The sequence below is a fragment of the Protomyctophum parallelum genome (genome assembly GCF_964188405.1).
Source record: "Protomyctophum parallelum genome assembly, chromosome: 19".
Lineage (NCBI taxonomy): Eukaryota > Metazoa > Chordata > Actinopteri > Myctophiformes > Myctophidae > Protomyctophum > Protomyctophum parallelum.
Window position 1 is genome coordinate 35,035,148 of NC_139717.1, and position 144,179 is coordinate 35,179,326.

At 41.3% G+C, this 144,179-nt stretch overlaps 3 protein-coding genes across 9 annotated transcripts; 2 read left to right on the forward strand and 1 right to left on the reverse strand.

The window, feature by feature from the left end:
- The first annotated feature begins 22,007 nt into the window (after positions 1-22,007).
- Positions 22,008-34,562, forward strand: LOC310877126 (heterogeneous nuclear ribonucleoprotein Q-like). 2 transcript variants are annotated; one of them, XR_014570783.1, is made up of 11 exons: positions 22,008-22,194; positions 22,918-23,107; positions 25,451-25,569; positions 26,447-26,668; positions 26,842-27,018; positions 27,194-27,329; positions 27,765-27,970; positions 28,407-28,556; positions 29,228-29,349; positions 30,085-32,415; positions 32,800-34,562. XR_014570783.1 is itself a non-coding variant. In XM_083790847.1 (10 exons), exons 1-10 carry the CDS (start codon positions 22,192-22,194, stop codon positions 30,743-30,745), a joined length of 1,986 nt encoding a protein of 661 aa, XP_083646973.1. In that variant the 5' UTR covers positions 22,008-22,191; the 3' UTR covers positions 30,746-34,562. The 2 variants fall into 2 exon arrangements, 1 of the variants encoding a protein (XP_083646973.1); XM_083790847.1 differs by having other exon boundaries at positions 30,085-34,562.
- A 2,767-nt stretch (positions 34,563-37,329) lies between these two features.
- On the forward strand, positions 37,330-67,921 carry LOC310876203 (sorting nexin-14-like). Of its 6 annotated transcripts, none has more exons than XM_083789654.1 (30): positions 37,330-37,555; positions 38,802-38,951; positions 41,547-41,667; positions 42,520-42,596; positions 43,981-44,059; positions 44,168-44,211; positions 44,300-44,387; positions 44,645-44,729; positions 45,092-45,248; positions 46,695-46,770; positions 47,799-47,843; positions 48,388-48,468; positions 48,843-48,960; positions 49,447-49,602; positions 49,950-50,074; positions 51,087-51,145; positions 51,766-51,792; positions 53,428-53,557; positions 54,641-54,827; positions 55,941-56,024; positions 56,398-56,498; positions 58,176-58,287; positions 58,789-58,829; positions 60,659-60,775; positions 61,540-61,663; positions 62,865-63,029; positions 65,947-66,042; positions 66,737-66,828; positions 66,947-67,003; positions 67,716-67,921. In XM_083789654.1, exons 2-30 carry the CDS (start codon positions 38,815-38,817, stop codon positions 67,743-67,745), a joined length of 2,811 nt encoding a protein of 936 aa, XP_083645780.1. In that variant the 5' UTR covers positions 37,330-37,555; positions 38,802-38,814; the 3' UTR covers positions 67,746-67,921. The 6 variants fall into 6 exon arrangements, 5 of the variants coding, with proteins under 5 accessions (XP_083645780.1, XP_083645784.1, XP_083645781.1 ...); XM_083789655.1 differs by having other exon boundaries at positions 37,331-37,555; positions 48,846-48,960; XM_083789658.1 differs by lacking the exon at positions 47,799-47,843 and having other exon boundaries at positions 48,846-48,960.
- Positions 67,922-72,851: 4,930 nt separating this feature from the next.
- On the reverse strand, positions 72,852-85,307 carry LOC310877147 (snake venom 5'-nucleotidase-like). Its single transcript, XM_083790879.1, has 9 exons — positions 84,837-85,307; positions 83,738-83,957; positions 82,611-82,799; positions 78,377-78,583; positions 77,347-77,501; positions 76,511-76,619; positions 75,092-75,241; positions 74,202-74,402; positions 72,852-73,543 (listed from the first exon to the last, which is right to left on the reverse strand). Exons 1-9 carry the CDS (start codon positions 85,161-85,163, stop codon positions 73,377-73,379), a joined length of 1,725 nt encoding a protein of 574 aa, XP_083647005.1. The 5' UTR covers positions 85,164-85,307; the 3' UTR covers positions 72,852-73,376.
- Between the last annotated feature and the right edge of the window lie 58,872 nt (positions 85,308-144,179).

The window sequence follows — 144,179 nt, forward strand, 5'->3', positions numbered from 1 at the left end:
ATTTCTAAAACTATGACACCTTTCAAAGATTCCTTTTCAGGCAAACATGTCCACCGTAAGATGAACCTAAGTAGGCTAGAATGGGGTTGGTAGGTTTAAGTATGTAGGACTAGTAGCATGCCAAAGTTTGTGCTATTGCCATAGAGAATGCATTGGGCGTTTAAGTTAAATAACTCAGAAACTTCAAAGTAAAAAGTTCCAGCATGTGTCTCCACAGTAAGTTAATTGTTCCCCAAAAAGAACAGATCTACAAGTACATCTCTGGCGAATCTGCAAGGTGCGTTCCAGCCTGTGTGATATATGGTGCAGCCGTGACGTTTGACGTTAATGATGAATTCAAATTGTCAATTGAGATACACTGGACAAGTGGACAGTACGACAGACTCAACCGTCAGACAGTCTCAACTTGAAACACGGTATAGGTTGATGTTTTTACGTTACACTAACTAAATACGCATTATTCTTTCTGTCTTTTTATATTTGTTTGTGAAATGACGTGTTTATACCTGTGATTTCTCTTTTTTGGATGTGTTTGTAAATAGTTAATACAGTCGGACTCGTAAACTCAGTCAGGATCATGGCCGAAGCAGATGATTTCCAATGGAAGGAAGATAGAGCGTGAGTACAAATAAAGTTGAGATTGATATTTGTATTATTTAAGGATTAAAAATGTCGTAAATGGCTGTAAATTTGAACCCAAAGAGTTGGCGATGTCTATAGTAAACCGAATCGCAGCCGTTTTAAATGCAGGCTTTATTTCGACATGCAATGACAATTTCGATACTTCATGAAATGATCGCATGGTTATGCCTTTCTATTATATTTACACGGTAGGCCTACTATAGGCATTTAGGCCTAAATGTATTTTGAGGTTCGCTTCGTGATTACACTTAACTTTGATGCATCGGTTCTCCTTTCTCGAATACTTCACATATTCATATATATTGTGGTATCAAATTAATTAAGCGACATTTAAAAGTATAGGCTCCAGACTTCCCAAAACAAACTGGTCAGGCTACTACTTGGCCTCACTCCCCGAACCCACATCGTGGTTTAGGGTTGACGAAAGAGTACAGCATCTTGCAATGGCGGTCCACAAGATTCGCTACACCACCAAGATTAAGATACCCATGTACCTGTTTAAATAGTCGACTCGACACCCACAACACCAGAGGGAGTTCAACAAACCATGTGCAACCAGTATTCAGAAACAATGGACCAAATTAATTTCGCTCCTATGCCACCAAAATGTGGAACGCCCTACCAACAGTCATTAAGACATGCGAATCCCTTATTGACTCCTTCAAAACTGCTCTCAAAGGGCACCTACGGACGGCTCCAATTCGAAACTGGCCTCCGTAAAATCTTTTGTATTGAGTTGTGCTTGAAATTTACTGTAATTCTGCTGTTAATAAATCAATAAATCAATCGAAGAAAGCATTGCTATATAATATAGAGTGCAGGGGGTTTCCGGTTCATCTCCACTCTTTAGTACTAGTAGTCTAGGCCTATAGTTATAAACAGAAACGTTTTGGTCAGGATACCAATCTCATCCAATCAATCAGGATATATAGAGTCTACATTTGTACACTCTCTGACTTGAATTAACATCAATTTTAAATATAAATTGGGATCCCAGAGATAGAAAGGCCATTACATGGGGTCCGTAGCCTAACGCATGTCAAACTGGGGGTCCTTGAAATTAAAATGGTTGAAAATCACAGCTAGAGCCGTGTCAATTTGGGGTCCTTGACATGATAATGTTGCTATACACCACTCTCAAACTCCAAGAAGAGATAACAACCCACCTGAGGGATGGCGGTGGGTCAGGGGTAGAGTGGCTGGATGGTAACCACTAGGTTGCCAGTTCGAACCCGGGGGAGAGCTCCCAGAGAGAGTGTCGAGCAAGACACTGAACCCCTAATTGCATGGGTTCCGCCGCCATCAGTGTATGAATGTTTGTGTGAACGGGTGAATGTAATGCACAACCTATGTAAAGCGCCTTGGATAAGCGCCAAAGTCTAAAATCTGAATGAATATGAATGTTTGTGTGAACGGGTGAATGTAATGCACAACCTATGTAAAGCGCCTTGGATAAGCGCCAAAGTCTAAAATCTGAATGAATAATACAATTAATCATAAATTACCGTAATCGCCAGTGAATCTCAAACTTTTTTGGTCAAGGACCCCCAAATTAATATTTATTTCGCTACGGACCCTCATCTGAAAATATTTGTGCTAGGATGGGACCCCCATACTGGATTTTTATTTTAGCCATCCGTAGGTGCCCTTTGAGAGTGGTTTTGAAGGAGTCAAGGGATTCACATGTCTTAATGACTGTTGGTAGGGCGTTCCATATTTTGGTGCCATAGGAGCGAAAATAATTTAGTCCGTTGTTTGTGCCGAATCTGGGTTGTACATGGTTTGTTGCACTCCCTCTGGTGTTGTGGGCGTGGACTTCGTTTACATTAACCCATTCTGGGCGGGAACCCATTTTGGTGTCTTACCCCCTCAGGCCGGGAACCCATATTTGGGTTCTGTACAGTATGTACAGTATTCAAAAATGTAATTTTTTTGATGCTGCTATATAAATTGAAGTTTTTCAGAAAACTTAGGTCAGGCTTTAGAAGGCGTTTTTAGAATCGGCCTTAGGCCTAAATGGGTTGGAAGTATTTCCCCCTCAACGACCCCTGGAGGTTCTCAGACCCCACTTTGAGATCCACTGTCTGGCTGAAGCAATCCATTTCCCCCCTGGTTCTGCTTCATGCTAAATCATCCACAATATAATCAGTCCAGTGTTAGCTCTCTCACTTGCCATGAGAAAAATGGCCTGGAGGTGTTTTGTCATAAATTCATTTTAAATTCTGCCCAGCCTTTTTAAGTTCATGCTCAGATTGACTTTATGTCCTCTGTAACTTGTCTACCATTCACAATTGTCAATACCGCCCTCTCCTGACCAACACCAAGTTCTTTACCAAACATAGCTGATCTACAAGCATGGGCTTGCAGATCAGCTATGTTTGGTAAAGAACTTGGTGTTGACAGAAAAAAGCTGTCCCAGAAATTAGGTCAGTTTTTACTGAGAATAGAGGTTACATCATGAATGACAGATTCATAGAAGGGTGCAATTTATAAGGATAAAGCACAGAGATCATCCAGGGAATAAAAACAAACAATTGAAATGTCAGGAATGGACAAATGCTACATTATCCCACTTAGACCTGTCTGTACTCTCAGTCACTCAGTCACAATGTACATTTGTAGCCATTCTAGCCCAGTAGGCCCACTTTGTAATCCACCTCTGCTTACAGTATACCTTTAAATAACAATATGTATGTGTAAGATATTATTGCATATGTTGGCCCTATCTTGGGCATGCCTTACCCATTATCCCTAAATGTCTTTGCCATATTTTGCTATCTTGAAAAACATTTTTAAATGGTAGTTCAACTAGCCGACTGACACTGTAAAAGTAGCATAATAGGGATGGACATTTAGTAACTCACTTCTTGGCCTCAATCTGTAAAACAGGAAGGAAAAAAAGGAATGGTCTTGACTCTTTATGATTGTCCCTATGATTGAAGCTTTACTAAACTCAATGCCTTATGCTTCTAAAGTTTAAGTCTGATCTGAAATCATGGCTTAAGATAAACATTTCAGTGACCTGGCTGGACTGCCCCATGGCTGCTCTTTCTTTGTTGAGTTGCTTGTCCTATACTGTTCTTAACTGTCTATATTAGTATTTATTATTGTTTGTGTTGTTTTAATGGACCACAATGGACCACATTTTTTGTGTTCGATGCATTTGGCGCTGCTGTTTTATCATTGCCATTTTGTCAATAAAGTATTCTATCTATTCTATTCTTCTTGCTATCTCATATAAACACATACATAATATAAGATAGCAATACATATTTAACCAGTATCTTTATTTTTTAGGGAAAAATTTAATAAGAAGAAACAACATAAGAAAAACCAAAGACCAATGGAGCACAAGCCAAAGCTTACGTCCAAGTGAGTAACCTGTATATTGAAGCCATTTTTTTAACCGCTTTAGTTTCAACCTCGCATCACTGTTTTAATTTTGGTCATGTAATTACAGGCCAACATTAAAATATGTATTTATTTTCAATGTTTTCACTCATTTTCAACAATCGTGAAAATAGTAAAGTATGAAATATGTGGTTAAACTTTTATTTGGTGTTAATGAGCAAAGAGTGATGACATGTAATAGATAATACACCATGGTATTTGGGATGTGTTTTGCCAGGCCACACCCCCATCTTGCACGGCAGCTTATACAGTACCTTATGTCTAATCTTATTTTGTATTTTGAAAAACATTATAAAATGTGAAAATAGACAATCTACAAGCTCATAATATTTACTCTTGTTCCAATAGGGAGATCACATTGGAGAAGATAAAGAATGAGGACTGGGAAAGATTAAATAACATTTTCAAAGTGGAGTTGGACAAAAGAGAATGGGAGTTGGCTACAAAAGCTCCAAATCTGTCCAGGGCGGGTGAGAGACATGTGTTACATAACTTGACAATCGGTTCACTAAAATATATTTTTGACATTGCATGTAAACACTTGCACTCACACAATCTATTAGTAATTAACGATATTTATTTGCACAAAGTTGTTATGATTTCCCTGGCAATTGATGCTGCTGCTAATCTTCACCCTTTTCCCTGTTTTGTACTTCAGCATTCGCCCTGAAAAATAAAGCCATGGCTGGAGGCATCTGCTGCTGCGTTGATGATGGAAGTGCCATCCAAACAGATCAACGCAGCAGCAAGGGCAAGGGCAAGGACAGTCACCTATATGTGATGTTCCTTGCCACGGACGGACCTTGGAAAAGACAAGGACTTGGTACGGTGTTCAGTATCTATACAGTACAATTAGTACTTGTTAACAGTAGAGTTCACTTGACATCAAATATGGACTTTGTTTAAAAACCCTCTCATTTTAGCAACCATGATGGTGAACCATCTTTTCGACTCCGTCGAACGGGATCATCGACTAAAACACCTGAAGAGTGTCTACCTGTGAGTGATAGTACCCACTAATTACTTGCGCAAGCAGAGCGCGCAAGTACTAGTTTCGCCCAGGGCCCGTATGCACCGTCCCAGAACTTTTGTTGCGTATGCACCGTCCCAGCAAATGACGTAATGACTACTTGTGCCTGATACGGCAGTGGTGCCAGATTACATACATGTATACATAGGAGCATGCATTACCTTTAATCCTCCCGACACTAAAACATATCGTCATTATGTCACCACCATCGAAAACCATTGGTTTTATCATTACATGCATAAAGTAGGTAGGTAGCAAATAGTTAAACCTAATAATTCAACATTTCCTTCACAGAGAAGTATGCACTCGACAGAGTGCAGTTCTAGTTAAAGAGTTATTTTCACCTCATTTCACCTTCATTTTTCTGTAACTAATTCTCAATCCCATTTCCCCTACCCTGCAGACATGTCAACACATTAAACAAAGGGGCCCTGGCATTTTACAATGGCTTCGGATTTGAGGAGAATCAAGAGGACGATGACTTGAATGGCAAAGGACAGGATTACTTCCTGTACATAAAAAGGTTACATAAAAAATAGGTAACTTGAAAAACAAATTATTCTCGTATAGTATTGTATGAATTTATGGTTATATCATTGTGCGCTTCTATCAGTCCCAGGTTCGTCTATTAACCTTCAATCATTGGATGTTATTCCAAGTAGACTTATTGGTTCTTCATCTCTTCTAAATGGGAATGTGTTTATTTCAGCTCAGAATCTATAACGGATTAAATGGGTGTGTAAAATGTGTCACTGCAAATATAGACGTTGCCACAGGCTGTGGCATACCGCTATAATTAACCTGCCGTTCATTCGATCAGCTGCACATGTATTGTTTTTACATCAGTGTACTATAAGGTCAGCCGTATGCAGCCTGCCATGATGTTTTTACCTACTGTATATTTTTTACCTGAAATAAGAAACCAAATTCTGTCTAGGTTTTCATCCCTCTTTTATGTAGAATGTTATAAAAAACCTTGAGTCATTGCAGTGAATGATTGAAGTCAACATGTCCTGGGTTTTTTTCTGTTAGGTTGAGACCTTCACTGGTGTCACAGGCAAAGATGTCTTCAAATTCGAAGAAGCTGATCTGTAAAGATTCAATGCGATTGAGCAGTCTTTGTTTTGTGTTTTTGTCAATGCCTGCGGGCATGCTATGTGTCTAGTTGAAGACGGAATCTGTTGCAAATATTTCAGTTGTGGAAAAAGATTACAAAATAAATTTGTTTACTGTGTCATTGTTTTGTTTTTTTATGCATTTGGTTTAATACAGATGTTTTCTGTTGCAAATATAAATATTTCAGTTGATGTGAAGAAAGTAGGATTTGAACCCTCAGATATTGTGAGACTGCTGGGTAAAGCAAATTATATGAATCTGTCAATCTTCTAATGCTAAGATAATGCTTATAGGGTTAACCCTAACCCTATTATGCCAGGGTTGCCTTAGATTAGAATACTTGGTAATATTTGGAATTGATCAACATCACAATCACTTGGGGCTTAGGCCCTCTAGACTTAACATTGAGTGACTGCAGTTTCTTCTAGCTGTGAAATGTCCTTTTAAATTTGTTTTCCTCCGTGACATACTCTATCTTAGAGGGGAAATTTGTATATTTACGTACCGTGATATGCCATAAGATACTAAAAATGATCAGTGTAATGTAGAGGTGCCGTGGATGAAAAAGTTATCCTTATTTTTTTTGTTATGTTTTAACTGTATGTATGGAACCAAATGTACCCTTGCAGTTCGGTTTGTACACTTTAGTTACAGACAAGGGTCTGTACCCATGGTGGTCCCTGGACTAGATGTGGAATTAGTAATTAAGACTAAAAGTAACATGAGTTAAATTTACAGAAGGACCTGCAGTATTAACAAATGAACAGCAGGGGGAGCCTGAGTGTTTTATATTCGAAATGATTGGAAATGGGTAAAGTAATGTAATGTTACATTTCTGCAGCCACTCTATTGCCCAGCAATGTGTGTCCCTGGCTGGCTGGGTCCCTGGGTCTGTCAGAGCACGGAAATAGCATCTTTTCCACCACCAAGTGTCAATGTTGTGCAACACATACGTACAGTACAGCTGGCACCACTCAGTTCAGACGGGTCTGATTTTGGTAGTTATATGGCGGTTGCAATGTGTGCTCATACTTTTGAATGGGGAAAGATGGGAAGCCATTTCAATTATATAGTATGTTCACTGTTGCTCAAAATTGCACAGCATCATGGTTCAAATATTTGGCTGCACCTGTGTGATTGGATTCTAGCTGTGTGAATGAATGAATATATCACTGAATGAATATCACCCATATCACTGATAAATAGTATAGTTGCAGCCTTAAGCCAATCGGATGCATGCACCAGAACTGAACATTCCAGTATCACATGCATCAGTTAAAGTAATGCAGGTAATTCACCCATATTCAACCTTATGATCTTCAAATAATTGGTCCTCTCCTCCTCACTAATGCTCATTTTAAGATGGCACTTTTTCTGTCTACTCACTCTGTGTGTCATTGGTGGGTGGTGGAGTGTGGACTGTTCATAATCCTGCCTACCAGTACCAGTGACATTGATGGGGATTTCCGAATAGAAACTACATTTCTTCTCTTATAGCTCTTCCTGGAAAGTCAGCAACAATAGGCGTTCTTGCATTTAAAAAATGAGACAAAACGGACGAATCCTACAAACCTTGGAAGGCAATCTTAGCCAATCGGCATGGAATATGAAAAATCGGACAGATCTGTGTTGATCACATGAGATAGAGATAGTAGTATAGTATAGTGGCCTGGTGGAGACAAAGATGATGATGGCTTTCCTGGTCCTACTAACTTCAACTTAAGAAAAGAGAAAATAAACTAATTAGAAAAAGCCTAGGAAGGAAATCATTGCCATTCCAACATCAACCGACATCACAAAACACCATTAAGCACATAAGCAAGGGATGTGCTCATGCTTTTGATTGGGGAAAGATTAAGCAATTTAAATTCAGAAGTATATTATTCAATGTTGCTCACAATTGCACAGATTGAGCATCATGGGTCAAATACTTTTACTTTAGGCTGTGTCTGTATGAAAGGATTCTGTGTGTGTGAATGAATGAATGAATGACATACCCTGCTATCACTGATAAAAAACAATTTAACCACCTCAACTACATAGCCTAGTACAGTGGTTTTCAACCCTTTTCATATCAAGACCCATTATTTATTCAGCTGCATAACCACCACAGACCACCGTTTGATGAGAATTTGCCTCTCAGACCCAAAACTAAGAATATTTTGTTGTTGTTGGATAAGATTTTGTCCACAATTCCATGCTGTATTGATGTGGTACCATATAGGAGAGAGATAACAGGCAAACGATCAAAATAACAATTCTTATAAATTCTCTAGCCAAATTGTGTAGATTTCTTGTAAATTAAGTAATGCAGATGGTTTAACAATAATGTAACTCTTGAGTTATGAGTCCATTTGGTTTCATTTTATGCTCTCAAGACGATGCAATAAGGTTCTTGGTTACCAACTCTCCATCATTTAGCTGGGGACCACCTGGAACACCCTCAAGGACCACTGGTTGAAAACCACTGACAGGGCCTACAGTATATCCTATGAACTGTAGCTTAGATGGTTTTATCGGTGACGTGTTGGACATAATGCATTTAGATGGCTTTCTCACTATAGTGAATATCGTATGTTGAAAATACTGGTTATCATTCAGACTAGCAGATAGAAGATGATCAGTTACACTTCTGGTCCATAATTATTACATTATTGATCCAGCAGTTCTGGATCAATAATCCAGACACTTCCCATTTGATTAAATAATTAAGATACCATCCTAAATACCACAATTTCAAAATTTAACACAATGAAGGTATGTGTGAATACATACTTGATTAAAGGGGAATACCACTCACCTACCACTAACCTACAACTGCGTGCACGCCTGGACTGGCCACTTAACGTAACGTACGAGACATATGTTCGCTGGGCTGACCCGTAGTGGATGGGCCTAGTTGTCTGTTTCGGTGTAGTTGTCTGTTGGTTGTGTATCATTTATGTTGTTCTGTAAAAGTGGTGGTATTAATTAAGGGCTTATGTATTTCAAGTACTAGAGCGGTGCCCGTTGGAGCCTCTACAGCGGTGCCCGTTGGAACCTCTACAACGGTGCCTGTTGGGCACTGGCCTACTTGGAACGATGTAAGTTGGAAAAACATGCCCTACCCAGATATTATGTCTGTGTCCCTTTTATGCCCATATATGGAGTTCTTTGTCAGGCATGCCCAAATATGGAGTCTATGCTGACATCAGAATGATGTCAGAACAGGCCAGCTCCATATATGGACATATGGACTGGGCAGGGGCCCTGTCGAGAGTGCGGGAAGAGGGACTTTTTGGATTACAGACGTACTGTACAGACGTACAGACTTACAGAGACTTGGTGCATTTATAGTTTTAGATTTGTATGTACCTCGACCCAAAAAGTTGGTAGAATATAGGCTGTGCGCTGGTTGTGGTGGGCCAAATTCCACGAAAATGTCAGGGCCGAATTTTTGTCTCAGTCCAGCCCTGCCTGCATGGCTGCGTACAATATATGTGTGTCAGACATTCTAGGGACGAGGCAGTAAGCAATGGGCAGGGACCCGGTGCCCATGGATCCATACCTGAGCTCTGCCTCGTCTCTGTGCACACAGGATGACTGACACACCCAGTATGCTGCCCCTCCCACCCCTGTACCTCTGGTAGTAGCCTGGTACTGTGGTTCCCAAACGGCATGGGGGTCAGGAGTCAGGACATATTATTTCGGGGTGTCCCCAGATGATTAATCAATGTGCAACATTGTTTTAATGTTTTCTCACTCAACAGTTAACAAACCTACAAACAGTACAGTACAAGTGTATATAGGGTATGCAACTATGTACACATTTGTAAAGCTATAATGACCATCAAGACCTTTTTAATAACGAATGGGCCAAATATTGCGTGAAAGAGGAAAACATTGTGGACGATCTACAATTAAGCTCACAACACCTCGGAGTGTGTGTGAGGCGTTGTGAGCTGTAGTATGGTTATTTTTACTGTATTTATCTGTGGAACCGAGTCAAAGTAAATGTAATGCTCACTATAGCGGGTATGTGCGGGAACGCCTACTGAGTGGCAAAAAACTATTTTCTGGCCTGGACAGCCCATACATCCAAACAGAAAAGTCTTATCTGATTGAATTAAACAACATTAAACTCACTTTGCACTCACTTTAAGCATGTGCATATACCCTCTATTCCAAGTGCTTGTCAGTTCAAATATGATTATATTATTTTGGAGGGTCATGGCCTGAAAAGTGTGAGAACCCTTTGTAAGTGCCTGTGGCACTTGGTTTTAACTTCAATGTTTTCTTTAGTTTGAAGGTAATTTGTTATTTACTTTTCTCATTCTGGTTTACCTTATTTTGAAACTTCCTGTCTTTTGGCCTACTTGTACTGTGACACTTCCTGTTACCAACATATATAGCTGAAGCCTGCTTCACACACCTCAGAACCACTCACCACACTCAGCCAGTGACACAGGGAGAGAGATGCAGTGTTTGTAGCAGCAGAGCCACATGGTATGATATGTTTGCAACTTCATGTTTGCCCAGTTCATTTGATATTATTGAAATGCTTGTAGACTACACTGTTTATTTGGTCATGTTGAACTATCAAGAAGTGTACCTTCAATGGACTTGATTACTGAACCATTTATATTATCTACAGTGCCCGTCAGTGTCTGTCTGATCGTTTGGTGTATAAAGTGCCAGCTATGTGGTGACTCTTTGATGTCTGAAGTTCAAGGTGGCCTTTCCAGCCCATAGCACCCTCAATAGGCGGAGTGAGGTACAAGAGTGTTTGTTTGTTTCATTTGAGTGCGTTATGGTTTAATTGTATTTTGTCTCTGTATTCAGTTTTGGCTTGTATATTTGGTTATTGTGCATTTTGTCTTGCATTAATTGTGTTTTGTATCACTGCATTTAACTTATTGACCATAACTTTAAACATTTTTATTGAGTGAAACTATGAAATTTATGATTCTAAAAGTATTTATTTATTCCATTTTATAGTTTTCACGGTGTTCAAATGGTGCTTCTTCAGAGAAATAAACACCCGTTGAAACCATCCATTTTTCGTCTTCATTCACAATTCGAGGGGCAGCTACACCCTTAGTACACCCTCCCTCCTTCCCTTTAATGTCATACACCCTATACCTATGCCCAGCCCCTCATCTTACCTTATTACACCATTGTCATCCTTGAGGGTGTGGAGACCCTCGAGGGTCCTTAAGGGGGTTCCAGGGAGTCCCTAGCTAAATTGACAATTCATAGGAACCAAACAGACACTTTGTCTGGGTTTGTAACCCAGAGGGTGTGAAATGGAAGGCCTGAGTCGTTTGGCCTAATTTATATCAAACTGGTCCTTGAAATTAAAAAGGTTGAGAATCACCACGCCACCCTATACTTCCCTCAAATCTCCATTCTGCTCGCACCCTGTCCATTGTCCAACCTCGCCCATATCTGTCCAGCCCGTGCACCCTTGTACTTTGTGGCTATATAATATCAAAATTAGTAATTAGACGCTCGACTCGATCGAGCGGTCAGTTCACACAAGTTTGTTCAGTGACTTCAGTCAGTCAGAGATGCAGCACAGCATACTGCAGACCCATGCAGCGGTGCTTCAGTCAGAGATGCAGCACAGCAGAGCAGACTGCAGACCCATGCAGCGGTGCTTCAGTCAGAGATGCAGCACAGCAGAGCAGACTGCAGACACATGCAGCGGTGCTTCAGTCAGTCAGAGATGCAGCACAGCAGAGCAGACTGCAGACCCATGCAGCGGTGCTTCAGTCAGTCAGGGATGCAGCGCAGCAGAGCAGACTGCAGACCCATGCAGCGGTGCTTCAGTCAGTCAGAGATTCAGCACAGCAGAGCACACTGCAGACCCATGCAGCGGTGCTTCAGTCAGAGATGCAGCACAGCAGAGCACACTGCAGACCCATGCAGCGGTGCTTAGGCAGCACATATGAGACATGTTCCTTTGTTTCATCATTTTCTCCAAAAATGTACGTATGACGGAGTTAGACAGACTAGAGAGTTGTCAGTTGACCATTGCGGATACGACACTCCAAGGAAGAAAACGTGAAAGAAAGTAGGCCTATCCTGTCCAGCCTTACTCAAAAAGATAAATCATTGTGCAGAATTCATCTAACCTCCCTTTAATTTTAATGGTGTGCTCATTCTTGATAGTGCAGTCAGTGGTTTTCAAAACTGGGTCCCAAGGGTTGCTTGAGGGTGTTCCAGGGGGTTTCTTTTCTGTTTACTGAAGAGCTGGAGAGACAGGGAGACCCCTGTTACTGAACAAACACTATAGCAATGATTACTATTCACAACATAGTGCTATTTAAAGATGGGTTTAAAGTGTGATCTAACACCAAACCGTATTCTGAATACTGTTTGTCAAATACGAAATTAGAATTCAAATGTCCGTAAAATACACAGACCATGCTGTCACTCACTAGTACTGTATAACACTCACTAATAAAACATGGACATTGACCTAAAAATGTATCGTTTATTATTAGACCAGTTTGTGTAGCACCAGAAGGATAAACATAATAAGCCATTCATTCCCATCAGTTTGGACTTTTGTGAAACTTGATGAACGTCAAATGAAAATAAAATAAAATCAGCACATTAGAGTTCTCGAATTCTGCCCGAACCCAACCCGACCCGATGTTTTTGGGCCGGGCCTAAAATGTATGCTAATCAGTAGGGCCGTATCGGCCCCCGGGCTCCATGAAAAAAGAAAGTATATAGGCCTATAGATACATTAAATAGTGAAAATAATAATTCTGTTCTGTCTGCTTGTTTATCTATTATGAAGATGGTGCTGATTGGCGTTTCACTTTTACTCTGTGATGGAGTTCTCAAATTCTGCCCAAACCCGACCCTACCGGGCCTAAAATGTATGCTAATTAGTCGGGTTGGACCTTCCTCCCTTTAGGGCCCATAGGGCTGGGCCTTCATTTTCAGGCCTGTTGAGAACTCAGCGCACAGCACAGGGTGTCATATTTTCAAGATTTAACGTAACTACAATGATTAATTAATAAGTAATATGTTGTATAGAGAGGAGTGATGTCATACTCTTTCAAATTAACAATATTAGGTTGGAGACTGGAGATGACGTCACTTTTTGTTACCCCTGTGAACCATGCATTAGCAGGGTCCAGCTTCTGTGTTCCAGGCTAGTGTCGTTCACTGATTGGAGACTGGAGATGACGTCAGGTTTTTGGTACACTGATTGGGGGAGTGGTTAACCAGCCTACAAAATGGACCTATAGATAAGACCCGGACTCTCCCAGGTCACATTCCCACTTGATGCGTATGGGTGGAGAAATTGGGGTTCTTGCATATTTAATTTGCTGCGGTTTGCCTTCACACTGTCATCCGCAGCAATTGGAAACGCAGCAGGGGGACCTTATCAATGTGTTCCATTCATAAACTAGCCTACACAGTGAAATCTATGGTGATAAAACTATACTCATAACGTGCATGTGTCGTGCCGTCTGGGACTGGACCCCTCTCTCTCTCGCTCTCTCACTCTCTCACTATACGCATGCAGCCACGCACTGTTCTTTTGGGCATGGAGGCACAGCGCTCAGCGCACTGATATAACAGACAGCAGCGCAAAATGTTTACAAGTTTATCGAGACGAAAGTCCCTACTCCCCAGTCCCCACACAGTGACAGCACTCCATGTTTACGGCACGCACAGACAGACGGAATATTCTGTAGGCTATACACTGCAGTGTTTTTATGTGTTTTCTTAAGTAATTGATTTGTACTCGTCCTCATTTCGATCAGGGCTTCGATCTCCTCATTCGACAACGTCTATCCACGGTAACGGGACATCTTTGCGCTGCGTAAAATATGCCTTCTCCGTCTCCAATTGTGTTCACCTCCTCACCCGCCACATTGTTTGCTTCATTTCCTTTATTTACTGCGGATTGCATTCACACCTGCACCGAATCGTAATCAAGTGCGATTGGAAGCGAAGTGAAACCCCCGTTTTTGCTCGGAGTAGAATGCGGTTCTTTGATACGCATTAGGATTCGAATGAGCCTTCACACCTGCCAAACGAAGTGCACTTTCTGAAAATGCGCAGCAGTAGGCCTATTCGTTTTAATCGCAGCAAAGCTCTCTGGTGTGAATGTGACCTGAGACACTCACACTTGGACACTTTCCAGCCGGGCTCATTCATTCCAATGTAATATCATGGATTTCTGGTAATACTGGTTAATTTTTGGAACCAGACCTTTAAAATCTCTTACAAATCCGTCAACAAGGCCTGCCATACTGTATGCACTGGAAAAATATGTGCGTAGCATTTCTTTTTTTAAACAGTGTTTAAGGAAAACTATTGGTGGAGAGGTTTGTCTAACCCATGTTATGCTCAGCTGTGATTGGACCATAGGTGTTTAGGGAGGAGCTTAGTTTTCTTAATGTCAAGAGTGGATCGGCCCAGGCCGTAGCGTAACGGTCTGGGCACCGGACTGGTAATCCAGTCGCAGTGTGCCGCGGGTTCGACTCCCGGACCCGACACGGCCTTTACTGCATGTCATCCCCCCATCTCTCTCCCGTTTCCTGTCAGCCTACTGTCTGTCCCTTCAAAAATCAATAAAAGGCGTAAGCCGCAAAAAAATATCTTAAAAAAAAAAAAAAAAAAAAAAAAGAGGGATCGAGCAAATCATTGACTGATTGACTCAATGGGAGTTGGGAGACCTAGAGGTCAGAGGTCCTTTGACGAATGACTGAGTGAGCTTCAGTTCTTGAGCAAAGTTGTTTGATATCTCTCAGTACTGACTGTATAGTCTACTTGAATAATATGATGTCTTTGCTCTGCGCACAGTCTGATGTTTTCCTGTATGCTGGGGCTGATACATAAATGTATTACAAAATTGCTGTAGGCCAATGAAGTGGAGGAATCTCCCAAATCACTGATTCTCAACATTGGGTCCAGGCCATGAAGGTCTAATCTAATGCATATAATGAAGGAAGCTAAACCCGTAAGGGATACATTTTGAAAAGTGGTTGCTATGGTGATCAATTTGCCTTAATAGGGAGATGAACAGGCATCAGCCTCCCTTGGCTTTGTAACGTTGTGTGACCTTTTTGTGAGGCTGACATCATCAGTGACATCCTCAGTGTGTGTAAAGGGTGGTGTCTGTCAGTGCATGACATCATCAATGTTATGTTATGTTATGTTATGTTATGTTATGTTAAACAACAGTAGCATATATAATTGCCAATAAACAGCAAATTACAAAAGATAGTCAAATGTTCTGTAACCTTTTAATGTTGTTTGTGGTTTTCCTGCTATCCCGTTCTATAACCTTTTAGTGTTGTTTGTGGTTTTCCTGCTATCCCGATTTGAGATTCTTAAGTAAGGCCTTCTGCATGTGTCATTAAAGTCTGCTTTTGGTTTATGACAGCTTAGTGTGCACTTAAGGACTGAATACTTTTGCACTGCAAGAAAGACTTGACCAACACAGTGGTGCTGGTGTGTGAGACATGTTGTGCTGGACTGTGCATCTGAAAGGACCTCAACTGCATTCCTGCGTTGGTGCTGCCGTGACAGTGGGATGCAAGGTGTACTCCATTGGAGGCTATCGCTTTGGCCTGGACCAGGAGATTGATGTCAATGTCTTCAACACTGTGTCCTTACGATGGAAGAAGTTATTGACAACCGGGAGAGTTCCCACTGGACGCAATGAGCACACAGCTGTACTGATAGAACATATTATCTACATGTTTAACCACAAATGGTTAAATCCTAAGGTTTCCGGCACTGTACCAGAGAATAGAGAGAGACACTCAGCCTGTGTATTGGGGAAGCTCATGTATATCTATGGAGGACGTACACGTACCCAAGACACTGGCACAAGTAATGACATCTACAAGTTGGACACCATCACAATGGTCTGGTCTCTAATTAACACCAGGGGCACTCCAGCCCTTCCTTCAAAACGGCACACTGCCACCATGATTGGGACAAAGATGTTTGTATGTGGGGGAGACGACGGCCACCCCAGAGTGTTTGATACAGAGACCAACCACTGGCTGAGCATACCCACACAGCTTCATCCAGAAGGACCAGAAGTATGCAGAACCTATCATTCAGCTTTTGCCTACAATGGAGAGTTATACATATTTGGTGGCAAAGCACCAGATATGGAGTGGTGCGATTCCATGTGTAAGTTCAGTCCGAAGACCTTGTCCTGGAAGACGGTTAGGCCCTCCTGGAAGATGGCTCAACCGGGGAATGTTCTGTGTAATATAATTAACATGGGCTGTTCCACGGTGGGAGATTGTGCCATCCTCTTTGGAGGAGGTAACACAAGGGATGACCTGTATATCTTAGATCTAAGTCCTAGTCTGAAGCTAGCAGTTATTATTTATGGTCTGGAGCAGTCGGAACTCCCACATGACATCAGATGGGAACTGGCAGCCATGGCTGTAAACAGGAACAGACACACACCCTCCTGAGGTCTCTCCCCCCCCCAAAAAATGGGGTGGGCCGTGGGGGCACGGTGTGGCGCAGTCGATAGCTCTGTCGCCTCACAGCTATGAAGGTGCCGGATTTGAGTCTGAATGGTCTCCATACTGCCACCCCCTGTTCGGGTGCCTGATGGACATGTTCCCTCCAGGCTCCACATGCTACATCCTACTGGGGAAACTCTCCCCCGTCAGGTGATAAGAAGCGGCCTGCTCACTCCTCATGCATTGAAGGAAGCATGTGCGCTCAGTTTGTGTGTGAGGGGCGCTCTTGTCGTCGTACATCATCCAATAAGAAATGAATATATCTTCTTCATGAATTCATTTATCAAGTTATTAATTCATTTAAAAAAAATCATTAAATGTATTTATGTATATTTAATTTAAAAAAAATATATAAACTGTATGAAAAAGAATAATAAAATAATAAAGCTGAATTGTTTTGTCTACATATGACATAGATTTTCCTTTCATTGTCAATGGCATTAAATATTTTGTTGCCACAAATGTACGTCATATTTCAGGCACATATGACGTCATTTGTCCTTTCATTGTCAATGGCAAATGTGAGACGTGACGGGACGAAAAGCTGTAGGCCTATATAGGATGGGCTAGCGCCTCTCAAAAAATCTCACCTTTTCACCTAATTCATGTAAGACGACAACTGAATTTATGTGATTGGTTCGCCGATTTGCTCGTCTACATATGACAAATTACGTCAGACTCATATTTCTCCATTCTCCTTTCATTTTCAATGGTAACTAGAAAAAGTGCCCTTCTGGGCACAGGTCTCCACCAGGTTATCCACAGATCCGTGCAGTTAGAGGTAAAAACACTTTTCGGCCAGTTATAGCGCCACCTTGAGGCTGAGTTGAAATTGTTCATGTGGCATTTCGTCTTCGGCCTAGTGGGAATGTGGGTGCACAATTTCACGGAAATCACGCGATGTGTTCATGATTTGCAGCATTTTGTTTGAAACTGAGCACTCCTGTGAACTTTGGAAGCCAATCTTAACCAATCAGGATGGAGTGTGAGAAATCTGAAAGACCGGTTTGGTTGAATGGCTCTAGAGAGACTGTGTACCAATTTGCGTGATGTTTGGACAAAATCTGTAGGTGTGCTGTGCAAAAACCTGTTTTGCACAAAGCGGCCTCCTGGTGGCGCTATAACAGGCCGTTCTGGAAAGTTTGGGGCAGAGGTTCATCGTTGGCATCCAGGGAGTGTGTGTGCAAAATTTGGCATCGACCGGGTTAACGGTGGCCGAGATTAGCTGGTCACGGACACACACACACACACACACACACACACACACACACGGACGGACGGACGGACGGACGGAGTGCAAAACATACTCTCTCCCCATGCCTTCGGCCTGGTGGAGACAAATATGAGACGTGTGGGGACTAAATATGTATATAGGAAGGGCTAGCTAGCCCCCCCCCCCTAAAGAATCACCCCCCTGTGAAGTGAGGGGTGCTCTAGACATCGTACATCATCATCAAGAATGGTGGTCTCTTTTTGGCCAAGGGTTCCTACCGACATACCTAGCCGATTTGCTCAGACAAATGACGTAAATTCTCCATTCATTGTCAATGGCATTTTTAATGTTTGTTCCATAGACTGTAAGGTTTGTTCAGACAACACAAACATTAAACACTATAGCTGTTTATAGGAGGGACTAGCGCCTTTATTCAATGTTTGTTTTAAAAACACCATTGACAATGAAGGGAAAATGTACGTTATCTTGTCCCTAACACAAACATTAAATCCCATTAACAATAAAGAGAATTTAATGTTTCTTTTGACACCGTTTGTTTTACATCATCATTACATCACCTAATCATAGCAACATGAGTTAGACTTTAATATATTTGCGCGCCTCACTTCACACAGTGTGGTTTTTGCACTATCCTTTTGTTTGCTGTTTTGATGTTATATTTGCTGCTGCATTATCTAAAGGAAACAATAAGTTTTACTCTTATGTACTTACACAAGTAAGTTACACAAGATGTAACAATAAAGTACAACCTTGAACCTTGAGGTCTACTGCATTTGTGCAATTACATTTATTTGTCCCCCAAGATTTTAAACTGGCCAAAGTAACCCCCCTGCACAAGAAAGGGAGTAAATTAGAACCTGGAAATTACCGCCCTATTTCTAATCTAAGCTCCATCTCGAAAGTGATGGAAAAAATAGTCTATGAACAGGTTGAAAAGTATCTTGCCACTAATAAATTAATGTATGACTTTCAATCTGGTTTCAGAACATCCCACTCCACTGACACATGCCTCCTCTATTTGAGCGACCACATCAAACACGAGGTGGATGCTGGGCTGGCAAATACTGCGGCATGGTCATGCTGGACTTCCAAAAGGCTTTTGACACCGTGAACCACTCCATATTGGTTAACAAGATAAAAGCAATTGGTTTTGATAGCACATCAGTGAGCTGGATTCAATCCTACCTGGAGAGAACAGATGGTGGAGGTGAACGGAACACTGTCCCTAAACTGCAGGTTGAAAAGACCCTCAGCTCTGAACTCGGTAGAATCTGCACCTGGCTCGCTGCCAATCTGCACAAACTATCCTTACACCTGGGAAAAACTGAATCCATTCTCTTCGGATCAAATAGTAATCTCAGCAAGGCAGATGGCTTCTTGGTTAGAGTGGGTGACAGTATTATCACACGAAAAGATGAAATTACCTACCTAGGTTCCATCCTGGAGGCTAATCTTTCCGGTGATAAAATGGACACCAACGTAATCAAAACAGTAAATCAAAGAACAAGATTCCTTTACAGGATCTCCTCACTGGTCAACAAAAACACCTTGAAGACCTTAACAGGAGCCCTCGTAGGCTACAAGGTTTCTTCGACTATGCATGCACCTCTTGGTACCACAGCACCTCAAAGGCCCTTAAAACAAGGCTCCAGACCTCCCAAGACAAACTGGTCAGGCTCCTACTTGGCTTCACCCCCCGAACCCACCTCACCCCTGCCCACTTTGACAGGCTGGAATGGCTTAGGGTCAATGACAGAGTACACCATCTTGCAATGGGTCTGGTTCACAAGATTCGATACACCACCAAGATAGCCATGTACCTGTCTAAATACTTCCTAATGTTAACGAAGTCCACAACCACAACACCAGAGGAAGTGCAACAAACCATGTACAACCCAGATTCAGCACAAACAAGGGACTAAATTATTTTCACTCCAATGCCACCAAAATGTGGAACGCCCTACCAACAGTCATTAAGACATGCAAATCCTTTGACTCCTTCAAAACCGCTCTCAAAGGGCACCTACGGACGGCTGCAATTCGAAACTGGCCCCTGTAAAAATCGGAATCCACCCCACCCCCTTTTCCCTTTTTACCTCCTTTTATGATGAATTCCTGTTCAGTTCTTTGGCTATATAGAAGTGTCTATCTGTACGTCTCTAAATGTTTTGATGAATTGAACAAGGTGGACCCTCTTGTAAACAAGTGTAATGCTTTATTGGGTCGTCCACTCACAGTTAACAGTCTTTGTATTGAGTTGTGCTTGAAATGTACTGTAATTCTGCAAACTGTTAATAAATATTTCAATCAAAACCATGCCTTCTGGTCTGCTGTCTTTGACAAAGGTCACCATTCTGCAGCAGGAAACAGGAATTTGGTGCTTTGGTCTATATTGTCTTCTTTTTTTTTTTACTGAAAATAATTAATTTCACACTTATTTACAGAAACCAGACCACCATGAAATTATGGACTGATGTTTACAGACCAACTGAACAATGTTCCAATCCTGACATATATATGTACCCAAACTATAAGTTTGTTTTATGAGGAATCAGTTGTCAGCCTGATAGAACCACTGATTATTACATTGTTATTGTTGTTTTCTCTCATTTATCAGCTGTATCTGTATGGATATGACATGATAATAGTGACGGCTGACAGGGCCCACAAGGTAGTTCTAGGTCCGATACAGCTTGGCACAAACACTGTCCAGTCTAGGGTTCTGCCACAGTCACATCACCTGCAGGGACACATGTGTCCCCCATGGGCCACAGTCACTGGCCATCATTTCTCCAATGCGAGGAGGTACTTCCATGGCCTAATAGCACATAGCAGCGTGCACAATAAATTCCCTGAACCACATGGAGGTGGATGGAGCTTTGGAAGACTTATAACTTATAATCAATGTGTTTGATTATAGGCCTATACTGTGGAGTTCAATTGAGTATGACAGCCAACCACTCTGATTTCAAAACCCCAAACCTTGGACAGGACATTGAAATAGTCAGTCCAAAATGTATTACTTTGGTCGGAGCAGATAATAAAACATGACTCAGGTTACATGGTGAGGAGCACTTGGCATTTGTCACATTGATCTATATGGTTGGTACATTTTTGGATAGTCTAGTTTTGGAAAAGTGAACTCTATAAAACTTTAAACTGTAGGCCTATAAGCTCTAGCCTTGCGCAAGGTTTAGGCCACTTGATCCGATCGTATATATTCATGCCTTTAGTTTGTTCTGCCAAAACATGTAAGATGTATCAAGTCATGGGGGTAATTAATGGTTGTTCAGTTCACTAAAGGGCATTAGGGTGGAAGCTAACGCAAACTTAATGTATGTTTTGCAATAACAATCAACAACTATATAGTAAACTAAAGTTGTCAAATAAATGCAGTGGAGTAAAAGTATAATATTTGAATCCAAGTTGTAGTGGGCAAGAAGTTAAACTAAAAGTATTGGAAATATTCAAGTAAAGTAAGTACAATAGTACTTAAGTAAATGTAGTTAGGCTACTTTCCACCACTTGGAGGGAGGGGCGGAGTAAATGTACTTAGTTACTTTTCCAGAGGGAGGGACGAGGTAATCCCTCCCCTTGAGCATAGCCCGTGTGCAGTGTTGCCATATCTTATATCTTAATTATAAGCGACTTTGGACTTGTTTTTCTGTAAAGTTGCTTGTAGTTGCGGGTTGCGGTTTTTTGGGCTTGTTTCCTAATGTTCAAACCAGGGTTACATTTTCACAAGCCCATGTTTGGGCTTGTTTCCTAATGTTTAAACCAGGGTTACATTTTCAAGTTAATGAACCCCCAAATTAATACATATTTGTCTGCAGTCCCCCATCTGAAATGCCAGGAACCCGATACAAGATTTGTGTTAAAAATGAAAATGTCAAAATATTAGATATGCTATTAAATAGCCTATGTATTTACATAGGCCTACATGTAACATGTTTTGGGCTTGTTTTCACCTGTCTTGTTTCTCTCACACAATATGGCAACACTGCCCTTGAGCCAGAGGCCGGGGCCCCTGTACCGCGGCTGCAGAAACCCCGTGCAGTCAGTGAGACTCTGAGAGAGCTCGCGACGTTACGTCTTCGCCATTTTGCCTCACCAAACGAACGGGAGTAAAGGAAGGCAGCAGCAACACCACCGGCGTTCAGTACAACAGCAGCTTTCTTCCCCTTTTCTTTTTTTGAAGCAGCTTGCTTGGACAACGCGAATTGGCATCGTCGTGTGCATTACAGCATCTTCGCATGGTGAGTGTTTCTTTTAAACCTTTGCCGAGGGACTCGGTTAATCAATAAGAAACCGAAACGATACAACGCGGCTAGCTAACGTTAGCATGACCATAAAGGCTTGTTTGCTGCTCGTCCCCCCAGCCGGCATTTTGAAAACCGTCCCGCTTTTTTCCCCTCGTTGTTGTAACGTTAACGTGTTCCGCCTGCGTGATATTTACATTATACACGTTATGACTCGTATTAGTAGCATAATAAGACTACGCGATGGATGCTTGTTATTATCATTGACGGTCGCTAGCCGACGTTAGCTTCCCCCTCCGCACGCCGAGGGTTGCCGTGGTGGGGCCTGCTCAGTGCTCATCCACGACACACGAGCTAAGGCAAAGGGTGGTTAGCATGCAGAGGTGTGGTGTCCACGGATCATAAATTATACCTCGATTCATCGATATGATAAGAGGTTTAAGTTGGTAAACTCAAAACAAACTCATGTATCGTCAAATCGTCGGTTTTGCATGTTTCACACAATCAGACTTAGACCTTGGATGACCAGAGTATTTCAGTGTGGGCTACCTCAAAGACTCTTGCATCGTCCAGATCAGTGGCGCCAATCTGCACACTTTTGGTGTGCAGGCTGCTTATCTGTTGTGGGACCCCCCCCCCTCTCTGCTTTGTGATCTGTTTTATTTATTGCCTCTAATCAAAAGTTCCCACTCCACGTCTCTCTAATCTCAACACACACAGATGTCTGACGACATGGCTACGGATCATGTTAACGGGAACGGGGGCACAGAGGAACAGGATGAACAACCGATGGAGACGTCCGAGGCCGCCGTCAGCGCCGTGGTAGCCCACTCGGAGCACTTCGAGACCTTGTTGGAGGCCGGGCTGCCCCAAAAGGTCGCTGAGAAGCTAGACGAGATCTATGTTGCAGGTAAAGAGCCATCTACGTTTCTAACGCCATCAGCCCAGTGTAACACAACACGTACAGTAAAACCCTAATGTGAAACTTGGTTCCATTTGTGCTCTCAGAGGTAATGATCACAGAGCTAAAGCTGCAATCCAGAACTTATTTTTTAACTCTACCACTCTGTATTGTAGAGCAGACAAAGGGTTTCCAAACTTCACAGGTAGCAACCAACGCCCCCCAGAATGATCATATTTGACCATTTGGTATTTAAAAAAAAAAAACGTCTTAAACCGTACTAATTTCATTATTATAACTTAAGACATGTGCATATACCCTGTATAGTGTGTATACACTTATGCTGTCTGTCGATTTGTTTGCTGTGTTGAGTAAGAAAATAATTAAGGGGGGGGGGGGGGTTGGAACCACTGTTGTGCAGAGTTTGTGAATGCAATAGGTTAACTAGCATACCTGTCTGGTAGGCCACCTTCTGGTTGCCTAGCTTGTTAGTGTGCAATATCTCCCTGACCAAAGCAGAGTTGGCATCTGTTGGTAAAAAGTAAACTTGTAGAATACATGGTTTCCAATCCTAGGCAGGGCATGGAAGTTACAGATTGCAAATAGATTGGTGCAATGCATTAAAGTCTGTTTGTTGAAAGCTTCTTAAAAGCACCGGGGTGTTACTGTATTCACAGATGGCATCTGTTCTTTGAAGCTACATGTTGATCATTATCTCTCCCTGCCCCTGGCAGTGATTAAAACCTGCCACAGTTTTAAGGTGGTCTGTCTTTTCTAACGTTAATTATCACTATCAGGTCACTGTTGGAGCAGCATGCCATTGTCATTCATATGAATTAGTTTCACTTTAGTGAAAGGGTGGGTGTTGTCTTTAGTAGGGTTCAAGGGGGTTGGTGCAAGACCAGCTGGCATCAAGACCGGATCAGTAGAATGTCGAGAACAATAGAAGTGATTGTGTGACTGGTGCAGATGGTAGGAACTTGTTAAACGGGACTAGACTGCAATGTGTATGGCTAGCTCAAAGTATGTTCAGGTGTTTAGGTTTAATGCATTGATTCTAGGTTTGGGGTAGAGGTGCTCTCAAACCCACATCAAAACTGTTCCTGTGTGTGGGGAGAATGTTTAGGCCTGTTACAAATGTACAAAACAATATCTATCCATCTATCTCAATCAGACTTTTATAACACTTAAACTGTATAAAAGATCGGTTCTGGGCCGCAGTCGAGCGGTCCAGGCAGCGTGTCGTGGGTTTGATCCCAACGACTTTGCCGCATGTCCCCCCACCTCTCCTGTCGTAATACTGTCCAAATCTATCAAAGGCACAAAAAAGATTGGTTTCTCCAGATCGGGTAAATTACTGATTGAGTCATTTTGAGTGAAAATCGGCCGATCACCAATAGGTGGCAGATCGATTGGAGCACCTCACCTCTAGTTTGGGGTCACACATAAGCTTCTGCTGTACAAACTGATGTTATTGGTAGTCGACATGATTGGCTTTTTGTGTTAATACTGTATGTACCCCACTGCTGATTGATTTTCATCAATATTAAAGTTGATCAAGATCGGCTTTATTTCTCACTTAATGCATGTCTGACCTGTCAGACAGCAGAACTGTAATAATGTAATGCAGCGGAGATGTATGCAATGGCAAATTGTGAGTCTGGATAGTATGGATATTACAAACGGTGAAACATTGAACCCACCCCCCCCCCCCCCCTCGGCTTTATCCCGGGTACCTTTTTAAAGCAGACCCTAGCTATTGCTAATCTAATTTGTATGTGCAGTCTTTGCTGCAGGCCAAGTATGTTAAGAATGGTGTGTGTGTATAATGGCAAGGATACGTGCGTCGTGCAATAGACCTGGGATATTATTATATACGAACTTTTGATGCTCAAATATAAAATGTATTGGCAGATTAGTTGTATGACATAGCTGTATGAAGTAAATTAAATGTTCTTCCTCTATTACTACTTAAAAACTAATTGAAAGTCATGATTTATTTAACACATTATGTGATGAAAGTAGGACATTAATCTGGATATCTGATCTGAAAAAACTGGTAAACTGTATTGTAATTCAACCCTAGTCCGGCTAGTCGCTGGTAGTAGCACAGATTAAACCAATAACTGGCTTGGAGATCAATTAAGATTTCAGAACAATACATTCAATGATCTTGTGACCAAAGAGATAGATTTTGCCAAATGTCTTATAATTAAATTAAAGCCAATATTCAAAGCATCATCATTAGGTTATCGGTCTCTCTGCCATGGTCTTGTAATGAAAGCATGTATTTGTCCCCATTGGTCTGTAGAGTTGTGTATTTATACTTACTGTTTCACATTCTATCCCTAGGACTGGTAGCACATAGTGACCTAGATGAGAGGGCGATTGAAGCTTTGAAAGAATTCAACGAGGAGGGAGCTCTACAAGTCTTGGTCCAATTCAAAGAGAGTGACCTGTCGCACGTGCAAGTAAGTTGATCATGGAGTTGGAGCTTGTGTTTAGGGGTGTGAAATTGGTAACACTATAAATGGTCTACTGAATGTATCAAATAACATTTTAGTAATGGGTAATGCACAGCACCGTTTAAGGTTGTTTAAAATTAATCCGTTTTGGAATGTTTGTTGCTCTTAACATGAAATTTGTCTCCTGTGTAAAACATCTGAAAGGATATAAATAAAAATGTGCTTATTGTCAACACTAGACCTGTGCCTGTCGGCCTTCAGCCTACTTGGGAACGATGCAAGTTGGGAACCTAGTATGCAATACCTGTTGTCATATTAACCGTCTGTCTCCATATATGGAGATTGATATCAATCTTGCCAAAACAATATCCCACAGTATTCAATGTAACTCCATTGTACGAAATGTTAGGAGTGTCTGAGCTGTACTATTCAGTATTGCTTGCATAATTCGTCATTGTGATTAACGTCAACATTATTCTAACATTATCAACTTATTTGCCCAAGTTGAATGCAATGATGAATTATTCTGATCAAAGCACACCCGTTTTGCTCTGGGACTTGTTTGAACCATTATTGTACAAACAATGACTTCCAGATATCAGCTGTATTTGGTTTGGCAAGATGGATCTTGTAAGTAGGAGGGAGAAATGGTCTATATACTATACGCAGGCTTTCAACAATAAAAAGTTCAGATGTGAGCCGGATGTGATGAGCATTACCATTATTTTGTTGTGGTCAAAATTAATTGTATGGTATTTGTACAATTATTATATATACAATTATTTTTGTATTTATAAACAGGGCGTTGATTTTTGAATAAGTTATCTCATGTTTGATATCCATACGTTATCTCATGTTTGATATCCATGCTTTTTCTTAACAGAACAAAAGTGCTTTTCTCTGTGGCGTAATGAAGACTTACAGACAGAGAGAGAAACAAGGGACCAAAGTTTCAGACTCCACCAAGGGACCAGATGAGAGTAAGATCAAAGAGCTCCTAGACAGAACCAACTACACACTAGATGTCACCACGGGACAGAGGAAGTATGGCGGCCCTCCGCCAGAGTCTGTGCACTCGGGTGCTCAGCCCACCATCGGAACAGAGGTACCATCTTCACTTAAAACCTTTAGACTTGGTTGACCCCAAGTGCTCTATACTAGACGTTGTAATGTTTCCCTCTACACCAAATATCTTCGCCGGAAATATGTGATCTACAATTAAGAAGGGTAAATGTCATTAGTTCCTCTATTTTTGACTGATTACACATTTCTCCTCAGATTTTTGTTGGCAAGATTCCTCGTGATCTGTTTGAAGATGAGCTGGTGCCCCTGTTTGAGAAGGCCGGTCCCATCTGGGACCTGAGGCTAATGATGGACCCTCTCAGTGGTTTGAACAGGGGCTACGCCTTTGTCACTTTTTGCGCAAAAGAATCCGCCCAGGAGGCTGTCAAATTGGTGAGTGTTTGTTTTACCCCAAAATAGTGAAATCGGCACAATATCTACAAGCTTGCTGTGTTATGAAACGTGAGCTTGTAGATCTTCTATTTTTGAACCCCCCCCCCACCGACAAAATAAAATAAAATGGGAAGAGCAGGTTCAAATTGGTTACCTGTTTTTGTTCATTCCACAGTGTAATAACCACGAAATTCGACCCGGCAAGCACATTGGAGTGTGCATATCTGTAGCCAATAACCGGCTTTTTGTGGGTTCCATCCCCAAAAGTAAAACAAAGGAACAGATTGTTGAAGAGTTTAGTAAAGTCACAGGTGAGTCACCTTTCCACTAGTAAAATGGAAGTGTAATGAAACTATAATCCTGCATTTTACCTTGACTTGCATAAATTTTCCTGAGTGTGGCCTGGGTATATTTTTATGTACTTCGATATACCATTTTATAATGGTTTAAGGCTCCTTCAGAACGGCCAACTTCTGCAATGCCTTGTAGTCTTGTAGGTCTGCTATTCTTGGACACAGTCACAGGACGAAGGTTGAATCAGGCTTTACTTTACTAAAAACTATTGTAAGAAAACCACTGGGGATCCGGTCACTCGGGAGAAAAGTAGACAATCCACAAACCTTTTAATATAAGATGCCCTACTCAAACGGCTATGTATTAGAATTATTGGTCATATATATATATATATACACCAACTTTGTATCATGTACAAATCCTTTCCCCTCCACACCCTTTCTTAAACACAGAGGGTCTCACTGATGTCATCCTTTACCACCAACCGGACGACAAGAAGAAGAACAGGGGTTTCTGTTTCCTGGAGTATGAAGACCACAAAACTGCAGCACAAGCTCGCCGCCGGCTGATGAGCGGCAAGGTTAAAGTTTGGGGCAACGTGGTGACCGTGGAATGGGCTGACCCCATCGAAGACCCTGACCCTGACGTCATGTCAAAGGTAGGTCATTGGTTTTTAGAACCGCTGGTTTAACTCATTCTGACCTGAGATCAGATTCTAAAAATGTCTTTTACATCCTTGAGTTTTCTGAAAAAGCTATGTTTCTATGTGAGTCGTCCTTCAATTCTCAAAAATAGCAGACCTACAAGCTCGTACGAGCTTGTAGGTCTGCTATTTTTAAATGGCTAAATCATAACATAATGCTAACACCAAAAGGGGTTCCCGCCCAAAATAGGTTAAAGTGTCATGCAAAATGGGAGGTATTTTAATGTTTTTGAGTTAATGAGCTGATCATTTTGTTGACTGGGCGTGAAAATGCCACCAGGTAAAACTGTGTGGCTGATTAAATCGCTGACTTGATTAAATCCAAGGATGCCTTATAATATGCAGCAGGAAGTACTGCGTTTAATTATTCATTTTGCTGTACAATCCACAGGTCAGGGTTTTATTTGTGCGAAATCTTGCAAATGGAGTCACAGAAGAAATCCTGGAAAAGTCCTTTGGCGAGTTCGGCAAACTGGAGCGGGTGAAAAAGCTGAAAGATTACGCCTTCATCCACTATGAAGATAGAGATGGTGCAGTCAAGGTACGGCTTTGTAGCAGTCCAGCAACTTATTGAAAAATTAACACCGCTTTTAGGGAATAAAAGCGGTCATTGAATAATAAAATGAAAACGTATCCATTTGTTGTCCTGCACAAAGCAGGAGTAGAACAATTAATGAGGCTCTTAACTCATTCAGGCCTGACGTCGAAATTAAAAAAATAATAATTTCTAAATCAATTTTCGGAAAGATTTGAGGCACATTTTAACAATGAGCTTGTAGATCTGCTATTTTTCAATAGCTAAATTATAACATAATGTATGTAACCACCAAAAGGGGTTCCCGCTCAAAATGGGTTAATCTGTGTATACGTTAGAGCTGTGCCCCACTAAGAACTTTATTTGATCTTAATTGGATTCAGCAGTTTAATATTACAAATGGATTTATATAAGTATAGTTAATAACTTCAAGTGTCTTGAAAAGGTTTAAAATCAATAAATCTGTTCTCATATGCTAGTTGTCTGGCATCATTTCGGGAAAGACTGCTTGACTCAAAGAATTGACTGGTTCTGACAAATAAAAAATCTTTGACTTTAAGGGCCCAGACCTGCTATTCATGTCTTCACTTGGCTTGAAAAACAGCCATGCAGCTTAATTTTGCACCTCTGGGATGCTTATAAAAATGTACTTAATGTTGAATATTTCTTCTTCTTAGGGGTTGGACGGGATGAATGGGAAGGAATTGGAGGGAGAGTGCGTTGAGATTGTATTTGCCAAGCCGCCTGATCAAAAAAGGAAAGAACGCAAGGCCCAGAGACAAGCAGCCAAAACCCAAATGTAAGAAAGATCCATGCACGTTTTCATATTTTTCCCCTTTTGTCCATTTATTTTCTGTTAAATTCTATTTATGAATTTCCTTGTCAGTCTTAAAGGACCACTTCACAACCTATCTTCCTATATACCGTAATTTCCGGACTATAAGCCGCACCTGAATATAAGCCGCACCAGCCAAATTTAGGGAAAATCCCATATACAAGCCGCACCGGACTATAAGCCGCAGCTACGTTAGCTCAGAGCCTGAGATGGCTCTGCGTTAGCTGTAAAAATCTATAGATTAGCCGCACCGTTGTATAAGCCGCAGGGTTCAAATCATGGGTAAAAAGCCGCGGCTTATAGTCCGGAAATTACGGTAATATAATAATTGGTCCTCTCACTAATAGTCATTAAAAATGGCGCAATCTTTTTCCTACTCTGTCTGTCTCATAAGAGGGCTTTGGGCAGTTCAGAAACCGTCCTCCAGTGACATCGATGGGGAATACAAGCTAATAGAAATTGCAGGCTTTCTAGTCCTGAAAATAGAAGCCATCGTTCTCACGATAATGAAAATCTAAACTTTTTTGTAAAATAATCTTGTTTATAAATATATCTGCCTAATGATGTCACTGGAGGACGGTTTCTAAACTGCCCACAGCCCTCCTATGAGACAGACTGAGCGATGCCAGGTTGAAAGTGGTTAAGACTTTGCATTCAGAGTTGTAACTTAAACTACTGTGTTTTTCCCCCCCACTACAGGTATGATGACTATTACTACTACGGGCCACCTCCACCCATGCCACCTCCTCCCAGAGGCCGGGGCCGAGGCGCCGCCGGTGGCCGGGGAGGCAGCTACGGCGCGTACGCGCCCGATTATGGCTACGGCGGCTACGACGACTACTATGACTACTACGGCTATGACTACCACAACTACCGCGGTGGCTACGAAGACCCCTACTATGGCTACGATGACTTCCAGGTCCCCAGCCGGGGCCGTGGGGGAGGAGGCAGAGGTGGCCCGCGTGGAGGGTCCTCGCCTGGCGGGAGGGGAGCACGCGGAGCGAGCGGCCCTCCTCGCGGTCGCGGTGGCTACTCTCCGCGAGGAGGCGGTCCCGGCGGCCCCAGCCGAGGAGTGAGGGGAGGAGGCAGAGGAGGCGTGCCGATGAGAGGAGGAGGAGGAGGAGCCCGCGGCGGGGTACGTGGTGCTCGGGGTGGTGGCCGCGGTGGAAATGTAGGAGGGAAACGCAAAGCTGATGGTTACAGCCAGCCCGATTCCAAACGCCGGCAGACCAATAGTCAGAACTGGGGCTCGCAACCCATTGCTCAGCAGCCGCTGGGTGGCGATCATTCTGGTAACTATGGTTACAAATCTGACAACCAGGAATTCTATCAGGATTCTTTTGGGCAACAGTGGAAGTAGAGTGGTGCAAAATAGGGCTTTTTGATAAACGACAACAAAACCATTTTTTCTAGAGACTTTGATCTGATCGGGCCCTAAAAATTCCATACGGTTGCCTGTTTCTGTTTTTTTTTGTTTTTGTATTGTTTGTTCTCCCCAAAAAATTGGTGACATCTGGCAAGGTATCTTTTTGTACATATTTTAATCCGCTTGGACTCGCAACAAGTAGCTCACACTCCCTCCCACCTGCTTCTGGCGAACTGGTTTTATTTTATTTTATTCCTTTTTTTGTTTGTTTTTTAAGCTGGTCGATACGTTTTCCATAACAAAGTTTGAAGAAAAATAAGAATTAGATTGCAGTCATGTGCTGGAGCTGTCTATTTGGCTTATAGCTTTATGTATGTTTTATAGTAATTATGGTTATCATGTTTTAAGTAGCCTACAGCAGCAAAGCTTAATGTCTCCTAAACATGTATTTAAAACAAATGAATCTACAATTTGTATTGTCAAAGTAAATGCGTGTCTTGTTATTGAAGAAAAAAAAAAAGGACCTCAGCAGTCCTATTTTTTGGCTTGACCTTTTGGCTTGTATCCTTTTGCTGTTTGTCTGCTCTAATAAACATTACACGCACACGTGTACAAAAAACCTCAAATTGTGTTGCAAATTCATGTTTCGGCAAATTCTTCTCTTCAAATTTCGTCTTCAAAATTTCTAAAGGCTCCTTGTGGAAGGAAAATGGACCAAAGGTTTGCCGGCATAATGTTGGCCACATGTTACAAATGTCACCTTGCATGCCATCAAATTTCCAGTTCACCTAATATAGTTGGCATTTCAAGAGTGCTTTTATGTATGTGTAGTTACATATTCCATCCTTTGAGTTTCTCTCATCCAAAACGAATCCCCATACTTGGTGAGATTAGTTTTCACAAATTGGTATTCCAAATTAAATTGTTATGTTGGGAAAGAGAAATTAGGAGAGCCTCCATACATGTCATTTTTTTAATTGACATTACCTACTGAAAAGCACAATTTGATCCAGATTTAAATGAGTTTGTTTTGACCCAGAAGGATCTATCTAACTGTTGAAGTCCTGGATACTAATCTTTGCATGTTTTCTTTTTACCCTAAGTTTTAATTCCTGTGTAATGGTGGGAAAGTAATTGAAGTGCATGTCTTTGCTTGTTGTGCTTGTGTAAACACTTTTTTTTGTTGCTTTGGTAGCAAAAATGGCTGCTTTAACATCTCACTCCCCCACCCTTACCCCATGTTTAATCACTGCTCTATTATCGTCTTAAGAAAAAAGCAGCAAGGTCTTTCTTGGCCTTGTCTTTAAACTAAGGCATTGTGATGTGCATGGCGTGTGGAGTTGTAGGTCGTGGAAGTCCCTGAGAATGCTTCAGTATATTTGGCTTCTGATGTAACGCATTTAAAAAAAAAAAAAACTTTTTATTCGACAGGCTTTTCTCTACAGTTAATGCATCATGTTGTCTGTGGTTCTGTGCGCGTGAGAGACCAGTAGAAGTGTTTAGATGTCATTTGTCCCTTCCTGTTCTATTCTCTAACTGGCTCCTTTTGTTACCTGACTAGCAGGGAAAAGGGGGAGAGGCCGGTGCTGAAGTGTCACTATGAAGAGACTGACCAGTATATGGGGCTTACACACTGCAAAGCTGCCAATGGATTGGATGGAATGGTAAGGTCCACCTGACTGACAGCCTTGACTGAATGGTCCAATGGTATTTACAAATGACTGACAATACAGGTCATTTAAGGAGCCCAAACATAACATTAACACATTCACATGAAGATAACAAAATAGAAGAACAAGAATAAAGTTTGAAGCTGCTTCCTTACATAGTAAAGACACTGCCCCAATCTCCCTCTGTGTCCCCTTGTCTCATACAAGACGTAAATATACGAAATTACAGCAAGCTTTACTGGAAATGTTGCACTTTTGGTCTATTTGCAGTGGCTCAGAGGAGCTTGATAAATTAATTGGTGGGGGATGTTTTATTGCATCTTTTAATGGAGGTCTAACTGCATCTTAATGGAATAAATGTTTGAATTTGTTTTATAGGATTGCTGGCCTTAAGAAAGAAATCTGCAAATTTAGAGCAATGCTTCTCAAGTAGGGGGTCAGGTCAGTACTCAAAAGTGGGTCATGAGATGTTTTGGCCGATTTGCAGACAAACTCAAATAGAAATACATGCATTTGTATTGTAAAATATATTTGCTCCTGATCTCGCTGTGGTTGTGAGACACCAGTTGAGAACTAACTGGTTATAAGGTTCCAGGAGAATGAATTGTTCTTTCAAGGACTTTGTCAAATTGATAAAGGGTTTGGTCTACTACCTCAGTCTAAGAGGAATTGCCTGGCTGTGTCTGAACTCCTCTCTTCAGAGAGATGCACATGCAACACCATCTGAATTCTTCTTCAGAGAGATTAACATGCAACACACCATCTGTACTCCTCTCGTCAGAGAGATGCACATGCAACACCAGAGCACTTGACTGATATTAGATGTGTGTACGCTGCTTGACTCTTGGCTTTACAAGTGCCGGCAGCCATATACATCGTGTAGCTTCATCTCATGAAATGAGCTTGCATAAAACAAGTCTTTGCTGTCTGAACCATGTTGAGCATATAGTTTTGCTGGGTTGTATAATAGTTTTAGAGGGGAAGTGTGACCTTTTTTTATTTTTAACAATGCATTGTTGACTTAAACATATTCATGTCAGTAGAGGCATCGGTCTTCCTTGCTCTTTCCATTATGGGGAAAACGAGTCTTAATTAGTTTTTTTTTGTACCCATCATTGTAATGATGTGTATGTATTTGAACAGTCTGCTTTGTGTCCCTTATTGTGAATAACATGATGGATGAAATGCAATGCCAACTACTGTGGATTCCTACACAGGTTTGTGGAAGCCTGAAAAACTATTGTGAATAATTTTCATTTGTAAGGGTTGGAAATTATGGAAAAAGAAGTTGAGCCCAAATGTGGTAAACATTGTATGTAGGCATTGACCTACTTTACATTTAATATATTGTACTGAGTAGTTGTAAGTAATTTTCAGTTCTATGAAGTAATATATAATAACGGCTTACAGAGGTGTTCATCCTATGTTGCATTGTGTACCAGCCAAAACTCTTTACAAATACTGAAAACAATCAATCTGCGGGAGGAGGGTAGTCTGATGCCTTGAATAGGAAAATTGTTTTAATCCCTGATCACATTTGGCATACCTTTCCAGGCGCTTAATGCAGAACAACACAAAACAAAACCGTAATTCATTTGAAGAGAAATTGTGGTGTGACAGTCAAGAAAAGTAGGATTGCTTTTCAATCTTGTAGGCTCCCTGCGTACTTGTCAATATTTTGACAGGTCTGCCTACCTGCATTATGTCCAGCATTTGAGCTTTGAGCTTTGAGTTTCAACCCACTTTAATTTAAATCTGTGTTGTCAGTCACTCCATGAGTTACAGACCTATAAGGGCCCATTTGGTTACTAACTATGTAGCTGGGGAACTCTGGAATCCCCTCCAGGATGCCATGGGGGACCACCCAGACCCCACATAGAGAACCACTGATCCAGTTCGCATTTTGTCACATTTTGTTCTTTCTCCATGGATTGTTAAAAGGAGAAGGACCTGAACGAGTTTGTGGGTTTTGTACTTTTCACTCTGCGTTATCACATTTCATTTGAAGAGATGTTATCAGTCAAAACATTATTTGTTTTTTGTTAATTGCTAACCAGTGTGTTTGCATTCTTGCAAATTGTTTTATACTGTACAGTGAGGCGAGTGTAAATTATTTTTCTAATAAAAGTTATTGACTTTGATCAGTGTTGTGTGGTTCATTACAAAGGCAACAAAGTTATATATCCATTATAAATGTAGGTGCAGGTGTTAACAGCTGGAGGTAACAAGATTAATCATTTTTACCCCCCCCCCCCTCTCAAATAAATTTAATAAACTACATTCACACATTCAAAAGTATTTCATAATATAAGAATCAAATAAATTGCATTAGGAAAAAGAAACGAGGGAAATGGCAGATAGGCTATACAAGATCACGACACGTCTCATTGCGATGAGTGCACTCACTATTTAAGACGGCTCTGAACTGGCAGACACCATATGGTAAAATTCACCCATCCACCACAAATAACGTTATTTAGGCCCTAGCTATCAAGTGACCACTGAGGAGGATACATTTGCCTATAGCCATTATTACATGGTGACAATAACATTATGATCCTTTTTTTGTTTTTACATAAAGCTATTGACTTTGGTAAGTGTGCATTTCTATCAGACATATTGGTAAATGGTTGTGTATACAACTGCATATGGAAGTGGTTCTCAAAGTGGGTTCCTTGATGGGGTTCCATGGGTTTTCTTTTAACCAGTCTTAACTGTATAATATAGGCTATTTGAAAATAGCTATCTACAAGCTCACAACGTACAAGATCTGCTATTTTAGAGGAATACAATGTAATATTTGTGGAAACTTTAATGTGCATATACACATGGCACACACAGCATGGTGTTAGATGCTTGCACACTACACTATAATTTGCCTATAATCTGTTATCTGTCTATCATCCATCACCCACCCATGCACAATGCATTATGAAGCAACAATAGGTAAACCATGGTGTTCTGGTGAATTGAAAATGGAGGACCCTTATGTTAATAAGTCTTGGTGCTTTTTCTGGTTTAATCCTCGTAACAGATTTTGTATTGACCTGTACTTTCGTTGAACTGATGTCTGTATAACCATTCTACGAACTGTTAAAAATAATAAAATAAACTCTTAAATCAAATCAGTCAACGCAAAAACCACAACGATCGAGCCTGCCAATGTTTCACTGGTTTGTGTGGTGGACACGCTCTGAGGCTGAACGGGCTGAACCCTTTACAAATACAAATTTTACTCTATTTGTACAATGGTCAATGTCATGAGTTGACAAATTTAACAGTGTAGATTGGGGGTCGCCGACATTCCCAGAGATGGGCTAAAATCGCACCAAATGGTTTTCCGACCGTGTCCTAGTAATAAATGCATATAGGCCTACAAATGGGGGGTATTATTTCCAGAGTAATCTGGTCCTTCACCGTCCTTGGTAAACTTGCAGCCAGCAGTCACCCCCCACCATCACACAATTCAATTAAATATACACGTACGTTTACATTGCCAAAGCAGAAAGAACAATACAACAATATACAGCAATACAATCAAAACAAAAATATGTACTTTGAAGGTCAGAATCTTCAATAGATCAACTTCTATGTACCAAGATCACTCGATGCAGGTATAGTACAGGAATATACACAATGATTAGTCTTTAGGGTGGTTGTGTTCCATTTGATATCCTTCTATCACAGCAACTCACAAATCTTGCTGCTGTGTTTGCACATTGTTGTATTTCGCCCAGCAGATATGGGAGTTTTTTGTCATTGGTCATGTTTTCAAAATCTCTGTGTGTGGTTGTAATCTGTGGGAAGTATGTGTCTCTGATGTCTTGTTACAATGGACAGATGGTTAGGAAGTGTAGCTCGGTTTCCACTTCATTTTGTGTGCAGTGCAGGGTGCATAGTCTGTCTTCTCTTGGGATACAGGTCTGCCTATGACGGCCTTTCTCGATCGCGAGACTGTGCTCACTGAGTCTGTAGGCCTACCTAAGATTTTCTTTGTTTTGGGTCGGTCACGGTGCTCATTCAGTGCTATTCTGCCACTGTGTATTCTCTGTTTAGGGCCAGATAGCATTCTAGTTTACTCTGCTTTTGTGTTGCTTCTTTTCAATGTGTCAGATAGTTTTCCTTTTGCTGTTTTATAATTTGGTTTAGTCCAATGGGTTTTCTATATCGTGGCTCTGTTTGTGTTTGTGCCCGGAGTTCCAGGGCCAGCTGGCTGAGGGGGCATCTTAGGGGCATCTCTCTAGAGTTTCACACACATCTGGCCAGCGTTGCCATGTCCTTTTTATTCTAAAATACTTTGGGCTCGTTGTGGGTTGCGGTTTCTAAAGTGTAGATTAAGTTGGAGACAAGTTGCTTATTTGGGCTTCCTTCCTAATGGGACGCTCGCTTAACTAGTGTTTTTCCCAAATATGTTCACGTCAAGGACCCCCAAATGTATCCCCCCCCCCCTTTTTATAAAAAGCCATTGGATTTATAAAATAGCCATCGTTGGATTTTTTATTTTTTATTTTGTTAATGCTTGCCTGTTATTATCTGTCAATATTGTGGACACATTTTATAACCAAATTCTTTCGTTTTAGGACTGCAAGTCTAATCAAATGCTGCATATGGACCGTGAATCAAATGGCAAATAAATAATGGGCCTGCCCTTCCTTGATATGAAAAGGAAAGGGGGGTTGAAATTATGACCCGTTCATTCGAGTCTGTGCAACATAGTCTCTTGAGACAGACTTCGAACAACAAATTCAAAAGAAAAGGGCGCTGGCTTTTCTCTTTTCTTTTGTTGGCGATGGGTACCCAGATTGGTGTAACTCTGACAAGTATTTCGTAGACATGGTTGCTTGTTTCTCTCACAAACTGGCAACAACAGTGGATGTACGTCTCGCGGTGACGGACGGGTCGACGGGAAGTGACATATCGGGGGGATTATACTAAGGGAAACATTCCATGATCCGTCTGTCAAAAGGAAAACATAAATGTCGACTAAAAACTTTAAATGTAGCTTCAAAAACTAGATTTTTTAAATGTTGGTATTTCTAGGGGGACGTGTAGAGATGGCCGCTATCCATGCACGTGGATAATCATGTGTTTTATTATATGAAAAAGGAGCTACAATCAAATGCTTTCGAGCACAGTAAGTTTATGAACCAACCTTGTTTACTACTTCTTGTTGTCGTTAGGCGAGCCGAGTTATTAAACTCACCGACTTGACAACTTTATCGTTGTCAATGTTGTGGGACTATTTCTGATTTTACAAAACGTTTAATTGGTTGTGAACACATGAATCTTTGGACTTTGGCAAATGTTTTGTTACAGCTTTGTAACCACATGAACCCAACCCATATTCTTCTGAACATGTCAAAACTTAAATCGAGCAACGCCAAGCATTCTGCGAAAATGGAAGATGATGAATTTAATACGGAGGAGGAGGACCCCGATGGAAACAAGCATATGCTTTCTTAGGGTTTATATCCTCTTTAATAGCAGACCTTGTATTGAACTGCACTTTCCTGTGCTAATACTGTTAATAAAGTATTCAATCAATCAGCAAGCAATTAAGCTATATCTATTTTGTATGGTGTTATTTAGGGAACTAACGGACAATAGAGCTTCGGGGTCCCTTAATTTGGTTTACTTAAAAAAGAAGGAATAACTCTATACTGGTTCTGAATGTTGGGTCCGGGGACCCCCAGGGGTCCTTAAGGGGATCCCTCAATGCCCATGCAGCTAAATTATTAATAGTTAGGAACCAAAATGTACCCAATTGATTGACCCTTACAAATCTGTAACTCTGAGATTGTACACAACCGTAGGTAAGGATTATGTGATTTATTTAGGTGTATTTTGTCGAAATGATGGCTGGGAATACAGATAGCTCTGGTCCATAGCGTTAGGAAGGACATTGCGTCTAGAATACAGACATATTTCATGTGTAGGTCTGGAATGATGGCTGGAGTACAGACTACTATATACGTAGACACATTGCATGTGTACTTTGTCCTACACCTACAGTGTGTTGTGTGTTCTGAAATTGATTGAATACAATCAAAATAGTACAATATGTAGTTATGTACTACAATTATACAATAATTCTACAATAATTCTACAATAACACACAGTCCTAAGGGCTTGTTTCCATTGTGTCATATATATGATGTCTAGTACAGACATTTCATGTGTATTTTGTCCTACAGTGTACATTGAAATGATGGCTGGTGTACAGACATATTATGTGTATTTAAATATTTTGTCCTACAGGCTGTCTATGCATTGAAATTATGGCTGATGTACAAGACATACTTCATGTGTACAGTGTACATTTAATGATGGCTGGTGTACTACAGAGTACAGTCATAGTTCCTGTGTATTCTGTTTTACAGTGTACATTTAGTGATGGCTGGACTACAGACATATTGTGACAATCTGAAGCAGAGACTGAAGCTGGACGTCCTCAGAGAAATGTTCCGCCAATATCCTTTATTCTGCTTCCTACTGGTGTCCATGCTGTCCCTGACAGTGCTGCTAAACAGGTAGGATTATTAAACATTGTTGCTGTCGGGCAGAAACATCTTATTTTAGCATCATTTGTATTGAAGGACTGTCACAGGATAAGTTACAGTCAGTGATAGAAAGTAACCCACTTTCAGACTCTTCAGACTCCATCATGGCCCGTAGCACGTATGTGATGTATTGCCATGCTTTTTGTTCTTGCTGAATGTAAATCGCTCTGGATTAAGAGTGTCTGCTAAACGCCTAAATTGTAATTCTAAACTAAACCCTTCTGGGGGGCAGGAGTGGCTCAGGGCCAGGGGTAGAGTGGCCGGTAGAGCAGCCGGATGTGAACCATGAAGGTTCACAGTTCGATCCCGGCCTCCTCCAGACTAGAGTTGGTGTCGATGTGTCCTTGAGCAAGACTCTGAACCCCTAATTGCTCCCGATGTGCAGTCTGGTGCCTTGCATGGTTTCCACTGCCATCAGTGTCACATTCACCCGTCATGAATGCGTGAATGTAATGCACAATCTATGTAAAGCGCTTTGGATAACAGCACTATATAAATGCACCTTTTTCCATGTATTTTCTGGTTTTCTCTAGGAAAAAAATAAAATAAAATCACAAGACAAACAGAAACCCTCCCACCCAACCCCCTTTCCCCCAAAATGTGCAGTAAATAGTAAATAAGAGTTTAGCAAAAAGTGAAAAATAAAGAAAACAAAACAAAAAACAAAAACAAAACAGACACCAGTCAAAAGTGTATCAAAGGAGGTGACGGCATATACGATACGCCTGTTGGTCCAACATAATTTACACAGAAAATGCTTAACCCATACTGTTGTCAAGCTCTTGAGGGGCCACATTGATTGATAGATACATAGATACATAGATAGATAGATAGATTTTATTTCAGTCCATAAAAGGAAAAAGGAGTACATACAGAGTACATACATTAAAATCCACTAATAACTAGTGGTACCGAAAAGGTGAAGGCAGAAGCCGAGGCTTATTGCACCTACCCTTTTTGAACATAACTCAAGTTACACTAAGCAGAGAATATTGTCAGACATAGATTTCATTAAAAAAAAAAACTATAAAGTTCTGACCAAAGATTGTGAGAAATCTAAGAAATCTAAGCCGGGCTTAGATTTGTCCTATATAATGAAAAGGGAAACAAAAAGGTAAAAAGTAATTTGTTGTGTGTTTATACATAATTACTGCAGTGTCCACTAGATCATTTAATTTAAGAGTTTTTGAGTTCATGAATAGTGGGTTGGTTGGTGTAAGGTAGTCGCTTTGGTTAACTGAGCACGGGCTCCCTCACAGGAGACCGTTAGCCTGGCATTTTGGCCAGACTCACTCATATCACACTGCCAATTGTTTTTATTTTTGCCACTGGCAGATTCGCGTCTGGCCATTGCGAGGCTAAGGAGACTGACCACCTATCCACATATTTTCAGGAGGACATGATCTTTTTTGCCCAAGTCTCTAAGCTACTGCTGAAACAGGGCTAGATTCTGACTTCCATTGTTGCAAAATCAAACGTTTGGCCAGCACTGCAGTGTGCACAAGGAGATGGTGAAACATCTTATCTATCTCCATATTACTTTTGTATTTCTTTGTAAAGTAACGATACTACTTGATCAGACTATTACTACAGCGCCACTCAAAAGTAGCAGATCTGAAAGCTCAAACCATTTTGAGCTTGCGGGTCTACTGCTTTTGATATTTTTGAATTTGAATCAGGAAAAATAAAGAATCTGCCTAACGATGATGTCACAGGTGGACGGGTTTCTGAACTGCCCACAGCCCTCCTATGAGACACAGACCAAGTAGAAACCAATTGTGCTATTTTATCATAAACATTAGTGAGGACCAATTATATGAATTATATTCACCATTGAAAAGTGGTGAAGTGGTCCTTTACAATGGATAGTCATGTCCCTGACTACTGCCGTATGTATCGTTGCTGTCGGGCAGAAACCTTGTATCCCCCCCCCCCCCCCCCACACACACACACACACACACACACAAGGTTTCCACTTGATAGCAACGATATACTTCCATCGCATACCTTAACTGTAAAACCTTTGGTCATTTTATCGTCTGCTCTGGCTTATTTGATTGATTCAATATTTTGATATTTGAAGGGCAGCCTCCTTCCTATACAAACCCATTGTAACTTCAAACTCCATTTTAACCATGGAAAATATGAATAATGAATATCAAATATCTAATTACTGAATCAAGTAACTTAAAAACTGTCTGGGGTGTTCACTTCACATAAGCCTGAGAAGACGATAAAATGACTTTGACTTTGGCTGAGTCCTTGGTCTTATCTTTTTTCCCTGTACAATAAACCTCTTTGCCGAAAATAGCCTATCTACAAGCTCGAGATTGTAGGGGCTACTAATCCCCCCAAAAATATGGATGTGAGTGTTCAGGTGTCAAAATAAAAATCACCCCTGTGTGAAGTGAGGGGCGCTCTTATCATCATACGTCATCATACATCATCTCATACTGGCCAATCATTAGTCTTTTAATGTTTGTGTTTACACAAACACTCAAAACTGGCAATTCATTATCAATGGCATTTGTCAGACTGGTCTTGCTTCTCTGTGCTCATGTGCAGGTATGTTCATATCCTGATGGTGTTCTGGTCGTTCCTGGCGGGCCTGGTTACTTTCTATTGCTCCATTGGACCGGAAACTCTCCTCCCAAACATCTTCTTCACCATGAAGCCAAGGAACACGGTAAGAACAACACAAACCGTGTTAGTAATGGTTATTACTAATTGTTGTCTTTATGAATGATGAATGTGATACTGGTTATTACTATTATTGTGTTCATAACGATTTGTTTTAGACAATGGTTATGTAATTCTTGCATCTTCATGACGATGATGAGTTTGCGATAATGGTTCTTTCACTAGTCGGAAGAAACGCACCATTGGGAAGGTTTAAGGGATTTATTGACAGTAAAGAAATGAATGAATGAATGAAATTGGGTGTGTAGGTTCCATGGGAGGCCGTCGACCCTGAGGTCTTTGGGGAGGAGGTCGTATGGCGTTTGTCTTACGGCGCGCATGGACCCCCCAGCAGGAACCTGAGAAATGGTAGAGGGGGAGAAAGTAGGAGAGAAGAGAGTTTTGTTTTCATCGTTTGTTTCCGCTTTAGCAGAGTGAATGTAGTAGTTTTAGTACCGATAAGCTCCTTTGGGGGGAGCAGGGAAAGGAGCTACTATGGAGGTGAAAGGGGTGGGATGCAAGAAGCCTGTAGGAAAGTGGCAAGTGTGCGACGCAGCGAGGCGGGCGAAACGTGGAGGATTCTGGGTGGCACTGGTCAGGTATAAATGGGGACAGGTAGAGTGGTGTGGAGAGTGGCGTGAAGGGCAGGGTCAATGTGTGTTTCTCCACCTCCTGAACATCTGTTGTTCCAACTCCATTTGTGGCAGCAGTGGCTCAGGGGTAGAGTGAGCGGTGGTTTCCTCTGTCATCGGTGTATGAATGTGTGCGTGTGTGAATGGGTGAATGTAATGTAAAGCACCTTGGATAAAGGTGCTAAAATGCACTAATTACCATTTCTTACTCATTCTTTTGTCTTCAGCAACCAGACCAGCAGGAGCTGTTCCCTCAGGGACACAGTTGTGCTGTGTGTGGGAAGGTCAAGTGTAAACGACACAGGTACATTGCTCCATACACAATACAGTATAGTATACAGTATGCTAGTTGGTGCCCTACAAAGCCAAATGGGTTTTAAAGTGTTTCAACTGGTCAGCCAAATATCGGCAAATGAGTGATGTTTTATGATTTTATATTCACCATTTACCAATTTATCTGTTCTTGAAGTAATTGTTTATCCCCCAAAATCACAAAGGCTAATTTGATCTTTGGGATACACAAATAAGTCTTTGTGTCTGAAAACATAGTTACTGCAATTACTGGCTTAGTGGCAATTATTTTAGATATTTGAAAGCATTACATGATTAAACATCAGTAAGTTCTTTAACTTCTATTTAAGTTATTTGTCAAATCTGCAGTCTGCAATTTTTGATTACAAAGACTAAATGGCAAACAGAAATGTAAATTGTATTCAGGTACGTTGAACCCTACAACACTGGTTCTCAGATGATCGTGAAGTGTAACTGTATGGTCTTTCAAGACGTTTATAAATCCCCCAAAATAAAAATAAAAACAGTCCTTTGTCAAAAGTAATCAACAAACTATACAATAAAAACTGGTTAAACATTGGCCAAATTGTCAAATAAATTAAGGAGGCAAATAAGAGCAAAAGAAAACCTTGTAGATCAGCTATGTTCACAATAGTTATCTGTGAACCGAGTCAAACAAAATGTAACGCCTCATCTCCTACAATTCCAATTGCTTGTCAGGGTGAGCGGTCCCAGTTCAAATATGATTATTTTGGGGGTCCCTAGTTAAATTATGATTATTTTGGGGGGTCCCCAGTTAAATTAAGAATATTTTGGGTGGGGTCACAGCCTGAAAAGGTTGAGAACCACGGCCCTACAACAGCACTGGTTTTCAAACCTTCATTTCAAGGACCCCCAGCCCCAGTTTGTTATTCCTTACAGACCTGTATCATGGACCCCAGGAAGACATACAGTACACTAGTGGTATTGGCTTGACCACACAAGTAACATAAACATAAACTGGAACTCCAACATTATGCTTATTCATTTGTGCACCATTTCTGTTAAAAAAAAAGTCTACTTATTGCTGATGATTTGTTAAAAGAAAATGTCATGCATTCTTAATATTATTATCATCTTTGTCTATCATCTTTGGTCTGGGGATTGTGATAGCACATTTTGTTCAATACTATCATGCTTATTCTATTCTACTATCCTGCTTATTCAGTCTAACATGTAATCATGTTAGACTGACTATATAACCACTAGTGTCTAATCAGCTCAAATGATTAGATATAATTAATAGTTTTCCCAGAAGTTTTGCCTTTACTAAAAACTCAAAAGTGTATTACTGTGCCACCTAGTGTAAAATAAGAAGTATTGCAAGGTATTCAAACTGCATTTTCTTTTGTTCACAGACCAACCCTACTGCTTGAAAACTATCAGCCATGGTTGGACTTGAAAGTTCACTCAAAAGTGGATTCTTCAGTAGCAGAGGTATGCTAGACAAGGCTTTCATTGTTTTAGTTCTAATCTTAATTCACAATACCTTTTCTTTTCACCCAAGGCTTTTTTCCCCACTTTCTTTCTCTCTTCGACTTGCAGGTATTTGAGTTGGTTCTGGAGAATTACATCTACCCCTGGTACAGGTGAGATTGTTTTCTTTTATTGTATTTTTTCATTATAGTAAGTAACACATAGAGGAAATGTTTTTACATTTTGTCTTCCACTTTTCAGGGACATGACAGATGATGAGGCGTGTGTGGACGAGTTGAAAATTACATTTCGTTTCTTTGCATCAGTAATAATTCGACGAGCTCAGAAGGTAAATAAACCCTCTTCAGATGATAAAACCATACAAAGGGGTGGGAAGTTTATAACATGTTTTCAGTATAATAGATTTGTAAGATGAAAGATATCTTGCGTTTGGCCAAGAGAAGTCTTCCCCAGCTGTATCTCTATTCGATCTATTCAGAGCATACTGTATGTAGTTCTTAGCACAGCAAAAGCATTTGTACTAGATTTTTATGTTGCCATAATCCAGGGTTGTTTTTCCACTGCTTTGTACCACATTGCCACTAGGTGGATGTTCCTGGTGTATTTGCCGACAAAGTGATGAAAGCAATAATGAAGCACATTGAAACCATTTCAGAAGCTCAGAAAAAAGGTATACATTTTGTTCTACCACAGACACAAATTACAGCATGTTGGAGCAGTTGTTCTCAAACGTTTGTATGTATGTATTTGGCCGCGGACCTCCATCTGGACCTATTCTGTGCTAGGGATGATTGACCCCCATACAACTTAAGATTTGTGTTGTGCAAAATAGCATGTCTAGAAGCTCAGCTATGATCAAATAGTAGGGTTAAAAGTGGTTGATGCTATTAATTTATTTTATCTGGGGGGGCCCTGGCATGTGTCATTTTAGATTATTACAATGCAAGCTCATAGACATACAAGCTGTGTGTGTGTGTGTGTGTGTGTGTGTGTGCGTGTGTGCGTGCATGTGTGCGTGCGTGCACTTTACAGTGAAGAATGTGGAGGAGTTGCAGCAGGCAGCGTTGGAAGAGTACGGCGGTGACCTGCACATCGCCCTGCGGAGCCGCAAAGACGAGCTGCTGTATCTGAGAAAACTCACCGAGCTGCTGTTCGCTTTCGTCATGCCCCCTAAAGCCACTGACTGCAGGTAAGCTTCACGTCATGCCCCCTAAAGCCACTGACTGCAGGTAAGCTTCACGTCATGCCCCCTAAAGCCACTGACTGTAGGTAAGCTTCACGTCATGCCCCCTAAAGCCACTGACTGCAGGTAAGCTTCACGTCATGCCCCCTAAAGCCACTGACTGCAGGTAAGCTTCACGTCATGCCCCCTAAAGCCACTGACTGCAGGTAAGCTTCACGTCATGCCCCCTAAAGCCACTGACTGTAGGTAAGCCTTACGTCATGCCCCCTAAAGCCACTGACTGCAGGTAAGCTTCACGTCATGCCCCCTAAAGCCACTGACTGCAGGTAAGCTTTTCGTCATGCCCCCTAAAGCCACTGACTGCAGGTAAGCTTCACGTCATGCCCCCTAAAGCCACTGAGTGCAGGTAAGCTTCACGTCATGCCCCCTAAAGCCACTGACTGCATGTAAGCTTTACGTCATGCCCCCTAAAGCCACTGAGTGCAGGTAAGCTTTACGTCATGCCCCCTAAAGCCACTGAGTGCAGGTAAGCCTTACATCATGCCCCCTAAAGCCACTGACTGCAGGTAAGCTTTACGTCATGCCCCCTAAAGCCACTGAGTGCAGGTAAGCTTCACGTCATGCCCCCTAAAGCCACTGACTGTAGGTAAGCCTTACGTCATGCCCCCTAAAGCCACTGACTGCAGGTAAGCTTCACGTCATGCCCCCTAAAGCCACTGACTGCAGGTAAGCTTTTCGTCATGCCCCCTAAAGCCACTGACTGCAGGTAAGCTTCACGTCATGCCCCCTAAAGCCACTGAGTGCAGGTAAGCTTCACGTCATGCCCCCTAAAGCCACTGACTGCATGTAAGCTTTACGTCATGCCCCCTAAAGCCACTGAGTGCAGGTAAGCTTTACGTCATGCCCCCTAAAGCCACTGAGTGCAGGTAAGCCTTACATCATGCCCCCTAAAGCCACTGACTGCAGGTAAGCTTTACGTCATGCCCCCTAAAGCCACTGAGTGCAGGTAAGCTTCACGTCATGCCCCCTAAAGCCACTGACTGTAGGTAAGCCTTACGTCATGCCCCCTAAAGCCACTGACTGCATGTAAGCCTTACGTCATGCCCCCTAAAGCCACTGACTGTAGGTAAGCCTTACGTCATGCCCCCTAAAGCCACTGACTGCAAGTAAGCTTCACGTCATGCCCCCTAAAGGTCCTCCTGGTGAACCTCATGTGTCGAAGTGTCCTTGAGGTTGTCCAAGACACTGAACCCCTAACTGCTCCTGGTGAGCAGGTTCTTGCCTTGCATGGTTTCCCCTGCCGTCAGTGTGTGAATGTAAAGCACTTAGGAGAAAAGAGCTATATAAATGCAGTCCAGATCTTGTTGAGCTGGTCATTTTGAAAGTAGCTCTCAAGTCATTAAGTGTATGCAGTGCACCCCTGCTTCAGTTGTCTGTGTTGCTCGTCCTCAGGTCTCTGGCTCTGTTGCTGAGAGAGGTGATGGCTGGTTCTGTCATGCTGCCTACCATGGACTTCATGGCTGATCCTGTAAGCACTAACACTACATGTACTCAAGTACTGTACTTCAGTGGTTCCCAAAGTGGGGTCTGGGGATCCCTAGGGGTCCTTGAGGGAGTTCCAGGGGGTCCCCTGCTAAATGATAATCCAGTTGGTTAAATGATAACCAACTGGACCCTTTTGGTTCCATTTGTAAACTCTCAGAGTTAAATTAACTTTGATTGTACTCTATTCTGAATAAATCTATGGGTATATTTTGTGTTAAAAATCGTCCAAAAACGCGGGGCACATATCTATTCTGAGGGCATCAATTGTGTTAAATAGGGCTCCGTAGACTAATGTAAACGGGTTGAGAATCACTTCTAGAGCTGTAAAAATCTTCTCTTATGGGGGTCCCTGGCATATATTTTTCAAATGGGCCTCATGGCTCGGCAAGGCTACTTACTTACTTTTTACTTTTTACTTTACTGCGGTACTTCCGATTTTCAGTACTTTTACTTCTACTCCACTACATCTGAGAGGCAAATGTTGCACCTTTATTCCACTATAATGAATTGAAAACTTTAGTTACTAATACTTTAGATTATTATTACAAAACAAACATACATTGACCACTTCAACCCTATATACATTTCGGCCATTTGAAAATAGCCAATCTACAAGCTCACAGTGTGTCGTGACACGGCGCATTGTGAGCTTGCAGGTCTGCTGTTTTCAAAAGTTGTTTTTATATTTTTTTTACTTGTGAAATGGGACATTATGCACAATGAGTAAATTTACCTATGGTACTTTAAGTATATTTGATGCCGCTTTTACTGTAGTGTGCACTTTGATGTACTTTTACTCAAGTACATTTTTAATACAGGACTTGTACTTGTGTAACAGAGCATCATCTACATTGATACAGAATTTATACTTTTTACTTGTGAATACTTTTTCCATGATTGTAAGCATCCTGTTTAGCAGTGAGACACTGTGAATGTGTGCTCAGATGGTCATCTGCAATGAGGTGGAATCAGTGTGTTTACGTCATGCTCATATCCTTTCTGTTCAAACAGGATACTGTGAACTTGATGGTGCTTATATTCGTTGACGACACTCCGGTGAGTCCGCTTGGAATTTGATCTTGAAGACTTGGCTTGGTGGTATTTATTAACATGTTGCACTTTTCATTATGTGTATATGCCAAATGTGCTCTGACACAAATGACGCACCATGCCAAAATCAACTACAGACCTTTATGAATAAAATTTCCATTTTTATTATAGTGCCAAATCACAACAAGTTGTTCCAAGACACTCTATTCATAGAGCAGAGACCTGACATTGTCCCACCCTGAGCTAAACTCCTGTTTAAATGGGAGAATTTAAGAAACGTCAGGCTCTAGGCTTCCCCAGGCCCAGACCCGGACTCCCTTGTGATTCACTGAAAACTGAATTCCCCCCGTGGGGAAAACATTTTGTTTCAACCTTGTTGTATAAAAATGTGCTTTATAAATAAAGTGGATTGGATTGAATTTGATGAAATAGGTCTAATTAATTAATTAATTAAAAGGTTTGAGAACCACTGCTGTAGTTAGTTAGTTAGTTAATTCTCTTAATTATTGAGTTAGTTGTGCTCAAACTTGGAATGTTACTGTCTCCTCAGCCAGAGGAAGCCATGGAACCTCCATCTGCCCTAGTTCCCTTTCTGCAGAAATATGCTGACAACAGCAACAGGAAGCCATCTGTAAGTATCGCACGCACACACACAGGTAGAGAGAGGTCCTCTTTGGTCTGTCTGTCTGTCTGTCTGTCTGTCTGTCTGTCTGTCTGTCTGTCTGTCTGTCTGTCTGTCTGTCTGTCTGTCTGTCTGTCTGTCTGTCTGTCTGTCTGTCTGTCTGTCTGTCTGTCTGTCTGTCTGTCTGTCTGTCTGTCTGTCTGTCTGTCTGTCTGTCTGTCTGTCTGTCTGTCTGTCTGTCTGTCTGTCTGTCTGTCTGTCCGTCCATTGAATCATCCATGTCACATAATGTCTCTATGCTGTTTTTCTCTTTTTCTTCCCCTCCCTTCCCTCAATCCTTCCCTCGTTCCCTCCATCCCTGCCTGCGTGTGGTTTGATTTCCGCAGGTGTTGAAGTTGGAGCTGAAGGAGATCAGAGAGGAGCAGGACCTGCTGTTTGGCTTCATGAACTTTCTGAAACAGGAGGGGGCCGTGCACGTGCTTCAGTTCTGTCTCACCGTGGGTAAGTGTGTGTGCACGCACGTGCTTCAGTTCTGTCTCACTGTGGGTAAGTGCGTGCATGTGTGTGCACGTGCTTCAGTTCTGTCTCACTGTGGGTAAGCCTGTTTGTGTGTGTGTGTGTGTGTGTGTGTGTGTGTGTGTGTGTGCGCGCGCATGCTTCAGTTCTGTTTCACTGTTTGTTTGGTGACCAATAATAGTTTTAACATCTGTTACAGTAATGCAAATACATACATTTCTGTAATCTACTGTCTCACATTACCTGCAGTATATAGAAACTATAGAAACATAACTTCCCATACACATCATCCATTGGCTGAACCTTTGTTTTCTTTTTCAGTGGCACACACGTTTCTGTCTCAAAATGTTGTGCACTTGACAACCCCAATGTCGCACCAGTAATTCCTGTAACATCTAATCTTATATCCTCTCTGGGTATTATTATTATTATTATTAGTTTTACTAATCAGATCTCACTCTTTTCTTCCAGAGGAGTTTAACAACAAGATTCTGAGTCCAGAGCTGAGTGAATCTGAGCTGCAACGCCTGCACGGCGAGGTGGAGCACATCTACGAGACGTACTGCCTGGAGGAGAGCATCGACAAGATCCGCTTTGAGCCCGCCATCGTGCAGGAGATCAAGAACAGTACGCACGCACGCACGCACGCACGCACGCACGCACCACGACCAGTGTTGTTTGGCTCTGTATCTATGTATTTAAAGGTAGCGTAACTGATTTTCTTTCTCCTTGACATGAAAATGTTTGAGAACGACTGACATAGAAACATGGGTTTAGCAAAAAACTAAAAAAAATACTTTCTACTGTCTAGTGGGGTGTTGGTGACAGGCTGACAGTTGGTGACAGTGCAACCACCTTTTATGCCAAATATTGTTTTCATGAATTTTCTTTTCAAATTCGACTTTATAATTAACCATTCCGTTCATAGCTTGTATTTAGCAGAACTAAGCGGAGCATCTCTGTGTTGTTGTCAGTTGCTGAGGGTCCTTACAGTGATGTGATCAAGCTGCAGACGGTGCCCTGTCTGTTCAAGGCCTACGAACACGTCCTGTCCCTGCTGGAGAGAGTGTTCACACCCATGTTCTGTCACAGTGACGAGGTGAGAGACTTCTGCCATGAATTAGACCTTAAACCTATCCTAACAGTAGAACATGTTCTGTCACAGTCACGAGGTAAAAGACTGGTACCATGAATTAGACCTCAGGCCTATCCTAACAGCAAGGACAAAGTAAACCAAGAACCTATCAGTCTAAAGTCTAAACCGTAGAATATCCAAAGATAATCTCTACATTGAAACTATAAACACTATAGTCAAATCCATGGAGCAGTGCCCGGCCAGGTGTAGCTAATCAGTGCTGTGGTGTAAAGCAGTGCTTAATGGTGCACTGCAGGCATGGTCACTCCCAGGGCACCCCTCCTTGGATTTGTCTATATATATCTGTCTACATTACATTATACCTAAATTACATTTTAGATTTGTCTTTGCATAAGCCTGCAAGGTCATCGAGGCTAGGGCATTGTAGGACAAGTACTACGGGCTGAGGTGGAGTCTGAAGAGGTCAGTCTTCAGACTGCGGCGCAAGATTGGGAGTGAGTCTGCAGTTCTAACTGCAATGGGGAGTTCATTCCATAGTTTGGGAGACGGGAGAAGAGTCTGGGACGTGTGGAGCATTGTCCCGGATGTTTTAGTGAAGTAAAATAAAAACACAGCCAAGATGTTTCAGCATCACCAGATTCACCACCAGTGCAGTGCAGACTGATAATTTAGCTTGACTTGCATCTGTGCATGCACTGCCTTCCTCATGCGATTCTACGAATGTGCTCTAAATCACTTCTTCAAAAATGTTCAAAAGTCTCAGATGTAAAAGGGCACTGTAAGTATATCTGCTATTTTTGAATAGCCAATGCAAAAAATCTAAAATTTGTAAATTACACAAGATGCTTTCTGATTTTTAATGGGTTAAAATCACATCATCGAGAATAGTGCCCCTATTCTCTGGGCAAGTAGTTTGAGTAGTTTGGCTATTTTTGGGGGAAGAAAGTGTAATTTGACAGCGCTGCGAGTTGAACATAATCTACCTCTGTGTTACTTGTGTCTGTGTTTGTTGCAGTATTTCAGACACCTGCTAAGAGGAGTGGAATCTCCAACAAGGAGCTCCAGAATTAACAGGTGGGTGTACCCTGCTGTCATACAGTCTATCTCACTGGTGGTATGTACTAGAGAGAAAGAAAGCTGGTTTGGAAGAAAATAACCTTTCATGCACAGTTGCACACATCACTCTTCACGCACCTAACAGATGTATGTATAGGCCATTGTTTTGATGTGTGTACTGTAGATCATATATTATGTGGGAAACGTCACATACGTCATATGTGTTGCGTGAATTTCTCCACAAAATGTTAATACGTTGCTTCGCAATATCAGGTGACGGGTGTAGTCTACATTCCACGTTAAATAACATGACTTCCCCCACTATACAGTATGTTATTCTCCTATCAAAACAATGGGATTTAGGTTCGGACACCTTCAGTTTGGGGTTTAGCAAAATGTTATTGTTATATTACCCAACAAGCTCTAATTGCATTATTAAAATCAGATCTTCACTAAAGATAGACAACTCCTGATGGCCCAAAGTAAAAAGTGTAAACCTTTTTTATTTATTTTTATTATTCATAATCAAGGCGAAAGTTTGAAATAACGTCGATATTGAAAGTCATATCGCCCTAGCCCTTATGTGCCACGTTTTTACAGTGAGCTCCACATTCATGTCCCTGTGCGTATTGTTCCAGGAATAGCTTCAGTATGGATGATGTGAGGTGAGTAGCTTAAAGCATGTCATGATGTGACAGCACGTCGCCTGCCTGACTGGACTTTGGTTTGCTGCATGCAAAATGTGCACACCTGTATTGGAACACCAAGGGCTCTATCTTACCCCTTATCCCTAAACCTATTTGCCATTTTTTACAATTTTGAAAAACCTTTTAAAATAGTTCAACTAGCCGATCTACATCGACACGTTGTGAGCTTGTAGATCGCCTATTTTAAAAGGTTTTTCAAAATGGTATATGGATAAGGAGTAGCCTAAGTGGTGGCACAAGATGGAGCCCCAAGTGTTTGCTTGAGAAATGAAACCTGAGATGTCTTGAGAAAGCTTTCATAAGATGTTGGCTGTTCTGCTTGTGTTTCTGTTGGGATCCTCTCCCGCTGATGCTGCTGCTGCTGCTGCTTGTGGATGTCATTTTGTTTTGAAGAAAGCGGCAGTTAACTGAAATGGACTAATCATCGCTAAACTTTGAATCATTTCCAGTCGACTAGTTGGACATACGAAAGACTGAAATAGAAATCAGGTCTTGCCCACCTGCCTCTGGCAAGAAAATAAAACTTTTAGGCAGGTGGATTCTGCTTTCAGGTTGTCCGACCGTACAAGTGCTCATTTGAGAGGGGACGACACTGACCCTGGTGCGGGAGGGGGAAGGGGGGGTTACATACAGGCATATAGAAAAATAGGGGGAACAAAATGAATTGAAATGGAACACTGAGAGGGGAGTGTTAACGTATGGAGAAAAGAATCCCACCCGTGTGAACTGAGTGGTGCAACTCCCCCCCCCTCCTCTCTCTCTCTCTCTCTCTCTCATTAGCAGGCAACAGTGCAGCACTGTCTCTCTCTCTGTTTCTGGCACAACAGCGCCCCTACTGGTACTCATAGTCATACTGGTGCTCATTAACGTCACATAGGTGAACCAACACATTGCTGTTCCTTGGAGTAGTTGCACCACTCAAAAACGAAACAAAAGTACAATAATGCTGTAAATGTTTATGTTGATCACTCTCCTCCCAGTTCTGTACAATTGTCTGAATGAGTGTGCAGTGTATTTATCAATAAACATAATAATAAATAAATAAAAGACGTGATGATATGAGGGCGTGAATAACCGTTTTGAGGTCCGGGCCGAAAGGAATGGCTTGATTTTTGCGATGTTCCTTAACTGGAAGTAACAAGATTGGACGACTGTTGTTACCTGTTTAAAATCACCCTCAGGTTACTGGCTGCAGGATGACATTTGTGGAGAGGGAACCAAGTTTTGAACCAATCTCTGTTTTTGACTGTTTGGAGAAAATTCTGTGTCATCCAGTCTTTAATATCGGATAGGCAGGCCAGAATGAGTGACATATTGCCTGGACCTGGTTTTAGTGGCATATACAGCTGGTTATCGTCCGCATAACAGTGGAAATGTATGTCATGGGTGCGAATGATGTTGCCGATGGGAAGCGTATAGATACAGAAAAGTAGTGTCCCTAGGTTAGATCCCTGTGGGACCCCGCACGTGAAAGGGACCTCCCTGTGGGACCCCGCACGTGAAAGGGACTCGAGAGGACGAAGCCTCTCCAATGATGACGGAGACGCTCCTGCCCGTAATGTAGGACTCATTGTGTATTGTCGACTCACACAGGAACCCGTCCAAACGAGGCGAGACGTTCGGGATCGGCAGGATCGGGAGTAAGATCAAAGGGGTGTTTAAGAGCACCACCATGGAGGGAGCCATGCTGCCCAGTCCCGTCAACAACACAGACGACGATGCGGTGAGTTGCAGCGCTGCATGGGCTCCACACACTAACCACGGCTGTTGAAGACCAGTGGTTCTTCTCAACCTTTTCAGTGCTGTGACCCCCAAAATAATCATAATGTACATATTGTGAAAATAGCAGATCTACAAGCTTGTAGATCTGCTTCTTATTTCACAAGTCGGCCAATGTTTGGCCAGTTTTTAAAGTATAGTTTCACTACTTTTGATGCAGTGACGGTCTTTCTCTCTCTTTTTTGGTTGAGGTAAAAGTTGGTCTTGGTTGGTCCTTAAATTGTCACTTTACTGTCATCTGGGAACCCCCCTGGGACACACAGGTTGAGAACCACTGTATTAGACCAGTGGTGCTCAACCTTTTCAGTGCTGTGACCCCCCCCGCCAAAGTAATCCTATTTGAACTGGGGACCTACCATCCCTAGGCAGTTGAGGCATTACATTTTGTTGGTCTCGGTTCTTCAATATTGTGAAAATAGCAGATCTACCAGCTCGAGCTTGTGGACCGGCTATTTAAAAAAATGTGCCTCTTTCTTATATTTTTTGACAATTAGGACGATGTATGACCAGTTTTTATAGTATAGTTTGTTTATTACTTTTGATGCAGTAATGGTAGTTTTTATTTTCTCCTTTTTATTTATATTAAAAAGTTGTTTTCTTCATAGCTTAGTTTTTAATTTGTTTTTATTTAGTTTTCCTCGCTGAAAAAAGTAGTCGACAAACATTTTTCGTCATAGTGGAGAACATTTCACAGGAGGGAGGCAGGGCCCGAGCCCCGGACCTCCTGGGCTGGGCGAGGACTTCCAGGCGCTCTGAGAGGCCGAGGTGCGGCCTCTCGAGCCCAACCCCTCTTCGCTGGTTACCCGATGGCCGCTGTAACCCTCGATTTCGCACGGTTCTCCCCCCCTCTGAGGGGACAGGGGGGAGATGCCAAGCACCTCCAGGGAGCCAGGGGCGCAGTGCCGCCCGGTCGCCCGCCGACGAGCGACCAACTTCGTTCCGACCTTCCCAGCCGGCCTGCCTGCCGGTTCCATACTTTAGTCGACAACACTGCAGTGTAGTAAGTGTTGCTTCGGGTCCTCCCCAGGTGGAGGAGGCCATGATGGTGATGGAGGACGACTCCCCCGCAGAGCTGATCAGCGTGGCGGGCTCGCTGCGCAGCCTATCTGCGTGGCGCATCACCATCCCTTACATCGACATCTACGACGACGACGTCAAGAGGGAGAGGATCCCCGTCTTCTGCATCGACGTAGAGCGCAACGACCGGAGGGACGGTGGGTGGGGGAGAGAAACGCTCGTTGTCTGGGCTTAGGAGGGACGGTGGGTGGGGGAGGGAAACACTCGTTGTCTGGGCTTAGGAGGGACGGTGGGTGGGGGAGAGAAACACTCGTTGTCTGGGCTTAGGAGGGACGGTGGGTGGGGGAGAGAAACACTCGTTGTCTGGGCTTAGGAGGGACGGTGGGTGGGGGAGAGAAACACTCGTTGTCTGGGCTTAGGAGGGACGGTGGGTGGGGGAGAGAAACACTCGTTGTCTGGGCTTAGGAGGGACGGTGGGTGGGGGAGAGAAACACTCGTTGTCTGGGCTTAGGAGGGACGGTGGGTGGGGGAGAGAAACACTCGTTGTCTGGGCTTAGGAGGGACGGTGGGTGGGGGAGAGAAACACTCGTTGTCTGGGCTTAGGAGGGACGGTGGGTGGGGGAGACAAACACTCGTTGTCTGGGCTTAGGAGGGACGGTGGGTGGGGGAGAGAAACACTCGTTGTCTGGGCTTAGGAGGGACGGTGGGTGGGGGAGACAAACACTCGTTGTCTGGGCTTAGGAGGGACGGTGGGTGGGGGAGACAAACACTCGTTGTCTGGGCTTGCATCTCAAAATCCCCACTGTTAATATTGAAAACCTTTATTTATTCTCGAAAAGAGCATAGAGGTTTACCCTCATCACGCACGCACGCACACACACACACACACACACACACACACACACACACACACACACACACACACACACACACACACACACACACACACACAGATTCAGAAAACAATGCATCACACAACATGGGCCACAAATCCAAACTATTTGAAATGATGATTGTGGCAAAAGTATCACAAGAAAATGGTTGAAACTAACAGGATGGACATAATATATTAAGTGTTTGGTAATAGAGAGGTTGACATTCTCGTTGAGGCTTCAGAAAGAGAAGTTTGCCACTATTGTTTTGGGTAAATTAATTAGAAATAAGGACCTTTTATTGAAACACTGGATTGTATGTGTTTAGGATAGAATATTGCCAGCACCCTCTTTGTGAAATCTATTATTTCATTCTTCATTGAGACCTCAGTTATTTATATCAGTCTGATAACTCTGTTTGTTTTCCACTACCTGCAGTTGGACATGAAACTGAGAAGTGGTCCGTCTTCAGGAGATACCTTGAATTCTACGTCCTGGAGTCCAAACTCACTGAATTCCACGGTAAAATGGTCCTAATTTGATTGATTGATTATTTGATGGAATACTTTATTAGTCAGAAAGGTAAAGAGCATGTGGTACAGTGAGACATTAAGGCTAAAACTAAGGACAACACAATAAAGTATTCAGTTCATCCCAACCACTTGCAACCTGCCATCCTTTTATTGGGCATGTCATTATAGGCAAAACGTTTGTTTATTATTAACAAATAAAATGTCAAAAAGTTAGAAAATAGCTGCAAGCTCATAACAGTCGTACTATGAAGTATATGTGGCTTAAGCGAACCATTTTCTCCGTTGTGATGGTTATTGTGTGATTATATTTGGCCAAACAGCCCCTGCTTTAAATTTTCATATTTTGTTCCATCTCTTTGAAGGCACATTTGCTGATGCACAGCTCCCCTCCAAAAGAATCATTGGACCAAAGAACCATGAATTCCTTACATCAAAGAGGTTGGAATTTGAGGAGTATTTACAGGTAGCGTGTGTGTCTGTGTGTGTGTGTGTGTGTGTGTGTGTGTGTGTGTGTGCTCAATAATACTACAAATCACAATTTATTTAATACTTTTAGTCAGAAATGTAAACCATACAGTCAAACACTTAGTCTAAAATGATATCACCGAAATGAATCCATACAGAGTCATAAAGCAACAAAAATAATAAGCTAGTCTTTATTTTTGTTGTTTTGTTGCCAATGTATCACTTTTTCTGCCAGTTTAGTGTCATCCAAAGTTTAGTTGTCATCCTCTGATTCCCCCACACACTGTAATGTTGTTTCTATGGACCCTTAATCAATCAATCAATCAATCAATCAATCAATCAATCAATCAATCAATCAATCAATTAATCAATCAATCAATCAAAACTTTTGTATAGCACATTTCATGCAGCAAGTGCAACCCAATGTGCTTCACAGATTACAAATAGAAGAAACATTAAAGGTAAATAAAGAAAGAAAACATTAATGATATGACCAAATTAAAAGCAATGCTAAAAAGGTATGATTTCTTTAAAAAATATCGGTGGATTCAAAGAGCCGCAGGTTTACAGGCAGGCTGTTCCACATTATAGGACCATAATAGCTAAATGCTCCATGCCTTTTAGTTTTAGGTCTAGCCATTTACCAGTTCCCGAGGATCTGAGAGCTCCCAGGGAGCATTTCAGACAAATAGGCAGGTGCATTTACATGATTAGATTTAAAAACCAGAAGAAGGACCTTAATATCAATTCTAGAACAAACAGGCAACAAGTGAAGTGACTTTAAAATGGGTGTGATGTGTGCTCTCCGTCTGGTCTTGGTCAGTACGCGTGCTGCTGCATTCTGAACTAGTTGTAGCCTGTACTAGTTGTAGTCTGTACTGGTTGGTCATAGGTATTGACACCATGTGCCTGATACACATGGAATCACCTGCTGTTTCTTTCCACCTGCCATAGTGCAGAGCACATGATGCATGCTGAGGAACACTGTATTCCTCATAGCAAAAGTCATGTCCGGTTTACTTCCTGTATCTGCGCAACGTTATAGGTGGCTGCCTTTTTAGGAGACCGCAATTAGGTCTAATGGGAGAGTGAACGTGAACAGTACACAGCTTCTGAATGAGTCTTTTCCCCATTTACCCCATGGTCACTGGGCTAAATCGCCACACGTTTCTGTTATTTTAACATTATTATATTTAATATTTATTCCAAATCGACCCTTGGAAGTCTGTAACTCTGAGAGTGTACAAATATAACCAAATGGACCCGTTACTGGTCCATTTGTATTTTGTACCCTATCAGAGTTATGATCCAGAGAACCACTGGTATTGTAATTGTATAGCAGATCCACATAACCAGCTCTGACAGTGTGATCAAACCGGTTCCCGAAACGGTTCCAAATGTTGGATCCGGTTTCTTTGGTTCCACTGGTTCCGGATCCCAACCCAACACCCCGGCTGACAGGCAGCCTCTCGCACCCTGTAGGAGTTGCGTAGACCCGCCCTGTCTGGCTTCCCTCTCGCAAACACGGCCAATTGTGTTTGTTGAAATGTCCGCCCGGCCAGGCCGGAGTCACCACGGAAGATCCAAACTATCAGTGTCAGTCTGCGGTGGCATGCAGGAACTTAAAATGGGGTTTGAGCAGTGAATTAATGTTTGTGCTTGTGCGTGTTTTCAGAGGCTGCTACAACACCCAGAGCTGAACAACAGCCAGCTGTTGGCTGACTTCCTGTCTCCTCACAGCATGGAGTCTCAGTTCCTGGACAAGATGCTGCCTGATGTCAATCTGGGTGAGTCAACGCCATGCAAACCAACCTGGGTGAGTCTAAACCGTCCAACCAGCACTCTCCACTATGGCTAAGCGTCTTTGAGTACTTATAAAATAATTCCAGACATAATTACACTACAACTAAGTAAAACCGTGCCGTGAAATCTATTTCACAGGTTGATCTACAAGCTTTGTGAGCTTGTAGATCAGCTATTTTCGTGTATTATTTTAGAATAAATTAGAAGTACGTCCCTGGTTATGTTTATGGAAACACACACAAAAAACCTCATGGGTTCTGGAAAGTTCCAGGCAATGGAAGGTTCTGAAGAGCCAACAATAAGCCAAACCAGCACTCCCCACTAGATGGCAGTGTTAATCAATCATCATCTGTTTATTATTGGGCAGGTAACTGATGCTCATGGTTGATTAATGTGATTTGGTACGTTGCTCTCACATATTAAGAACATAATATACAGCAGATTAAATAAGTAGTACACACTAATCTGAGTAATTTCTTTCACAGGTAAAATCTTCAAGTCTGTACCAGGCAAACTCATGAAAGAGGTGAGAAAGTGGCCTATGGTTGACCCCTTTAATGTAATATGCTGAATAAATCTACTAAACAAAGCTAATGTGTTAATGTATCTCCCAACACATGCAATGAATTGCAGTAAGAGTTAAAAGTGCCCTTCTGTTGCATGTTCTCCCCGTGTCCCTATAGGGTACGTACCCTCACAAAAAACATGCAGTAATCCTGGTCACTAAACTGCCTCCCCCTGGCCAGCCGGGGCGCCTGATGGAGGGGAAAGGAACTGGTTGGAATAACGTGTTCCTTCCACGCACTACGTCCAACCAGGGAAACCCCCCTGTCAGGTGTAAAGGAGCAACACTCAGGCATGAAGGAAGCATGAGTTCAAGTCCGTTGCTCTCCCCATGTCCCCATATATGGGGACTAGGTTGGTGGAGGGTGTGTAGAGCCCAGGATCACATTAGATGATTGACACAGGGGTGAAAAATGGGTTACAAAATCGTGGGATAAAAAATATATCTGTGCAACAAGGCGCAATGTGACAATTAAATAAAAGTACACGGCCCAGGCCGTAGCGTAACGGTCTGGGCACCGGACTGGTGATCCAGTCGCGGTGTGCCGCGGGTTCGACTCCCGAACCCGACACGGCCTTTACCGCATGTCATCCCCCCATCTCTCTCCCATTTCCTGTCAGCCTACTATCTGTCCCTTAAAAAATCAATAAAAGGCGTAAGCCGCAAAAAAAATATCTTAAAAAAAAAAAAAAAAAAAAGTACACGTGTCATATCTAACCGCATTTTGATGATGATGATAATTCAAGTTATCTATGGATAATTCCAATAAAGTCCATAACTTAATTGTACATACAATCTTAAAAAAGTATTTTTTACTTACTCCACTTTAGATTTGACTGGTCAAATGAATGAGAGAAGTGATACAACATCCCATGCCTCACAGCTACTTCAAATAGTCTGTGGTTACAAAGCACAGTTTCACTTTCATGGAACCTTTTCCAACAGGTGTGAAAGATATAGCTCTGGTGAAACTTACAAGTCTATCTGTTATGTATTTCTTGCAGACATTTGACACACGCCCCCACACATACAGTATGACACAAGCAATAGCTGATATGGAGGATAACATCGCGCCATTGACATTATGTTCTATAATAATATGAGTAAATTCTATCACATTTGACTCAAGTTAAGTTATCTACATTATTGTATTTAAATCCTGCCTCACTGGACCGGTGGGAAGTGCCGCTCCAGGGTGCTATTGTCACGCTCGCTATTTGCTCATGTTGATCCCCCCCCATGCTGTGTACTAATACAGATCCCCACAATATGTAACTGTTTTTAGATCGGTTTGAAACGCAACACATAACACGTGGCTTCGTCTGTGTCCGCGTGACCGCCCGGGCATGCTCAAACATGTGGTGCGCGGCCCCGAATGGAGCATCTGGGAGCGACAGATGGTCCTCGCTCCGAGGTTGCTGCTACCTTTTTATAAACCCACTCCACTATGTAAAAAATTGCCTCATTCCGTTCCCACTCCACTCCGCTCGTATGCTCTGGCTAATAAATTGTTGCTTGATGAGAAGCTACTGATAGAGCATTCTGGGGATGCTCTTGTCGTAATTCAACCAAGACATCCATAATGGGAGACGCCTAGCTGACCTTGGACTAACCTCAATTACATACTACACGTTTGTGCCCACAGCATTCATCCAAGCTATGCATGCATGCGTGCGTGCGTGCATGTGTTTTAGAGAAGTGGAGGTGATCTCAGTGTTGTGTTTGAGTGCGTGCATGTGTTTTAGAGAAGTGGAGGTGATCTCAGTGTTGTTTGACTTCTTGTATTTCAGAAAGGCCAGAACCTGGAGCCATTCATCCAGGCTTTCTTTAACTCCTGTGAGTCTCCTAAAGCCAAACCCAACCGGCAAGAAATCACCATCCTCAGTCCCAGCACTGACAACAAAATGGTACGCAGAGGGTTAGAACCACTGCCCTACCTTATTTATTGAGAAGGAAATGGAAGTGTAGACCTAACTGACCGTGCTCAGTATCCGGGGGGATGTATACACTAAATCATTGTGGTTTTTCTCTGTCAGATAAACCAAAGTCTCTTGCTAACACTCTTATCTAGGATTTTTTCTTTAAAAAAAATTCTTCAGTGTCTCTCTACAATAGGGGTTCCAAAACCTTTCCATGCCAAATAGCTAAGTGAATGTCATAATCCAGTCCAGAGTTATGAAGAGTTTTGAATAATAACAAATTAAGACACAACTAGATACATAGGAAATGTATATATAGTATGTTAGTATGTATATACTATATGTATGTATAGTATGTTTCTCACCACTGACTGACTGTTTCATTACATTTAGATAAATAAATGGATCCGATTCCTGACACAAGAGAATATATGCACAAATCTTAAGGTCATGCACTGTTGGATCTGACGCAAGGACATTATAGGCAGTATAGTAGGCCTCAAGCATTAACCCCCAACCAGCAAGATCTAGACATATGGGTTGCCAGGGTTGCCTTACTTAGAGTCACAATTAAGTTCAAATCCATGACTGTGAAAACTGGAATGTTAACGAATGACAGTTCAATGTTATACAAAAACAAAAAGCAGTGTTGGAACTCGGTCCTGATTTACCGAATCATGTACGTCAAAGCGATCCCGGCGCTGCATGAACGGTCTTTTGGTTGACTGACGGCTTCACCGATTCCCTCGTAGCTGATCGGAGATCTGTTTAAGAACAACGCAAACCTCCCCGAGAGCTGTGAGAGGAAACACAACCGGAACTGCTTCATGGAGATGATGCCTGTGAGTGGCATGTACGACTACCTGATGTATGTGGGTGAGTGGGACAGTCACTGTGGTCATTACTATCAACTACCTGATGTATGTGGGTGAGTGGGACAGTCACTGTGGTCATTACTATCAACTACCTGATGTATGTGGGTGAGTGGGACAGTCACTGTGGTCATTACTACCAACTACCTGATGTATGTGGGTGAGTGGGACAGTCACTGTGGTCATTACTATCAACTACCTGATGTATGTGGGTGAGTGGGACAGTCACTGTGGCCATTACTATCAACTACCTGATGTATGTGGGTGAGTGGGACAGTCACTGTGGTCATTACTATCAACTACCTGATGTATGTGGGTGAGTGGGACAGTCACTGGTCATTACTATCAACTACTTGATGTATGTGGGTGAGTGGGACAGTCACTGTGGTCATTACTATCAACTACCTGATGTATGTGGGTGAGTGGGACAGTCACTGTGGTCATTACTATCAACTACCTGATGTATGTGGGTGAGTGGGACAGTCACTGTGGTCATTACTATCAACTACCTGATGTATGTGGGTGAGTGGGACAGTCACTGTGGTCATTACTATCAACTACCTGATGTATGTGGGTGAGTGGAACAGTCACTGTGGCCATTACTATCAACTACCTGATGTATGTGGGTGAGTGGGACAGTCACTGTGGTCATTACTATCAACTACCTGATGTATGTGGGTGAGTGGGACAGTCACTGTGGACATTACTATCAACTACCTGATGTATGTGGGTGAGTGGGACAGTCACCTTTCATCTTCATTGCATGATATAAGACTAAATAAAGACAAATGGCCCTATTTTCGCCAGTGCACAGTCCCTTATCCCTGTACTTCTTTGCCTTTTTTTTTTACCATTTTGAATAGTTCAAATGGCCGATCTACAAGATCACAACGTATTGATGTAGATCAGCTAGTTGAACAATTTTAATAGCAAAAAAGGCAAAGAAGTTTAGTGATAGTTGAACAGACAGTCCAGTTGAACGAAAATAGGGCCGTAAGAGCACTATCTTGCATGCCGTCTTGCCCCTTATCCCTAAACTTAGTGGGAAAATCTTACTATTTTGAAAAACATTTTGAAATTGTTCAACTAGGCGCGGATCTGAATTAACATGTTGTGAGCTTGTAGATCGGCTACAAATTGGAAATGAAAAGGACTGTGTGTGTGTGTGTGTGTGTGTGTGCGCGTGCGTGCGTGCGTGCGGACAGGTCGGGTGGTGTTCCACATGCCCGACTGGCTCCATCACATCATGTCGACGGGGAGGATCCTGCTGAAGAACACGTTCGAGGCCTACATGGACCAGTACATGCACTTCAAGCTGGACCAGAACCTCCAGGAGCACCGCATGGTGTCCCTCATCACACAGCTCAGAGGTAGGACTGTCTGTCCACCAGTCTGCGTTCACTTGTATTACTGTATTTGTGAGGGCCAAATGTCCCAACAAGAACAGTTGATTTGTTTTAGAAATACCCATTGTACGGGCAACTTTCCTGGTCTTCACCTTTTTGTTTTTTAACGTTACCCTTGTCAAGGCTAACGGGTAATTAACAAGGGTCTTGCTCAGGGACCCTTCGACGCTTAGCCAGAGCTGCAGGTTCCAACCAGGGAACTGTTTCCCAGGACACATTACTACCCATTCAGCTATGGCTGCCAGTGTACTGTATATACAACCAATTTAGACCTGGATAGGTTACTATACCTTTCAAGCCAGGGACATTGCATTGATATTTGATGTTTTTCCAGTAAACTTAGGTCAGGATTTAGAGGCGTTTTTAAGAATCGGCCTTGGGTCTAAATGGGATCATAAAACCGTAGCTGTTGAAGACACTAGGGAAAAATATGGCAGTGGAAAACATTTCCAGAAAGACAGAAAGACTGTTTTACTTTATTTGGATGCTGTTCAAAGCCACCCTCTGCAGTTCTCAATCTCATGAATTAGTTCCACAACACAAGTGCTTCATTTTATATTGGATTCACGCTGCTTTTCCTACCACTGTGAGGTGCTGACATGCCTCACACCAGTGACGGCTGTATAATGCTACGTATATTATGACACAGTTGATGTGTCCAAGGCACCTGATGTTCACCACAATGTTAAACTTTAGTCTAGTAGAGTATAAATACGGTACGGTGTCACACTATGGTTAACCGCTGATAAACCACAAAGTCTCCAAGTATACACGTTTTACAAAAACAACATGCTCCAAAACAACCGTGTGTGTGTGTGTGTGTGTGTGTGTGTGTGACTGTGTGTGTGGGACTGTGTGTGTGTGACTGTGACTGTGTGTGTGTTGTTTTCATGCATGCTTTTTCTTGTGTGTGGGTGTTTCTATATTTGGACTGATGCATTCAGGCCATGCGAGAATGGAGGCATTTACAAAGGAGACCGTTGGTAGTCATTTCTGCCTGCCCTTCCTAACAGATGGGTGTAATTTTAGGATTTAGGATAAAGCTACGGTTAGACCCCTAATGGTTGGCAAGGCTGTGGCATTTAGTGGTGAGTGGGTGTTTAAGAGTTCCATCATGCACATCACTGGAATATCCTCACAATTGTGTGTGTGTGTGTGTGTGTGTGTGTGTGTGTGTGTGTGTGTAACGATGCTTTGCCGTCCATGCACGTTGTAACTGGCTGCTCTCCCACTGTCAAACTGCACTGGCAGTGTTTATGTCCTTTGTACAAGGTATTCCTGTACTTCTCATTATGTGGACATAAATAAACATTTCAAATGTGTGTGTGGTCTACTCTGAACACTCACTGGTAGAGACATGTCAGGGAGGCACTGTCACACAAACTTTGCCTTCATGCAGCGTTCACAGTGGCAGCTACTGTACAAAGAGATATAGGCTGCAAGTTGAGACCAATTGCTCAAATCAGTGACGAGGAAAATGTGGAACAGAGAGTGTGACTTTCCTAAATTACTGTATAATGTAGGTGAGAGCAGGAGTTGACCTTGTGAGACTTGGAGGGGCCCGGACGGAAGTCAACCCACAGAGCCTAGTCCTTCCATGCGCAAGCGTACCTCCCAGCCCTGGCAGAGTAGTTCTGGAGTAGTTCACTTCCAACGGATTGTGTGGCCCTGGTTTTTCCTTAGTGGGACTGATTGAGGGTAGCTACTGGGACGTAAGTCGGGACTTGATATAGGGTAAATGTTTGCATGTGTGCATACCGGTATTTACTTTTTTTTTTACCTTTGCAAAGTTGCAATATTTTCAAGGATTAGATTCAATCTATTGTAAGTAAAGTAAAGAGGGGGAAATTCTTATTTGTCCAGGATTGTCAGTGTTTCAGTTAAACCTTCTCATTGCACTTGACTTGCGAGTCCTACACGCTTGTTTAAAAAGCACACACGTGTGAACTGAGTGGTGCAATTCCCCCCCCCCCCCTCTCTCTCTCTCTCTCATTAGAGACACAGCACTACCCCTCTCTCTGTTTCTGGCGCCCCCTACTGGTATAAATAAGTCACATACTCGTGCTCACACAGGTAAACGGACATTGCTGGTTGTAGGAGTGGTTGCACCACTCAAAAAGAGTTTGGGGGGATGGGGGAGTGGGTGGGAGAGGATGAGTAAGCTACGTATACTGTACTGTCCATGTTTGTATTGTCTATTGTGTAACTGCACTGTATGGTATGTAATGTTTTGCCTGTGTATAGGACCCCCTCTAAAATGAGATGCTGCATCTCAAGGGGATATCCTCTCAATAAAGGTCTGACCAAAAAGTCTGGTGGAGGGTGCCTGGCTCTCAGCAGCAGGGCTGTTGAACTGTGAGGCATATAGCGTGTTCCTCTGCATGCCCTACAGACAGAAGCAGCAGGTGATTCCATGTGTGTTGACGGAGGCACGTGGACTCAATACCATCACATAGCAGTGACGACATTACACATGAGTGTATGGGGGGGAAAGCAGGGGGGAAATTGGCAAGGGTAGAAAAACAAGGAGAGAGAGAAGGATAAGACAATCGAGGGTGGTCAGAGAGAGGTGGGAGAGAGGGAGAAAAACAAGTATCATTATTGCAAACCAGAACTCCCTCAAGGACCCTAACCTCCCTCCCCCCCTCCCGGGGTCCACGGACCACTGCATTAATGTAAACAGTGATGTACAGTGGTCCTCGAGGAGGTTCAATACACCTAGGGTGTAGGGTCAATACAAACTCTTATCCAACGATAACGATATGTGTCTGAGACGCAGAATGTCATAAAAGTGGTCCGTGGCTTAAACGCTGAATAAATAATGGATCTTGATGTGAAAAGGTTGAAAGCCACTGATGTGTACCTGTGTTGTGTCCATTAGACGCTGTGTTCTGTGAGATCACGGAGGAGAGGAGTGTGGAGGACAAGCAGATCAGAGCCAAGCAGACGTTTGAGGAGATGATGAAGTATCTGCCAGGTGGGTTCCTGTCCTGAGCACCATGCTGCCTGTCGCTCAGTGCAGAGACGGTACTGTACGATAACCGTGGTTCCTGAACACCATGCTGCCTGTCGCTCAGTGCAGAGACGGTACTGTACGATAGCCGTGGTTCCTGAACACCATGCTGCCTGTCACTCAGTGCAGAGACGGTACTGTACGATAACCGTGGTTCCTGAACACCATGCTGCCTGTCACTCAGTGCAGAGACGGTACTGTACGATAGCCGTGGTTCCTGAACACCATGCTGCCTGTCACTCAGTGCAGAGACGGTACTGTACGATAGCCATGGTTCCTGAACACCATGCTGCCTGTCACTCAGTGCAGAGACGGTACTGTACGATAGCCATGGTTCCTGAACACCATGCTGCCTCCAGAGACCTTAAATTGGAACAGATTATACCGAGTTTCTGTTTAATCTCGGTTCCTATATACTCGGTCTTAAAGAGACCTTAAATTGGGTTATGAGCCACTGCAATAAAGCACTGATTCTTCATTTCATGGACCCTCAGTTTAAAATGCATTAGACTACACAGATTAACAGACTAACGAGTTTCATCTCTGGGACCCCAATCCATACTGTGATCATATCGTCAGTGTTCATTAACTCTCTCTGTGTCTGTCTGTCTGTCTGTCTGTCTGTCTGTCTGTCTGTCTGTCTGTCTTCCACGTCCAGATTTTGTGGGAAAGTGCATCGGTGAGGAGAATAAGTACGAGGGCATCAGACGTCTCTTTGACGGCTTCCAGCAGCCTCTGCTCAACAAACAGGTCGGCTGAGAAACGAGCACTAAAACAAACACCAAATGTTAAAATATGGAGATGAGAGGTTTCTGGCCGACGGCAACGATATGTTAAGTTGTAATGTGTGTGTGTACTGTGTTCTCAGATGACCTATGTGCTGCTGGACATCGTTGTTCAGGAGCTGTTTCCAGAGCTCAGCAAGGTAAGGCTAGAAAGCCTGTCTGTCACAGAGTGATGCAAGCGGAACACATGGTTCGCGGTTGTAACATTTAGTTCTGAGTGGTTGTAATTTAATTTGGGCTTTGTGTGTGTGAGAGAGAGGTAACACCCGAGTCACACGGTTGACTCGACACACATGGTGACGACCATGGCAATCTAAAACATCCCCGTCACCTTCCCACTGTCACCAGCAGACAATACAATAAACACAGTAAAAATCCTCAGTGTTACAGATCCATTTGGTTTGATCGATTGAATACTTTTTTAACACGTTTGAAAACAGTACAGCAGTACCGTAACAGAACAATGCTAAAAGGATACCACAAAAAGCCCCAAGGGGCTTGTTTCCCTTTTCTTATTTGTACACTATCTTAGTTATACATGTACATAAAATCCATGTTTGTTCCGTTATTTGTCTTTATTTGGACGGGAGAGTTCATACTGTAATGCAAATACACCGGATTTAGCACCCGTAGTAGTGGAGGGGGACTACTCCAAGTTCATGCCCCAACTTGCCTATTGTTGCTACTCTTACTGTCTAAACAAATATAGACTTCACACAGGAAGCAACTGACGTGGCTAGTAATGTATTGTAGATGGGATTGTGTGTGTGTGTGTGTGTGTGTGTGTGTGTGTGTGTGCGTGTGCGTGCACTAGGCCTAACACCTGTATGTGTTCTTCTGTGTTCACTGCAGGGAGCCAAGGAGCCTTCTACAGACATCTGAAACATACTGTGTTCACTGCAGGGAGCCAAAGAGCCTTCTACAGACATCTGAAACATACCGGCTTCATGGAAGTGCAATGCTAAACTCATTACACTGGCTCTGGCGCCATCTCAGCATTCCAATGTATCACCATGCACTAATACATACTTACATAAAGATTATATTTATTGAATTAACTGTTGTGTGGTTGTCATTTCTCTTCTTTTTCCATATACTCCCTTTTTATTAAGTCCTTCATTATTATCAACTTAAAATGAAGAGTATGCGCATGCATAAAATGAGTGGCAAATCGAGTGGCAAAGTGACTTTAATGTCGTTTAATGCAATCAGATAGGACTTTTCTGTTTGGATGTATGGGCTGTCAAAGCCAGAAAGTATTTTTCAGTAGGCGTTCCCGAGTGTGTGTTCCCCTGCCCTGACTGTGGGAAACGGTGTGAATCCCGCATCGGACTATACAGTCATCAAAGGACCCACACATTGTAGCAGAAGTCATCATCGGCCACGATGGACTACCTCAAGTAAGTAAGCAAGTGTGTGTGTGTGTGTGTGTGTGTGTGTGTGTGTGTGTGTGTGTGTGTGTGTGTGTGTGTGTGTGTGTGTGCTAGCCTACAGGGTATTGTGATGCATCTAGTGCAGTAGTTGGAGTGAAGGTTTTATGCGTACTTCCCTCTCTCTTTCAGATACTAGCCCTTGCGGTGAACGGAGAAGCAGCCTCTAAATTAGTTTTAAACTAGGCCTGCAACAACCATTGATCTTTCTTGACTGGTGAGTACATAACTGAATAGTTTTTGCCGTTTAGTTTAGTTTGCACACAGAGGGCCAGAGGGCACAGTGAGAGAGGGGCAGAGGGCGTGACCGTGACAAAGACACTGCCGACAGCACCTCCACAGGCACAATGTGACAGAGGCCTCAGTGCTGTCGACACATTAAACAGTTTCTTCATACTGTAGGACGTCAGCTTTAGTGTCTTAAGACGTATGGCTGAGTTATATTTAACTCTGCACAGGTAGCCACAGACGTTAAGACGGCGTTATTAATTTGCCTTTATCCGGAGTTTAAAAATATATATTCACCTGTTTTTAGCGGACACAACAGAGGTCTATGGTGCCACAAAAATGGACGACTTCTATTTCCGGTTCAAATGGCAGACAACAAGAGCTCGTCATCTTTGCTTATTCCGTTCATTTGTCTGGCACGTTCCACCTAGCGCCCCCTATGGTAACTGGCGTCTCCAGTTTTAACCAGGGGGGCAGTCAGCCAGATATTTCGTGAAGCCTCATTTGAAATCGGTAGTTCATATAAGGGCCTGTTGTGGTGCTGGACTGGACCCAAAAAGCCCCATAGCTCCATAGAGGCCCATGTATTTTGGCCCAACTTCACCTAGACTGTATTACCTTAATAAACATGGTCATGAATACTTTCTTCTTCCAGTCACTAGTTTAAAGTCTAATTTCTAATGTCATAATATTCTTTTTGGAAAATTATGGTCCCATTCATTAAAAAAATGACCATAAAGAAAAAAAAACATCGCGTATGTTCTGAGGGGCGTGGCTACCGTTACAGTCTATGATCGGGATTCCCCTCCCACTCGAGTCAAAATAAAAACCAACGGAGAAGAAGGGGGAAAGTCCCGCCTCGTTGTCTGGGCAGCCAATGGCCAGCTGGTCCAAAACGGAGCCAGCCAATGGCCAGCTGGTACCAAACGGATCTAGAAAGATGGCGACTTACAATGCAGGAATAACAGGCTTCATTTTACGTCCATGTTAGACCCGGCGAACGCTTTGTCCATATTTTTTACAGTCTATGGTTTTAAAAGGAGATCAATAGGAATTGCAAAAAGGCGGTTTATTTTACCTTGCTCAGAATCTGGGAGGTAAGGTGGGAACTTGGAAGGGGTTTGGTGTTGACTGGCATGGACTGTCAAATATTGATTCATCATTTATGAATGTATGGGTGCTATTTCATCATACTGTTCTCATTTAGAACTTGGTGTTCCTTTTGTCAAAGGGAGCATAAACACCTTGCCCTGAAGGCCTGCCTTTGATTGAATCAACCCTTGGATCAAGGTATTATATAAAAGGCCATGTCAGTGATGCCACACCTATTGTTTCTTTGTCATGGGACCCCTGGGGCTGGCTTGAGAGAGAGAGAGAGAGATTATGTAAGTGTGCTTTTTTCCAATAGCAATAGCCGACAGGGATATTCATGAACGAGATTTTGGCCGGCTGAAAGTGTTGGTCCTCCACATCTTTGGAGAAATTATTCATAAAACACGAGTGATAACCATCTTCTCCCACTAGCTTGAAACTGCTCAACCTTCCATTCAGAGGTGCCTCTTACTGTATGCCCATATTTTAACTTTTTGTGTGGTTTTTCTTTTTCTACTTGATCATACTACACTAGTGTCAAAATAGCAGATTTTGTCGATCTGCTATTTTTGTCGTCCTTCAGAAGAAACCATAGACTATTTGTCTTTAGCACTAACTCAGAAATGTAGGCTTTTTTGGAAGTTTTAAAGCTTCCCTTACTTGCTCATAATGTGTTGACAGTACAAATACTGTATTTGACAATACAGCCGGGGAAGAAAAAACAATAGTAATACAATCTATAGGAAAGTTTCATGTTGATCTTGTCAGATTTACAATTTACGCTTGTTCTACAAAACAATTTGAATTACATTCAAGAGAGGAGGTTCCATTTAGATCTCGTTCAGCCTGAAATACAGGCCAGTTTAAATTTGAGAATTTGGAGTATTATTATTAATAGTATTTATAGGCAAGAATATAATTTATAAATATAATAATTATTCATGGCCATCAAATAGGTTTAATTAAAAAATAGGGAAAAGTACATTTGAGCGAGGTGCATGAGCAGAGGCCCCCCCTGCAAGCCTAAAAAAAAGCCTAAACAATGGGTAGTATGGTCTTAAGGAAGTTCCCCAGACGTGTGTGCGCGTGTGTACGATTCTTCAAAAGGTCGAGAAGTGCAGTGTGTCTGTATGTAGGCTTTTTCAACAGCCACCCACACTCACAAAGAAACCTTAATGATCAGTCATACTCTTAAGTCCGCGGCAGGTGCAGCTCATACAGGAAATGCAAAACCACAAACAAAAGCCTGTTACAAATGTTCAAGTGTGCCTCGATCAGCAGGCATTTCAAGTGATATCATTTTAAGCCTAGATCCTAAAGTGAGCTATGCAACATAAATAATTCAGTTTTAATACATTTCCATAATTATGTTCAACAACGGATAATACAAACATATGACCAGAGGGGATATGAATATCGGAGCCATGGGTTTGTCTCATGATTCCCTAACCCATCCCCCCTCCAGTAAATCTTTAGAACCCTGTTTGTAACCATTTATTCTAAAGTAACCCTAGCTGCAACAACAACAAAAATACACCCTGACCTTTTTTTAAAGAACATCAATCCTGAATTCAGATGTCTAGCCATCCATCATTTGTGATAATTTAAAATGTACTTGTGTCCTGTTTATGACCCACATTTCCATGTCTTCACATGGCTGCTTGCTAAATCCGTTATTTCCTATTTGTTTGTGTGTGTGTGTGTGTGTGTGTGTGTGTGTGTCTCTCTGCTGCCATGCCAGCTGTGTTGAAGCCCAATGAGGTGGACTAAGCCGAGGTTTCCTGAGAATAAAAGCTGGTGTTGTGTGAGAGATTCCCCACACAGAGGGGGCCTTGTTCCTCAAATCACAGAGGTTGTGTCCAGAAAGCTGTGAGCGGTGCTGATTTACAATGGCAAGGATAAGAAAACCCTCATTACAGAAAAGACAACTTCAGATTTGTGCGAAAACAAGTGCCTTTAAAAGCTGCAATCTGGTCTCCCTCCTCCTCCACTGAGATGCTTTTGGAACTTGGTGGGGATATTGGTTGACAATATCAATTGTTATTTGAAGCAGACGCTCCCATCTTTATTGACCTTTGGATAATGTTACAATTACCTCTTTCCTTTCATTTGGGAGACATAAAACAAATTGTAACTTACTAACTTTCATAAGATGTGTATTTGTACAGTTGTAGCCATTACAGAAAGAATTGGCTGAGTCTGACCATGATACTGACAATGATACTGACATGATACTATTACTGACCATGATACCGACATGATACTGACATATATTGTCATTTATTGTAGACTACAGTCAAGCAGAAATGTTGTCCCATTTTGGAATGACAGTTTTCCGTTACTCGTTCTGTAGCCTCAGAAACCACAGGCGTTTTTCAGTGGAGAGAAAACCACTGGTTCCGCATTCTAACAGCTTTCCCTAATGAATTCAAGTGAATTGAAACCTGAATGTAATATTTACATAAACACTCAAGGTTCAACAGGCATTTTATTTCAATCAATCAATTGATTGTATTCCGCCCTCGGATCAATGGAACTAATAAAGCATACTTTAAGTTCGTATTTATTGCCATCACAATGAAAATAGTTTTACAGGGGGGGAAATTGCATATATTGTTTATACGTATATATATGTTTTTAAATATTAAAATCATATTATTCAAATAGTGTTTTGCCAATTATTTAGCGGCCAACATGGAATAACCTTGTGACCCACAGGATGGGAGTCACTGGCTTACTGTCACTGTTTGGACATTCAACTATCCATACAGATAATACTTGACTGAACCGTACTACTCCGTCAACTGAAATTTCAGCCATAAATTAATTACTAGCCTTTCTGAATTCTTCACACAATCATGACACACACTTTTCTTTCAAATGTCTTCTTTTTTGTGGTTGATCTTGCAGTTTAATATTGGCGTTCACACACAGTGGACAAAGACTAAGAAGATATACGCACAGCACATGTGGTAAACATGTTTTTTCACGAGAGGTGCATAATCATTTCTATAAAAAATGTTTGTCATTAATATGCCAAGTCATTACAGTGTATAAGATATGGTACATGCCTGCCTTCCTCAAAAAGGTCGAAGGACCGAAATGTTGCATTATTGAAAATAAAAAAGCTCTTGAACCAGCAAGTGTCAGTGTGCAGGTCTCTCTCCTCCTAAACTTTAGATGTTGAAAAATAGATCTACAAGCTCTTAATTCATATCTTTGCTTCTGGGCAGGGGGGGGGGGGTATTTTGAGATTGGGGTCCACGGCCAATTACATATAATTATGACATGAAATAGTTTGAGAACCACTGATATAGAAACATAGGTTTTTCATGAGTCAAGACATTTGTAGAATCAGTTCCCAGGTCTAAATCGGTTAAAACAAGGTAAAAGCAGAGTGAAGCTGTAACCCACAACAATCAAATAATCCAAAAGAAAGAACAGCTAAAAAGACATGTCTCAAGTTTTAGAACAGCTTAAATAATGAAACGGTATCTGTCTGGGTCATCATACAGTATGGAGCCAAACAAATCTAATGAGATTTCTGCCATGTAAGATTTTGGATTGATAAATAAATGGTTTTATGTTGTCACCGTCGCAAATAGTTGCTTGGTCCAGGGTGGGACCATGTCAGGTCTCTGCTCTTTTATGTAAAGTATCTTGAGACAACTGATTTGGCGCTATGATGAAATAGGATACCGGTAGTTTTTTTCTTCAATAAAAACACACTTCTGTTCTCTTCAAAGCCTGTGCTAAATAAAGCTCACAGACTCCCGTAGAGTGTGAAGAACAGTCCAGTTAGGATCACTGAAGCAGTGGTCGCTGATAGTCCCGAGGCTGAGCTGGAGATGCGTATCCGTCCTTCCACTGACGGGTGAATCTTCTTCCTCTCGGCGATGAAGTTCGACAAAACAGCAATGTCCAAATCGCCTGGAAGAGAAAGCGGTTTATTCCAGTGATTCTCAACCAAATGGCATGGCAGATTTTTGCCAGGTGCTTGAAAAGCGCTTGGACTACATTTTCACCCACCACTACTAAGACAACCTAGTCACGATTTGCTGCCTCCTAGCGACCTAAGGGCCGATTCATACCGATTCATAGTCGGCTCTTCGGTGCTACTGAAAATTTCTGACGAGCCAAAATCATTTCGGCACTACAGCGCCGAAACAGCGGTAAAATTGGAGTATGAATCGGCCCTTACTAGCGACCTAGTCATGATTGGCTGACTCCTAAACCAATGGCAGTCTGAAAGGCATAAAAGCCTATACTCTGAATGCCGCAAGGCGACGTGAGTGGCAACGGAAGCTAAGGTTATGAGCTAACTGGAGCTAGACGACAACCATAACAAAACGCAGTGAAGGAACCAACAAAAGAACGTCGGAAACGAACAAGCTACAAGAGCTTGTTGCACCTGACAGTTATGACTGACAGTCAATCTTGTATATTTTTTTTAGATTTCGAAACGTGAAATGGTTAAATATGTCTGTGGGTATTTATAAATATTGACACAAAATAGTGTAAATGGTGTCAAAAGTAACAGTATTGAACATTAAACGATTCCGCCCGTCGGCAGCGACATGCAACTCACCGCTGTTGTGTTTGAGTTTCTCCTGTTTGATCATGGAGTATCCGTCTCCTCCCGTCACCAGGTAGGAGGGCAGCACCACCTTGTAGAGCAGCTCCTGCTCCACAGGCTCATAGTGGGGAACCCGGCAGTTGGTGCACAGGATGCGGAGGCTCTTCACCCGCCGTCCTGCCATCTTGGACACGTCATACTCCACACGGAACCCTGTGGTGGTGGTACGAGACATGGAAAACGCCACCGCTTCAGCGCAAAGACACAGAACGGTATGCTTTTAACCACTTGGGATATGATACTACTGACCATGATACTAACCACGATACTACGATCGTTCGATGTATTGTTTCAAAATAATTACTTAATTATGGGCTATTTGAGTGATGGCGTTTACAATATGCTACTTGTGAGAGTACAGGTATGCTCTCTCCATCATCAAAGTCGCCCACCCCTGAGTGTGAGAGTACAGATATGCTCTCTCCACCCCTGAGTGTGTGTTCAGTAGCAGGGGTCTCCCCGTCTCTCCAACGCCTTAATAAACAGAAACGACAAATTCAGGTGGGTTGCCAATTTCAGTACCCTTTTATCATCTTCACCTTATTGTCTTTGTGACGTCACTTCCAATCTCAAACTTTTAAGGACTTTGTTGTATTGCAGTCCACGGTTTAAAATTAAGCAATATTACACTAGAGGGTGTGCTTTTGTCATTAATGGGCCTACGGAACTCGCCTGTCGGCTCGTTCCTGCAGCAACGCAGAAGTGCAAAAAAAAATTGTTTCCTAGAAACTACCTGTTGTATAACATACAATTAATAGCATTTCTCCAAATCAATTTCTCCAACACTGACAAGGATGTAAAGAAGAGAAAGGTAAAGAGGAGGAGGAGGAGGAAGGTGGTACCGGACACTTGTAGGAACTCTCCAGCGCCTTGTCCGTATCTCCACACAGAGTGTTCAAAAGCCTTCCACAGCGTGGAGCCTCGGAGCTCCACCAGGTCCAACGTCCCTCCAAACGGCATGACGGAGATCAGGTCCTCCATGGTGATGGAGCCTGTATGTATGTATGTTATAATAACCACATTATACTTCCTATAGTAGAATAATCATATAATGAGAATATTCTCTGATTATATTATTATAAGAAAAAGGTCCCACGTGCTCTTTATTAAAGGATTAGCTTTTGTCATTTTGTACGTTTGGGTCTTGTGGAGAGATACATCTTTACTTTTGGGAACCCTTGTTATATAAGCCTGTTATGGAAGGTTTGATGTAGTTACAGCGCCAGTGTGTACAACCAACAAGCTGGAAGAGTGTGTGATGACAGGACTAGTCTTTTTTTAATATCGTTGTCGGGCAGATACCTCTTATCTCCATATTCTAACATTCTATTTTTGTTTTTGTGGGGTTTATTTCTGTTGCTGAACGCCCACTTGATTATACGTACAGCCTCACACAAAATAATCAAAAGTAGCAGATCCACAAGCTCGAAAGCTTGAGCTTGTAGATCTGCTACTTTCACTATTCACTATATTTTGGAATTTGAATCCTTAAAAGTAACAGTTTTTGGACAGACGGTATATGCTACTGGCTGCTTCGACAGAGACGGTATGTCACTGGCTGCTTTGCCTCCTCCCTAAAACAAACTTAATTTCAACACAGTGGCAGCATGTGTTTAAAGTACGTACATTATGCAAGGAGGAGAAAATCATAGAGGAAGAGTCAGAAATATGCACTGTGGTAAGCTGGAAGCTTACCACAGTGACGAGATCTGCTGCTAGGGCTAGGTTTACAGTACATCACGATTGTCTGTCTGTCTATATATCCAAATATTTGTGCCACATTTTCACGATAAAAAAAAGAAAGCAGATCTACAAGCTCGTAGTGTGGCACTCGGTGCCACGCTATGATATGAGCTTGTAGATCATAGATTATAACATAATGCTTAAAACACCAAAAGTAATCCTGGTCTCTAAACTGCCTCCCCCTGGCCAGCCGGGACACTGATGGAGGGGAAATAAACTGGTTGGAATAACGTGTTCCTTCCACGCGCTACGTCCAACCAGGGAAACTCCCCCCTGTCAGGTGTAAAGGAGCAACTTGGACACTCAAGCATGAAGGAAGCATGAGTTAAGTCCGTTGCTCTCCCTAGGTTGGCGGAGGGTGTGTAGAGCCCAGGATCACATCACAGGATGATTGACACAGGGGTGAAAAATGGGTTACAAAATCGTGGGACAAAAAATATAAATTAATAAAAAAAAAACACCAAAAGGGGTTCTCGTCCAGAATGGGTCAATTAATAGAGCGTGCCGTACACACGTACCGTTACGAGCGCGTTCATCAATGGCGTTGCGGATGCCTCCACTGTTGTAGATGCAGGAGCTCACGTGGTTCCACTGCAGCTCGTCTGCATACTTGATGTTGTTGTCAATCTGCATGGCAGACAGGGTTCTCAGTTACACACAGTTTTTAAAATATCTATTTTTAGAACTTCGCTGCTTCATTAGATAGGGAGAGGGAGCAGGAGCACAGGCCCCGAGCCAGATGCCTCAATTATGTGGTTATTGGCTGCACCCATGTATTTGGTGGCTGATTCTCAAAATCTTCACAGTTCACATCCCAAATACTCTGCCTTATATTATAGACTAGGCGTCTTCAGCAGGGTCTACTCTGGGACCGCTAGGGGGTCCTCAGAGATACTGCAGGGGGGGCCACCAAATCTTCGTGTGATGATTTATTTTAGCATCCCTATTATGGGAGGGAACATTCGGCAAAAATAGCAGATCTACAAGCTCACAATGTGCCACAGACACATTGTGAGCTTGTAGATGTACTATTTTAGGAGAAGAGGTTTGGTGTAGAGGGAAAAAGAGCAGACCACGTATGATATGCTTTAGGCAGGCTACTCTGTCCCAAACAGTGGGTCGGGACCCATTTGTGGGTCACAGACTAATTTTCATGGGTCACAACTCAAGTAAAAATGTCCTAGGCTATATTTCAAAATACCGGTAATCAAGGTTTTATTGCCCTGGCATTTGGCCTTATGGGCAAGGTGCTTTACATTAGGATTCAATAAAACAAAAATAAGTAAAAATAACAAAACACCAAAGGCAAAGTGGCCTTGCCCGTAAAAACAAATCCCAGGCCTGAAACACTCACCATGGAGTCACAGATGAGGTTTCCCAGGTTACACTCGCGGTAGCGGCATTCGTCAGCCGTTCCATTGAGATAGACGAGCGTCATGCCCACGTACTTGGCGGAGTAGTTGGCCAAGCTCCTCTTCCACTCGTCCACTTCACCACGGATAGCGGGATCTGGGAGGACAGAAGATACAATACGTAAACAAACGTAAACTACTTGTATTCTGTCTGTATAACTCACCCACTGCTGCTGTCGGGCTACACTGGTGACAGAACGGAACCGTAGTGGGGGGGGGGGGGGGGGGAACAGAAGCAGCTAAGTGGCTGCAATTCGTCCGTCCCCCAGGGATTCCGTATTTCCTTTTTTTTCTCCTCTGAAGGTGAGATGAAGGGCTGCCTCGAGGACACGCGTGAAAAACAGAGCACTCACGTAAAAAAATTTTAGATGAATGCGCGAAGCTTACGCACAACCTGCGCAACGCACCCACGCTTGGTGTAGCCGGGTTCCATTGATTATAGTGGCAGCGTACTGTGGCGGACTCCGCTCCACGAACGGTGCCAATTCTGTCCCCAGTGTAGCCCAGCCGTAATAGCAAAAATAACTCTTAATTGCATGTAGATCGGCTATTTTCACTACTTTTATGCGACTATAAAGTATAATAAAGTGGATGGAGTATAAAATAGTGCTCAAGTGTTGAACAACACTAATCAATTAAATTAATCAAAAACAACAACATGCTTCTCGATTATTCTATTAAAGTAGCTATAAGCAATAATATGTCAAATTTGTTATGACCTTTTGTTTTGTTTTTGGTATTCAGACCAGCAAAGGGTCACACTCTCTGTGACACCTCTAGGGGCCGCGTTCAAAGACTTTCCTAGAAGCTTTGTCATTGATCGAGCACATCCCTGCAGAAATGACTAACCATGCAATCAGGAAGTAGACAGGCAAATTCTATGGCTGTCTGAATACCCCAAAAAAATATTATTGCTAATAGCTACTTTAATTGAAAAAGCGATTCAGGGTATCAGCCCTAGTAGTAACTCACCCTCTGCCACAGTGCTGTCCAGTAGGATAGGGTTGCCGGTGGAGTGCAGCACGTTGCCGGCTTCATCGAAGCTCACTCGCAGGTATCCCAGATATTTCCCAAAGGCGTAGGCCTGGACCACGGGGACATCTCCACCGTAATCTGAGCGCACCATGAAAGGATAGGGCCCTGCCGGGATCTCGGACGAAGGCTTAGAGTTAGACGATCCTATCAGGAGAGAGAGATAGTTGAAAGAAAAATGACACTTCTCTGTGTATCCCTGTATAGTAGGCTTAGGCTACAATTTATAATTACAATTTAGGCATTTTAGCAGACACTCTTATACAGAGACTTACAGTACTATACAGTATACACACGGACCGGTGAATCATTGTATAAATTGAATGCAATTAAACAATACCTAAAACAAACTAGGATACCAGCTAAACAATGAATCTAGCATTATGTCTAAACAAAGTAAAGAGCATGGCGTCTACACTCTACACTAAATAACATTCTGTGTATTTGTAACTTTAGTGCTTGACTTAAAGTCTTTAGTTTAGAGCCAACTTCTGGAGAAAACATTGAAAATGCCTACAATGTCAACCTTGGGTCTCAAGTCCACGCTCATGCAATGCAGGAAGTTGCAACTGTAACCACTTGCAACAGAATCCCCAAACTGATATGCAGTGGGTCATTTCAGACCGCAAGAACATCTTTTAGAGATTAGAGATTGATGCTTAAAAAGACTACATAAACAAGGATAGAGTTGTGTTCTGTAGTTGCCTATTATTTGACTATATTTTCACATAGCTCAAGGCTACATAAACAAGAATATTTCCCCGCTGACATTGTGAGCTCTTCTCCTTGTGAGATTTCCCCGGAAGCCTATTTAGCTGTCTGATGTTTGAACTCTGAACTTCTGCTATGAGAGGTACAGTACATTATATTATATACCGGTACCTTTATTGAAAGTATAATCCCCTTGAGATGCCTCATCTCCTTTTAGAGGGGGTCCTCAAAAGGACCACTGCACCATTGTGTTTTGTATTTTGTCCATTGTCCTGTATGCTGCTCTTCAGTAAAAGATTATAGACTGGCAGACAATCTCCAACCTCATCCTCGGACCTCAGGTTGGAACCGCAAACCTTCTTTTTACAAAAACACTGACCTACTGTATCTCTGAGTCCTGCACCTCAGAGGCATGGTGAATAATTGGTGACAAGTAATTACACAAAAACTCATGTCATTTAGATGCACAAAGGCCCTTTCTAGTGCACTGACTCACATATCAGTCAGTGCATTTGATGACAAGTAAATACTTGTATGATTTGTGTACAAAATTAAAATCACAAGTCTGACACCATCTGTGCCACCTCAAGAGGTGAAACAAAATATCTACCCTCCTATTTTCATACACTAGCACATGGGACAACTGATGTTTTACTTTACAAATCCATGTTCCTCTCAATGAAAGAGTAAAGCTCTTTGTGGCATTTAGACATTTACATTTTGTTTAAGACTAAAGACTTTTCATATCAGTGTCCCTAGGACACAATCATTCCATATGAGGATGCATGGCCTAATAAAAGTCCCTTTGGATGTCCATGACGTATAAGAGTGAATGTCCCTCACTCATTCACTGACTACATAGGAGCTTCAGCCAGTGGAAGAGTGAATGTCCCTCACTCATTCACTGACTACATAGGAGCTTCAGCCAGATGAAGAGTGAATGTCCCTCACTCATTCACTGACTACATAGAAGCTTCAGCCAGCTGAAGAGTGAATGTCCCTCACTCATTCACTGACTACATAGAAGCTTCAGCCAGCTGAAGAGTGAATGTCCCTCACTCATTCACTGACTACATAGGAGCTTCAGCCAGCTGAAGAGTGAATGTCCCTCACTCATTCACTGACTACATAGGAGCTTCAGCCAGATGAAACAAACAATGCATTGATATGGACTGAATAACATCCAAATCTCCAAATAAATGAAGAAAAATAAATCTATACAAATATAAAATGCATGTACAGTAAATGTGATTTATTCAAAGGGATACTCAAGTAAATGAGACAGAGCTCGCTCTGGTTATTTATAAGCCTGCACAGCACAGTCAGAAATGCATGTTAATGTTGGACCACTACGCCACGGAACACTGAACCACAGTGATGACGACAACTCAAAGTTTCCTTCCACGCACACAGAGCAAGGAGCAGACACGCTGCAGACACACGCCCATTTGACTCACTTCACCAGTTTCGTTCCCCTAACTCCTTTGTTCCCGAGTCTAAACCAAATGTCTTTTTAAAGAAATTATATCCAATCTACACACTTTGTGTGAGCTTGTAGATCGGCAGTTTATACTGAATGACTGACTATAGGCTAGGATTCATGTGGTAAAAAGAAAAGGAAGAATAAAATACAACTTTCAGTATAGGCGTACTGTGAAAAGTTGTTGCCGCCACGGAAATGTAATGACTGTGAGTTAATGTTGAACTTATCTACTGACACAGCTGTGCGTGTGTGTGTGTGTGTGTGTGTGTGTGTGTGTGTGTGTGTGTGTGTGTGTGTGTGTGTGTGTGTGTGTGTGTGTGTGTGTGTGTGTGTGTGTGTGTGTGTGTGTGTGTGTGTGTGTGTGTGTGTGTGTGTGTGTGTGTGTGTGTGTGTGTGTGTGTGTGTGTGTGTGTGTGTGTGTGTGTGTGTGTGTGTGTGTGCACGTGCGCACTGAGGCTGGACAGTTGTATGTAAAGCATGCCTCTGTGCACTTCCAAACAAGGGAAAAGGTCAGAATACTGCTGCAAGACTCATGTCAACACTCGATGAATTGAACCTTAATGGAAACCAGCCCTTCTCAAATAATTGTAGTGAGATGTAGGCTAGTGGAGTAGAAGTATATGTTATTGCAAATTAGAAATACTCCAGTAAAGTTTTTTTTTTTTAACTCAAGATTGTACTTAAGTACAGTACTTCAGTAAATGTTACTTCCGGCCTCAGGTCTAAATGGGTAAAAGAAACACTAGTGTAGTCATTTATTTGATTTATCGGTAATCGATAGAATCGATAGAACAATCTCTATGACAATGATCGATGGTCGCAGCCCTACAGCCAAACAAGGCTGTGTAGTGGTACATTTCACGGCTGAGGAGACACTGGAGTGTATCCAGACAGACCAGGAGGGCTGCATAATGTGCTGGCTGCCAGCAACACGGACGGACGCCAACATTTATACTCAACTCCCTCACTGCGCTGTCAGGAAATCCCAGACCACTGGGCACTTAATCTCTGATGTCTCTATCTTCAGATGTGTCCTATTGGCATACATGGTGGAGTTTGCAACACAAAACACAGACTGCCCTTGCGACCACCCATGTGAAATGTTGTTTCTATACAAATACATATAAGTGTGTGTGTGACTGTGACCATGATACATATCATTTCTGTAATCACCTCTTAAAGCAACAACATTGTACATTCCATGGGGCGTGAAATAGCATAGCATGCTCATATCTCCAGAATCTCCAGCTCCGACAGGCATGGTTGACGGCTTGTTGAGAGTCGGGAGCTCATACATTGACACGAAACAAGACAGGAACGCCCAAAAACGTCACAGCCGGTTTTTTAACAAGACAGGAACGCCCAAAAACATCACATCCGGTCTTTTACCCTGGGCAGAATTTTCTATGGCTGCCAATGCAACTTTTTCCAATCCTTAATCACATACGGACAAACATCCATGCCGATAATATCTAACTTGCGGAGGTAACGTGCCTTGTCCGCGGGCAACAGATCTTTCAACGTATGGCATTGCAAATACGTTTGATAATCGCTACTCTGCGCAATATTGTTTTGAAAATGCCGCAAATTGCATTGCAGTGAACGAGAGCAAATCACAAATCACAAATCTTACCCTGGGGGGTGGGCGGAGCCGCGGAGTCGCAGCTGACGCCCCTCCCTCCGCTCTGATGACGCGTTGTTATGTCAATGTATCTGTGCCCGGGGCCCACCCACAGGGCTCTCTGAGTCGGGTTAGAGCCAGCACAGGGGTTCTTTGGCACTTCCAGAGTGGGGAAATGTCTAAAAAACAAAGTACCTGCCTTTTGCCTTCAGAGCCAAGGAGTATCTAGGCGCTTTCCCTCTCCGCTCTGGCTTGGGAAACCTCCACAGCCCGGGACAGAGGCTCGTATGTGATCCTTTATGTTAGGCAGCTTTCACAATTTTCTTCGCAGTTCAGCGTCAGACTTTTGCATAACATACCTGTATATAGGAAGGTGTTGGAGTGCCCTCCGATTACGACGTCCACGCCTCGGAGCTTCTTGGCGATGTGTCGGTCCATGATGAAACCAGAGTGACCCAGGGCGATGATCTTGTTGACGCCCAGCGTCAGGAGCTTGTCCACATGGGGCTGCATGGAGCTCACCTCATCCTCAAAGTGCATATGTGGTCCTGATGGAAGGCAACCAGGGTTAGTGATGAGTATTCTTTTGTCTGCCTTTATTTGAGAGTGTACAGTAAGATGACAGGAAATGGGGGAGAGAGATTGGGAGTGACACGCAGTAATGGTCGTCGGGATCGGGAGTCGAACCCGCGACACACTGTCAGGCTATTAGGTATTAGCAGCCTATAGGTATACCTGGACTGCTGGGCAGGCCCGGGCGCCCATAAGTATTTTAAGCTCAGTCCACAATAACTGTTTCATCTTTAATCCTATATAATTCTGTCTATACAAGTGACGATTATTTGGTCTACGTTTATTTTATAAAATCAGATGCCTAAAGAGGAATTCAAGAGTAAGAATTAATTAGTCGAGCCACTTGAGATGATATATTGATAAATTGAGATGATATATTGATAAATTGAGATGATATATTATATTATATTGACGTAGGTCAATATATGGCATAATTGAGTTCACTCAAAAAACGTGTCAGCTTTCTGGTGAATGATGTATTTATTTAACTTCACACAGCAACTAAGTGGCTGGATTTCTTTCAACTGAGAACACTGAAGATATTTGGTTTATTTATCTTGAATTAAATAATTGTGAATGAATGGAATGGATTACCACTGTATTCTACAAAATTCTGTGAAAAGGCTGTTTTTTTTAAGTAATGAGGATTATAAAACTGGAAAGATAGGAAAACTGGATTATACTCAGAGCTATTATGTTAAACTGATATTTGACATCGTTTTGCCATTGTTAGAACATTTTCTTTTGTTTTTGTTTTGTTTTTTAACAAAGAAATTCAAGTATTATCTATTATATTCTCTCATTTTTGGATTCTTGATTCTCCAAGTATTCAAGGTTTCACTTTGGGAAAATTGATAATTGTAGGGGGGAAAGTAATTTTTTTACCTTTAAAGAAACCATCTATGTACAGTACCTGGCTGTGACAATGCAGGGGTCTCCTTCGATGTGTATCCCACCACTCCGACTCTCTCTCCGTTCACGTGGAATATGGCATAGGGCAAGTACAGGCCCTCCACCTGCGAGGCCAGAGTGTGGTCTGGTCTGACGTTTGCACTGAGCACCGTGCAGTTCACTTTGTGTAGGAACGGTTTAAGACCCTCCACTCCGTTGTCAAACTCGTGATTCCCCAGGGCCTGAAAGAAAGAGAGAAATATCCAACGCTACATTTTTAAACTATACAGATGCTTTCCCGGTTTAAATGGGTTAGTCTAATTAGAGGTATTCATTAGCTCACTGGTACTCAAACCTTTTTTGTTTGTTTGTTTTCAAGGACCCCATAACTCTGAGTGTACAAATGACCCAATTGGAAGTTGGAACACCTTCGAGGAACCCAGGGGGTCCCTGGGTCCACACTGCATTAGCTACCCACAGTAGTCAAGTCCATTCTAATAGTCATCTAGGTGACAAGTGGATGGATGCTACATTAAACAACTGTATCTCGAATTAAATTTAAGATATTATCTTCAATTATCTCCTTTGAAAGAAACCCAGCTAAGTAAGTTGCGGTAGATTGATTGATTGAAGTATTTAACAGTTTGCAGAATTACAGTACATTTCAAGCACAACTCGATACAGGCCTATATAAATAAATATGATATACAGTATAGGCATCCACCATAATGCTGAGTCTGACGCTGTTTTTGTTTTAGAGAGAGAACACATATAAGTCTATGCCAATTAAAATTGACCTACGTCAATACATTATTTTGTGGTCTCAATACATTTGTTCAATTTTATTTCATGTTATCATACAAAAACGTAGACCAAATAATTGACTTAAGTTTGATAAATGATGTCTACTCAAAATGAAAACGAATAAATAAATCAGTTGTTGAAAACAGATATATATATATATATATATATAGTATTTTTTTATTATCATTATTATTTAATATTTATTAGACTATTATATATTTACCATCGAAAAGTTTGTTCATGAAGTGAGCAGCATCCAAGCCCTTGTAAACATTGAACCTTACCAGACATATATTTATATTAAATAATATATTTACCATGGCATCGTAACCCAGTTTGTTCATGAAGTGAGCAGCCTCCAGGCCCTTGTAGACATTGAACCAGACCGTTCCTTGGAACTGATCGCCGGCGTCCAGTAGCAGAACGTTCTCCTCCCTGCTCCGGATCTCTTTGATCTTCGTCGCCCGGCGGGACACCCCGGCGAAACAGCTCCCCTTGGTGCACTTGCCCGACTCCCGGCTGGTCTCCTCCACGCGGGCGTGCACATCATTGGTGTGCAGGAGCACCAGGTCCCACGCCGCCGCGGACACGCAGACATACTGCAGGCAGAGCAGAAAGCTCTGGACCAAGTGTGCTGCCTCCATCTCTCTCTCTCTCTCTCTCTCTCTCTCTCTCTGTCTGTCTGTCTCTACCACGGCTCAATAAGAGACCAACCGTTACCAACCATAAGAGGTCGCTTCTCGCTTAACACTATTATATTTATAGTTGAACCAGAGCCATACTCTGAGTTGAACGAACGGATGTTACGCCGACACTGGCGACCTATTTTATTCTGTGACTCCAATCATGTAGGCTACGCTCACGCTGTTTTCGGCGGTAACAAGACAACTCACCCTTTTTCCACCTCCAGGTGAGTTGTCCGGACATCTCACCCCGAACGTCCGGACAACTCACCAGACATCTCACCCCGGGCGGTGAGAGAGATGTCTTCACTTTCGTGGGTGAGCTGCAGTATTCACTTTCGGGGGTGAGCTGTCTTCACTTTCGGGGTGAGTTGTCTCGGGGTGAGAGTTGAGTGTTTGGCTGTGCAAAGAGTGTCTGAGCTCTTTTTGAGTGGTGCAACCACTGTTACCACTCCAAAGAACAGCAATGTCTGTGTCCGCCTATGTGACGCCTGTATGTGACATTAATGAGCACGAGTATGACTATTAGTACCAGTAGGGGCGCTGTTGTGCCAGAAACCGAGAGAGAGATAGTGCTGTACTGTTGCCTGCTAATGAGAGAGAGAGAGAGAGAGAGAGAGAAAGGGGGAGGGGGGGGCTAGGGGGGGGGGGGGGGGGGGAGAGAGAGGGGAGTTGCACCACTCAGTTCACACGGGTGTGATTTTCTTTTAAATAGTTGACTGAATATATATACCTTTTATATACTTTACTGAATATTTCACAAGAATATAACACAAGAGTCAAATGTACAGCCAAATGTAGGCTAATGTAAGTTTATTTAAATATAGAAACAAGCACAACATTGTAAACAAAAAAGGGTTTTAAGAAAAACATCAGTTTGTAGGCTACAACAAATATAGAAAAAAGTTGTCATAGCTGCAGTGTGCTGTCCCATTTTGGTCACTGGTACATTCAATTCAGAAGCCATATAATGTTGTATCTAATTGCAAGCACAAGGCAAACCCTGGGGTACCACAGGGTGGTGCTATTTCACAGAATAGTTAAACATGACCACTACACTGTGGGGGCAGAACAATGTGTGTGTCACTGTGTTGGGAGTGCAGTCTTAACTAGAATAATTGAGACTGGTTGCCGCAATCGCTTACATAGGCCCTTCCCACTATTTTTGCTAGCCACTTACAATGTCACGTTACCCCTGCGATCATGTTGAAGGGGATTTATCCCCCCAAAAATCATTTCTCTGCAACAAACCGTTAGATTTTTTGCATTGGAATTGCTTTTGGCTATGGGTTGATTAACCCACCCGCGACATGTGATTCAAATATGTCAATACGTCAATGTTCGCCAATACGTCATGTTCACGCCAATACAGTACGTCAGTAGTTTTATCCTATAGTTTTATCCTGTAGTTTTATCCTATAGTTTTATCCTATAGTTTTAGCCTATAGTTTTATCCTATAGTTTTATCCTGTAGTTTTATCCTGTAGTTTCATTCTGTAGTTTTATCCTATAGTTTTATCCTATAGTTTTACCCTATAGTTTTATCCTATAGTCATAGTTTTATCCTGTAGTTTTATCCTATAGTTTTATCCTATAGTTTTATCATGGGATCATAGAATGCAGAGAGACAGTGTAGTGTCTCAGTAAACTATGGGATCATAGAATGCAGAGAGACAGTATAGTGTCTCAGTAAACTATAGGATCATAGAATGCAGAGAGACAGTGTAGCGTCTCAGTAAACTATAAGATCATAGAATGCAGAGAGATAGAATGCAGAGAGACAGTGTAGTGTCTCAGTAAAACTGTAGGATCATAGAATGCAGAGAGATAGAATGCAGAGAGACAGTGTAGTGTCTCAGTAAAACTGTAGGATCATAGAATGCAGATGCATCATCGTTCCTTTTCATGACAATTCACCTTAACAAATTAACTGCTCATGACGGAGCGTTCCGCCAATTAGAATCCAACCGGCAACCGGTTTTGCCGGAACGCTCAGTCATATAAGATTTATTATTGATATTAAACCGGATCGCTGATTTATTTTCTTTTTTTGCTTGGCCTTTCCTTCTTCAGCGATCCTAGGCCGGTTTTGTGCATGCGCAGTACCGTTCGCTTCTTGTGTACAGGCCGACTAAAAAGCTGAATAACTCTAAATCTACGGAGCTCTCCATGGTTCTGACAAAGCATGTGATGTTCGGAGGTCTTTTCTGATTATCCGATGATCCCGATTGGCAGGGACAAATTAGCCATTGGGCCCAGTGGCCCTTGGCTCTCAGGGAAATTGGACCGTAAATAAAACAATATGAAATAAATTCTGTGTTTTATTTTATGAAATAAAATGCTATAGTATGAAATAATAAGATATAGGCTAGTATGTAGTTTTTCATGATTTTCATCTTTTTTTCATAGTAGGCCTACCATTTGGAACACACTCATATGCACACGGCTGCCAGGGTGCTACCTAGGTGCAACTTCCCATTGACAGCCCATTCATCCAAACAGAAAAGTCCTATCTAATTGTATTAAACGATGTAACTCACCAACATTGTAGCTGTCCGAAAAGCTGATGTTATGAGCTACAGCTACTTCCTGTCAAGAAATTCCTTGCAGGTGATTTTTTCTAAGTGCTGGAGTTTGGAAGTGCTCGTTGACTATCACTCAACAGCCCATGTGTAGTTTGTGTAGGCCTACCACCTGTTTTGAATTTGCACATAATGCAGGAGGCAGAAGGAGGTTGCGAGTGCAGAACGAGTGCTTCCAAACTCAGACACACTGATGGCACGGAGGAGAGAACACACCCCAGTGCCCACAGCTTCCCCAGCGGGAATCGAACCATGGACCTTCTAGTAAACTAGTTCTACCTGTTAGGCGACAGCACTACCAACTGCATGTGCCCCCAAATGTAGGCCTACTTAACATACAGTATACCAAAAGGAAAAGTAGACGACATTATTCAGAATGTTCCATTGAAATGTATAAAAAGCGAGCAGCCTTCCTTCCTACTCTCACCTATGGTCATGGAGTGTGGGTCATGACCTATGACCTATCGTCATGGAGTGTGGGTCATGACCTATGGTCATGAAGTGTGGGTCATGACCGAAAGAATAAGGTTGCGAATACAAGCAGCCAAAATGAGTTTTCTCTCCGACGGGGTGGCTGGCATCTCCCTTAGAGATATAGACCGATTCCGTAGCGGGTCTCATGGTCGCAGCCTACGTATTTCCTGTAGGCGGACTCGACGTAGCTGCGGGGGTAAAACCCTCACCAGGCGCATCTCTTCCACTACAGTGAACGGCAGAGTGACTGATGTTAGTTTGCCTCAAACTTTACTCTTTTACCTGCTTTTTTACTAACACTAACATTACAAAGATGCCCAGAACATCGAGATGAACCTGTGTAGTTTATGGCTGCTCCAACAGTATAGTGGCAACATACAAAATAAATAAATACGGAATGTCAAAATATCCACCGTGGTGGCTGAGACCAGAGCCATTGAGTAATGGTTGAGACAAAGCAGTGAAAGGTCCTGAAAGATACATAATTTCAGTCTTACCCAATACCCAATCTTTCTGTTTTATGAACACAAGGCTGCTGTATTTTATACCTCATACTAAGCATTTAAAGTATGAGGTATAAAGTACAGCAGCCTTGTGTTAATAAAACAGAAATATTTGGTATTGGGTAAGACTGGCGTTATGTATCTTTCACTGCTTCGTCTCAACCATTACTCAATGGCTCTGGTCCCCGCCAACGCGGTGGATATTAGACATTCCGTTTTTATTTATTTTTTATGTTGCAACTATTGGAGCAGCCATAAACTACACAGGTTCATCTCGATGTTCTGGGCATCTTTGTAATGTTAGTGTTAGTAAAAAAGCATGTAAAAGAGTAAAGTTTGAGGCAAACTAACATCAGTCACTCTGCCGTTCACTGTAGTGGAAGAGATGCGCCTGGTGAGGGTTTTACCCCCGCAGCTACGTCGAGTCCGCCTACAGGATATACGTAGGCTGCGACCATGTGACCCGCTACGGAATCGGTCTATAGGGTGAGAAGTTCAGTCACGCGATGGAGACTCGGAGTAGAGTCACTGCTTCTTCGCCTGGAACGCGACCTCGGGGCAGACCAAGGATCATGTCCCACTGGGAGGAGATCTCGGGGCAGACCAAGGATCACGTCCCACTGGGAGGAGACCCTGGGGCAGACCAAGGTGCAGATGGAGGGATTACATCGACTCACTGGTAGTACTCACATAGTATAGATGGCTTTAATAAATAATGAGCTTTAATTGACGTAGATCTCGGCCAATGGCGGTATAAGTGTTAAGGATGAGCCAATAGCATCCATCCAACCATTCAAACCATTATGGGTGGGCCAGTAAGAACCATTCAAACCATTATGGGTGGGCCAGTAAGAACCATCCATTCAAAGAACATTGTTTTCTAAATGGACCTGAATGCTCCTTACACACATAAAGACCCCCCAGGAAGAGTCCCTTTAATGATGTAAAGTCCACTGTTGACTTGTCATCTGACAGCATATTTCAACACTTACATTCATACATAAATAACATAATGTTTGTTACCTAATTAACCCATATTTTTTGTTACACCATCACCAAACACGGGTATATTTTACCCAATATAAAATATAATATTCCATAAAAATATATTCTTCATCAAAATATATTGCAGTACAGCAATACATGGCAACTGGAGCTTTACTCTTCTTTAATATTTCGTCAAGCCTTTTTACTATAGGCCTATACTATAACATTATTAACATTTTAAAACAATTTAATATAAACCATGAGAAGTTGAATCATACACTTCAATGCAGCCATGCAATTCAGTGTATACCGTCATGAAATTAATGAATGAATAAATACATAAATAAATTGTGCTTTTGTGTGTGTGTGTGTGTGTGTGTGTTTTTGTGTGCGCGCGCGTGCGTTTGTGCGTGCTCGAGCGGGGGGGGGGGGGGTCCTTGAGCTGCGGTGCACGGAATGCGCATGCGCATGTATTTAAGTCCTCAGGACGCTCACGCCACCCTTTGGTAAAATCAATAACCACACCCACGCCAACACCCACCACGCTGCTGTGCTATAGTGTTTGCTACAACAAGCTGTTTGTTTTAATGAATAACTCGCAACATAACATTTAATTGACATGGACATCGAGATCGAGTAGGCCTAGAGTAGTCGTCAGTGTTTTTACCAGGCTGGTGAAAAACAACAAAAAAAGCTACAAGAAGCCGTGGAAACGAAGTCCTCAGTCTGCGGTCTATCAAACTCAGGTGAGTGAGTGTTTGCAGATGTTGGGCTACTGTTAGCTTATTTAGTTCAGTGGTTTTCAACCGTTTTCATATCAAGGTTTCATATCAAACATGCCTGGAGAAGCCACTAGCAAGCCCCTGGAGGGTTTTTAGGCTTTCTCCTTCACATTTTCTTTATTGACCTTGTGTATCATTTCCGAAATATTTTTGTATGTGAAAATAAACAAACAAACAAAGGTCCATTAGCCTATTCATTCGGCATTTAAGCCACGGACCACCATTTGATGACATTTAGCCCCTCAGACCCATTTGAGCCACGGACCACCATTTGATGACATTTAGCCTCTCAGACCCATTTGAGCCACGGACCACCGTTTGATGACATTTAGCCCCTCAGACCCATTTGAGCCACGGACCACCATTTGATGACATTTAGCCCCTCAGACCCATTTGAGCCACGGACCACCATTTGATGACATTTAGCCCCTCAGACCCATTTGAGCCACGGACCACCGTTTGATGACATTTAGCCCCTCAGACCCATTTGAGCCACGGACCCCCATTTGATGAGATCATGAGAATTACTCAGACCCAAAACTATATAGGCTATTAGAATGTTTTGTTGTCGTTGGATTGTCGAGATTGATTGAAGTAACAGTTTTGCAGCATGGGTACATTTCACATGAAAGCACAACCCAATACAAACTTAACAAAGACTGTTACTGTGGACAGCATTACACTTGTTTACAATAGGATCCACCATTTTCAATTCATCAGAACATTTAGACTAGAGACTAACAAATATGTAACACTTCTATAAAAGATTTTGTCCACAATTCCATTCTGTATTGATGTTGGTACCACCTATTAAGAGAGATGACAGGCAAACTGTTGAGATGATCTGTATTGTATGTATATATTTATGCAATGCTTTTATACTGAAGGACTATACCGGATGTACCGGATATGCCAATCAACTCACGAGTGTATATAATGACTAATAAAAACACTCGTATTATCATGGTTACGAGCTGAAGGTATTGCTGCCTCCTGAGTACTTATTTACGTTCCTCCATTATGAGTGTTTAGCCCGACTAGCTCCAGGCATCTACCTTACTGCTGCAATGGCAGCTCTGCCAACAGGTTATGGGCCCAGCAGGACGAGAGATGGTGATAGCCGGTGGAGTCGGATTTGTTTTAATGGAGATGAACGGAACTTTGAATTATGGTTGGTAAAATTCCTCGGGCACTTAAGGCAAAAAGGGCTTAAGCATACTATACTGAACGAGCCTGATATCGACGACGAAGACGTGCTCGATGGGGACGAAGCAGCCGCGAGAGACGCTGCAGCCGAAGCAAGAGCCGCTGAGGACGCCGAGAAAAATGAGGAAGCATATGCCGAACTAATTCAAGTTCTAGATGATACAAGTTTTCATATAGTCATAGTATAGTCAATAGTCATTGATTATACGTGATGCAGCAGATGATGGGAGGAAGGCGTTGCAGATTCTGAAAGATCACTATGCAGGTAGGGGAAAACCAAGAGTGATTAGTTTGTACACAGAGCTGACGTCGCTCCAGAAGGCTGCTAACGAAACGATCACAGACTATATTATTCGAGCCGAAATAGCTATTACGGCACTGAGAAATGCGGAAGAGATTTTGAGTGACGGCTTACTGACAGCTATGATTCTGAAAGGGCTACCGGAATCATATAAGCCATTTTCCATCCACATTACACAAAGTGACGACAACATCACCTTTGCCGACTTTAAAGCCAAACTGAGGAGATACGAGATCACTGAAAGGTTTAATAGCAATTCCGGAGATGACAGCGTGATGAGAATAAGAGGCAAGGACAAAGACGTGAGACCGACCTGTTACAACTGCGGCCAGAGGGGGCATAAATCTTTCGAGTGTGAAGATGCTGCCGGTCAGCGAGAACAGAGACAGTGGTGCAGTCTTTGCAAAAGTCCCACGCACAACGATACCACCTGCAGGCGGAGAAGACGGAGAGATAACGTCAACGTGACGCAGGATGAAGAGGCGCACACGTTCACCTTCAAGGTGGGCCAGGTGAACCGCGACTTGGACGGCACCGGGAGACTATGTCAGGGCATTGCTCTGAGCATCGGGCTGATGGTCGACACCGGGGCTACGTCACACATTGTGACCGACGTGAAGAAATTCCGAAACTTCGACAAGAGTTTCGAGCCACGGAAGCATGTTCTGGAGATGGCTGATGGAGTCAGGGCCTCTGGCATAGCGCTGAAGAGAGGTGCTGCAATAGTTTACCTGAGAGATGACAAGGGTCGAGAGGTGGAAACTATGCTGAAGGGGGCGCTGTATGTTCCATCCTTTCCCCAAGACATTTTCTCTGTGAACGCAGCGATATCCAACGGAGCCACAGTCTTCTTCAAAGAGAGACAGAACAAGCTCATCCAAAAAGATGGTACGACATTCGACATTAAGGTACATGACAGGCTGTTTTACTTAAACACTGTTGATAAGATTGCTAATGTTGATGAATGTCATGGGTGTTATGATATCCAAACGTGGCATGAAATCCTAGGACATTGCAACTACGGAGATGTGTTGAAATTGCAGAATGTAACTGAGGGTATGGAAATTAAAGACAAGGTTGATATTTCCAAGTTGTCATGTGAAGTGTGCACAAAAGGTAAATTTGCTCAGAGCCGAAACAGAGAGCCAGACCAAAGAGCTAAAGTTGCACTAGAACTTGTACACACTGATTTATTTGGACCAATCGATCCAACAGCTAAAGATGGATTCAAATATACTCTAGAATTCACTGATGACTATTCAGGAGCAATTTTTGTTTATTTCTTGAAATCTAAGAGTGACGCAGTCAAAGCTACAGAGAAATACATTGCTGATGTTTCACCTTATGGGAAAATTAAGTGTATTCGATCAGATAATTGTACCGTGTATGCTTCTGGTCTATTTCAAGCATTACTAAACAAAAATGCCATCAGACATGAGATCTCAGCTCAGAATGGGACAGCTGAAATAAATAGGAGAACACTGTTTGAAATGGCCAAATGCATGCTGATTGAAAGCAGTTTACCAAAAGAATTGTGGACATATGCAGTAATGACTGCTGCTGTTATTCGAAACAGGTGTTTCAACAAATGTGTAGGACAGACCCCATATTATATGTTGACAGGAAAGAAGCCAAACCTCTCGAGAATGAGAACATTTGGGTCCCCATGCTATGCATACAAGCAAGACAAGAAAAAGTTGGATTCACGATGTGAAGAAGGTATCTTTGTAGGCTATGACAAAAACAGCCCAGCTTATTTGGTGTTTTATCCTGACACAGGGAAAGTACTTGTAGCTAAACACAGATGGGTAAAATTCATTCAAAAGAGTGTCATTGCGAGTCAGACTCAAACAGAGCAAGAAATGGAGGAGGATGATGATTGCAGTATGAGAAGGGCTGTAAACCATCTGCCTGAAGTTGGGAAGACTAGTGTAACCCCAAAAGAGACACAAAAACAAGATGCAGAGTCAGAGATGAGGGATCTGGTTGACATTCAGGCAGGTGAATGTAGCCAGAGTACAGAGATGAGTGATCTGGTTGACATTCAGGCAGGTGAAAGTGGCCAGAGTACAACTTATCCAAAAAGAGAGAGGAGACCACCTCAATATTTAAAGGATTACGAGTGTCGAGCTAAATCTGATTACCAGGGAAATGTAACCTTTGATTATTGTTATGGAGTGATGAGAGAAAATGATAAATTTACCCTGACTATACTGCCAGAGGGCAAGAATGCAGTGGGGGGTGAAAACAAAAACAGGGTGATGAAGCATTATTGTCACAACACAGTAAAACAAAAGAAAAGAAGGAAAAATAAGTGTTCATTTGTGTTTGGGTGATAGGCTATATCTGATTATGTGATTTATGTATTGCTATTTATTAATGAGTATTTGAAAGTAACATGTATTTGAGAAATGACATGGGTATTTGAAGTTGATGATTGCAACCAGTAATTTGATGTGATGACAGATGTAAAAGAGATGCTTACATTTTGCACATATTTATTGAAACATTTTATTGGTATTGAAAAGGATTTGTATTTATTTTGAACACAGTGATTTATGTGAAGATGATAGTGTAAAATAAGATACAAGGTTTAACATACAAGTTTTAAGGTTGTATTTTATTGTTTACCAATATACGATCAAGTGGGGGTGTTAACATGTGATCTTATTGTCTTAAATATACCTGCTCTTATTCTGAAGCGCCAGATGCTCAGCAGGAAATACCTATTAACATGTGTGTATATAACTGCTGAATAAACGGCTGGCTTCAGATGTTGTTGACATGCTGAAGGAGTGGATGTAATTGCTGCCTACTCGTCTCTTTATTTCTTATTATGTCCGACTAGCTCCCAGGCTATATCTCTCCTCCTATCGCTGTAATGACAGCTCTGCTAACAGTTAGAATGATGAAAATAAAAAAGAAATGAAAATATCTGTGGGAAGTGGGATTCGAACAGTCTTTGGAGTGAACCAAAATAACCTTGAAAGCTGTGCGCCACCCATTACACTATGATGCGCTGACAACTGCTGTAGGTAACGATCTATTTGATCCTATGTGTGTCTGTCCAGGCGTGAACTTGGTAAAAGTATAGTCACAGCATGCCATTTCATCTTGTGACTCTGGTTTTTTAACAAATATAAGCACTCCGTTGAACTGATCAATGAATAGCTGTAGAAACAAGTCAATGATGTTGGTATAGTCACATCATGAAACACAAAGGGCCGATTCATACTCTTATTTTACCGCTGTTTCGGCGCTGTATTGCCGAAAATGATTTCGCTCGTCAGAAATTTTCAGTAGCACCGAAGAGCCGACTTTAGGACGGGGCCCGCCCCCCGAACCTCAAATGACGTCACATTGTAGGCTTAACAGAGCCTATTAAACAGACTTTTATTCGGCTCTAAAATAGGAGTATGAATCGGCCCTTTGTGTTTCATGATGTGACTATACCAACATCATTGACTTGTTTCTACAGCTATTCATTGATCAGTTCAACGGAGTGCTTATATTTGTTAAAAAACCAGAGTCACAAGATGAAATGGCATGCTGTGACTATACTATTACCAAGTTCACGCCTGGACAGACACACATAGGATCAAATAGATCGTTTCCTACAGCAGTTGTCAGCGCATCATAGTGTAATGGGTTGCGCACAGCTTCCAAGGTTATTTTGGTTCACTCCAAAGACTGTTTGAATCCCACTTCCCACAGATATTTTCATTTCTTTTTTATTTTCATCATTCTAACTGTGTTTTATAAGTGCATGTTGTCACTGTTTCATACAATTGAGATTCCACAAACAATCGGATGGATATTTAATGAGAAGATAGAAGATAGCTCCGCTCCGAGAAGATAGAAGATAGCTCCGCCCCCTTCATGAGACAGCTGTGAAAGACTCATGCACGCGCAAAGACAGCCCAGGGAACCAGACAAACCAGGCACTAGTCAAACTGTAACACCGGTCTCTTCCGCCGTGACAGCTGTCCCGCCATTCGATGTTTATGCAGAAAAACATAAAATCTGTGCCTGTTTTGCTGGGACCAAACGACCACAAATGACCATATCTCTTACGTCATCATTTAGAGCTGTCACGATTTTTGGCGCAAAGTAACCACAGTATACTGCTAATCAACTTACAACTACACACTCTATATAGTATATGTATAGTATATAGTATATGCCTATATACTATATACAGTATATACTATATATAGTATATGCCTATATAGTATATGCCTGTTTTGCTGGGACCAAACGACCACAAATGACCATATCTCTTACGTCATCATTTAGAGCTAGTCATACGTATACTATATACATAATCAGTAAAAATAAAATAGCAAATTGTGCTTGATCTGCTGGGACCAGAGTACGTGGTGTGTATATGTATGACTAGCTCTTAATTATGACGTAAGAAATATGGTCATTTGTGGTCGTTTGGTCCCAGCAAACCAGGCACAGATTTGCTGTTTTCTTGCATAAACATCAAATGGCGGGACGGCTGTCACGGTTTTTGGTGCAAAGTAACCACAGTATACCGCTAATCAATTTACAACTACATACTCTATATAGTATATGTATATGTATACGTATATGTATACGTATGTCTTACGTCATCATTGAGAGCTAGTCATACGTATACTATATACATAATCAGTAAAAATAAAATAGCAACTTGTGCCTGATCTGCTGGGACCAGAGTACGTGGTGTGTATATGATTAAAGGCACAAATGTTATTGAAAATGGCTCAAAGGTACAAGAACCGTTTGGCAATGTATCTATTTTAGCTGTTGGAGATCTATTCCAATTACCACCAGTAATGCAAAAATACATCTTTCAAGGTACAAGTAATGCAATGGCTAATATATGTGGTAATGGATGGGATTCATTTAAATTGTTGGAACTTAATGAAGTAATGCGCCAGAAAGATGATTTGAACTTTGCTGTAATGTTGAATCGAGTCAGAGAAGGAGAAATAACAGATGAGGATATCCAACAGTTACAATCAAGAGAAATAAATCCTAATGATGATAATTACCCAGAAGATGCACTTCATGTCTTTGCAGAGAATACATCTGTCGATGAACACAATAAGTACAAACTTGATAAATTGAATATTACTATTTATCATATAAAGGCAGAAGATAGTAGAAAAGATAAAGACACACGACTATTTGATCTGGATTGCACAAAAAGGAAACTATCACAAACAGGAGGTTTACCAACTACACTCAGTATAGCAATTGGTGCACAAGTGATGTTGACTACTAATGTAATGGTATCTGATGGATTAGTCAACGGTATCAGAGGATTTGTTGAGTATATTGACTTTGGGAAAAACGGCACCTATGTTACAGTAATACTCGTTAAATTCCAAGACAAAGATGTTGGTCTTAATGTGGTCTAATAGTAACTATAAAGATTATCCAGAAGCAGTTCCAATCTACAGACATGAAGCTATCATTTTCCATGGAGGCAGAAGAACAGGATCAACAAATAGGTTTCAATTCCCGTTGACATTAGCTTGGGGATTAACTATTCATAAGGTTCAAGGTTTAACTATACAAGAGATTGTCGTATCTATGAAGGGCTCACATTTTAACCCGGGACAGGCCTATGTAGCATTCAGTAGAGTGAAAAGGATAAAAGATCTATATATACTTGACTTTAATCCTAAGAAGATCAAAGTAGATAAGAATGTAGAGAGAGAAATGATACGATTACGACAATCACCTCTTGAAAATCCTAATATATGTAAGATAACTCAATTACCATTAAAACATTAATTAAAATTTTAATTATTGAACGTCAGAGGTTATCTAACACATTTAGAAGATATAAACTCAGATTCCCAACTCGAAATGTTGGATCTAATAGCTTTTACTGAAACACACTTAAAGAAAAATAATAACATTACTTTTAAATTAAAAACAACGAACACGATTTACAATACAATCAGGAATGACAGAGAAAAAGATATAGGTGGGGGAGTTATGTTTGCTATAAAAGAAGATATTTCCATTGAAATAATTCAAACTGAAAGCAGGATATTAGAAAAAGTAGAACACATATGTATACATGTAAAAGATAAAAATCTATATATCATTCTTATGTACAGATCACCTAAAACAGACCTTTCGAAATTTAAAACATTTCTCGAAAACATGGTAAAGTATCTATCATCTCCGACTTCTGCAATTATGATAATAAGAGATTTCAATGAAGACCATAATACTGAGATAGAAAGAAGTATAAAGACCTACATGTCAAGATTAGGCTTTAAACAATTAAATACAAATCCAACTACAGATTACGGAAGTATTTTAGATCATGTATATTTTAACAAATGTCAAAGTATTATTACAGAAATTGAAGTTAGAGACACATATTACTCTGATCATGATTTAGTATTAATATCACTATAGTCCAACATGAAATACATTTAAAACAATTGACAATTTACAATAAGTAATACAATAATTATACTGTATAATATATTTTAATTCAGTTTATATACTTTTTCTTTCATCACATATCAATGATTTATTTTTCTTTGAAAATAAAGATAGAAACTTGAACCATACTTCATAATTCTAGGTGTTTACATGCATAAAGTGAGTGCAGTACTTTCATCCGACGGAGCATTGGTCCGAACGACAACCTACCTCCTCCCTCACCCTAACCCTAACCTCCCCCGGGGCAGACACCTAAACCTAACCGCAACCCTCTCCCGACCCGCAGCACACCTCGGAGCATTGCCCCGTCGGGCCTATGAGTTGTCGGACAAAAGGATGCCCCCCGCATAAAGTAGATAGGTAGCAAATAGTTACACCTAATAATTAGACATTTCAAACATTCCTTCACAGAGATATTGAGATTCCACCGTTTACAGAATAATTATACTGTTTAACATATTTTAATTCAATTTGTATACCTTTTTTTTCATCACATATCAATGATTTATTTTTCTTTAAAAAACTAAAGGAATCCAGAATATATCTACATCGATAAAACTGTATTTCTTATATAGATAGAAACTTGAACCATACTTAATAATACTAGGTGTTTATATGCATAAAGTAGGTAGGTAACAAATAGTTACACCTACAGCGGTCGAAAGTACTTGCGCGCTCTGCTTGCGCACTAGTTGGCCATTTATGGCCTACTAGTGTGCAACAAGCAAGTATGCACTCGACAGAGTGCAGTCCTAGTTGTGTACTGTGCTGACTGTTACTGTACATGGGGCTGAACCCTGCGTAGCAACCAGCAGACAAAATAATAACTCCCTGTATCAGGACCCGATTTATTTTAGTTAGTTTAATGGTCTGTTTTGTTGAAAATAGCTGATCAACAAGCTCGTTGATCGCCTAGTTTAAAAATTTATAGTGGCTTTAGCTGATGTTGATGCTATTTAAAAAACAAAACACTAAATCTGGGGGTCCCCGGACCCCTCACTGTGCTGGAGGCTATATTGTTATTATAGGTCAGTCAGTAAACACTGAAGTTGGTGCTTTCATTTAAGTACATTTATTCACAATACCAGAATGCACTTTTAATCATAATACATGAAGCAGACAGCCCTGTGATTACATCTTTAGCATTACACTGCAACCACACTGTGGTTAATGTTTTATTCACAATGCAAAGTTATTGTACTCCTATCCCTATCATGGTGTAGTATTCATATTGTAATCGATCTGGGATGTTAACATTGTGTTCAATTAATTGCCTCATCTGCTGCTACATTAACTGTTATTGCTACTCCTAGAGCATTTTGACATGGACAGGACAGCTTAGTTAATAGCATCTCTGTGTTATAATCAATGGGCTTGGTTGGTTGATTAAATGATTTTATTAGACCAATGTAGAACAGTATAATTACAGGCAAAACAAAATAATTCACATGCAAGCAAAGGCATGTTGCAAAGCAAAAAAGCACTGGTAGAGTACTATCCGAGCTTCTGCCTGGATATAGGGTTCGAAGCCCTACAGCGCTGTGACCTGCTGACTGCCTCACCTTAGTCCTGTTGTATGTTTACATTAAATATGAAATGCACTATTTCACTAGAGTGTAAAGACGCTGTGTTGAGATTACCACACTTGAAACCCAAATATATTGTCTACCATACAGTAATACAACAACATAATTTCTGTGATATAGCAATGCAATTGTAATTGTCATATCAATATTTCTAACACCCAGACAGCTAATGCAGTGTTTTCCAAACTGTGGGTCTCTCACTCAACAGTAAACAAGCCAACATACAGTTTAAGTGTACACTTGAGTTTTGGTGAGTCATGACTGTACTTTTCAAGGTGTAGGCCTATAGCTTGCTGCAAGCGGATGACTGTCTTTTATTTATTTTATTTTATACTTTATTTAGTATTTTCAACTGTTGAACCTGAGGACGATTCTGTTTTCTGAAAAACCTATGCTTTCATGTCAGTGGTGCTCAACCTTTTTCATGTCACGGACCCCCAGAATTATCTCTACCCCCCCCCCCCCCACCCCCACCCCGGAAGCAAAGATTGGAGTTAAAAACGTTCGCTCTGAAAGAATATATATTCTAATATTTGTGCCACATTTTCAAGATTTTCCAAACATAGCAGATCTACAAGCTCGTAATGCAGCACCGCGCTATGCTATGCTATTTTTCAATAGCTAAAGTATAAAGAGAGAGAGAGAGAGAGAGAGAGAGAGGAAATGAGTATATAATTGCAAAACATGGTTACAGTCACTAGCAGGCAACTTTTGTCTAATCTCACTTTTATTTGCACTGTTGCAATGTCAACCTGTACAAAATAGCTGATCTACAAGATCTATATCTCTGCTATTTTCAGCATGCAACCAAGTGTAAAATGACTTGTACTGGTCCTGGATGTCTTGTCCACTAGTCCCTTCCTAACATTTTAGTCTACTTTTTTTCATTTGTTGACAAAATTGTCAGTATATTTAGTCATCATGGCTTAGTTTTTATGTCGTTTTTGTCAGTGAAAAAAGGTAGTGGACGAAATATTTTCATCGTAGTTCAAACCCAGGACCTTCAGCTTGAAAGGCAGCCTCTCTACGCATTCAGCTGGCTCTTCTTAAACACACAGACATTCTAATACATCTTCCACTCAATGAATAATAGGTGGGCTATTTGGCCACACATGCTGTTGTGTTGTACTTTTACCACATTCTGTCATATATCTAATGACAGAAAAGCCAGTCCCAGCTAACATGTCCACCTGGGCCCAATTGGGTTTTGACATGGGCTATGGGCTTGGGTTCCAAGTGGGCCGTGCACCCAGTATTCACAAAGGGCCCACCCGTGTTAGCCCATATGGGCTTATGTGGGTTTCTAACCACCTGGGTCTTAGGTGGTATCCAAATGGGCCATTTTATTTCAGAACCATGTGTGCCACCTGTGTTTGCCTATATGGGTTTGAACTGGGATCTGATTGGGCCTTAAGTGGGTACCAGCTGGGCAAATTATCAGGCCACACTTGTGTCCGTCCTCATTGTCTTCCGTCCTGTTTCTGTTGTCACCTGCTGTCGATTGTTAATTCCTACGGATAGGATGCAGTGCGCCACATTGGCGGTGTTTCCAGTTTTCTGTAGTAGTTTCTTCAAGTGTTCAAACTTTATGACTGGATAGCACTCGATCCGTAGAGTCCTACATTACTATCTCCTAAGATCAAGGGTTAGGGTTAGGGAACTGTAGCATGCCGTTTTTCATCATTTTTGAGGACGAAAATCACTCCGACACCATGGACTATAGCCCATGGTCTGGAAGTGATTTTGTCTTTTTTTCAAATCCTCGTTTTTCATCGTTTTTGACCATGGATTATAGCCGGGTTAGGGTTAGGTTCCACGGGCTAATAAAGTGTAAATTCGGGGGTCCTTGACAAGAAAAGGTTTTGGAACCACTGTTGTAGAGGGTCTATACTAGATGATAAATTAGTGACTTTGACAGTGTACAAATACATTGATACATTGAAAAATACATTCTGGATGTGTCACTTACAAGCAAACAAACAAAAAAGCAGTGTGAATTGTCTGCAGCCAGTGGCTCAGTGTGTTAGAACGCTGCCACATGATCGGGAGATGGTGAGTCGGCAGTAGAAATGAGGTACAGACAACCGTATGACTCTCAAGCTGATCTCACTGCGGGATTAACTGTATGAGTTTATGTTTAAGAACTAACAATGCATTGAAAAATACATTCTGGATGTGTCACTTACAAGCCGAAATAGCTCAGTTGGAAGAGCATTAGACTGAAGATCTAAACGTCCCTAGTTCAATCCTGGGTTTTCGGCAGTTGAAATGAGTTACAGAAAACTGTATATAGTTTCGGAAGACTTACTATAATATGTTGTTTTTCATGATTTTGAAGGATAAAAAAAGACATACTATAGTTCATGGGTTTGGAAGACATACATGTGTACTTCATGATTTGGAGGATTAAAAAATATCAGCCAAAATCCAACTCCAAACTCTAACTCACAGGCAAAGGAAGACTGTTGTTGCAGATAGCAATAGGTAACTGAGTTAGGGTGCTGTCGTGGTTTTTGACGTGCCAATCATTCTGATTGACAGATTCCTTGGCCAATCAGATCGGTCTGCCTTTCAGCCAATCCTAGGGCTCCTTACATTGTCTCCTCCAATCAAATGGTCGCAGACCCGGACCACTTCCTTGTTTATAACTGGATGAAATACTCTGACCTGTTTTAGATTTATAGTGATTCTTCAACTTCATTTTCTTCATTTTCACAGTTTTTGACGTTTTATTAATATAATTGATCATTCTAGATCACTGCTAGATCTGTAACAATCTTCTCTTATGGGGTTAGGGTTAGGGTTAGGGTTAGGGTTAGGTTCAGGTTCAGGTTCAGGTTCAGGTTCCACAGGTTAATAAAGTGTAAATGTGGGGGTCCTTGACAAGAAAAGGTTTGGGAACCACTGTTGTAGAGGGACTATAGAATAGATAGATGTTGATAGTATTAAGTTAGTTACTTTGACAGTGTACAAATGGAACCGGTTTTCAGCAGGTCAAATGAGGTACAGAAAACCGTATGACTCCCAGGCTGATCTCACTGGGGGAAAACTGTATGAGTTTTTGTTTAAGAACAATACATTGAAAAATATATTCTGGATGTGACAACAATAATTATGAAAAACGGCGTGCTATAGTATGCCGTACGATATGGGCTATAGCCCATGGTCAAAAATGATGAAAAATGAGGATAATTCTTTTTTCATAAATTAAAAAAAACAATGGGCTATAACCCATCGTTTTCTTTTTTTTTTTTTTTTTTTAATCCTCAAAAATGATGAAAAACGGCGTGCTATAGTATGCCGTACGATATGGGCTATAGCCCATGGTCCAATATGATGAAAAACGAGGATTTTTTATTTTTCAAAAAACGATGGGCTATAACCAATTTTTTTTCATTTTTTCATTTTTTTCAAATCCTCAAAAATGATGAAAAACGGCGTGCTATAGTATGCCGTACGATATGGGCTATAGCCCATGGTCCAAAATGATGAAAAACGAGGATATTCTTTAAAAAAAAAAAAAAAAAAAAACAATGGGCTATAACCCATCGTTTTAATTTTTTTTTTTTTTTTCCAAATCCTCAAAAATGATGAAAAACGGCATGCTACAGTATAGTATGCCGTACGATATGGGCTATAGCCCATATCCTTGCGGTGTATAGCGGTGTATGAGAATGGGTGTTGCGGAGGATGAGAGCATTCCTCTCATCCTCCGCAACACAATGCATTCTCTATGGCAATAGCACAAACTTTGGCATGCTACTAGTCCTACATACTTACACCTAGCAACCCCATTCTAGCCTACTTAGGTTCATCTTACGGTGGACATGTTTGCCTGAAAAGGAATCTTTGAAATGTTTCATAGTTTTAGAAATATAGTGCTTTCAAATTTGAGACATTTAACATAGGGCTCAATGGCAGCTCTATAGGCACGTCAAAAGTCACTTTCACCTAGAAACTCCATTCACACTTTTTATTATTCAGCTTACTGTGGAGACACATGCTGGAACTTTTTTTTATTTTAATGTTTTGTAGTTTTTGAGTTATTTAACTTAAACGGCCAATGCATTCTCTATGGCAATAGCACAAACTTTGGCATGCTACTAGTCCTACATACTTACACCTAGCAACCCCATTCTAGCCTACTTAGGTTCATCTTATGGTGGACATGTTTGCCTGAAAAGGAATCTTTGAAATGTTTCATAGTTTTAGAAATATAGTGCTTTCAAATTTGAGACATTTAACATAGGGCTCAATGGCAGCTCTATAGGCACGTCAAAAGTCACTTTCACCTAGAAACTCCATTCACACTTTTTATTATTCAGCTTACTGTGGAGACACATGCTGGAACTTTTTTTTATTTTTATGTTTTGTAGTTCTTTAGTTATTTAACTTAAACGGCCAATGCATTCTCTATGGCAATAGCACAAACTTTGGCATGCCACTAGTCCTACATACTTACACCTAGCAACCCCATTCTAGCCTACTTAGGTTCATCTTACGATGGACATGTTTGCCTGAAAAGGAATCTTTGAAATGTTTCATAGTTTTAGAAATATAGTGCTTTCAAATTTGAGACATTTAACATAGGGCTCAATGGCAGCTCTATAGGCACGTCAAAAGTCACTTTCACGTAGAAACTCCATTCACACTTTTTATTATTCAGCTTACTGTGGAGACACATGCTGGGACTTTTTTTTATTTTTATGTTTTGTAGTTTTTGAGTTATTTAACTTAAATGGCCAATGCATTCTCTATGGCAATAGCACAAACTTTGGCATGCTACTAGTCCTACATACTTACACCTAGCAACCCCATTCTAGCCTACTTAGGTTCATCTTACGGTGGACATGTTTGCCTGAAAAGGAATCTTTGAAATGTTTCATAGTTTTAGAAATATAGTGCTTTCAAATTTGAGACATTTAACATAGGGCTCAATGGCAGCTCTATAGGCACGTCAAAAGTCACTTTCACCTAGAAATTCCATTCACACTTTTTATTATTCAGCTTACTGTGGAGACACATGCTGGAACTTTTTTTTATTTTTATGTTTTGTAGTTTTTGAGTTATTTAACTTAAACGGCCAATGCATTCTCTATGGCAATAGCACAAACTTTGGCATGCTACTAGTCCTACATACTTACACCTAGCAACCCCTTTCTAGCCTACTTAGGTTCATCTTACGATGGACATGTTTGCCTGAAAAGGAATCTTTGAAATGTTTCATAGTTTTAGAAATATAGTGCTTTCAAATTTGAGACATTTAACATAGGGCTCAATGGCAGCTCTATAGGCACGTCAAAAGTCACTTTCACCTAGAAACTCCATTCACACTTTTTATTATTCAGCTTACTGTGGAGACACATGCTGGAACTTTTTTTTATTTTTATGTTTTGTAGTTTTTGAGTTATTTAACTTAAATGGCCAATGCATTCTCTATGGCAATAGCACAAACTTTGGCATGCTACTAGTCCTACATACTTACACCTAGCAACCCCATTCTAGCCTACTTAGGTTCATCTTACGGTGGACATGTTTGCCTGAAAAGGAATCTTTGAAATGTTTCATAGTTTTAGAAATATAGTGCTTTCAAATTTGAGACATTTAACATAGGGCTCAATGGCAGCTCTATAGGCACGTCAAAAGTCACTTTCACCTAGAAACTCCATTCACACTTTTTATTATTCAGCTTACTGTGGAGACACATGCTGGAACTTTTTTTTATTTTTATGTTTTGTAGTTTTTGAGTTATTTAACTTAAATGGGCAATGCATTCTCTATGGCAATAGCACAAACTTTGGCATGCTACTAGTCCTACATACTTACACCTAGCAACCCCATTCTAGCCTACTTAGGTTCATCTTACGGTGGACATGTTTGCCTGAAAAGGAATCTTTGAAATGTTTCATAGTTTTAGAAATATAGTGCTTTCAAATTTGAGACATTTAACATAGGGCTCAATGGCAGCTCTATAGGCACGTCAAAAGTCACTTTCACCTAGAAACTCCATTCACACTTTTTATTATTCAGCTTACTGTGGAGACACATGCTGGAACTTTTTTTTATTTTTATGTTTTGTAGTTTTTTAGTTATTTAACTTAAACGGCCAATGCATTCTCTATGGCAATAGCACAAACTTTGGCATGCCACTAGTCCTACATACTTACACCTAGCAACCCCATTCTAGCCTACTTAGGTTCATCTTACGATGGACATGTTTGCCTGAAAAGGAATCTTTGAAATGTTTCATAGTTTTAGAAATATAGTGCTTTCAAATTTGAGACATTTAACATAGGGCTCAATGGCAGCTCTATAGGCACGTCAAAAGTCACTTTCACGTAGAAACTCCATTCACACTTTTTATTATTCAGCTTACTGTGGAGACACATGCTGGGACTTTTTTTTATTTTTATGTTTTGTAGTTTTTGAGTTATTTAACTTAAATGGCCAATGCATTCTCTATGGCAATAGCACAAACTTTGGCATGCTACTAGTCCTACATACTTACACCTAGCAACCCCATTCTAGCCTACTTAGGTTCATCTTACGGTGGACATGTTTGCCTGAAAAGGAATCTTTGAAATGTTTCATAGTTTTAGAAATATAGTGCTTTCAAATTTGAGACATTTAACATAGGGCTCAATGGCAGCTCTATAGGCACGTCAAAAGTCACTTTCACCTAGAAATTCCATTCACACTTTTTATTATTCAGCTTACTGTGGAGACACATGCTGGAACTTTTTTTTATTTTTATGTTTTGTAGTTTTTGAGTTATTTAACTTAAATGGCCAATGCATTCTCTATGGCAATAGCACAAACTTTGGCATGCTACTAGTCCTACATACTTACACCTAGCAACCCCTTTCTAGCCTACTTAGGTTCATCTTACGATGGACATGTTTGCCTGAAAAGGAATCTTTGAAATGTTTCATAGTTTTAGAAATATAGTGCTTTCAAATTTGAGACATTTAACATAGGGCTCAATGGCAGCTCTATAGGCACGTCAAAAGTCACTTTCACCTAGAAACTCCATTCACACTTTTTATTATTCAGCTTACTGTGGAGACACATGCTGGAACTTTTTTTTATTTTTATGTTTTGTAGTTTTTGAGTTATTTAACTTAAATGGCCAATGCATTCTCTATGGCAATAGCACAAACTTTGGCATGCTACTAGTCCTACATACTTACACCTAGCAACCCCATTCTAGCCTACTTAGGTTCATCTTACGGTGGACATGTTTGCCTGAAAAGGAATCTTTGAAATGTTTCATAGTTTTAGAAATATAGTGCTTTCAAATTTGAGACATTTAACATAGGGCTCAATGGCAGCTCTATAGGCACGTCAAAAGTCACTTTCACCTAGAAACTCCATTCACACTTTTTATTATTCAGCTTACTGTGGAGACACATGCTGGAACTTTTTTTTATTTTTATGTTTTGTAGTTTTTGAGTTATTTAACTTAAATGGGCAATGCATTCTCTATGGCAATAGCACAAACTTTGGCATGCTACTAGTCCTACATACTTACACCTAGCAACCCCATTCTAGCCTACTTAGGTTCATCTTACGGTGGACATGTTTGCCTGAAAAGGAATCTTTGAAATGTTTCATAGTTTTAGAAATATAGTGCTTTCAAATTTGAGACATTTAACATAGGGCTCAATGGCAGCTCTATAGGCACGTCAAAAGTCACTTTCACCTAGAAACTCCATTCACACTTTTTATTATTCAGCTTACTGTGGAGACACATGCTGGAACTTTTTTTTATTTTTATGTTTTGTAGTTTTTGAGTTATTTAACTTAAACGGCCAATGCATTCTCTATGGCAATAGCACAAACTTTGGCATGCTACTAGTCCTACATACTTACACCTAGCAACCCCTTTCTAGCCTACTTAGGTTCATCTTACGATGGACATATTTGCCTGAAAAGGAATCTTTGAAATGTTTCATAGTTTTAGAAATATAGTGCTTTCAAATTTGAGACATTTAACATAGGGCTCAATGGCAGCTCTATAGGCACGTCAAAAGTCACTTTCACCTAGAAACTCCATTCACACTTTTTATTATTCAGCTTACTGTGGAGACACATGCTGGAACTTTTTTTTATTTTTATGTTTTGTAGTTTTTGAGTTATTTAACTTAAATGGCCAATGCATTCTCTATGGCAATAGCACAAACTTTGGCATGCTACTAGTCCTACATACTTACACCTAGCAACCCCATTCTAGCCTACTTAGGTTCATCTTACGGTGGACATGTTTGCCTGAAAAGGAATCTTTGAAATGTTTCATAGTTTTAGAAATATAGTGCTTTCAAATTTGAGACATTTAACATAGGGCTCAATGGCAGCTCTATAGGCACGTCAAAAGTCACTTTCACCTAGAAACTCCATTCACACTTTTTATTATTCAGCTTACTGTGGAGACACATGCTGGAACATTTTTTTATTTTTATGTTTTGTAGTTTTTGAGTTATTTAACTTAAACGGCCAATGCATTCTCTATGGCAATAGCACAAACTTTGGCATGCTACTAGTCCTACATACTTACACCTAGCAACCCCATTCTAGCCTACTTAGGTTCATCTTATGGTGGACATGTTTGCCTGAAAAGGAAACTTTGAAATGTTTCATAGTTTTAGAAATATAGTGCATTCAAATTTACAATGGGGCTCAATGGCAAAAATGATGAAAAACGGCGTGCTATAGTATGCCGTACGATATGGGCCATAGCCCATGGTCCAAAATGATGAAAAACGAGGATAATTTTTTAATTTTTTTAATTTTTTTCAAATCCTCAAAAATGATGAAAAACGGCTTGCTATAGTATGCCGTACAGTATGGGCAAACGTCTAAAAATAGACGTCTAAAACACGTCTATTTTTAGACGTGTTTTAGAGGTCTATTTTTAGACATTTTTATCCCATTTTTAGACGCTCGTCTAATAGCCCATACTGTACGGCATACTATAGCACGCCGTTTTCCATCATTTTTGAGGATTAAAAAAAAAAAAAAAAAAAAACGATGGGTTATATAGCCCATCGTTTTATTTTATTATATATTTTTTTCAAATCCTCAAAAATGATGAAAAACTGCGTGCTATAGTATGCCGTACAGTATGGGCTATTAGACGAGCGTCTAAAAATGGGATAAAAATGTCTAAAAATAGACGTCTAAAACACGTCTAAAAATAGACGTGTTTTAGACGTCTATTTTTAGACGTTTTTTATCCCATTTTTGACCATGGGCTATAGCCCATACTGTACGGCATACTATAGCAAGCCGTTTTTCATCATTTTTGAGGATTAAAAAAAAAAAAAAAAAAAGAAAAAAAACGATGGGCTATAACCCATCGTTTTTTTTCTTCCCATTTTTTTTAAATCCTCAAAAATGATGAAAAACGGCGTGCTATAGTATGCCGTACAGTATGGGCTATTAGACGAGCGTCTAAAAATGGGATAAAAATAGAAGTCTAAAACACGTCTAAAAATAGACGTGTTTTAGACGTCTATTTTTAGACGTTTTTTATCCCATTTTTGACCTTGGGCTATAGCCCATACTGTACGGCATACTATAGCAAGCCGTTTTTCATCATTTTTGAGGATTTGAAAAAAAATGAAAAAAAAAAAAGTCCTCGTTTTTCATCATTTTGGACCATGGGCTATGGCCCATATCGTGCGGCATACTATAGCACGCCGTTTTTCATCATTTTTGCCATTGAGCCCCATTGTAAATTTGAAAGCACTATATTTCTAAAACTATGAAACATTTCAAAGATTCCTTTTCAGGCAAACATGTCCACCGTAAGATGAACCTAAGTAGGCTAGAATGGGGTTGCTAGGTGTAAGTATGTAGGACTAGTAGCATGCCAAAGTTTGTGCTATTGCCATAGAGAATGCATTGGCCATTTAAGTTAAATAACTCAAAAACTACAAAACATAAAAATAAAAAAAAAGTTCCAGCATGTGTCTCCACAGTAAGCTGAATAATAAAAAGTGTGAATGGAGTTTCTAGGTGAAAGTGACTTTTGACGTGCCTATAGAGCTGCCATTGAGCCCTATGTTAAATGTCTCAAATTTGAAAGCACTATATTTCTAAAACTATGAAACATTTCAAAGATTCCTTTTCAGGCAAACATGTCCACCGTAAGATGAACCTAAGTAGGCTAGAATGGGGTTGCTAGGTGTAAGTATGTAGGACTAGTAGCATGCCAAAGTTTGTGCTATTGCCATAGAGAATGCATTGGCCATTTAAGTTAAATAACTCAAAAACTACAAAACATAAAAATAAAAAAAAGTTCCAGCATGTGTCTCCACAGTAAGCTGAATAATAAAAAGTGTGAATGGAGTTTCTAGGTGAAAGTGACTTTTGACGTGCCTATAGAGCTGCCATTGAGCCCTATGTTAAATGTCTCAAATTTGAAAGCACTATATTTCTAAAACTATGAAACATTTCAAAGATTCCTTTTCAGGCAAACATGTCCACCGTAAGATGAACCTAAGTAGGCTAGAATGGGGTTGCTAGGTGTAAGTATGTAGGACTAGTAGCATGCCAAAGTTTGTGCTATTGCCATAGAGAATGCATTGGCCATTTAAGATAAATAACTCAAAAACTACAAAACATAAAAATAAAAAAAAGTTCCAGCATGTGTCTCCACAGTAAGCTGAATAATAAAAAGTGTGAATGGAGTTTCTAGGTGAAAGTGACTTTTGACGTGCCTATAGAGCTGCCATTGAGCCCTATGTTAAATGTCTCAAATTTGAAAGCACTATATTTCTAAAACTATGAAACATTTCAAAGATTCCTTTTCAGGCAAACATGTCCACCGTAAGATGAACCTAAGTAGGCTAGAATGGGGTTGCTAGGTGTAAGTATGTAGGACTAGTAGCATGCCAAAGTTTGTGCTATTGCCATAGAGAATGCATTGGCCATTTAAGTTAAATAACTCAAAAACTACAAAACATAAAAATAAAAAAAAGTTCCAGCATGTGTCTCCACAGTAAGCTGAATAATAAAAAGTGTGAATGGAGTTTCTAGGTGAAAGTGACTTTTGACGTGCCTATAGAGCTGCCATTGAGCCCTATGTTAAATGTCTCAAATTTGAAAGCACTATATTTCTAAAACTATGAAACATTTCAAAGATTCCTTTTCAGGCAAACATGTCCACCGTAAGATGAACCTAAGTAGGCTAGAATGGGGTTGCTAGGTGTAAGTATGTAGGACTAGTAGCATGCCAAAGTTTGTGCTATTGCCATAGAGAATGCATTGGCCATTTAAGATAAATAACTCAAAAACTACAAAACATAAAAATAAAAAAAAGTTCCAGCATGTGTCTCCACAGTAAGCTGAATAATAAAAAGTGTGAATGGAGTTTCTAGGTGAAAGTGACTTTTGACGTGCCTATAGAGCTGCCATTGAGCCCTATGTTAAATGTCTCAAATTTGAAAGCACTATATTTCTAAAACTATGAAACATTTCAAAGATTCCTTTTCAGGCAAACATGTCCACCGTAAGATGAACCTAAGTAGGCTAGAATGGGGTTGCTAGGTGTAAGTATGTAGGATTAGTAGCATGCCAAAGTTTGTGCTATTGCCATAGAGAATGCATTGGCCGTTTAAGTTAAATAACTCAAAAACTACAAAACATAAAAATAAAAAAAAGTTCCAGCATGTGTCTCCACAGTAAGCTGAATAATAAAAAGTGTGAATGGAGTTTCTAGGTGAAAGTGACTTTTGACGTGCCTATAGAGCTGCCATTGAGCCCTATGTTAAATGTCTCAAATTTGAAAGCACTATATTTCTAAAACTATGAAACATTTCAAAGATTCCTTTTCAGGCAAACATGTCCACCGTAAGATGAACCTAAGTAGGCTAGAATGGGGTTGCTAGGTGTAAGTATGTAGGACTAGTAGCATGCCAAAGTTTGTGCTATTGCCATAGAGAATGCATTGGCCATTTAAGTTAAATAACTCAAAAACTACAAAACATAAAAATAAAAAAAAGTTCCAGCATGTGTCTCCACAGTAAGCTGAATAATAAAAAGTGTGAATGGAGTTTCTAGGTGAAAGTGACTTTTGACGTGCCTATAGAGCTGCCATTGAGCCCTATGTTAAATGTCTCAAATTTGAAAGCACTATATTTCTAAAACTATGAAACATTTCAAAGATTCCTTTTCAGGCAAACATGTCCACCGTAAGATGAACCTAAGTAGGCTAGAATGGGGTTGCTAGGTGTAAGTATGTAGGACTAGTAGCATGCCAAAGTTTGTGCTATTGCCATAGAGAATGCATTGTATTGCGGAGGATGAGTCTCATCCTCCGCAACACCCATTCTCATACACCGCTATACACCGCAAGGATATGGGCTATAGCCCATATCGTACGGCATACTATACTGTAGCACGCCGTTTTTCATCATTTTTGAGGATTTGGAAAAAATTTAAAAATTTAAAAAACGATGGGTTATAGCCCATTGTTTTTGTTTAAAAAAAAAATAAAGAATATCCTCGTTTTTCATCATTTTGGACCATGGGCTATAGCCCATATCTTACGGCATACTATAGCACGCCATTTTTCATCATATTTGAGGTTTTGAAAAAATGGAAAAAATGGAAAAACAAACGATGGGTTATAGCCCATCGTTTTTTGAATTTTGATTTTTTTTTTAATCCTCGTTTTTCATCATTTTGGACCATGGGCTATAGCCCATATCGTACGGCATACTATAGCACGCCGTTTTTCATCATTTTTGAGGATTAAAACAAAAAACAAAAAAAAAACAATGGGCTATAACCCATCGTTATTTTTTATTTTTTATTTTTTTTTTCAAATCCTCAAAAATGATGAAAAACGGCGTGCTATAGTATGCCGTACGATATGGGCTATAGCCCATGTTCAAAAATGATGAAAAACAAGTTTTGTTTTTTTTTCAAAATTTCAAAAAACGATGGGCTATAACCCATGTTTTTTTTTTGTTTTTTTTTTTCAAATCCTCAAAAATTATGAAAAACGGCGTGCTATAGTATGCCGTACGGTATGGGCTATAGCCCATGTTCAAAAATGATGAAAAACGAGTTTTTTTTGTCTTTTAAAAGTTTCAAAAAACGATGGGCTAATGTTTTTTTTTTTTTTTTTCATATCCTCAAAACAGACGTCTAAAACACGTCTATTTTTAGACTTGTTTTAGACGTTTATAAACAGAACTGTCCATCTAAATTCTAAACGGATGGTTAAATATAAGTTTCCGATTGTACCTCACATGCCAGTGTGGCACCGTAGACCGTAAACCTGGGGTTTATAAGCAGAACATTCCGGGTTCAATTCTCCTGAAGAACATTTTCACTGTCCATCTAAATTCTAAACGGCTGGTTAAATATAAGTTCCTGATTGTACCTTACATGCCGATGTGGCTCAAAAGATAAATCTGAGGTTCATAATCCAAAGGTTACTGGTTCAAAACTAATACTCAACCAATGCTGCAGTAATTTGAACTTTTCAAGGCTAGAATAAAAAATAAAAACTCATAAGCACCAGGAGACATCTGCTGATTGCCCCAAGGTGCCTTAGCTCAATGGTGTGGTGTGCTTGATCGGTAGCCTCTGCTACCACCTGCCTGCAGGTTCAAGTCCCATGCAAGGTACTAGTGAGGACCATCGGGAGACGGTGCTCTCTCCCCCTGTTTCCTGAAAAGTAGCAGTTGGGGGTTATGTTTGAAAGAACCCTGTCCACCTAAAATTTTACAGATAAGAATTAGGTCAAACGTTTAAAAATAAAATAGCAATTTGGCCCATCATCTGACAGAAAGAATAGTCTGTGTATTTGCATACTGGGCCAAAACTTGGTTGGAAAGTCCCTCTTTTATGTCTGGCTTCCAGGCCAGTTGGAAAAGGGCAAACTGAGAGGTGGTAAGAGTATGTCAAATTGGACATTTTCATGGTAAAAGGTTAGCTGGACAGGGTTCTTTCAGACATAAGCCCCAACCGTTACATCTCAGGAAACAGGGGGAGAGAGCACCGTCTCCCGATGGTCCTTCCCAGCACCTTGACATCATGACATGGGACTTGAACCTGCCAACTGTCTGTAGCAGAGGCAACGGGTCAAGCGCTCCACACCATTGAGCCAAGGCACCTTGGGGCATTCAGGAGATTTCTCCTGGTGCTTTTGAGTTTTTATTTTTTATTCAAGCCTTGAAAAGTTCAAATTACTGCAGCATTGAGCTGTGGGAGGAACAGGCCTTGAACATGGAATGTCTGTACTGAAAGCCTGATGATTAGACCACTGCACCATCAGTCAGACACTCTCAGGCAAAGTCTCCTGGTAATTTTGAAGTGATCTTTTGTTCGTTAGCCTTCAGTTCGTAAAGTTTAAATAACACAGCATCATATTAATCAGATGTTTCTTAGCGCTGTTGAGGTCTTCTTTTGTATGATAGTGTAACAGCCGGGAATCGAACCCTGGTCTCCCACATGGAAAGCCAACATCTTAACCACTACGACAATTAGAGTTTTGAGGTAGTCAGGCTGAGGCTGAGGCTGAGGCTGTGAGCCACTGCTAGAATAGCAGTAAATGAAGCTGAATAACTAGCATTAAACTTTAGGAAGAGTGGGATTTGAAAATGAACTCTCTGTGCGGAATAACCCCTACTACACCATCACTCAGTAACATCTGCCTCTTTGTACTGTTGAAGCGATCTTTTGTATGTTAGCCTTCAGATAGTAAAGTTGAAAGAATCAAGAGTTGAACATAGAATCACATTCATCAGAGTGTAACACCCAGGAATCGAACACAGGTCACCTGCACTGAAGGCCAACATCTTAACCACTAAGCCAAAGCAACTGCCTATGGCTCAGGGGAGACATGAGACTTTTGAGGTCATCAGGCTGAGGCTGTGAGCTAAAAAAAAAATCAAAAATTCAAAAAACGATGGGCTATAACCCATGTTTTTTTTTTTTTTTTTTTTTTTTTTAATCCTCAAAAATTATGAAAAACGGCGTGCTATAGTATGCCGTACGGTATGGGCTATAGCCCATGGTCAAAAATGATGAAAAACGAGGTTTAAAAAAAATTCAAAAAACGATGGGCTATAACCCATGTTTTTTTTTTTGTTTTTTTTTTTCAAATCCTCAAATAGGATGAAAAACGGCGTGCTATAGTATGCCGTACGGTATGGGCTATAGCCCATGGTCAAAAATGATGAAAAACAAGGTAATTTTTTTTTTCAAAAATTCAAAAAAGGATGGGCTATAACCCATGTTTTTTTTTTTTTTTTTTTTTTTCAAATCCTCAAAAATGATGAAAAACTGCGTGCTATAGTATGCCGTACGGTATGGGCTATAGCCCATGGTCAAAAATGATGAAAAACGAGGTTAAAAGGAGGCTGAGGCTGAGGCTGTGAGCCACTGCTAGAATAGCAGTAAATGAAGCTCAATAACTCTAGCATTAAACATTAGGAAGAGTGGGATTTGAACATGAACTCTCTGTGCTGAATAACCCCTACTACACCATCACTCAGTAACATCTGCCTCTTTGTACTGTTGAAGCGATCTTTTGTATGTTAGCCTTCAGATAGTAAAGTTGAAAGAATCAAGAGTTGAACATAGAATCACGTTCATCAGAGTGTAACACCCAGGAATCGAACACAGGTCACCTGCACTGAAGGCCAACATCTTAACCACTAAGCCAAAGCAACTGCCTATGGCTCAGGGGAGACATGAGACTTTTGAGGTCATCAGGCTGAGGCTGTGAGCTAAAAAAAAATTTCAAAAATTCAAAAAACGATGGGCTATAACCCATGTTTTTTTTTTTTTTTTTTTTTTTTGTAATCCTCAAAAATGATGAAAAACGGCGTGCTATAGTATGCCGTACGGTATGGGCTATAGCCCATGGTCAAAAATGATGAAAAACGAGGTTAAAAAAAAAATTCAAAAATTCAAAAAACGATGGGCTATAACCCATGTTTTTTTTTTTTTTTCATTTTTTTCAAATCCTCAAAAATGATGAAAAACGGCGTGCTATAGTATGCCGTACGGTATGGGCTATAGCCCATGGTCAAAAATGATGAAAAACGAGGTTAAAAGGAGGCTGAGGCTGAGGCTGTGAGCCACTGCTAGAATAGCAGTAAATGAAGCTCAATAACTCTAGCATTAAACTTTAGGAAGAGTGGGATTTGAACATGAACTCTCTGTGCTGAATAACCCCTACTACACCATCACTCAGTAACATCTGCCTCTTTGTACTGTTGAAGCGATCTTTTGTATGTTAGCCTTCAGATAGTAAAACCCCTGGGACTCCGAATCCATATTCAATACACACACTTTTGCTTCAACACTCAACAGCCTTGTGTGGCGCTGTGGACTAGTGCGCTTGGCTGTAAACCAAGAGGTTGTTGGTTCGAATCCACCTCGGGGACGATGGTGCTTTTAACATGATCCGAAGCAGTACTGTTTAAACATTCTAGCTCTGTTTAACTCAAAAGCACCAGGAGAAATCTCCTGAATGCCCCAAGGTGCCTTGGCTCAATGGTGTGGAGCGCTTGACCCGTTGCCTCTGCTACTGACAGTTGGCAGGTTCAAGTCCCATGTCATGACGTCAAGGTGCTGGGAAGGACCATCGGGAGACGGTGCTCTCTCCCCCTGTTTCCTGAGATGTAACGGTCGAGGGTTATGTTTGAAAGAACCCTGTCCACGTAAGGTTTTACAGATGAGAATTAGGTCAAACGTTTAAAAATAAAATAGCAATGCATTTTGGTACATCATCTGACAGGATAGTCTGTGTATTTGCATACTGGAGCCCGATTATAATCCTGGACAATGGCAATGTCATTTTCTTGACTTTTGACAATGAAAAAACTACACACTATAGTATATTTGTTTAATCATTTTCACCTTTTTTTTAATCGACATTTTCATGGTAAAAGGTTAGCTGGACAGGGTTCTTTCAGACATAAGCCCCAACCGTTACATCTCAGGAAACAGGGGGAGAGAGCACCGTCTCCCGATGGTCCTTCCCAGCACCTTGACATCATGACATGGGACTTGAACCTGCCAACTGTCTGTAGCAGAGGCAACGGGTCAAGCGCTCCACACCATTGAGCCAAGGCACCTTGGGGCATTCAGGAGATTTCTCCTGGTGCTTTTGAGGTTTTATTTTTTATTCAAGCCTTGAAAAGTTCAAATTACTGCAGCATTGAGCTGTGGGAGGAACAGGCCTTGAACATGGAATGTCTGTACTGAAAGCCTGATGATTAGACCACTGCACCATCAGTCAGACACTCTCAGGCAAAGTCTCCTGGTAATTTTGAAGTGATCTTTTGTTCGTTAGCCTTCAGTTCGTAAAGTTTAAATAACACAGCATCATATTAATCAGATGTTTCTTAGCGCTGTTGAGGTCTTCTTTTGTATGATAGTGTAACAGCCGGGAATCGAACCCTGGTCTCCCACATGGAAAGCCAACATCTTAACCACTAGGACAATTAGAGTTTTGAGGTAGTTAGGCTGAGGCTGAGGCTGAGGCTGTGAGCCACTGCTAGAATAGCAGTAAATGAAGCTCAATAACTAGCATTAAACTTTAGGAAGAGTGGGATTTGAAAATGAACTCTCTGTGCGGAATAACCCCTACTACACCATCACTCAGTAACATCTGCCTCTTTGTACTGTTGAAGCGATCTTTTGTATGTTAGCCTTCAGATAGTAAAGTTGAAAGAATCAAGAGTTGAACATAGAATCACGTTCATCAGAGTGTAACACCCAGGAATCTAACACAGGTCACCTGCACTGAAGGCCAACATCTTAACCACTAAGCCAAAGCAACTGCCTATGGCTCAGGGGAGACATGAGACTTTTGAGGTCATCAGGCTGAGGCTGTGAGCTAAAAAAAAAAAATCAAAAATTCAAAAAACGATGGGCTATAACCCATGTTTTTTTTTTTTTTTTTTTTTTTTTTAATCCTCAAAAATGATGAAAAACGGCGTGCTATAGTATGCCGTACGGTATGGGCTATAGCCCATGGTCAAAAATGATGAAAAACGAGGTTTAAAAAAAATTCAAAAAACGATGGGCTATAACCCATGTTTTTTTTTTGTTTTTGTTTTTTTCAAATCCTCAAATAGGATGAAAAACGGCGTGCTATAGTATGCCGTACGGTATGGGCTATAGCCCATGGTCAAAAATGATGAAAAACGAGGTAATTTTTTTTTTCAAAAATTCAAAAAACGATGGGCTATAACCCATGTTTTTTTTTTTTTTTTTTTTTTTTCAAATCCTCAAAAATGATGAAAAACGGCGTGCTATAGTATGCCGTACGATATGGGCTATAGCCCATCGTCAAAAATGATGAAAAACGAGGTTAAAAAAAAAATTCAAAAATTCAAAAAACGATGGGCTATAACCCATGTTTTTTTTTTTTTTCATTTTTTTCAAATCCTCAAAAATGATGAAAAACGGCGTGCTATAGTATGCCGTACGGTATGGGCTATAGCCCATGGTCAAAAATGATGAAAAACGAGGTTAAAAAAAAAATCAAAAATTCAAAAAACGATGGGCTATAACCCATGTTTTTTTTTTTTTTCATTTTTTTCGAATCCTCAAAAATGATGAAAAACGGCGTGCTATAGTATGCCGTACGGTATGGGCTATAGCCCATGGTCAAAAATGATGAAAAACGAGGTTAAAAGGAGGCTGAGGCTGAGGCTGTGAGCCACTGCTAGAATAGCAGTAAATGAAGCTCAATAACTCTAGCATTAAACTTTAGGAAGAGTGGGATTTGAACATGAACTCTCTGTGCTGAATAACCCCTACTACACCATCACTCAGTAACATCTGCCTCTTTGTACTGTTGAAGCGATCTTTTGTATGTTAGCCTTCAGATAGTAAAACCCCTGGGACTCCGAATCCATATTCAATACACACACTTTTGCTTCAACACTCAACAGCCTTGTGTGGCGCTGTGGACTAGTGCGCTTGGCTGTAAACCAAGAGGTTGTTGGTTCGAATCCACCTCGGGGACGGTGGTGCTTTTAACATGATCCGAAGCAGTACTGTTTAAACATTCTAGCTCTGTTTAACTCAAAAGCACCAGGAGAAATCTCCTGAATGCCCCAAGGTGCCTTGGCTCAATGGTGTGGAGCGCTTGACCCGTTGCCTCTGCTACAGACAGTTGGCAGGTTCAAGTCCCATGTCATGACGTCAAGGTGCTGGGAAGGACCATCGGGAGACGGTGCTCTCTCCCCCTGTTTCCTGAGATGTAACGGTCGAGGGTTATGTTTGAAAGAACCCTGTCCACGTAAGGTTTTACAGATGAGAATTAGGTCAAACGTTTAAAAATAAAATAGCAATGCATTTTGGTACATCATCTGACAGGATAGTCTGTGTATTTGCATACTGGAGCCCGATTATAATCCTGGACAATGGCAATGTCATTTTCTTGACTTTTGACAATGAAAAAACTACACACTATAGTATATTTGTTTAATCATTTTCACCTTTTTTTTAATCGACATTTTCATGGTAAAAGGTTAGCTGGACAGGGTTCTTTCAGACATAAGCCCCAACCGTTACATCTCAGGAAACAGGGGGAGAGAGCACCGTCTCCCGATGGTCCTTCCCAGCACCTTGACATCATGACATGGGACTTGAACCTGCCAACTGTCTGTAGCAGAGGCAACGGGTCAAGCGCTCCACACCATTGAGCCAAGGCACCTTGGGGCATTCAGGAGATTTCTCCTGGTGCTTTTGAGTTTTTATTTTTTATTCAAGCCTTGAAAAGTTCAAATTACTGCAGCATTGAGCTGTGGGAGGAACAGGCCTTGAACATGGAATGTCTGTACTGAAAGCCTGATGATTAGACCACTGCACCATCAGTCAGACACTCTCAGGCAAAGTCTCCTGGTAATTTTGAAGTGATCTTTTTTTCGTTAGCCTTCAGTTCGTAAAGTTTAAATAACACAGCATCATATTAATCAGATGTTTCTTAGCGCTGTTGAGGTCTTCTTTTGTATGATAGTGTAACAGCCGGGAATCGAACCCTGGTCTCCCACATGGAAAGCCAACATCTTAACCACTACGACAATTAGAGTTTTGAGGTAGTCAGGCTGAGGCTGAGGCTGAGGCTGTGAGCCACTGCTAGAATAGCAGTAAATGAAGCTCAATAACTAGCATTAAACTTTAGGAAGAGTGGGATTTGAAAATGAACTCTCTGTGCGGAATAAACCCTACTACACCATCACTCAGTAACATCTGCCTCTTTGTACTGTTGAAGCGATCTTTTGTATGTTAGCCTTCAGATAGTAAAGTTGAAAGAATCAAGAGTTGAACATAGAATCACGTTCATCAGAGTGTAACACCCAGGAATCGAACACAGGTCACCTGCACTGAAGGCCAACATCTTAACCACTAAGCCAAAGCAACTGCCTATGGCTCAGGGGAGACATGAGACTTTTGAGGTCATCAGGCTGAGGCTGTGAGCTAAAAAAAATATAATAATAATCAAAAAACGATGGGCTATAACCCATGTTTTTTTTTTTTTTTTTTTTTTTTTTAATCCTCAAAAATGATGAAAAACGGCGTGCTATAGTATGCCGTACGGTATGGGCTATAGCCCATGGTCAAAAATGATGAAAAACGAGGTTTAAAAAAAATTCAAAAAACGATGGGCTATAACCCATGTTTTTTTTTTTTTTTTTTTTTTTTCAAATCCTCAAATAGGATGAAAAACGGCGTGCTATAGTATGCTGTACGGTATGGGCTATAGCCCATGGTCAAAAATTCAAAAAACGAGGTTTAAAAAAAATTCAAAAAACGATGGGCTATAACCCATGTTTTTTTTTTTTTTTTTTTTTTTTTTTCAAATCCTCAAATAGGATGAAAAACGGCGTGCTATAGTATGCCGTACGGTATGGGCTATAGCCCATGGTCAAAAATGATGAAAAACGAGGTAATTTTTTTTTCAAAAATTCAAAAAACGATGGGCTATAACCCATGTTGTTTTTTTTTTTCATTTTTTTCAAATCCTCAAAAATGATGAAAAACGGCGTGCTATAGTATGCCGTACGGTATGGGCTATAGCCCATGGTCAAAAATGATGAAAAACGAGGTTAAAAGGAGGCTGAGGCTGAGGCTGTGAGCCACTGCTAGAATAGCAGTAAATGAAGCTCAATAACTCTAGCATTAAACTTTAGGAAGAGTGGGATTTGAACATGAACTCTCTGTGCTGAATAACCCCTACTACACCATCACTCAGTAACATCTGCCTCTTTGTACTGTTGAAGCGATCTTTTGTATGTTAGCCTTCAGATAGTAAAACCCCTGGGACTCCGAATCCATATTCAATACACACACTTTTGCTTCAACACTCAACAGCCTTGTGTGGCGCTGTGGACTAGTGCGCTTGGCTGTAAACCAAGAGGTTGTTGGTTCGAATCCACCTCGGGGACGATGGTGCTTTTAACATGATCCGAAGCAGTACTGTTTAAACATTCTAGCTCTGTTTAACTCAAAAGCACCAGGAGAAATCTCCTGAATGCCCCAAGGTGCCTTGGCTCAATGGTGTGGAGCGCTTGACCCGTTGCCTCTGCTACAGACAGTTGGCAGGTTCAAGTCCCATGTCATGACGTCAAGGTGCTGGGAAGGACCATCGGGAGACGGTGCTCTCTCCCCCTGTTTCCTGAGATGTAACGGTCGAGGGTTATGTTTGAAAGAACCCTGTCCACGTAAGGTTTTACAGATGAGAATTAGGTCAAACGTTTAAAAATAAAATAGCAATGCATTTTGGTACATCATCTGACAGGATAGTCTGTGTATTTGCATACTGGAGCCCGATTATAATCCTGGACAATGGCAATGTCATTTTCTTGACTTTTGACAATGAAAAAACTACACACTATAGTATATTTGTTTAATCATTTTCACCTTTTTTTTAATCGACATTTTCATGGTAAAAGGTTAGCTGGACAGGGTTCTTTCAGACATAAGCCCCAACCGTTACATCTCAGGAAACAGGGGGAGAGAGCACCGTCTCCCGATGGTCCTTCCCAGCACCTTGACATCATGACGTGGGACTTGAACCTGCCAACTGTCTGTAGCAGAGGCAACGGGTCAAGCGCTCCACACCATTGAGCCAAGGCACCTTGGGGCATTCAGGAGATTTCTCCTGGTGCTTTTGAGTTTTTATTTTTTATTCAAGCCTTGAAAAGTTCAAATTACTGCAGCATTGAGCTGTGGGAGGAACAGGCCTTGAACATGGAATGTCTGTACTGAAAGCCTGATGATTAGACCACTGCACCATCAGTCAGACACTCTCAGGCAAAGTCTCCTGGTAATTTTGAAGTGATCTTTTGTTCGTTAGCCTTCAGTTCGTAAAGTTTAAATAACACAGCATCATATTAATCAGATGTTTCTTAGCGCTGTTGAGTTCTTCTTTTGTATGATAGTGTAACAGCCGGGAATCGAACCCTGGTCTCCCACATGGAAAGCCAACATCTTAACCACTACGACAATTAGAGTTTTGAGGTAGTCAGGCTGAGGCTGAGGCTGAGGCTGTGAGCCACTGCTAGAATAGCAGTAAATGAAGCTCAATAACTAGCATTAAACTTTAGGAAGAGTGGGATTTGAAAATGAACTCTCTGTGCGGAATAAACCCTACTACACCATCACTCAGTAACATCTGCCTCTTTGTACTGTTGAAGCGATCTTTTGTATGTTAGCCTTCAGATAGTAAAGTTGAAAGAATCAAGAGTTGAACATAGAATCACGTTCATCAGAGTGTAACACCCAGGAATCGAACACAGGTCACCTGCACTGAAGGCCAACATCTTAACCACTAAGCCAAAGCAACTGCCTATGGCTCAGGGGAGACATGAGACTTTTGAGGTCATCAGGCTGAGGCTGTGAGCTAAAAAAAAAATAATAATAATCAAAAAACGATGGGCTATAACCCATGTTTTTTTTTTTTTTTTTTTTTTTTTTAATCCTCAAAAATGATGAAAAACGGCGTGCTATAGTATGCCGTACGGTATGGGCTATAGCCCATGGTCAAAAATGATGAAAAACGAGGTAATCTTTTTTTTCAAAAATTCAAAAAACGATGGGCTATAACCCATGTTTTTTTTTTTTTTTTTTTTTTTCAAATCCTCAAAAATGATGAAAAACGGCGTGCTATAGTATGCCGTACGATATGGGCTATAGCCCATCGTCAAAAATGATGAAAAACGAGGTTAAATGTTTTTTTCAAAAATTCAAAAAACGATGGGCTATAACCCATGTTTTTTTTTTTTTTCATTTTTTTCAAATCCTCAAAAATGATGAAAAACGGCGTGCTATAGTATGCCGTACGGTATGGGCTATAGCCCATGGTCAAAAATTATGAAAAACGAGGTTAAAAGGAGGCTGAGGCTGAGGCTGTGAGCCACTGCTAGAATAGCAGTAAATGAAGCTCAATAACTCTAGCATTAAACTTTAGGAAGAGTGGGATTTGAACATGAACTCTCTGTGCTGAATAACCCCTACTACACCATCACTCAGTAACATCTGCCTCTTTGTACTGTTGAAGCGATCTTTTGTATGTTAGCCTTCAGATAGTAAAACCCCTGGGACTCCGAATCCATATTCAATACACACACTTTTGCTTCAACACTCAACAGCCTTGTGTGGCGCTGTGGACTAGTGCGCTTGGCTGTAAACCAAGAGGTTGTTGGTTCGAATCCACCTCGGGGACGATGGTGCTTTTAACATGATCCGAAGCAGTACTGTTTAAACATTCTAGCTCTGTTTAACTCAAAAGCACCAGGAGAAATCTCCTGAATGCCCCAAGGTGCCTTGGCTCAATGGTGTGGAGCGCTTGACCCGTTGCCTCTGCTACAGACAGTTGGCAGGTTCAAGTCCCATGTCATGACGTCAAGGTGCTGGGAAGGACCATCGGGAGACGGTGCTCTCTCCCCCTGTTTCCTGAGATGTAACGGTCGAGGGTTATGTTTGAAAGAACCCTGTCCACGTAAGGTTTTACAGATGAGAATTAGGTCAAACGTTTAAAAATAAAATAGCAATGCATTTTGGTACATCATCTGACAGGATAGTCTGTGTATTTGCATACTGGAGCCCGATTATAATCCTGGACAATGGCAATGTCATTTTCTTGACTTTTGACAATGAAAAAACTACACACTATAGTATATTTGTTTAATCATTTTCACCTTTTTTTTAATCGACATTTTCATGGTAAAAGGTTAGCTGGACAGGGTTCTTTCAGACATAAGCCCCAACCGTTACATCTCAGGAAACAGGGGGAGAGAGCACCGTCTCCCGATGGTCCTTCCCAGCACCTTGACATCATGACATGGGACTTGAACCTGCCAACTGTCTGTAGCAGAGGCAACGGGTCAAGCGCTCCACACCATTGAGCCAAGGCACCTTGGGGCATTCAGGAGATTTCTCCTGGTGCTTTTGAGTTTTTATTTTTTATTCAAGCCTTGAAAAGTTCAAATTACTGCAGCATTGAGCTGTGGGAGGAACAGGCCTTGAACATGGAATGTCTGTACTGAAAGCCTGATGATTAGACCACTGCACCATCAGTCAGACACTCTCAGGCAAAGTCTCCTGGTAATTTTGAAGTGATCTTTTGTTCGTTAGCCTTCAGTTCGTAAAGTTTAAATAACACAGCATCATATTAATCAGATGTTTCTTAGCGCTGTTGAGGTCTTCTTTTGTATGATAGTGTAACAGCCGGGAATCGAACCCTGGTCTCCCACATGGAAAGCCAACATCTTAACCACTACGACAATTAGAGTTTTGAGGTAGTCAGGCTGAGGCTGAGGCTGAGGCTGTGAGCCACTGCTAGAATAGCAGTAAATGAAGCTCAATAACTAGCATTAAACTTTAGGAAGAGTGGGATTTGAAAATGAACTCTCTGTGCGGAATAACCCCTACTACACCATCACTCAGTAACATCTGCCTCTTTGTACTGTTGAAGCGATCTTTTGTATGTTAGCCTTCAGATAGTAAAGTTGAAAGAATCAAGAGTTGAACATAGAATCACGTTCATCAGAGTGTAACACCCAGGAATCGAACACAGGTCACCTGCACTGAAGGCCAACATCTTAACCACTAAGCCAAAGCAACTGCCTATGGCTCAGGGGAGACATGAGACTTTTGAGGTCATCAGGCTGAGGCTGTGAGCTAAAAAAAAAAATCAAAAATTCAAAAAACGATGGGCTATAACCCATGTTTTTTTTTTTTTTTTTTTTTTTTTTTATCCTCAAAAATGATGAAAAACGGCGTGCTATAGTATGCCGTACGGTATGGGCTATAGCCCATGGTCAAAAATGATGAAAAACGAGGTTTAAAAAAAATTCAAAAAACGATGGGCTATAACCCATGTTTTTTTTTGTTTTTGTTTTTTTCAAATCCTCAAATAGGATGAAAAACGGCGTGCTATAGTATGCCGTACGGTATGGGCTATAGCCCATGGTCAAAAATGATGAAAAACGAGGTAATTTTTTTTTTCAAAAATTCAAAAAACGATGGGCTATAACCCATGTTTTTTTTTTTTTTTTTTTTTTCAAATCCTCAAAAATGATGAAAAACGGCGTGCTATAGTATGCCGTACGATATGGGCTATAGCCCATCGTCAAAAATGATGAAAAACGAGGTTAATTTTTTTTTTCAAAAATTCAAAAAACGATGGGCTATAACCCATGTTTTTTTTTTTTTTCATTTTTTTCAAATCCTCAAAAATGATGAAAAACGGCGTGCTATAGTATGCCGTACGGTATGGGCTATAGCCCATGGTCAAAAATGATGAAAAACGAGGTTAAAAGGAGGCTGAGGCTGAGGCTGTGAGCCACTGCTAGAATAGCAGTAAATGAAGCTCAATAACTCTAGCATTAAACTTTAGGAAGAGTGGGATTTGAACATGAACTCTCTGTGCTGAATAACCCCTACTACACCATCACTCAGTAACATCTGCCTCTTTGTACTGTTGAAGCGATCTTTTGTATGTTAGCCTTCAGATAGTAAAACCCCTGGGACTCCGAATCCATATTCAATACACACACTTTTGCTTCAACACTCAACAGCCTTGTGTGGCGCTGTGGACTAGTGCGCTTGGCTGTAAACCAAGAGGTTGTTGGTTCGAATCCACCTCGGGGACGATGGTGCTTTTAACATGATCCGAAGCAGTACTGTTTAAACATTCTAGCTCTGTTTAACTCAAAAGCACCAGGAGAAATCTCCTGAATGCCCCAAGGTGCCTTGGCTCAATGGTGTGGAGCGCTTGACCCGTTGCCTCTGCTACAGACAGTTGGCAGGTTCAAGTCCCATGTCATGACGTCAAGGTGCTGGGAAGGACCATCGGGAGACGGTGCTCTCTCCCCCTGTTTCCTGAGATGTAACGGTCGAGGGTTATGTTTGAAAGAACCCTGTCCACGTAAGGTTTTACAGATGAGAATTAGGTCAAACGTTTAAAAATAAAATAGCAATGCATTTTGGTACATCATCTGACAGGATAGTCTGTGTATTTGCATACTGGAGCCCGATTATAATCCTGGACAATGGCAATGTCATTTTCTTGACTTTTGACAATGAAAAAACTACACACTATAGTATATTTGTTTAATCATTTTCACCTTTTTTTTAATCGACATTTTCATGGTAAAAGGTTAGCTGGACAGGGTTCTTTCAGACATAAGCCCCAACCGTTACATCTCAGGAAACAGGGGGAGAGAGCACCGTCTCCCGATGGTCCTTCCCAGCACCTTGACATCATGACATGGGACTTGAACCTGCCAACTGTCTGTAGCAGAGGCAACGGGTCAAGCGCTCCACACCATTGAGCCAAGGCACCTTGGGGCATTCAGGAGATTTCTCCTGGTGCTTTTGAGTTTTTATTTTTTATTCAAGCCTTGAAAAGTTCAAATTACTGCAGCATTGAGCTGTGGGAGGAACAGGCCTTGAACATGGAATGTCTGTACTGAAAGCCTGATGATTAGACCACTGCACCATCAGTCAGACACTCTCAGGCAAAGTCTCCTGGTAATTTTGAAGTGATCTTTTGTTCGTTAGCCTTCAGTTCGTAAAGTTTAAATAACACAGCATCATATTAATCAGATGTTTCTTAGCGCTGTTGAGTTCTTCTTTTGTATGATAGTGTAACAGCCGGGAATCGAACCCTGGTCTCCCACATGGAAAGCCAACATCTTAACCACTACGACAATTAGAGTTTTGAGGTAGTCAGGCTGAGGCTGAGGCTGAGGCTGAGGCTGTGAGCCACTGCTAGAATAGCAGTAAATGAAGCTCAATAACTAGCATTAAACTTTAGGAAGAGTGGGATTTGAAAATGAACTCTCTGTGCGGAATAAACCCTACTACACCATCACTCAGTAACATCTGCCTCTTTGTACTGTTGAAGCGATCTTTTGTATGTTAGCCTTCAGATAGTAAAGTTGAAAGAATCAAGAGTTGAACATAGAATCACGTTCATCAGAGTGTAACACCCAGGAATCGAACACAGGTCACCTGCACTGAAGGCCAACATCTTAACCACTAAGCCAAAGCAACTGCCTATGGCTCAGGGGAGACATGAGACTTTTGAGGTCATCAGGCTGAGGCTGTGAGCTAAAAAAAAAATAATAATAATCAAAAAACGATGGGCTATAACCCATGTTTTTTTTTTTTTTTAATCCTCAAAAATGATGAAAAACGGCGTGCTATAGTATGCCGTACGGTATGGGCTATAGCCCATGGTCAAAAATGATGAAAAACGAGGTAATCTTTTTTTTCAAAAATTCAAAAAACGATGGGCTATAACCCATGTTTTTTTTTTTTTTTTTTTTTTTTTTAATCCTCAAAAATGATGAAAAACGGCGTGCTATAGTATGCCGTACGGTATGGGCTATAGCCCATGGTCAAAAATGATGAAAAACGAGGTTTAAAAAAAATTCAAAAAACGATGGGCTATAACCCATGTTTTTTTTTGTTTTTGTTTTTTTCAAATCCTCAAATAGGATGAAAAACGGCGTGCTATAGTATGCCGTACGGTATGGGCTATAGCCCATGGTCAAAAATGATGAAAAACGAGGTAATTTTTTTTTTCAAAAATTCAAAAAACGATGGGCTATAACCCATGTTTTTTTTTTGTTTTTTTTTTTCAAATCCTCAAAAATGATGAAAAACGGCGTGCTATAGTATGCCGTACGATATGGGCTATAGCCCATCGTCAAAAATGATGAAAAACGAGGTTAATTTTTTTTTTCAAAAATTCAAAAAACGATGGGCTATAACCCATGTTTTTTTTTTTTTTCATTTTTTTCAAATCCTCAAAAATGATGAAAAACGGCGTGCTATAGTATGCCGTACGGTATGGGCTATAGCCCATGGTCAAAAATGATGAAAAACGAGGTTAAAAGGAGGCTGAGGCTGAGGCTGTGAGCCACTGCTAGAATAGCAGTAAATGAAGCTCAATAACTCTAGCATTAAACTTTAGGAAGAGTGGGATTTGAACATGAACTCTCTGTGCTGAATAACCCCTACTACACCATCACTCAGTAACATCTGCCTCTTTGTACTGTTGAAGCGATCTTTTGTATGTTAGCCTTCAGATAGTAAAACCCCTGGGACTCCGAATCCATATTCAATACACACACTTTTGCTTCAACACTCAACAGCCTTGTGTGGCGCTGTGGACTAGTGCGCTTGGCTGTAAACCAAGAGGTTGTTGGTTCGAATCCACCTCGGGGACGATGGTGCTTTTAACATGATCCGAAGCAGTACTGTTTAAACATTCTAGCTCTGTTTAACTCAAAAGCACCAGGAGAAATCTCCTGAATGCCCCAAGGTGCCTTGGCTCAATGGTGTGGAGCGCTTGACCCGTTGCCTCTGCTACAGACAGTTGGCAGGTTCAAGTCCCATGTCATGACGTCAAGGTGCTGGGAAGGACCATCGGGAGACGGTGCTCTCTCCCCCTGTTTCCTGAGATGTAACGGTCGAGGGTTATGTTTGAAAGAACCCTGTCCACGTAAGGTTTTACAGATGAGAATTAGGTCAAACGTTTAAAAATAAAATAGCAATGCATTTTGGTACATCATCTGACAGGATAGTCTGTGTATTTGCATACTGGAGCCCGATTATAATCCTGGACAATGGCAATGTCATTTTCTTGACTTTTGACAATGAAAAAACTACACACTATAGTATATTTGTTTAATCATTTTCACCTTTTTTTTAATCGACATTTTCATGGTAAAAGGTTAGCTGGACAGGGTTCTTTCAGACATAAGCCCCAACCGTTACATCTCAGGAAACAGGGGGAGAGAGCACCGTCTCCCGATGGTCCTTCCCAGCACCTTGACATCATGACATGGGACTTGAACCTGCCAACTGTCTGTAGCAGAGGCAACGGGTCAAGCGCTCCACACCATTGAGCCAAGGCACCTTGGGGCATTCAGGAGATTTCTCCTGGTGCTTTTGAGTTTTTATTTTTTATTCAAGCCTTGAAAAGTTCAAATTACTGCAGCATTGAGCTGTGGGAGGAACAGGCCTTGAACATGGAATGTCTGTACTGAAAGCCTGATGATTAGACCACTGCACCATCAGTCAGACACTCTCAGGCAAAGTCTCCTGGTAATTTTGAAGTGATCTTTTGTTCGTTAGCCTTCAGTTCGTAAAGTTTAAATAACACAGCATCATATTAATCAGATGTTTCTTAGCGCTGTTGAGTTCTTCTTTTGTATGATAGTGTAACAGCCGGGAATCGAACCCTGGTCTCCCACATGGAAAGCCAACATCTTAACCACTACGACAATTAGAGTTTTGAGGTAGTCAGGCTGAGGCTGAGGCTGAGGCTGAGGCTGTGAGCCACTGCTAGAATAGCAGTAAATGAAGCTCAATAACTAGCATTAAACTTTAGGAAGAGTGGGATTTGAAAATGAACTCTCTGTGCGGAATAAACCCTACTACACCATCACTCAGTAACATCTGCCTCTTTGTACTGTTGAAGCGATCTTTTGTATGTTAGCCTTCAGATAGTAAAGTTGAAAGAATCAAGAGTTGAACATAGAATCACGTTCATCAGAGTGTAACACCCAGGAATCGAACACAGGTAACCTGCACTGAAGGCCAACATCTTAACCACTAAGCCAAAGCAACTGCCTATGGCTCAGGGGAGACATGAGACTTTTGAGGTCATCAGGCTGAGGCTGTGAGCTAATTTTTTTTTAATAATAATCAAAAAACGATGGGCTATAACCCATGTTTTTTTTTTTTTTTTTTTAATCCTCAAAAATGATGAAAAACGGCGTGCTATAGTATGCCGTACGGTATGGGCTATAGCCCATGGTCAAAAATGATGAAAAACGAGGTAATCTTTTTTTTCAAAAATTCAAAAAACGATGGGCTATAACCCATGTTTTTTTTTTTTTTTTTTTTTTCAAATCCTCAAAAATGATGAAAAACGGCGTGCTATAGTATGCCGTACGATATGGGCTATAGCCCATCGTCAAAAATGATGAAAAACGAGGTTAATTATTTTTTTCAAAAATTCAAAAAACGATGGGCTATAACCCATGTTTTTTTTTTTTTTCATTTTTTTCAAATCCTCAAAAATGATGAAAAACGGCGTGCTATAGTATGCCGTACGGTATGGGCTATAGCCCATGGTCAAAAATGATGAAAAACGAGGTTAAAAGGAGGCTGAGGCTGAGGCTGTGAGCCACTGCTAGAATAGCAGTAAATGAAGCTCAATAACTCTAGCATTAAACTTTAGGAAGAGTGGGATTTGAACATGAACTCTCTGTGCTGAATAACCCCTACTACACCATCACTCAGTAACATCTGCCTCTTTGTACTGTTGAAGCGATCTTTTGTATGTTAGCCTTCAGATAGTAAAACCCCTGGGACTCCGAATCCATATTCAATACACACACTTTTGCTTCAACACTCAACAGCCTTGTGTGGCGCTGTGGACTAGTGCGCTTGGCTGTAAACCAAGAGGTTGTTGGTTCGAATCCACCTCGGGGACAATGGTGCTTTTAACATGATCCGAAGCAGTACTGTTTAAACATTCTAGCTCTGTTTAACTCAAAAGCACCAGGAGAAATCTCCTGAATGCCCCAAGGTGCCTTGGCTCAATGGTGTGGAGCGCTTGACCCGTTGCCTCTGCTACAGACAGTTGGCAGGTTCAAGTCCCATGTCATGACGTCAAGGTGCTGGGAAGGACCATCGGGAGACGGTGCTCTCTCCCCCTGTTTCCTGAGATGTAACGGTCGAGGGTTATGTTTGAAAGAACCCTGTCCACGTAAGGTTTTACAGATGAGAATTAGGTCAAACGTTTAAAAATAAAATAGCAATGCATTTTGGTACATCATCTGACAGGATAGTCTGTGTATTTGCATACTGGAGCCCGATTATAATCCTGGACAATGGCAATGTCATTTTCTTGACTTTTGACAATGAAAAAACTACACACTATAGTATATTTGTTTAATCATTTTCACCTTTTTTTTAATCGACATTTTCATGGTAAAAGGTTAGCTGGACAGGGTTCTTTCAGACATAAGCCCCAACCGTTACATCTCAGGAAACAGGGGGAGAGAGCACCGTCTCCCGATGGTCCTTCCCAGCACCTTGACATCATGACATGGGACTTGAACCTGCCAACTGTCTGTAGCAGAGGCAACGGGTCAAGCGCTCCACACCATTGAGCCAAGGCACCTTGGGGCATTCAGGAGATTTCTCCTGGTGCTTTTGAGTTTTTATTTTTTATTCAAGCCTTGAAAAGTTCAAATTACTGCAGCATTGAGCTGTGGGAGGAACAGGCCTTGAACATGGAATGTCTGTACTGAAAGCCTGATGATTAGACCACTGCACCATCAGTCAGACACTCTCAGGCAAAGTCTCCTGGTAATTTTGAAGTGATCTTTTGTTCGTTAGCCTTCAGTTCGTAAAGTTTAAATAACACAGCATCATATTAATCAGATGTTTCTTAGCGCTGTTGAGTTCTTCTTTTGTATGATAGTGTAACAGCCGGGAATCGAACCCTGGTCTCCCACATGGAAAGCCAACATCTTAACCACTACGACAATTAGAGTTTTGAGGTAGTCAGGCTGAGGCTGAGGCTGAGGCTGTGAGCCACTGCTAGAATAGCAGTAAATGAAGCTCAATAACTAGCATTAAACTTTAGGAAGAGTGGGATTTGAAAATGAACTCTCTGTGCGGAATAACCCCTACTACACCATCACTCAGTAACATCTGCCTCTTTGTACTGTTGAAGCGATCTTTTGTATGTTAGCCTTCAGATAGTAAAGTTGAAAGAATCAAGAGTTGAACATAGAATCACGTTCATCAGAGTGTAACACCCAGGAATCGAACACAGGTCACCTGCACTGAAGGCCAACATCTTAACCACTAAGCCAAAGCAACTGCCTATGGCTCAGGGGAGACATGAGACTTTTGAGGTCATCAGGCTGAGGCTGTGAGCTAAAAAAAAAATAATAATAATCAAAAAACGATGGGCTATAACCCATGTTTTTTTTGTTTTTGTTTGTTTTTTTAATCCTCAAAAATGATGAAAAACGGCGTGCTATAGTATGCCGTACGGTATGGGCTATAGCCCATGGTCAAAAATGATGAAAAACGAGGTAATCTTTTTTTTCAAAAATTCAAAAAACGATGGGCTATAACCCATGTTTTTTTTTTTTTTTTTTTTTTCAAATCCTCAAAAATGATGAAAAACGGCGTGCTATAGTATGCCGTACGATATGGGCTATAGCCCATCGTCAAAAATGATGAAAAACGAGGTTAAATTTTTTTTTCAAAAATTCAAAAAACGATGGGCTATAACCCATGTTTTTTTTTTTTTTCATTTTTTTCAAATCCTCAAAAATGATGAAAAACGGCGTGCTATAGTATGCCGTACGGTATGGGCTATAGCCCATGGTCAAAAATGATGAAAAACGAGGTTAAAAGGAGGCTGAGGCTGAGGCTGTGAGCCACTGCTAGAATAGCAGTAAATGAAGCTCAATAACTCTAGCATTAAACTTTAGGAAGAGTGGGATTTGAACATGAACTCTCTGTGCTGAATAACCCCTACTACACCATCACTCAGTAACATCTGCCTCTTTTTACTGTTGAAGCGATCTTTTGTATGTTAGCCTTCAGATAGTAAAACCCCTGGGACTCCGAATCCATATTCAATACACACACTTTTGCTTCAACACTCAACAGCCTTGTGTGGCGCTGTGGACTAGTGCGCTTGGCTGTAAACCAAGAGGTTGTTGGTTCGAATCCACCTCGGGGACGATGGTGCTTTTAACATGATCCGAAGCAGTACTGTTTAAACATTCTAGCTCTGTTTAACTCAAAAGCACCAGGAGAAATCTCCTGAATGCCCCAAGGTGCCTTGGCTCAATGGTGTGGAGCGCTTGACCCGTTGCCTCTGCTACAGACAGTTGGCAGGTTCAAGTCCCATGTCATGACGTCAAGGTGCTGGGAAGGACCATCGGGAGACGGTGCTCTCTCCCCCTGTTTCCTGAGATGTAACGGTCGAGGGTTATGTTTGAAAGAACCCTGTCCACGTAAGGTTTTACAGATGAGAATTAGGTCAAACGTTTAAAAATAAAATAGCAATGCATTTTGGTACATCATCTGACAGGATAGTCTGTGTATTTGCATACTGGAGCCCGATTATAATCCTGGACAATGGCAATGTCATTTTCTTGACTTTTGACAATGAAAAAACTACACACTATAGTATATTTGTTTAATCATTTTCACCTTTTTTTTAATCGACATTTTCATGGTAAAAGGTTAGCTGGACAGGGTTCTTTCAGACATAAGCCCCAACCGTTACATCTCAGGAAACAGGGGGAGAGAGCACCGTCTCCCGATGGTCCTTCCCAGCACCTTGACATCATGACATGGGACTTGAACCTGCCAACTGTCTGTAGCAGAGGCAACGGGTCAAGCGCTCCACACCATTGAGCCAAGGCACCTTGGGGCATTCAGGAGATTTCTCCTGGTGCTTTTGAGTTTTTATTTTTTATTCAAGCCTTGAAAAGTTCAAATTACTGCAGCATTGAGCTGTGGGAGGAACAGGCCTTGAACATGGAATGTCTGTACTGAAAGCCTGATGATTAGACCACTGCACCATCAGTCAGACACTCTCAGGCAAAGTCTCCTGGTAATTTTGAAGTGATCTTTTGTTCGTTAGCCTTCAGTTCGTAAAGTTTAAATAACACAGCATCATATTAATCAGATGTTTCTTAGCGCTGTTGAGTTCTTATTTTGTATGATAGTGTAACAGCCGGGAATCGAACCCTGGTCTCCCACATGGAAAGCCAACATCTTAACCACTACGACAATTAGAGTTTTGAGGTAGTCAGGCTGAGGCTGAGGCTGAGGCTGTGAGCCACTGCTAGAATAGCAGTAAATGAAGCTCAATAACTAGCATTAAACTTTAGGAAGAGTGGGATTTGAAAATGAACTCTCTGTGCGGAATAACCCCTACTACACCATCACTCAGTAACATCTGCCTCTTTGTACTGTTGAAGCGATCTTTTGTATGTTAGCCTTCAGATAGTAAAGTTGAAAGAATCAAGAGTTGAACATAGAATCACGTTCATCAGAGTGTAACACCCAGGAATCGAACACAGGTCACCTGCACTGAAGGCCAACATCTTAACCACTAAGCCAAAGCAACTGCCTATGGCTCAGGGGAGACATGAGACTTTTGAGGTCATCAGGCTGAGGCTGTGAGCTAATTTTTTTTTAATAATAATCAAAAAACGATGGGCTATAACCCATGTTTTTTTTTTTTTTTTTTTTTTTTTTAATCCTCAAAAATGATGAAAAACGGCGTGCTATAGTATGCCGTACGGTATGGGCTATAGCCCATGGTCAAAAATGATGAAAAACGAGGTAATCTTTTTTTTCAAAAATTCAAAAAACGATGGGCTATAACCCATGTTTTTTTTTTTTTTTTTTTTTTCAAATCCTCAAAAATGATGAAAAACGGCGTGCTATAGTATGCCGTACGATATGGGCTATAGCCCATCGTCAAAAATGATGAAAAACGAGGTTAAATTTTTTTTTCAAAAATTCAAAAAACGATGGGCTATAACCCATGTTTTTTTTTTTTTTCATTTTTTTCAAATCCTCAAAAATGATGAAAAACGGCGTGCTATAGTATGCCGTACGGTATGGGCTATAGCCCATGGTCAAAAATGATGAAAAACGAGGTTAAAAGGAGGCTGAGGCTGAGGCTGTGAGCCACTGCTAGAATAGCAGTAAATGAAGCTCAATAACTCTAGCATTAAACTTTAGGAAGAGTGGGATTTGAACATGAACTCTCTGTGCTGAATAACCCCTACTACACCATCACTCAGTAACATCTGCCTCTTTGTACTGTTGAAGCGATCTTTTGTATGTTAGCCTTCAGATAGTAAAACCCCTGGGACTCCGAATCCATATTCAATACACACACTTTTGCTTCAACACTCAACAGCCTTGTGTGGCGCTGTGGACTAGTGCGCTTGGCTGTAAACCAAGAGGTTGTTGGTTCGAATCCACCTCGGGGACAATGGTGCTTTTAACATGATCCGAAGCAGTACTGTTTAAACATTCTAGCTCTGTTTAACTCAAAAGCACCAGGAGAAATCTCCTGAATGCCCCAAGGTGCCTTGGCTCAATGGTGTGGAGCGCTTGACCCGTTGCCTCTGCTACAGACAGTTGGCAGGTTCAAGTCCCATGTCATGACGTCAAGGTGCTGGGAAGGACCATCGGGAGACGGTGCTCTCTCCCCCTGTTTCCTGAGATGTAACGGTCGAGGGTTATGTTTGAAAGAACCCTGTCCACGTAAGGTTTTACAGATGAGAATTAGGTCAAACGTTTAAAAATAAAATAGCAATGCATTTTGGTACATCATCTGACAGGATAGTCTGTGTATTTGCATACTGGAGCCCGATTATAATCCTGGACAATGGCAATGTCATTTTCTTGACTTTTGACAATGAAAAAACTACACACTATAGTATATTTGTTTAATCATTTTCACCTTTTTTTTAATCGACATTTTCATGGTAAAAGGTTAGCTGGACAGGGTTCTTTCAGACATAAGCCCCAACCGTTACATCTCAGGAAACAGGGGGAGAGAGCACCGTCTCCCGATGGTCCTTCCCAGCACCTTGACATCATGACATGGGACTTGAACCTGCCAACTGTCTGTAGCAGAGGCAACGGGTCAAGCGCTCCACACCATTGAGCCAAGGCACCTTGGGGCATTCAGGAGATTTCTCCTGGTGCTTTTGAGTTTTTATTTTTTATTCAAGCCTTGAAAAGTTCAAATTACTGCAGCATTGAGCTGTGGGAGGAACAGGCCTTGAACATGGAATGTCTGTACTGAAAGCCTGATGATTAGACCACTGCACCATCAGTCAGACACTCTCAGGCAAAGTCTCCTGGTAATTTTGAAGTGATCTTTTGTTCGTTAGCCTTCAGTTCGTAAAGTTTAAATAACACAGCATCATATTAATCAGATGTTTCTTAGCGCTGTTGAGGTCTTCTTTTGTATGATAGTGTAACAGCCGGGAATCGAACCCTGGTCTCCCACATGGAAAGCCAACATCTTAACCACTACGACAATTAGAGTTTTGAGGTAGTCAGGCTGAGGCTGAGGCTGAGGCTGTGAGCCACTGCTAGAATAGCAGTAAATGAAGCTCAATAACTAGCATTAAACTTTAGGAAGAGTGGGATTTGAAAATGAACTCTCTGTGCGGAATAACCCCTACTACACCATCACTCAGTAACATCTGCCTCTTTGTACTGTTGAAGCGATCTTTTGTATGTTAGCCTTCAGATAGTAAAGTTGAAAGAATCAAGAGTTGAACATAGAATCACGTTCATCAGAGTGTAACACCCAGGAATCGAACACAGGTCACCTGCACTGAAGGCCAACATCTTAACCACTAAGCCAAAGCAACTGCCTATGGCTCAGGGGAGACATGAGACTTTTGAGGTCATCAGGCTGAGGCTGTGAGCTAAAAAAAAAATTCAAAAATTCAAAAAACGATGGGCTATAACCCATGTTTTTTATTTTATTTTTATTTTTTTTAATCCTCAAAAATGATGAAAAACGGCGTGCTATAGTATGCCGTACGGTATGGGCTATAGCCCATGGTCAAAAATGATGAAAAACGAGGTTTAAAAAAAATTCAAAAAACAATGGGCTATAACCCATGTTTTTTTTTGTTTTTGTTTTTTTCAAATCCTCAAATAGGATGAAAAACGGCGTGCTATAGTATGCCGTACGGTATGGGCTATAGCCCATGGTCAAAAATGATGAAAAACGAGGTAATTTTTTTTTTCAAAAATTCAAAAAACGATGGGCTATAACCCATGTTTTTTTTTTTTTTTTTTTTTTTCAAATCCTCAAAAATGATGAAAAACGGCGTGCTATAGTATGCCGTACGATATGGGCTATAGCCCATCGTCAAAAATGATGAAAAACGAGGTTAAAAAAAAAATTCAAAAATTCAAAAAACGATGGGCTATAACCCATGTTTTTTTTTTTTTTCATTTTTTTCAAATCCTCAAAAATGATGAAAAACGGCGTGCTATAGTATGCCGTACGGTATGGGCTATAGCCCATGGTCAAAAATGATGAAAAACGAGGTTAAAAGGAGGCTGAGGCTGAGGCTGTGAGCCACTGCTAGAATAGCAGTAAATGAAGCTCAATAACTCTAGCATTAAACTTTAGGAAGAGTGGGATTTGAACATGAACTCTCTGTGCTGAATAACCCCTACTACACCATCACTCAGTAACATCTGCCTCTTTGTACTGTTGAAGCGATCTTTTGTATGTTAGCCTTCAGATAGTAAAACCCCTGGGACTCCGAATCCATATTCAATACACACACTTTTGCTTCAACACTCAACAGCCTTGTGTGGCGCTGTGGACTAGTGCGCTTGGCTGTAAACCAAGAGGTTGTTGGTTCGAATCCACCTCGGGGACAATGGTGCTTTTAACATGATCCGAAGCAGTACTGTTTAAACATTCTAGCTCTGTTTAACTCAAAAGCACCAGGAGAAATCTCCTGAATGCCCCAAGGTGCCTTGGCTCAATGGTGTGGAGCGCTTGACCCGTTGCCTCTGCTACAGACAGTTGGCAGGTTCAAGTCCCATGTCATGACGTCAAGGTGCTGGGAAGGACCATCGGGAGACGGTGCTCTCTCCCCCTGTTTCCTGAGATGTAACGGTCGAGGGTTATGTTTGAAAGAACCCTGTCCACGTAAGGTTTTACAGATGAGAATTAGGTCAAACGTTTAAAAATAAAATAGCAATGCATTTTGGTACATCATCTGACAGGATAGTCTGTGTATTTGCATACTGGAGCCCGATTATAATCCTGGACAATGGCAATGTCATTTTCTTGACTTTTGACAATGAAAAAACTACACACTATAGTATATTTGTTTAATCATTTTCACCTTTTTTTTAATCGACATTTTCATGGTAAAAGGTTAGCTGGACAGGGTTCTTTCAGACATAAGCCCCAACCGTTACATCTCAGGAAACAGGGGGAGAGAGCACCGTCTCCCGATGGTCCTTCCCAGCACCTTGACATCATGACATGGGACTTGAACCTGCCAACTGTCTGTAGCAGAGGCAACGGGTCAAGCGCTCCACACCATTGAGCCAAGGCACCTTGGGGCATTCAGGAGATTTCTCCTGGTGCTTTTGAGTTTTTATTTTTTATTCAAGCCTTGAAAAGTTCAAATTACTGCAGCATTGAGCTGTGGGAGGAACAGGCCTTGAACATGGAATGTCTGTACTGAAAGCCTGATGATTAGACCACTGCACCATCAGTCAGACACTCTCAGGCAAAGTCTCCTGGTAATTTTGAAGTGATCTTTTGTTCGTTAGCCTTCAGTTCGTAAAGTTTAAATAACACAGCATCATATTAATCAGATGTTTCTTAGCGCTGTTGAGTTCTTCTTTTGTATGATAGTGTAACAGCCGGGAATCGAACCCTGGTCTCCCACATGGAAAGCCAACATCTTAACCACTACGACAATTAGAGTTTTGAGGTAGTCAGGCTGAGGCTGAGGCTGAGGCTGTGAGCCACTGCTAGAATAGCAGTAAATGAAGCTCAATAACTAGCATTAAACTTTAGGAAGAGTGGGATTTGAAAATGAACTCTCTGTGCGGAATAACCCCTACTACACCATCACTCAGTAACATCTGCCTCTTTGTACTGTTGAAGCGATCTTTTGTATGTTAGCCTTCAGATAGTAAAGTTGAAAGAATCAAGAGTTGAACATAGAATCACGTTCATCAGAGTGTAACACCCAGGAATCGAACACAGGTCACCTGCACTGAAGGCCAACATCTTAACCACTAAGCCAAAGCAACTGCCTATGGCTCAGGGGAGACATGAGACTTTTGAGGTCATCAGGCTGAGGCTGTGAGCTAAAAAAAAATTAATAATAATCAAAAAACGATGGGCTATAACCCATGTTTTTTTTTTTGTTTTTTTTTTTTTTAATCCTCAAAAATGATGAAAAACGGCGTGCTATAGTATGCCGTACGGTATGGGCTATAGCCCATGGTCAAAAATGATGAAAAACGAGGTAATCTTTTTTTTCAAAAATTCAAAAAACGATGGGCTATAACCCATGTTTTTTTTTTTTTTTTTTTTCAAATCCTCAAAAATGATGAAAAACGGCGTGCTATAGTATGCCGTACGATATGGGCTATAGCCCATCGTCAAAAATGATGAAAAACGAGGTTAAATTTTTTTTTCAAAAATTCAAAAAACGATGGGCTATAACCCATGTTTTTTTTTTTTTTCATTTTTTTCAAATCCTCAAAAATGATGAAAAACGGCGTGCTATAGTATGCCGTACGGTATGGGCTATAGCCCATGGTCAAAAATGATGAAAAACGAGGTTAAAAGGAGGCTGAGGCTGAGGCTGTGAGCCACTGCTAGAATAGCAGTAAATGAAGCTCAATAACTCTAGCATTAAACTTTAGGAAGAGTGGGATTTGAACATGAACTCTCTGTGCTGAATAACCCCTACTACACCATCACTCAGTAACATCTGCCTCTTTGTACTGTTGAAGCGATCTTTTGTATGTTAGCCTTCAGATAGTAAAACCCCTGGGACTCCGAATCCATATTCAATACACACACTTTTGCTTCAACACTCAACAGCCTTGTGTGGCGCTGTGGACTAGTGCGCTTGGCTGTAAACCAAGAGGTTGTTGGTTCGAATCCACCTCGGGGACAATGGTGCTTTTAACATGATCCGAAGCAGTACTGTTTAAACATTCTAGCTCTGTTTAACTCAAAAGCACCAGGAGAAATCTCCTGAATGCCCCAAGGTGCCTTGGCTCAATGGTGTGGAGCGCTTGACCCGTTGCCTCTGCTACAGACAGTTGGCAGGTTCAAGTCCCATGTCATGACGTCAAGGTGCTGGGAAGGACCATCGGGAGACGGTGCTCTCTCCCCCTGTTTCCTGAGATGTAACGGTCGAGGGTTATGTTTGAAAGAACCCTGTCCACGTAAGGTTTTACAGATGAGAATTAGGTCAAACGTTTAAAAATAAAATAGCAATGCATTTTGGTACATCATCTGACAGGATAGTCTGTGTATTTGCATACTGGAGCCCGATTATAATCCTGGACAATGGCAATGTCATTTTCTTGACTTTTGACAATGAAAAAACTACACACTATAGTATATTTGTTTAATCATTTTCACCTTTTTTTTTATCGACATTTTCATGGTAAAAGGTTAGCTGGACAGGGTTCTTTCAGACATAAGCCCCAACCGTTACATCTCAGGAAACAGGGGGAGAGAGCACCGTCTCCCGATGGTCCTTCCCAGCACCTTGACATCATGACATGGGACTTGAACCTGCCAACTGTCTGTAGCAGAGGCAACGGGTCAAGCGCTCCACACCATTGAGCCAAGGCACCTTGGGGCATTCAGGAGATTTCTCCTGGTGCTTTTGAGTTTTTATTTTTTATTCAAGCCTTGAAAAGTTCAAATTACTGCAGCATTGAGCTGTGGGAGGAACAGGCCTTGAACATGGAATGTCTGTACTGAAAGCCTGATGATTAGACCACTGCACCATCAGTCAGACACTCTCAGGCAAAGTCTCCTGGTAATTTTGAAGTGATCTTTTGTTCGTTAGCCTTCAGTTCGTAAAGTTTAAATAACACAGCATCATATTAATCAGATGTTTCTTAGCGCTGTTGAGGTCTTCTTTTGTATGATAGTGTAACAGCCGGGAATCGAACCCTGGTCTCCCACATGGAAAGCCAACATCTTAACCACTACGACAATTAGAGTTTTGAGGTAGTCAGGCTGAGGCTGAGGCTGTGAGCCACTGCTAGAATAGCAGTAAATGAAGCTCAATAACTAGCATTAAACTTTAGGAAGAGTGGGATTTGAAAATGAACTCTCTGTGCGGAATAACCCCTACTACACCATCACTCAGTAACATCTGCCTCTTTGTACTGTTGAAGCGATCTTTTGTATGTTAGCCTTCAGATAGTAAAGTTGAAAGAATCAAGAGTTGAACATAGAATCACGTTCATCAGAGTGTAACACCCAGGAATCGAACACAGGTCACCTGCACTGAAGGCCAACATCTTAACCACTAAGCCAAAGCAACTGCCTATGGCTCAGGGGAGACATGAGACTTTTGAGGTCATCAGGCTGAGGCTGTGAGCTAAAAAAAAAAATCAAAAATTCAAAAAACGATGGGCTATAACCCATGTTTTTTATTTTATTTTTATTTTTTTTAATCCTCAAAAATGATGAAAAACGGCGTGCTATAGTATGCCGTACGGTATGGGCTATAGCCCATGGTCAAAAATGATGAAAAACGAGGTTTAAAAAAAATTCAAAAAACGATGGGCTATAACCCATGTTTTTTTTTGTTTTTGTTTTTTTCAAATCCTCAAATAGGATGAAAAACGGCGTGCTATAGTATGCCGTACGGTATGGGCTATAGCCCATGGTCAAAAATGATGAAAAACGAGGTAATTTTTTTTTTCAAAAATTCAAAAAACGATGGGCTATAACCCATGTTTTTTTTTTTTTTTTTTTTTTTCAAATCCTCAAAAATGATGAAAAACGGCGTGCTATAGTATGCCGTACGATATGGGCTATAGCCCATCGTCAAAAATGATGAAAAACGAGGTTAAAAAAAAAATCAAAAATTCAAAAAACGATGGGCTATAACCCATGTTTTTTTTTTTTTTCATTTTTTTCAAATCCTCAAAAATGATGAAAAACGGCGTGCTATAGTATGCCGTACGGTATGGGCTATAGCCCATGGTCAAAAATGATGAAAAACGAGGTTAAAAGGAGGCTGAGGCTGAGGCTGTGAGCCACTGCTAGAATAGCAGTAAATGAAGCTCAATAACTCTAGCATTAAACTTTAGGAAGAGTGGGATTTGAACATGAACTCTCTGTGCTGAATAACCCCTACTACACCATCACTCAGTAACATCTGCCTCTTTGTACTGTTGAAGCGATCTTTTGTATGTTAGCCTTCAGATAGTAAAACCCCTGGGACTCCGAATCCATATTCAATACACACACTTTTGCTTCAACACTCAACAGCCTTGTGTGGCGCTGTGGACTAGTGCGCTTGGCTGTAAACCAAGAGGTTGTTGGTTCGAATCCACCTCGGGGACGATGGTGCTTTTAACATGATCCGAAGCAGTACTGTTTAAACATTCTAGCTCTGTTTAACTCAAAAGCACCAGGAGAAATCTCCTGAATGCCCCAAGGTGCCTTGGCTCAATGGTGTGGAGCGCTTGACCCGTTGCCTCTGCTACAGACAGTTGGCAGGTTCAAGTCCCATGTCATGACGTCAAGGTGCTGGGAAGGACCATCGGGAGACGGTGCTCTCTCCCCCTGTTTCCTGAGATGTAACGGTCGAGGGTTATGTTTGAAAGAACCCTGTCCACGTAAGGTTTTACAGATGAGAATTAGGTCAAACGTTTAAAAATAAAATAGCAATGCATTTTGGTACATCATCTGACAGGATAGTCTGTGTATTTGCATACTGGAGCCCGATTATAATCCTGGACAATGGCAATGTCATTTTCTTGACTTTTGACAATGAAAAAACTACACACTATAGTATATTTGTTTAATCATTTTCACCTTTTTTTTAATCGACATTTTCATGGTAAAAGGTTAGCTGGACAGGGTTCTTTCAGACATAAGCCCCAACCGTTACATCTCAGGAAACAGGGGGAGAGAGCACCGTCTCCCGATGGTCCTTCCCAGCACCTTGACATCATGACATGGGACTTGAACCTGCCAACTGTCTGTAGCAGAGGCAACGGGTCAAGCGCTCCACACCATTGAGCCAAGGCACCTTGGGGCATTCAGGAGATTTCTCCTGGTGCTTTTGAGTTTTTATTTTTTATTCAAGCCTTGAAAAGTTCAAATTACTGCAGCATTGAGCTGTGGGAGGAACAGGCCTTGAACATGGAATGTCTGTACTGAAAGCCTGATGATTAGACCACTGCACCATCAGTCAGACACTCTCAGGCAAAGTCTCCTGGTAATTTTGAAGTGATCTTTTGTTCGTTAGCCTTCAGTTCGTAAAGTTTAAATAACACAGCATCATATTAATCAGATGTTTCTTAGCGCTGTTGAGTTCTTCTTTTGTATGATAGTGTAACAGCCGGGAATCGAACCCTGGTCTCCCACATGGAAAGCCAACATCTTAACCACTACGACAATTAGAGTTTTGAGGTAGTCAGGCTGAGGCTGAGGCTGAGGCTGTGAGCCACTGCTAGAATAGCAGTAAATGAAGCTCAATAACTAGCATTAAACTTTAGGAAGAGTGGGATTTGAAAATGAACTCTCTGTGCGGAATAACCCCTACTACACCATCACTCAGTAACATCTGCCTCTTTGTACTGTTGAAGCGATCTTTTGTATGTTAGCCTTCAGATAGTAAAGTTGAAAGAATCAAGAGTTGAACATAGAATCACGTTCATCAGAGTGTAACACCCAGGAATCGAACACAGGTCACCTGCACTGAAGGCCAACATCTTAACCACTAAGCCAAAGCAACTGCCTATGGC

What these genes read in the sequence shown, in the direction of transcription:
- LOC310877126 (XM_083790847.1), top strand. An exon ending in AGACGAGATCTATGTTGCAG is followed by an intron (nt 23,108 to 25,450) that starts GTAAAGAGCCAT and finishes TTCTATCCCTAG; the next exon opens with GACTGGTAGCACATAGTGAC. An exon ending in CAAGCAGCCAAAACCCAAAT is followed by an intron (nt 29,350 to 30,084) that starts GTAAGAAAGATC and finishes CCCCCACTACAG; the next exon opens with GTATGATGACTATTACTACT.
- LOC310876203 (XM_083789654.1), top strand. Translation starts at nt 38,815, where the DNA reads ATGGCTGGACTACAGACATATTGTGACAATCTGAAGCAGAGACTGAAG. An exon ending in CCATGAAGCCAAGGAACACG is followed by an intron (nt 41,668 to 42,519) that starts GTAAGAACAACA and finishes TTTTGTCTTCAG; the next exon opens with CAACCAGACCAGCAGGAGCT. An exon ending in CCAGCACTGACAACAAAATG is followed by an intron (nt 60,776 to 61,539) that starts GTACGCAGAGGG and finishes ATTCCCTCGTAG; the next exon opens with CTGATCGGAGATCTGTTTAA.
- LOC310877147 (XM_083790879.1), bottom strand. Translation starts at nt 85,163, where the DNA reads ATGGAGGCAGCACACTTGGTCCAGAGCTTTCTGCTCTGCCTGCAGTAT. An exon ending in CCCTGCATTGTCACAGCCAG is followed by an intron (nt 82,800 to 83,737) that starts GTACTGTACATA and finishes GCCTTCCATCAG; the next exon opens with GACCACATATGCACTTTGAG. An exon ending in TGATGAACGCGCTCGTAACG is followed by an intron (nt 75,242 to 76,510) that starts GTACGTGTGTAC and finishes ACATACATACAG; the next exon opens with GCTCCATCACCATGGAGGAC.